The following is a 110,023-nucleotide window of genomic DNA, read 5'->3' as shown; positions in this document are numbered from 1 at the left end:
AAGGTCACTAGCGAGAATACAAGCTTTAAATACGCCTAAATAATGAAGTTGTCTATTATGTTCGTTTAAATAGTACTAAACCCTTTTAAACGAAAAAAAACAAATAAATTCGCGCTCTTTAGGTATACATGATGCAACATTATTCATTTTACTAAGGCCGTCGTATATCAGAGCCGAATTTTTTTACTATGAACTCTTTTTAACAAATTACACACTTTTCTCTGTAGCTTCCAAAATGTTATGTATTTATGTTCCTATTCAATTCTATTTTCTTTCTTTCACAGGAAAAGGTGGGCCGTAACGTCAGGGACGGACTCATCAAAGCCGGCCCAGCAATACAAGTTTTAGGAGAAGCGAAAGCTCTCGGCAAATAATTAATAAATAGTAATAAGATAAGGAATTATTATTGAAATAGTAAATTATGACTGATTTAAATATATATATAACCAAAACAAATAAGTATTTTTTGGGGTTTCTTTTTACACAACACTTGATCTTTTTAACACCCGATACAATATGAAGGGGTTAGTTAGACCGCTGCCGCGCTGTGGGTATGTTACTGAATGTAAACAAAACATTACATAAATAAAATGTACAAATATCTCTCGAAATTTTTAATTATCTCCCTTTTCCTATAAAACAATTTTACTTTAAAATACTTCACAGAAATTATTAAATATATTTTTATTCCTTTGTTTTTAAGAGCCAATTTACGTCGAAACTTAAAAATGAACACAAAAATTCTTGTAAATTGTATTTCGAATAATTGGAAAATATAATCAGTTAGATATAGTTTTGTGTCATGTTTTGAATATCGGATTGTGGAAAGAAATAAGTTAGAATATAAAAAAGTACTTTTGAAAATCAAGTTGTGGGTATATATATATTTTTTTCAGCGCGTGTCATTTTTTGCCCCATAGCGCGTTTACGCAAATTGTTGTAAAGGGCGCTAACAAATTGCCATAACTAGAAAAAGAAAGCATTCGACGTCGAACGTACTACAGGGCCAATATCAAATTGAGATTTTGAACCAGACTGATGTACTACTTGATGTACGATTTTTTTCCTATGAAATAATTTAAAGAATTGTCCTACTCTTGCCTTAAGGCCTTTTACAGAGTTCCAAAAAGAGAAGGATTCATTACAATTTTATTTAAATAGGCAATAAAGCCCGACACGATTTCGAAAAAATATTATGGCGTGTTTTTCAAGACTTTTTCAAGACAAGTGGATAAACTCACTTACTTTACTGATTTGTTTTAACGGTGAATTTATTTTGCTCGCTGTTCGTAACGAAATGTTTCCGTATTGCCGTGCGTGTTTCATGGTCAGTAAAGTCCCAAGCCTATGATATAATTGTTTCTCCTTACTCCTGCGATCGATTGAAAAATAATAATAAAGAATTACATTTATCGAAAAAATAATCCCTTAAAATTGTCATTTATTTTTACGAGTTCAAACCTTTAAGAAAATATACGAGTATATAATATTGATTTTCTTATTTTTAACGATTCCTTCTCATACCACCTACCGTCAAGACTTGGTTTGGGTTGTCTGTTGTTTTTTCCTAAGTATGCAGATGGCCCTGATCGCAGGCTTTGATTGCTTCGATGGGATTTCAGGAACACACTTTTATGCATTGTCATACATATGTATTTTTCTATTCATGTGGGGATCGAATCTGCCGTACGTCGTTCACATTCGTCATTGACATGATAACCTATACAACTCAAATAGTGTATGCTGTCTGCATGTTTTGTTTACACTCAAAAACAAATTATTTCTCGTTTTCTTAATTTATTAACCTGTAATAGGGATGATGACTGGGTATAAAAAGAAAAAAATCTCATTAGTCCCTCAGTTAGATAATTGAAAATATGAGACACGTATTTTTTCCTTTTTCAGAAAAACTAGAATTGACAAAGATTAACTGCTTTAAAGTTTAGGAGAGGGGCACGATAGGGGTAACGATAGAGTAAAATTTATACTCAATCGTGACGTCACGCGTAAGCTTCATTCACTGTAATTTGGTCAATTTATGTTTGGGGGAAAAAATAAAAAAATACGTATCCATTATTATACAAAAAACTACAAGACGGACACTGCAAAAAAAAATGTCATCATCCCTATTGATCTTGTACATCTATATTTTAGAAAGCTGATGACATATTTTTGAATAGAGAGAGTATGTATTTTTCAGAAGAACATTAAATATAAGAAATTTGTGTGTTAAATATAACTATTTTATGTACTAATAAGTATTAATACCTATGAATTCTTCAGTAAGTTTAATGCATTTACATGCAGTCTGAACTTTCTTATAAAAAACCAAGCTTATCTAGTTAAACTCGCCTCACCATGTACTACGTTGGTGTAATTAAATAGTATTAGAAATTTTCAAATAATGAGTTTTACTCAACTTTACTTAGGCCCGATTTTTCAATCGTCAGATAACTTTTATCTGAGAAATAAATATGGCCGTTTGACATATTTTCTATACAAAATCTGTCAAAATGTCAAACATATTCGTCGAATAAAAGTTATCTGGCGATTGAAAAATCGGCCCTTCTTGGTATAACTCTTTGCAAACAGTACAAAGCAATTCAATAACACCAAACGACTTTACAATAAGCTTATACTTTCGACACATCATAATTACGAGTCACATAATATCACCATTAAGTAGTATCTTTTAACACCAGTCATTAAAACTCACATAAATAATATGACATAATATGACTGTGTTGATAATACCCGGGACTTAATTAACTATATAGGCCCGAGAGTTCCCTGGAGACGACGTTATGGAGAAGTGTTTACAAAGCTATAAATGTTTTTCGAAAACATATCTACAGAGTAATTGTGGCTTTATTTGTACAGCATGAAAGATGGAATTCGAGTGGCATAAAATTTTTGACTATAAAAATAAATTGGTCATTTTAATAGTATATAATGTACGATTTCTGTTAGTAGAGCATCATTCTAACCGTACTCAAAGTAGTTTTTAGTTGTGATAATACATATATTTTTTATGTTTTTTATACAAAAAAAAGTTGGTCGCAACGTACGCGATGGAGCTATCAAAGCTGCACCAGCCATCGCAGTTCTGAGGCAAGCTAAAGCTTTAGGGAAATAAACAAGAAAAACAATAAATAAAAATGTAAATTATTATCAACTAAATTATTAGTTTTGTAACATATTAAATTTATCTCAAAATATAATATGTTAAAACAAAACAAAAGACTATTTTATATCTCTTGAAACCATACCACTCCTCTTCAATTATTTTTGGAGGGAAAAAAATTTTTACTTACTTTCATCTAATTTTTTTATAAATTCAGAGTTCTGCACCATTCGATTAACCGAACTAATACAAGCCTTTTCAATTTACCCATATAAAGTATGCAATGGTTCTTAGGTTCAATGTTTCCAAGCTATGTAACTTTGATTGGGCTTTGTTTTTTCCTCAGAGCACTAGAACGCATTGTAATTTGCTCGAAAAATTTATCGAGAAAAAATATCTCCTCTAGACTCCTATCTAAACGAGTTCGACTCGCGATCCCGCCGCGTCTGCTCATGATTAAGGACTCCGGTTGGGTCTGAAACTAGTCGGGCTACCCCGATAAATACGCGTGAGTAAACCGTTACTTCATTTAATAATAAACGAGTCACTGCAAATAAGCACCAGATTTGGAAATACTAACAAGCTACTGAGTCACTTTAAGTATCTCTTGTGATAATGAGTAACAATTTATTATTTTTAACACACTGATCCCTTTTTTTTAGGTAAGTCGGGGGAATCCTCTTGGACACCCACTCCCTCGGGGGAGGAAATGGGTAGTGTCAGACTTTTACCGACTAAACCTGAACCGCCGTGCTACGTCATCCGCGTTTTTATGTCGGTGTATGGCAATGCGTTGTAACACACTGATACTGAAACTGTGCCCCTTTTACAAGTCTTACACTTGTATCTACCTAACTTGTAACTACTTTTAATTTTAACTATGGTACTTAAATAATCAAAAGACTCCTTTCTCATTTTGATTAATTAAAATACAGATTATTTAAAACTGCTAGCTGAGTAGGTGGAGAGATAAGTAAACGTGGGATCAAAATTACTTAATTAAAAGAAACTTCAGGGTAAGTCACGTTATACGTGCCTATATTTAGTAGAAGACAGTATACTGTGTAAAAATAGATTAATAAATAGATATTGAAATATTAACTTTGCCTAACTATACATTTTTAATCATTTTCAGATCATATTTTTTTATTTAAAATTAAAAACTCCTTTAATCTTGAGAATAATGGATATTTAGAGCAAAGATTTTCTTCTGAATTTTGATTCTAGTAAACTGAGCGTGTAATATTCCTATCACAGCTAACATACGACCTGATGACTTGAAGACCTGAACCTATTTCCGACAAACATAGCCAAGAACACTCTCGATTGATATACGTTTTATACCAAAAAAACCGCATTAAAACGGATCACCCGTTTGGCGGCTACGATGCCACAGACATACACATACACACCTCTTGATATCTCCGCATCACCCTATGGTTCACTGGTAGAGAATGCCTCAGGCATTAAGCCCGCCATTGTACACATATTGTATAAAAAGTGTTAAAAAATAAATAAATATAAAAAAACACAAATGTAACTTAAAAAATACTTTATTACGACACAATGAGTATTGTCGGAGCTTAACATAAACTTATTTCAATTAATACTATTGCAGTTTATTTGCCGAGCGCCTTAGCCTCGCCAAGAACGGCTATCGCTGGACCCGCCTTGATGATACCGTCTCTGACGTTACGACCCATCTTCTCCTGAAAATTAAGAAAAATATGTTAATAATTGTTATACATATCAAATTTTCAAAACGACACCCAGTATAAGAAAAATGTGTTTTTTGGGGGAGTTGGCGGGATTAGTTTTTTTTTTTTCATTGTAAGGCTATTGCACAATATCTGACGATATAAAACATTGTCTTCTACAACTGCTTTAAAACGCGCTAAACTCACTGTGTCCTTGTTATGCCGATGTTGCTGACATTTTTTTTGTATGATGCTCAACAAATACCTAACATGTAGCTTTATTTGTTGACTATAAAAACCTTTTTTAACATTTACCAAACAGCCAAGCCAAATAAAACTAAAGAGGCTTTCTCTCACTTTAAAATATGAACATTTACGAAAGCTTTTTCGGCAAATATTGGTTGCCAACAAAGTTTACGGACAGTTAAACGCTTGACCAATACGGCAATCAAACAGACAAATATCGTAGGTCTATGTATAGCGTCCATCTTGTCACAGACCACTGAATGTGCCCCAAACCGCTGATCTATTGGCTCCGGCTCTCGCAGTATATTCAAGACCGCGAGCCGCGTCTAAATTTGTGGAGGTCTGGAATTTCCTTTGTTACGTTTTGGAGGTGGATTGAGGTCGGATGATTTATATGAAACGTATAGTATTATTCAATACGCAGAAAATGGTTTAAGGATGAAAATATTTGAAGATAAAGATATATAGCATAGTGAAAAATTTTGCTTTTGGCAGGCCATTGGTTGGTAAAGCAATTTGTGCGTATAGCCCTTATAAAATTATTCAAAAAACTGTTTCATTTAAAACCTACTTAACTTAATCAATAGTGATAAAATATTGACAATGTTTGTTTTTACTAAGGACCTGAAACCTCTTAACTTTTATGCTCTCCTTTTACTTTGTGTGTTTATTTTACTAAATATATTTGATACAATGGATTGGCTCATAGTAGTAAATATATTGTGATTTGTTGCACGTTTAACTTACAATTTTCTTGAAGACCTTCCACCGTGGCTCGGGCGCGGCCCCCACAGAGCACAGCGCGACCAAACACGCGAACACAAACAACAACACGCGGGAGAAATTCATATTTACTATTATTATTATTAATTAAAATGATTGAAGTTCAATATTACACAAGTAGTGCGAACGCTACGAATGATGCTCTACTAAGCAAATGATATATTTATACCAAGTTTATAAACCACATGCAAATTTATTTCATCAATTGTAAACTTTGTATCGTTTGATTTTAGACTCTATGCTTTGTGTTATACGAGCAAAAATGTTTGTTGTTGATGTTTTGTGACCGCAAAACGGGAGTGATAAGAGGTCGCAATTAATTAGTTGGGCCTGAACTCTGGGATGCAAGATGTGATTCCCCTTATCCGCTATAGTGTTATAGATCCCTTGCACTGACGTATTAGTTTAGTCATAGTATTTATTTTTCAAAGATATTGTGTCTATTCATTTCACATTTATAATTTTTTAAAGGTAAAAATTATGCTTAACGAAAAAAACTAGTGAAATGAAATGAAATGAAATCATTTATTCCGTAAGTAGGATATATCATCACTTTTACATGTCTTCTTATTTTTTTGAGAACGCTGGAGTCGACATTTCCTATCTGACTACCCTGAGAAAAAATGTCAAAACAAACTCAGGGGTCACTGTCTCTTTTGAGTTGTTAAGTTAGTTAAGTGTTTATGTCTGAATTCATGGTTGTAATAGTTTTAAGCAAATATTTGTATGCCAAGTGAGGCGAAACATAGTGAGACTTTTTTTATTTAGTAAGAGCTTTTATATGTATTACCTATGTTGAAACAAATAAATTTATTCTATTCATTTCTAAGACAATTTCAATGCGAATAGATATGCATAAACAAATGCACGGTATTTCTTTGGACTGGCCTTTTGAAGAAAGTACCATATCGATCTGAGCAAGGAAAAAAAAAACTCACTCAAAATGCCAGTTTGAGAAACTACAAATGGCATAATATACCTGCATAAAGTTTATACTTACAATAAAATAAAATAAAAGCAAAAAAGATTGAAAATTAAAAAAAATATATTCAACGGTAAACATTATAATGCAAAAGCACAAAACATGTCATCAATTAATTAAAACGTATCATATGCAAAATGCAAAACACACGTCAGCATGCAGAAGATAACTGTCCATTTGGGTTGCTACACTCAGGATTCTATACTATAAATTTTTATATCTAAAACCTACTCAGGTTTAAAAAAAATGATCATGAACATACTAAAAACGTGGAAAACCCCCGATTTTGATTGTTTGTTGTTAAAATGGTAATAGAAAAAATCATCTGTGAAAATATAAATGCTATTGGTGGAAACTTTTAATTAGCTTTAGTTCCGCTATAAACTTTTTCATTTTGTTATTAGCTGTAATTTTTCTTAATATTCATCGGCCTAGCCTTTTCCCAACTATGTTGGGGTCGGCTATCAGTCCAACCGGTTTCAGCTAAGTACCAGTGCTTTACAAGGAGCGACTGCCTATCTGACCACCTGGACCCAGTTACCTGGGCAACACGATACCACTTGGTTAGACTGGCTGTCAGACGTTTTCAGCTTCTGACTACCTGTAACGACTGTCAAAGATGTAGGAATAACAGCCGGGACCCATAATTTAACGTGCCTTCCGAAACACGGAGGAACTCGTTATGACAAAGATGGTCACCCATCCACGGACCAACCGCGTCAAGCATAGCTTAACCTGTGATCGAATCACTTATGCGGTTATAGCTTAGCCACGAGTAAGTTTTCCTTATATTATAAAATAAAATAAAAATATCAACTGTCTACCCATTTCATGAGATACAGCCTGCATCGAAAGGGAGAGATGAAGTGGAGAGTTATTAATTGGGTTCCGTTTTACCCTGACCAAAAAACTACTGCTTTTGATTTTTAACTCTCTTCCAACATTATTTGTTGATAAAGAATACCTTTGACATTAAGCCTGGCTATGTTGCCAACTTGTGCATATAGCTTAAATAAATAAAATCTCGAATTAAAATACTTTTTTGCACAAATTCGTTTAAAACGTACAATGAAATTTAAATAAAACTAGATCACTTTATTGACTCTAATAGAATTGTTTGCCTTTGATGCACGTGAAACACTTTCAATATAAAATGATCATAAATGCAAATATTGACTGTCAGGTACTTTTTAGGGATCTCTAATCAAAAATGAAACCCTACTATTGAGGCATCGTTGTCTGTCTGTATATTATGTACGTCGCCAGGCTGTATCTCATGAACGATCATAGCTTTTCGTAGACATTTAAAATTTTCACTGATCGTGTATTTCTGATGCCGCTATAATTATAAATACTAAAACTATTATCATGAATAGCATGCACAAGACGAAAAGGGCGTTGAAGATCAAAAAGAAATAACAGTTTTGATCATGCATGCTTAGATCGTTTTTATATTACTCTATATCTTATCTTGATTATTCTTGATGATAAAAATATTGTTTTAAGCACTTGAAAATTAATGTCAAGTTTATTTATTATTTTATAGAGCAATCTGCTTCGATTCTGGGTTGAGTGCAATATTACTACAATATAATTACATTGCATATTTATTTGTATTGATAACTATCGAAGGCGAATATTTGTCTTCTATAGTCTTTTTATAGACTCTAGCTTTTTATTTTTTAGATTCTTAATTTAATGAATAACTTTCGGAAGGCAAATTCATAATGCTTTACTTAATATTGTTTTACCTTCGCGTATTTATCGTTTGGCTATTTTTATTACACATTTTAATGTATTTTTTCTTCTTGTATTGAAAGAAACATCGCCACAAAAATATGTATGTGTAGGTATATAAGATTCACAAAAAAAAAATTAACATTAGCATTTATTCACCATTATCATATTTCCTTTATTACCATCATAGCTTTATTAGGTAGTTAATACGGTAAAGAAAACAAGAAGAACCAGAAAATCGATTTCAAGACCACAATCCCAAAAAAAAAACTTACCAGTCGATTAAACCGGGACCGAGGGAGTCCCCAGCAACTGTTAGAACCGATTACCAAGCAAAAACCACTTTTATTAACAAAGCGTATAGAGTTGAAAATACCTTGGGTAATGTTAGGAGATAGTAAAATGCACTTAGAAAAAGAGAGGTATATAAAACGCACCTGTTCCCAGGTAGAGCATCATTCGAGTCGTATCACAGCGTTCGAATTTAGCAATTTTATTTACTTTTTTTTTACTTCGAATTAATAATTTTATTTATTAAAATGAATTTCGCGAAGATTTTGTTTTTTGTGTTCGCTTGTCTGGTATTCACTGTGACGGCGGTCCCCGAACCGAGGTGGAAGTTTTTCAAGAAAATTGTAAGTATCGAAAGTTAATTAAAATATTTCAAAATATATTTTCTTTTAGAGTTTTTCCAGCTTGTCTATTGCATATTCCAAAGATTGCACAACAATTTCAACAAAATATTTTTTATCTAATCACAAATCTAGCTTCTTTTTACAAATTTCAATTATTTTTAGCGATGGATAATCACTAACGATTCCTTCTAACTTTCTTACTTCAAGCAATTTTAATACTTTTAAATTACGTCCTTTTGATCCCAATGTAAGCGACATAGTACCTTCAGGTTGCACTAATATCTGTTACATCTCAAGAACAGTTACAATGTAGATACTCTCAATAGGCATAGGGTAAAGTCCCCCGTTATCGACTATGTAAGACTTTTAATATTTACTGGCTGTTCATATGCCGCAAACATATACCATCTAGTTTTTTTATTAAACATTATGTGTGTATTCGTTACTAGTTATCGCTCGTAGCTTCACTTATTTATTATAGTTGCAAAAACATTACCCTTTTGAAACAACTTGAATAAAAGTTGCGCCTATGTGGGTTGCCTAAGTTACCTCTACTAAAAAAATCATCTAAATGGGTTCGACCGTTTAGACGTAATTAACATACACACACATACATTCGTATTAATAATATAAGGGTGATAAAATTTCATGGTTTTCGTCAAAATTATTTTAATCATGATGTCACTTTTTTTTCTAAATTTGTCTTTTTATCTTTCACAGGAAAAGGTTGGACAGAACATTCGTGATGGAATCATCAAAGCTGGGCCAGCAGTAGCCGTTGTTGGACAAGCCGCCTCTATCACTGGAAAATAGACTTTACTATAACTGTGTAAGGATTACTTTAGAATACATTGAATGTGAAATTTGGTTTGAACACTCGAAGACTGAATAAATTGTTAGGTATTTTAAATTATTGAGTTATAAGCCATAACAGGCTTATGGCTTATAACTCAATAATTTAAAATACCTAAATTTGTAAATTATTGAAATAAAAATCTTGTCAACCACGTTTATGCTTTCATTTTTAAATTAAGACCTTTTCATTAGTAGATATTTGTTCAAATACAAATCATTCTGAAATAAATATGTACACTTATTACCATTTGCTCTTCAAAGGGTATTATGTCAAAAGGAAGTTCAAAAAAAAATCCAAAAATACGTAAAAAAAAGTTTACCAAGAATCGACTTTTACGATGAGATATGTTATAATTGACTGCACAGATAGCTGAGTGGTTGAGGTCATCATGAAGACCCTAATGTGCGAGATGTGTCGCAGGTTCGAACCCCGCGAAGAACAAGCAAGACTGTAGTCCACGAATGCTTGTTCTGAATCTGGGTGACTGTGTATGTGACTTGAATGTTTGTAAAATCCATGGCAACAAAAGGATGAAATACCTCAACAGAGCCGTGCACAAAAGTTCATATACCCATCATGTTTATAAACTTTTAAATGAACAAAAATATTCTGTTACTGTCTAAAAATAAAATATCTTCCAAAAATATCCACATCATAATTACATAATTACTTAATTAATAATATAAACAGCGTAATTAAGAGGTCAGAGTTTATATGTTCATTCCCTTATCATTGAAACTGGGAAAGTACCTTTATCTTAAAGCATGGCCAATTAATTAATACTATGTAGCATGTATGACTGATAGCAAATTAAGAGTTGAATCATCCCTGTTTATTCAGATGGAACGAGAAATATCGCGATTTGTTATACATTGCGGAGTGGCGTAGAACTGGTATGAATATTTCTGTAGCATCGCCAGCAATGTATTAGAACTAATTTATTTCAACGGTATACAGATTGAGTGGTCAGTTTGCTTAGTAGTATGTCGTCTTAGTACGATTCCCGATCAGTTTAAACTTTAAATATCTTTTATGATGTTTCTTCTCCAATTATCATTTTAGGTATTATCTATTACAAGTATGTTTATCAGTTTTCTTGATACTTGTACATAAATCTACAACTTCGAATCGCAACGGGACGGTGCCAACCTCATGATTAAGGAGTCCAGTTGGGTTCGAAACCAATCGGGCTATCTCGATACATACGTGTGAGTATACCCTTGCATCGTTTAAATCATCAATCCTCACGAGAATGATTACAAATCATTATTTTAATGGTAATCATTTACAAGCTGAACCTACATCAGCGTACTTTATACGTAGCACGTTTTATACAAGCACTTTTCTTGTTTGTTTGTCCTTCGGGTTCGACTTTTACAATTGAATTTTCAGACAATTTTCAAACCCGATGACAATGCAACTATAAAAAGGGCTGGGACGACATTTAAAAACGCGGGTTTTTTTTCAAATCTATTCATTTAATTAAATTACCAGGTAAAGTCTATTTTCTAAAGATAACGCCTTAAAGATAGGTAATCACTGTTATACTCAATAAGTCATTTTAAATACTTCACTTTTAATAGCGAAATCCATACCAAGTCTTAGACACTGTGTATGTATGATAAGTAACATAATGAAGGGAACGGATTCAGTATTGTAGCGAACACAAAGTTTTAAACAAAAGCCTGTGTTACCATCAAACTTAGTATCGGGGTAACACAGTGTTAGCCTTGGAAGTTTGACGTTTGTATTGTTGGAAATCGTACAACGGGCATTGAAAAACCACGGTCATATTTTACGGGTACCTAATACAAAAAAATGCCTCTGTTGAAGCCATAAAGACTGTTGTTCCACTACTGAGTACAGGCCTCATCTCATCATTATCATCAACTCAGAATATAGCTGTCGACTGCTGGACATAGGCCTTTCCATACGTTCTCCAGCTTCTCCAGTTCATTGCCACCTACATCCAACGAGATTCAGCTGCTTTCACCAGGTCGTCAGTCCATCTGGCAGGTGGCCGTCCCACGCTGCGTTTGGTGGTACTTGGTATTCACTCCAGAACTTTTCTGCCCCATGGGCCGTCCGTACTTCGCGCTATGTGGCCCGCCTATTGCCACTTCAGCTTGCTAATAGTACGGGCTATTTTACCGGCGACTTTCGTTTTTATAATTAAGCTAAACTTTAATAACACCAGCTGATAGATGCACTACTTCTGGGTGCATGCCTCTTTCCATTAAGTATCTTGCATGTCAAAGCTACTTGGTATGACTGCCCGTTCCAAAAACATTGGATAAGGGTAGTAAATGGAATTTTATAGGCGTGCAAATTATAATTATAAATTATTAGAAACTAATCCTACTAACATACCTAAATTGTAAGTTAATATTGTTACTAACTCACTAACCAAATATGGACATCTGTCTGGAATAAAGGTATTCTACTCTATTCTATTAAGCAATATAGCTAGTCCATCCCAAAAATAAACTTAACCAAGTCTTTTACCAAATTATTTACTCGACTTATCTTAAAAAAACTGAGTTCGTTTTATTTTTTCATGTTGTCGTTTGTTTCGTTAGATATAGGTCCAAAAGTGGTAAAAGCTCGAAATAGAAAATTAAAGTACTCTACAAATCTGGATGCAGTTAGGTCTGAGACTCAACTCGTTAAAATACCTACCGTAATAAACAAACAACAATGTAAGTGTAAACACAGTACCTTATTGATAAGGAAAATATGTGAATACCCTGCCCACCGTATAAATAGAGACAGTTGAACTGAAACGAGGCATTCCAAAGAAGGACCTTCATTTGAATCCTACATTATTAATTAATTTTAAAAGAAAATAATCTTTAATAAATATGAATTTCACTAAGATTTTGTTCTTTGTCTTTGCTTGCTTTATGGTGTTTTTTACTGTGAGCGCTGCGCCGGGGAACTTCTTTAAGGATTTGGTGAGATGACTATTAATGTTGTTTTTATAATTAATGTGATATTGTTAATGTTGATGTGGATAATTGGGAACTTAAAAATTTTCGCACTACGGAATTCTTGAATTGCCGCGGTGGTGTCACTTATATTCAAGACATTTGCAAGACACCCAGACTTAAAATAAGCTTTCATGAATAATACATTTAAAAGTCGGGATTAGTGTTTTTTATTCTATAACTAACTATACTAGATATAAAGACTCTTTCAGAAGACAGCAACACATTTTATTGGCTGCAGTTATTTAAAAATCGCGATTATTTTAGTCATGAATAAAACCCAGTCAGTCTATTAATGTCCTTCTTCTTGGTCATGTGAGGCCAAAAATTATAAAAAAAGAGGTTTAAAATAAATAAAATAAATAAAATAACTCTTTCTATTTATTTACAGGAAGGAATTGGTCAGCGTGTCCGCGATGCTATCGAAAGCGCAGGCCCAGCTGTGGACGTGTTGGGACGAGCGGCAGCTTTATCCAGAGGGGAGCAGCAGCAAAGGGAATAAGAAAAGACTTATGTTATATGTATTCTTATGTCTATATCGTGTGTGTTTTACTAAAATATAAAAAGAAAACTTTTGTAATATAAATATTTATTTATTTCCATCCTCGTAGATTTTTGAGAATCAATAGGGTATTTGACATAGAAAAACTGTTTAGTCAGATAGATTTCCAAAAAATACTGAATGAGATTAAGCCAAGTACCCCATTGTTACTATTTACTTAACATTGCTATATTAACTGGCAATACTAATGAAATTAAAAATTAAATATGGACCCATAATTATAATTAAATGAGCTGCAAGGGAATTTCTTTAGTTAAAATCTGTTTTTTTTTTAATTGTGGTTTATTTGTCTTTATTAGGATTCATTTTTTAATATTTTTTAGGCAAATATTATAAATAGTAATCTAGAAATGAATTTCTCATCAGAAACTGACTTTTTGCCAGAGGAAAATGAACTCTATGACCGTTTACAGTTTTGAGTGCAATTTCCTTATTTACGAGGTGACTCCCCTTAACCACGATTGCAGCACACAAGTGAGGTTATTCCCTATAAACCGTTACAGTTGACTTGTCAAGTTCATCCTTACTGCTCAATTTAGAATAAACCTTAAGTAATCGGCTTAAAAGTCATTTTTGCTTGCATCGATTTTATAAAAAAAGTCCCGAGCAGCGTTCCTCTATCTAACAACATTACATCTAAGTATGACTAAATGAGCTGCACTTTATAGCTTTGCATAATAATCATCTGTAGAATTAAATCTTAAAATTAACAGTTTAAGGTATATTATTGTATGACAATACACATTTTCCTTTGGTTTGTAATTATTCTTCGGAGAATAAAATTATGAAGAAAGGGTAAGCATTCAATATCATTTACTTGGTGCTTTAGCCAAGGCTTTTGACAAAATCATGAAAAAAAAAATGAATTCTAAAATCTGAATTTTTATTTTAGGATGCCAGATTCCTAAAAAAATGATGAAGGAGAGGTAGTCAGTTGCTAAATTTAACAAAAGCTTCACCTAAACCCCGTAAGATTAAAACCCTACCCATACAAAACTTCAAGCAGGATACACACCAAACACTCCAAATTGAGACGTATAAAGGAGTATTTTTTATACGTAGAGTTTTTATGGTCTGTTTTCCTTGAAGGATAACGCAGCCTTTTACTGTAATTATATATCAATCAGCAAGTCAGACAAGCGTGGCGACAGCTCTTTACCGGAATCCATTTTGTCTATAAGGAATACATCGATACGGATAAATAAAAGTGTGTCTGTTTGTTATTACATTACTTTTTATTAGATTGAAATTAGCATGACTTGCTCTATTCTTTGGATTTAGATTTAAAAAAAACTGGCTACACTGATTCTAATGGGCCATCATCTTTTCTATCTGTGTTATTCAAGCTGAATAATATAGAAAAAAAAGACAGTGGCTTCTATTACTGAGACAACTTTTCGTCATTCATCTCGTCTCATTCCGTCTCGGAGCCACGATGCCAGAGACAGACAAAATGACAGACAGATGTATGTATGAATAACAGCTACGACTCACAATTTAACGTGCCTTCTGAAACACGGAGGGATACGTTATGCTCAAAAGGTGAAGAGATTTAAATTATAAGACGGTTAGAACGATAAAATCATCGGCCTAGCCTTTTCCCAACTATGTTGGGGTCGGCTACCAGTCCAACCGGTTTCAGCTGAGTACCAGTGCTTTACAAGGAGCGACTGCCTATCTGACCTCCTCAACCCAGTTACCTGGGCAACACGATACCCCTTGGTTAGACTGGCTGTCAGACTTTTCAAGCTTCTGACTACCTGTAACGACTGTCAAAGATGTAGGAATAACAGCCGGGACCCACAATTTAACGTGCCTTCCGAAACATGGAGGAACTCGTTATGACAAAGATAATCACCCATCTACGGACCAACCGCGTCAAGCATAGCTTAACCTGTGATCGTTTCACTTATGCGGTTATAGCTTAGCCACGGTTAGTTTCTTATTACCTTTCACAAAACTGGTCTTGAAAGAATGACCAGAATCTTTTAGGGAACGTTATGTAAAATTATGCATATCTAGAAATATCGACGGCTAAAGTTGCCCTTGAACACAATCAAAACAGATTTAATCATTTCGAAAAATAATTGACAAAACCAACTAACAAGATAAAAAAGTTGTAAAATTATTGTAAAACTTATGTAATTCTAAGTGAAATGCAATTCATTTCAGTTAGTCATAAGTTTAAGAACAGACGCACAAGTAATGCGAGAATACAACTTAATAATACTTGTTTTATGTGAGTATATTTTATTGTTAATTCTAATTCTATATGTAGTCCTGGCATTTTAATATTAAAAGAGATAGGTAAGAGGAGCAGTAACCAATAATAAATAACCCAGTGTTGCTGGGTTACAATAGTTTAAATTCCTATTTAAAATTCGTCAATTTATAATAAGCCTTAAGGTGTGAGGCAATTTTTGAAAAGGCAGTCGCCTATCAAATTTCAGACTGTAATTCCAACTGTTTAGATATATTATATTAGTTCAAGAAATACATCATAGTAATAGCTATTTCCCATTCGATAACCTTAAAAATACTAATGGATTTCCAAATTTCTTCTCATATCCACTTCTGCTACCTTCCAGTGTCCTTGGCGTTGTCAACCAGCGCCCACTACGTGAACAGCAGTCTTCCCAAACCATGGCGGTATCTCTATTATCCAAAGAAGACAGTCTTCAGAAAAGCTGACCTCATTGACTTTGGATGTGTTACTTTTGTCCACAAATGTCCGTCAGTGTACAAGTGAGTGATTCTTATTTTGTTAAGCAATATCTAATTCCTAGGATGCGGTGGCAAGATGCTCCAAACAGGTTGCAAGTGGGAGATCTTCTTCAATCGGGAATGTCTTTGGGAGGATCAGCAGTACGGTATTAGGGCAAAAATTACACTAGACAATAAAAAGTAATTCTACTTCTTTTTAAAAAAGGCTTTTTTAATTCTGTTCGTGCTTAGGGATGAAACTGCTTGTTAAAACAAACAAGTGACAAAGGACCGCAAAGTTCAGTGCAAAGTGATCAACACTATTTTGAATTAAGATTACATGTTTCTGAATTTGGGATATGAAGTATCAATGTACATGAACCTTACGCAAAATAATATCTTAGATACAACTAAACAACCAACAAACAAACAAAATTTGTTTCACAAGTTTCGCATAAAATTTTCATATTTCATCCAAATTTTTGCTTTAAGTTTTCTTATAAAGATTTCTCGCACCAAAAGTTTTGCGAGAAGTTATTTTCGACTAGTTTAAATTCAGTTCAAAAAGACGCTTTGAAATTCAAAGCAAAAGACCCTTGATTTGGAAGTGATTGGTTTAGTATTTTTGGTGTGAAGATGAATAAAACCTTGTAGTTATAATATCTACCGCTATTTTAAAAACTTATAAGTCTTCAATTTATATGATTTATGAGCAACCTGGTAACAGAGTTAAAAACTCTGACGTGGCTTAAGGCACGCATGAAAACTCTCAGTTGCGCTGGTCTCCTCACGATGTCCTCCTTCACCGTTTCTAGAAAGCGATGATTTCTTTGCAGTACGTCTATGAATTAAAGAAGTCATTGTTGCGTGCCGAGATTAAGATCTGAGTCCTGGACGGTTATATCACTTTACTATTAGTCAGAACATTGAAAATCTAACTGGAATTCGAAAGACATGTTTCTCAGTGACCATTTTAAAGACCAGCGTTACATTTGATCAGATCTTAAATGCGCAAAATTCTAGTGAAAAACAATCAGCGAACCTAAGTGATTTATGAAACAGCACCTTTTCTCTATAACTCTTCGCTCATTATCATTATCTTTTTCCTTTTTATTTTCCAAGTCATCTCACAAAATAACCAAAAAGTTGATTTTTTCCAGACGTTTTGTAATTTGCGCTCGGCATTACGATGGTCATTATCGAACATTTAACAACTATTGTGAAATGGAATATGAGAACTGCAACAGTTGGAGACGTGAGTTAATTTCTGTTTGATTCTAAGATTTTTTATTATACAACATTATATTATATCTAAAATAACGCCTTACATTTATTTTTCAGAATGGGCCATGATCAAGCAAGTCAGATGTTGACGGCGTTAAACATATTGCTATTCTTTTTATAAAGGCGTTTATTATAAATTTTATAATCAATTTGTGTTTTTTTTTAATCAGCCCTTTTGCATTGCAGCTGTATTCACTATCATTACAATGACCTAATTTAAAATCTCATTTTTATTGCAGGCTTCAGTTTTTTCCGACCCTTCACGATTAATTGGATTAATCAATGTGTTCTTTCCTAGCTTTTCCTATTTCTGGTGCTTGTTGACATTCGCCATCGTAAAAATAAACCCAGTTATCTGAAACATAAAATTTACATATCGTTACAAGAATGCTTTTCCTGATATAAGCCCTCATTCATATCGCCTTTTCTAGTCAAGAGAGGACATATAAGTTATCTCAATAATATAATATTTTATGGGTAGTTGTAGAAGCGGGGCGAGCTCTACATTCGTTCGAGCGGCGTCTTTTTTCCACAAGTATTGCTTTAATAGTTTGTTAACCCTGGATATATTAAACGTCAATTAGGAAAGGTTTTTGAAAAGTTTTACTTTTTGTAGACAAATGTATTTGTAGTCGATGCTTATTCTTAAACTAGCTGTTGCCCGCGACTTCGTCCGCGTGGTTACCTAGAGATATAAGTTATGATTTATACCCGCCCTGTTTTTTTCCACATTTTCCATTGTATCTTCGCTCCCATTAGTCGCAGCGTGATGGTATATAGCCTAAAACCTTCCTCAATGATTGGTCTATTCAACACAAATAATTTTTCAATTCGAACCAGTAGTTCCTGGGATTAGCGCGTTCAAACAAACAAACAAACTCTTCAGCTTTGTACATAAGTTTAGATTATTTATAATTCCAGGAAATAGATATAGATGAGAGAATTACATTAACCAGCTAGCTTGAGGTATCGCTGTTTCACTTAACATTAATGGGACCCATCTTTACCGCTAAAATATATTATATGCATAATAAATACTCCTACAAAGTCAAAGGTGGAAATCTAACCGGACAATTAAAAACCTCAAACGTTAGGAACACAATGCACCTTCATGCCTTATGTTAATGAATTTTGTTCAAACCTCCTTTTATATTATAATTTGAATGCTTTTTGTAGCCACGTTGAAAAATGTGTTGCTACTGTGATAAAAATGTACTTAGAATTGAAACATCTTTTATTTAAAGGCGGTTACTAGAGTCAACTTCAAGAAAAACACATGTTTTCTTTTATGTTACATTTTAGAAAAACTTTAGAGAATCTTCAGAAAGATTTCAGCCAATTAGTTGTACTAAGAGTAGAGACTAGACTGTAACCGTCTTCCTTTCATAACTGTAATAATATTACTTAAAGATTAATCGTATAGTTGGCTGTTGAAAGCTAATAAACCGATTTTGATAAAACCACTACTTTTAAAGAGAATGATAGTGAAAATTACTTATGCCAAAAACCAAATATGTTTAGGAGGATTAATATGTTATGTTTTTCAAAAAATAGTTCAATGGTTGTATATTCAATGTAAAAAAGATGTACAAAATGAAAAAATATTTACATGTATTAACTTTGCAGTTTTCATATGTCATTTCGCATATATCCCTGAATGTATTTTTTACGAGGGTTGTAGCATGCTGCGCACATATTTGTTCAGTTCTGTAATACAAATAACGTTACCAAAGTTTGTTGCGAAAAAGCATTTTCCGTTTTCAAAACCTTAAAAATTCACAATTTTCTTCTAAAAGCCTTGAAAAAAAAACCATATTTATACTTGCTAATATCATTTTTGTTGAATCAATGACAGTCATGTGGTAAGACCGCAAAATATGACAATGTTCTTTCGTGGTTTGGAAGGCACACAAAACGAGGGTCTTGTGGATCTCTGGATCTCTCTCCGGTCGTGTCAGATTGAAGTCACCACGCTAGCTCACTACGGGATAGCGATTTCAGTTTCCAATATTTGGGACACAGTCCTTACGAAGTTTTCTTTTACCGTGAGCCAGTTGTGACTTAAACGAATAAGTACAGATAACTTTGAAAAGTCAAACTCTTACTTGCCTGGGTAGGGATCGATCCTACACCTTACGCATAAAAAGCAACACATATACTGAAGTTTTAACTGATTTTTTTAACCAACCCACTCTGTCCCACATTTAGGTAAAGGCCTCACCCAAGTCCTATCACGATTCTCTGCTCAGGGCCACATGGAACCAGCCCACGCGGTAAGCTTTTAGATTGTCTGCTGGCTCCCATAATGTGGTGACTGTGGCCCAGCATTCACTGTACATGCGACTGACGTGACCATATTCAGACTACTTTGTGAAATATTTTTGTTTGTATTATGAATACTTATGCTATACCACCTCCATACTTACTTTGAATGACTAATACACAGTACATATTCGCTCATGCACTCTTCGTACTCCAGTTCCGTTCGAGTTTTATTCGTGAACATATCCTTGAGGTCTGGTGGTAGCGGTCTGTCTTCCACTTTGAGATCATAGTCGATGTATTCAATTTCACCGTGAACGATATGAACTGAAAGCTTTGGAAATTTCATTCAACTATTCTAGTTATAGCTATTTAGAAACTTCCTACCGTTGAATATTTTTTCTTTCTTTAGAATTACTTTACGGTAAGAGTTCTTTTTTATATTTTGACATCTGAATCCCACTGCAGAGCAAAAGTTCCCTCCTTGAATTTATATCACTCTGCGACTAGCATAGACCAGTTAATTAAAATTAAAATACTTGGTGGTTACGAGTAAGACTTTTTTTTTAGTTATTGTTATGATTAACGCTCCTGATACCAAATATGAAATGCCTATTAATGTCATAGAAGCTAGTATTCTTCAAATATCAAACTTATTTATCAGCCAGGTTTCTCAATCATGAGCTGGAAAGAGAGCTGAATTTCGAGCTCATTGCCTATGTTAGAGGCCTATGACCAGCAGGACACTAATACGGGTAAGTGATTATTATGATGAGCTGGCAAGGCTACTAGTTGGTCAATCCTGATAAACGTAAGAATAATTAAATACTTACTCATCATAACCAGAAGTTGTACCACGGTGAACATTATTCTCGTTACAAGATTTAAAAATTACAAATACATCGTGGCTTAATTCAATCTTGTTCGCTACTGTTTCACTAATCAAGTTAGACCTAATTATAAGGAAAGTTAATGAGGAATGGATGAACGAATTTAATTAAGGTAAATCGTTTTGGAATTACAGTTTTATCGTGTGAAGAGGAAGAAAGCAAATTCTTAACAAAAATATTAATCACCTAAAGATCATTCAAAAGCATTGAATGCTCAATTAATATTTTTGTTTCAAAAAGAATATATTATAGCTAGCTATAAGCTTTTTCGTCTAACTAGAAATACTCAAGGTACGTTAATTATTACGTATGAATTTTGGGATTCGAATTGTTAAAGAAATAACGATTTTGAGACCATTTTTCAAAAATACTTTTACAGCGTAGGTTTTTTTTAATGTTTCATTAAAATATTTCAGAGATTAAAAAAAAACAAACAAATATCTGCATGAGTTTATTTAATTAAAAAACATTCTTAAAACTAAATCGAAATAAGGCTTCGTATTAAATATTAGTGCTGTACGTTTTGGGCTCATAAAAACGTATAGCACAATATTATTACATTAAATACATAATACATTACCTACAGTATTTACAAGGGAAATTATTGACTATGAATCCGAAAAGTAAAGGAACTTTTTACACCGTTACACTAAACAAATTGACGTAAGAGTTCAAATGCTTTCCATTTCAACACTTAATGATTCATGCTATTTGCAACAGGCCTTTAGTCAGAAAATTTGCGAGCACTGTGACGTCTTCGTGTTGGCTGTGACTGTGTGCTCCAGCTGGGCCAGTGCTGTCAACTCTGTATCCATCTTCCTGCTTTTTATCCTAGTATTCTTATTATTCTGTCTCTTTTTACAGCAGCAGAGAATCTCCTCGAATTCCTTTCGGAAATTGTCGTTCAACCAGCCGTAGAGTAGAGGGTTAGACACAGCGCTGGACATCCCAAACATGTGACAGACCGCGTACGTTATTGTCATTGTCTTTTCCTCCATGAATGGTTCAGCGCTGAAGTCAGCCACCAAATTGAAGACGTTCAATGGTAACCAGCTTATAACGTAGGTAACAGCTATAGCTATAAGGATAGCTGGAGTCTTCCTCGTCGTCCTTCGCCTTCCTCTTAACCTCCTATGGATTTGAACGTGGGCTAGTACTACAACTAAAACGGGCAGTAAGTATTGGAAGATTAAACTAAATACGGAGTAGATCGCTCGCCCATTTTTGATGGGCCAGTCTTCTATGCAGAAACTTAAAGAGTCCATGCCGATGAGGCCGAGGTAGTGGGTCTTCAGACTCCTGAAGATGTAGAGCGGGGAGGCGAGGGTGAAGGCGGTTACCCAGATGAAGAACATGGTGACGATGGCGCCCATCGTCTGGAGACCAGGTCTTGTTGGGTACACGATCAACTGAAGGCAAAAAAAAGTATTACAACCCATGTCAATACTTGCTTAACGCTTATGCTCTTTTTCGTCCTAAAGATCGGTAAAAAAATATCTAAATTTGTCTTGATTAAGATTTATGTTGACATCTGAACCTATTTCTAACGCCTAACATATAGCATTTTAAAGAAGAGACTTGCAAGTCATCAATAGAAGAACAATGAAAATGCAAAAAATTTAAATAAGTGTCCTTGAAAAAAATTGAATACAGACATATCTTAATTCCATCGATCTACATCACTGTTTAGACGTTTAGTTATCAATATAAGTTATCTATAGAGTGCATACTGAGTTCATTACTACTGCTGATAATGTTATTGATAATGCCAGTTTGCGAGAAATCAATATAATGTATGAGATGTTACAAGTCCTGTAATGTATCCAAAAGTGTTCTTTTTAGGAGTAAATAATTTTCGCTGGGAAGTATTTCTGTTGCCACCCTTACAAAAATTGCTAAAACGAAAAAGAGAGAATAAGCAACGGTTATTACGGTCATAAGTCTGTTATACCTACTTGACTATTTGTATCTATTGGAGGTAGAAAAATGCACGCTAAAAAATACAGTATAAGACATAACAAAACATAATATTCAGACGTCCCGTCGTCATCGCCCACAATACAAAGACCACCTGCTGTTATATTCGAGGAAAGCTTAATGATTGCATTTTCCACAGAAAACGCACCAACTATGAATTTAATAAATAAATATACTAACGACAGAGATATAGAGAAAATAAGGTAAATAGTCATAATCAAAATCAAAATCAAAGGTTTTTATTTCAAGTAGGCCGTTTTCCAGGCACTCATCAGTCACATCTAGCGGTTACATGATAAAAAATACTATAGTCTTATTTTTTGGTTTGTCGAATGTGTGAAAAGAAAGCTATTAAAGATGAAGACAAACAATAATTTCGGAATTGAGGATTAAACGTCAGGAACCCATAATTTTGTAGCGGTCAGTAACATCATGACTTTTCAAATCAATATAGTACCAAAATAAAATTAAATCAATAAGAAGAATAGTATAAGAATGAGATTAAAAAAGAAGACATTCATTCCACATTATCTTAAATCAATAAAACAACGAATGAAAAAAGACACACACATACCTACAGCAAAAATAAATGATTTGAAAGAATGCTTACTAATGAATGAGCAATGAATAATAAGTGAAGGGAATATTGGCAGGCAGCCAAAGTAAGATTAAATACACATCTAGACAGAACACTGACACGTGATTCACAGGCTATTAGACTGAAACCAGATCAATTGATACAAACAACATTTAATGGGAAGAATATGTGTTTGTTGGACCAGGTTATTTGATTGAATATGTTGGTGCCATTGGTTTTCGTGTCCCTCGACTCCTCTGCTAGACTGCATAGATAGCCGAGTGGTATAGGTCATCACGCCAGTCCAGGTGCGCAACGTGTTACGAGTTCGATCCACAAATGCTTGTTCTGAGTTTGGGTGACTGTCTAGTAACATATGCCTTGAATATTTGTGAAACTGCCCGACGAGAAACAAGGACGAGAAATAAGGACGAAATTCCTTATTGCGGCAATCGTAAAATAATAAATTGCTGAAGGAATTTAGCTGTTGTTTCAATAAGACTCCGTGAAGCCACCGTCTTGCTGCTACAAAAACAACTATCCTCTATTACGAGCTTCGTTCAAGAACTGAAAATTTAGTATCCATTCTTAGCTTCAAACATTCTATTTTCGCTATAATCAATTGCCCATCAGCACCCGGATTTCAAATTGGCTTAAATAATGATATAAACGGTTTACGCGAGACCGTTTCGTTAGAAATAGTTCCACACATTATGACGTCATCAAGTAACACCAAATTTCCCAGTTGTACACAACGTACGGTGGGTATAAAAAGTCGGTTATCGTATTCGATTTTCAAAACTATTGCACTCATGTGTTTTGTATTTCTATCAGGTCATGGTGGCTTTTCGGTTCTATGCTTGGATAGGTATGCACGGAGTGCAGGTTCGGTCCCAATGCAGGCAAAGTGTCAGTGTCATTCTAGGACACTACGGAAAAACAAGGAAGGAAAATATCGTAAGCAAACCTAGGTTCCAAATATTGGAATCTGAAACTTTCACTTTACGGGAAGAAGCCTGTGCCCAGCAGAGGGACGTAAATAACCTAGTACTAACATCAGGTAACACAATAGGTCTGAAAATTGGTGTAGTCGAAGCAGACTAAACACTAATTCTTATGAAAAAGACTGGCACTCAGTAAATAGTACTGTGATAGGAAACTTCTGTAGCCGACTGTATCTACGATCAAAGAGGTATAAATATTAAATGTTTGGTTCACCTCAACAAGTGTGGAAGGACTTTGATGTAGTGAATATATGGATTACGAATGAAGGAGGTTCGATTTCTCGGAAGTAAACTTGTTTGTAAATAGAGATTGTTATGAGGAATTCATCCATATCTAAGAGTTTCTAAGAAATGATAAGAAGCAGTTTTCCTTTAGTACCAGAATGATGAATAAAGCCAAAATAAGGATAAAAATACATGAGAACATTTACTAAAGAAATAGGAGGGTAAAGAAAAGCTCGATGCAAACGAAAAGTATCATGGATATGACAGAGAATAATGAAATCTGGTCCAGTGATCATGGGTTCACGAAGAGTTTGAGGGAAAAATAGTTATAAATCAAATTTTCAGGAACGAACGTTCGCTTAACTTTGGTTTTTAATTTTTATCCGTTCTTTTAGTGGCAAATCTACCCGTGTAAATGTCGACCTGTCTGTAATGTGAATATCATGGTTCAAAGCATACGGGCTATCGGACGGACAAAATCCTTGAAAACATGTTAAGAAGAATTCAACTCTTACAATTCTTACAGCTCTAAAAGGTTTCGAGTATTCATCCAAATCGAAAACTACATTTCACATTCAACCAAGCATTTTCATTTAAGGTTTGAATAAACTAAGATAGGAAAAATACAATTGCAATAGTGTACATTTAAACAAAACTCTATCACAATGAGAACAATCTAGTGTAACGATCGCTAAACCCGTTAAGCGGAGCTCTCTAAAATACTAGTCAAGATGGAGCTAGAGTTCAAATTATATTGGACATAGCAACGAAGAGGGTGATGTTGAATTTGACGCTGAACCTTTACACAGAGTAGAATGGTATTATATATTCTTAAAACACTAATGTTCTGCATCGGTAACAAAGAGAAAATAAACGATTTGTTGTTAGGTTGTGTATGGTGGTTATCTCTTCAAAAGCTAGACCGTTTAAATGAAATTTGGTAAAGAGCTGACACCTTGGACTAATGTCACAACACAACATATAGCCACACATATCTCACTTTTATCCGACTTTCGATATCCAGGCAAGCGAAGCTCCAAAAAATATTGCCAGTTAAAGAAGAAAACTATTGACTTCCAAAATATCAGTGGCATAGGTCCGACGCCAACGTATTCCAGGTATCATGACCCTGAGTAGGGGTCCCGGGAGACAGGTACTGTGGTTCATCTGTTTATAGGTGAGACATGCAGTCAGATTTCTTGCAGTGGACGTAGTTCCCAGTACGGAGACTGCGACGTATCTTGACACGTTGGCTTCTAAAACGCGAAAGGAAGCCATCGTCTACCAATTGCCGAAGACTGCCATGCGGCCGGTGCATGGTGAATTGCCATGCATTGCCACATGCCGACCAAATGTAAGAAACGTTGCTTGGCGCTTCCTCCCCCGAGGAGGTAAGCGTACATGAGGATTTCCCAGCCTTAAAATTAATTAATGATGTGTATCAAGCTTAATCCGGGGTATTTTATGTGAGGATTACGTACTTAGAAATCTCTCACGATGCGATAACGTCTCATTTTTATTGCTGCGAGTCGGACTCACCACTCTGAGGGAGCCGTACAATTAGGATAAAGAAAAACAATTGTAAATAAAATCTGTCACCCATGAGACTGCTTGCTTAGCCTTGGTTTTTAATTTTAAGTATGTTCTTTTAGCGAAAGCAGGAATATATCAATTGTATAGTCTATGACGGTGCTTAAGTGTGACTTGATTCTAGTGACTGAGGGACTTGAATGAACGGTTCCGGATGACCGGTCACTTTGAGCAAGGAAACTTAAAATGTCACAATAATTAGTATTGCTAATTCTAACTAATCATACAAAATATTCATTGTTTCTAATTTCGGTCAAATCTGCCAAAGCTTTTGAATCTAAATCTGTTATTGTCAACAATATTACTAGCTGGTATTGTGACAGTTGCAATTAGCGAATTCCAATTATGTTTACATTTTCATAGAATTGAACAATTTGTGCATATTATTGGATCTTCAAATTGCTATTTTGTTTGTTTGCGTCCTTGCCATAAACAATAACATATGACAGTTTCATTTGTCACAAGGATTATATAATTTGAATTGGAATTATCGAATTTGCCGTATAAGTTGATTACCTGTCAAACATCACGCCAAGTTATGTGATTATTTTGTTAGTCATTTTGTTAATTAACAACAACTATACGGAAACTGCGAGCTAACTGAATAGTTTAACGCTATTAGCCTACAAATACCTAAGTGAGTTGATGTTGAAGATGAATTTTCGGAGTTTGTTTTTTGGAAATGAATAGTATTCTGTTAAATATACAGTGTTAAAACTTAAACTGTAAATAAATTTAAATATTTATTAGAAGCTTCATTAATAAAAAAAGAAATGTTTCTGAAATTGCAATTTCTTATTTTTTTAAGAGTCGACGCTACTCTCCACCATTAAATGAAGAAAATCAAAAGGATTAAGTAGAAAATGGACTTGTTTTTCTGCAAAGGTAGTTTCAGCATTCGCTAAAAATACAGAAATTTTCTCGAACAATTTTCAAACGATGAAAAGGAGCTAACTATGGTTCATTCCAGTGAATGGAATGAGAAAAACAAATATCTTAAGAACCTGAATGGTTTTAATGAACTGAGTGGAAAATTCATAGCAAGAATTTTATTTAACTTTACTTTTGCTGAAAATGATTAATATTCCTGGTGAACCTTCATTAAAGTCAGTGAGATTTTCTTCATAAATACTTATACATTTTCGCTTTCCTTCTGCTCAAAGAAAATTACATTTTAAATTAGCTGTGTTTTATCATACAAACCAAGACGTATGTTCTCAAAAGAAAGAACATCTATCAATCAACCCAGCACAAGAAATGATCTTCTTACAGGCACGAAATTAATAAAAGAAAAATATTATTACAAAAAAGAAGGCTACCTAGAGATCTAAACCTGTCAATAACATCAAACCTGTCACTTACACAGCAAACATACCGAACACATCCAATTACGATACGAGACGTCTGACCTTAAATATATGCAGAACCTATAAAACGAATAACAAGCAACCGAATATAATACAGAATAAGCAAAACGAGCAAACACAGACGATATTCTATCAGTAGTCACCTGATATCTGTCCAACGCAATCGCTGTTATGGATATAGTTGACACAAATATTGATATAGCCTGGATCGCGCCACATGCTTTGCAAAGGCTGGGCCAATCGGGCAATGGCCAATGTTTGGTCAAAAGTTCCATTAATGTGAGCGGGGTGCCAACACAGCAGACCAACGCGTCCGATACTGCCAAGTTGACTATGAACATGTTTCTGGCTGTCCTCATGACGGGTTTTCTAACTACCTGAAAAATTATAAAAAATTACATTAACATTTTGTATTTTTCGTTTTTTCTTTGCAAAGATTCTGTTTTAATATTGTACATACTTTAATCCACTATCATAAGATAAATATTTTCTAGAGTTATTTTATCAGCTTCATAAAGAGTCAAAATTAAGTTCAGTCTGAGATTTATGCATAAAAAATATCACGTAAATATTCTAGATACTTAAATAAATAAATTTGTTAATAATCATGGATACAATATCATACTAGTTTTTATAAGAATTTTGATAGAATACAGTTAGATATAAAATTCTAAAGAAAAATCTCTGAAAATCTAATCAAATCAACATTGGAAATATGGATTTTTATAAATGCAGAGCTAGACTCAAATCGTAATTAAGTGACGTGGTTTCCCCATATTTTTATAAGGAGCTAGCCCAAAGCAAATGCCCGTCATTGCAACTCCTGAATACCAGGATCACCGAAAGGGTTGAGCTTGGTGTGCCCCACGGGAAACGACTAACTTTAATCAGTATTTAATCAGAAATAGTAAATAGGAAAAAAAAACTTTGCATTGTCAGTAACGCAAAATTTTTGAATTGGTCTATTCTATTAGCTTTATTGCTTTTAGTATGTAACTTCTCTATAAGACCCGACACTCCACTACTGCCTCTAAAAACTGCAATAATATTACTTTGAGCCTAAATATCCCCAAAATTAACACTACCAATACAAAATCAATACATGCAGATATCATAAAACATTTCATCGTTATCAGCGTTTTATTTCGGTTTTAGTAATAGAATTCCGTTGATAAAAGTAACATATGTAACAGGGTATTTATCTGGGCATGTGTCATTTTTATCAAGCACTCCATAATACCAATTGTTAAGAATCTCTTTTTGTCAATCATAACTTGCTAGATCATTTATCTTGCCTACAACTGTTAAATTTCCATTACAAATACGTTTATGATATTGTATGTCTGTGTACACATCTGTTTTTTTATCTGTTCTTTCAAAAGAAGAAGTCATCTTCTTTTCATGGTTGATGTACAACCTGGATTCAGGGTTTAGGAAACACTATGTAAAAAACATAGTATGTAGTGGTTTTCAGATCAGTGTCTTTTTTATTTGAACCTATGAACTCTCACTTGGCAGCTCAAAGATCACACTATTAAGCTATTAAATAAAATATTTGATGTCCAAAATGCTATAAATCTTTTTAAGGTTTTGTACACAAATAGGAAAAAAAAGAACACTATCACTAAGAGTAAGCTGTCTGTACGTCTGTCCGTCAACAGGTTGTACCTCGTTAACCGTTTATTTCGTTGTTTTTCTTCAGCCTAGTCGTATGGAACCTTCAGTCTTTCGTCCGACTACCACATCGGATTTTTATTTATTGCCCACTAAACTAATCCGAAGTTAGCAGGTCACCTAAATACGTAGGAATTTAGAATTAATGGGGTCGTGAAACCAAGCCTCCAAATAATTTCCCCTCATTACGATTTTAATCGCCATCATTAGAGCCTCCTTGGGAATTTCAAATTTAAATAATTATACGTACGTATAATTTATTTTCACCATAAATTTTAGTTAATAAATTTCCAGATTTGGAAATTAATCTTTTGAATCGTTTGTTATAAGGTTGGTGTATTTTTAGAGGTGTTGACTGAATTAGAAAATACTTAGAAATTAAAATTTCCTTTTCGAATTTTTTATCAGTTGTTACTGATATTCCAGTTAAAGGTTAAATCCCAGTTAGCATCGATGTCTTTTCAAATTCATTTGCATATCACTAAGTGCCTAAATAAGGCGCATGTACCTAGACATCGCAAAGGAAGGAACTGACCCGTTATTGTTTTAAAGGTGTGTTTAAAACTCTGTCAGCAGGTTGTAAATTATCAACCTTAGTAGAAATAAAAGACTGATCAAAATAATTCTAAGAATCAAATTAAACAAAGCCTATGGATACATAAAACAAACTGAAAATATTGTACGTATTATTCATTCATACAAAATTTGATAGATAATGTATCCATGATAAACGCAGATTTACCTATTTCCAATTTAAAAATCTATGCTATTTACGCAAAGATTGTGTGTATGTTATCTCATGAATCAATCAAAATAAAAAAGACTTTTGACTACAACGGCAATATTTTTGCCTAAAGAGTCAATTAACATTGAAATTCTTTCTCTACGAGAATATATGAACCACATTATATTATTACTTACAGGAAAACATGAAAAACTCACAGATATAACAACGAGAGCATTGCCAACAGCGCCGATGACCACCAGGATGCCATAAAAAGTGAGGAGTAAAGCTCTTGTAGGATCATCGACCTTCTTGTTTTGAGAGAACTTTTCTAGAAGAATGTTAGGGTCCTGGATACCTCTGGAAGCTTCGATCAGCCATCTTGCTGATGCATTCAGGGTTAGGTTTAGGTTGGGCTCCAGCCCCTGAAACAAACAGAGAAATATGTTAAAGTAAAGTTGCTCTTTGGTATTTGGAAGGGTGTTGTGAAAAGACATAGGTAAGATTCTATTAGATACAATAAAATTCTGGATTATAACATTGTCAATCAACTTTAAGAACACGTTTTACACAATTGCATGAGTCAGAAAAAATCACAAACGTTACTTTAATCGTAAGTTGTATTTATGTAACATTTTACTAAAATGTAATTTAATTTGGACCTGTCTTGGTTATTTTCGAAATTAAATACCTTAAAGCCACAAAAACGGTATTATCTACCGGGTAGTAAGTTTCGTTGTAATTAAAACAATAACATTATTCTCACGGATTTTATCTCATTTCATGACTTACAAACTTCAAAACGAAGAATCAACTTAAAACTCGAAGCGCCATACTTATCATCAGCTAAAATCACAAACTAAATAATATTTAATGAATTTAAAGAGGAACATCGACCGCCTCCTGAGACATCGGCGTTAATAAGGAAAAGCGATAACGTAGCATTTACACCATTATTGTGTATTTTCGTGTTTTTAGCTGTATTTATTAGTTTTTTTTTGTGATCCTTTAGACCTGATAATATTCAAGCTGGAGAATTGTGAATGGAAATATGTGTGTGACCTGTATCCAGCACCGCGATAGGAGATACAATAAGATTTCAGTAATTGGTAATTGCTGTTGTTGAGTCATACTATCATAATGTTGTTTTTTTTCATTCTAGCTGTCCAGCTGGCATGAAAACGAAAAAGTCGTTGTTTTGCTATACACATGAATTCCAGGGATTCAAAAAGTTACATAATACATAATGTTGCCCAATGCTTGGGTTTAACCAATATTTCAACGAAAATTTCATTACTTTCGGTTGAACCGTTTCGGAAGATCTCAATTACGTATACAGCGACACAAAAGTTTTATATAATAGGAGATTTACGATATTTTTCGGCTCTTAAAGGTCTTTTTCTTTGTAAGTCTTTGATATCGTAGGGAATAGAAGTAGGAGGAACTGAAAACTCAAGTAGTTTTAAGACTTCTTTTAGATTGATATTGCATCTATCCCTTTGAGATGCAAAATAGCGTCAAAATACGTTTCAGAGCGACCTAACGTTAAGATTCATTTTAGTTTCCACTCACGAACAAAAGCGTCTTTTTCCTATTCCCCGAAAAATAGGCCACCAATTCCCAACCGTATTCAACTCGTCTAAAAATCGGTCACATCGCATCACCCTGTATAATACTCACGTAAATATTCAAAACACTTCCGCATACTCCCTTTATAGACGATAATCGTCCCCCATAAACCAGTTACATACAAAATTATAACAAATGAGAAAACTCCCCTTTGTAACGAGGGAAAATACTTTTTTTTCAAATTTCACACCTAACCTGAAAAATTATACCCTCGAAAACAAAATCATATCGAATTTTTTGAATTATACTTTGAGGAAAACTTTAACTCGCGCTACGGGTTCTGTATAACCAGTTCTATTTTGCCCTTAAAAGAAAACCTTTCTCGTTCTCAGAAATGGATCCCTGTATGTAAGAGTTCTTTAAACTTTAAATTCACTTATACGAAGAAGCCCTGAGTCTGAGTCCTGGAACTAGAACTTGTAAAAAGAAATAAGAAGCAGAAAACAGTTGGGATCTCACAAACAGAACTTCAACCATAGTGGTAATTGGAGTAGTGGCAATAGTGACATATACGGTCAGGAGGTGCACTCGGCTATCGGTACTATATGAGGTTATAGGCTTCATATGATCTTATTTATCTATATTTCCATGTATTTACATGTAAAACAAACTCATAAAGTTATTTAGTATTTCAAAAAAATTTAAGGATCCTAAAGCATTTTTTTTATCGGTTACGGAGGGAGTTGTAATCTTGTTTATACACAGCCTCAGCAACACTGCATTAATAGTAAGACGTACAGTCAAATGAATACCATTCTGAAATTAGCTTTCATATCCTTTATTGCTTATTCTTTAAAGAATGGATACAATCACAATGATACTACAGCAAGTCTACGTATATCAAGAATAGGTATATGGTCGGTAGGTGCTGTCCATTAGAAGCCTACGAAAAACTCCTGACTGATAGAAAGACTTGAAAAATAGAATACCGTTTGTCTCTTTTTTCTCTGAACCCAAAAAATTAGGGAAGGTAATACGTCCCCAGACGGCAAAAGTTACAATGAGTAAGGGATAACAGTGAAACGATTTGGATAAAATATGGTTGAGGGAACCCTGTAATTAGGATGTCAGGAAAGATGTGATAATGAGGATTTATTAAACTCTATTATAAAGAAGATTAGGGTGTTTTGAATATCATGTAAGTTGATGAAGGTATAGGATGTTTTGATGTTAAGTAATTAATCGTTTTATATTTTGTGTACCATTGCTGTTGTATTTTACAGTTCTAATAAAAAAAAAATACTATTTTTAACTAAACCGGGTTCGATCTGATAAAGTGTGAATATCATAGAAACGTAAAACGTCAATTTTCACAAAGGAATTTTGATTTACCATTCAAAATTTTCATCAGGTAGGTAGTCTAAATTTAGTTAAATGCGGCAAAATTATCCTGAATTGACTATGAAAATTCATAGGAAAACCTTGTTCATAATAGGCTTGGAAATATTACATATTTTGAACACCATGGTAACAGGTTCTATTTAACCACGCCGCGCTGTGTGCACGATGCAGTATTCTACCTAAAGCGGTAAGACTAGCAAACAACTATAAAAAAGAAGAATTGGAAAGGCGAGCCGGAAGAAAAAAATCCACAAAAATAAGTAGTATTGTAGAATCCACTTGCAAAGCTTGCTCAACCACGTTCGAAAGCCTTAATAACGTTGATCTTAAATCATGCACAAGTCAACAACTTACAAAAAGCAATTTGCTCTTATTTATTGCTATCTAAATGTCGTGACGGAATTATGATATTAATACTCCCTTAGAATCTTAAACACCGAAGTAATTAAGGGTGGTTGTCATAAACTGTTGTGACATCACTATTATATCTTGTATGTCGTTAATTATGCTTTCAAGGTCAGAAGGATGCTTTGAAGGGGAAAGAAAGTGGGAATATAGGCCAATATTGCTGGATGAACTATATGTTTTGGAAGTTAACGAAATTTGGAGGACAGGTTTAGCTCAAAACAATAATATAGAACGTTATTGTCGCAAACTTGTCACACAATTTTTTGTTTAATTTTCTCTCTCACACAATCAACTAAAAAACCGACTTACATAGCGTACATAAAGGTCTCAGGTCAGTCTAATTTAATATTATTATGGATGCGGTGTATATTTGTCTTTTGACACATTTCAGTTTACAATTCAATTGTTTACTGCAGTGACAGAATAAAATGTGAACAAGTTTAAAAACGAAGTAAAGGAAAAGGCGCTTTTGCATTTTTGATATTAGAAAAAGTATATATTACTAAATAATTATAATACTTTCAATAAATAATAATTGAAAAAAATAATTATAATGATACTAAATATAACACAATACTGAACATCTCTTGACTCTATTCAATGTTAAGAAAACTAAATTTGTAATTAAACAATACAAAGTTTCGTATAAAAAGCGAAATAAATAACTAATAAATTATAAAACAGAGCTCTTCCTCTCTCCTACCATAACGCTGTGCCCTACGGGGTCCATGACTGATCATTGTACTTAAAATTACCACCTGTAACTACATTATGGAAGCAAGTATTGAGTATTGAGTAAAAGAAACCAAAATGTGATTTAACATTTGACTGTGCTGGTTTCAATGTCATGACTATCATCGGAAAAAATCACTAAAATGATGGCAAGATACGTATTTTGACTTCTACGCAAACAATTTGAAGTATTGGGTATTATAGTCCATATTATACCAAAATACCAGCGGTTTTCTAACCACACGGATGACACGTAATGTACGTAACAATGTGTGCCCCTGACACCTGAATGTATCGCTGAAGCAGGAATGTGGCGAATGTAGTGGCGATATACCTTGTTATGTGAAGAAAATCTTTAATACAGGTATTTAACTTATAGATTCTGAGGGTTAGAACCTTTGAATATCTAGACAAATTGCATGGTTGCGACTACCATGCAATGCCGTGTCAGCAATTGCTCATTGTAGAATTAAAGCCACATTTTTAGGTATAGATGACTTATACTTAAAATAAGCAACGGTTTACTCGCGAATCAAACTTGCTCCTTTCAGCTCATGATTGAAGATCGGTTTGCTCAGAAACTGTGGTAGTCGTTATAAATAGTTGCATCCTTTAAGTAAATTCAATCCCGCTGGGCTGGCAGCGGACCTTAAGAACCTTACAATGGATCGTTAAAGCAGCATGTCCTGAGAAACTATCCTAGTTTGGAACCTGAACCTAGGTTCTCATTACGAGAATGTCGTGTGACGCCATCACATCACGACCTGATTATAAAGACACCGTCAAAGATACGCATGCCGCCGTTACCTCGTCATATTGCCATTATAAAATACACTATACGCCACACGATTTAAAATACTAATTTGAATAACAAGTTAATTTTGTTGTATGTCGGGACTGGAACAATATTTTTCACTTTGTACCTTAGCATTGAAAACTAAATAAAGAAAGCGTAACGGAAATATGGAAAAGCCTAAAAGAAATATCTTCCAAATCTTTGAGTGAACTCAAAAATCAATTTTGAATTATATTCAAGAAGTCACTCAAAATGTATAACCGCTCTTCGTTTGCTCTAGAAACTACTAGAAAGTTATTCTCAATAGAAAGTTTTTAGAAGTTTTCTATACCTTTGAAAATACAGAAGGACGTTTTTCGTTTGCAATTTTTAAATCCTTGTCGTCTTGTCGTCGAAATATCTAGGAACTAACTCCGTTTCCGTAAAATAAATGTTGAAATTTAAAAAAAAATGGATCATGGATATTTAAATCTCGGAGTATTTTTCTTACTTCAAAACATTTTTAATTACTGCTTACTTTTTAATCTGGCTAAAAAATTATGACAAAATCTTATGCAACATTTTTTGGGCACAGAATAAATTAGCTACATTACTGCCCAAACTAAAAGGCTGTTTTTTTTTCAGGCATATTTTGCGAACAGTTTTCTTTACTCCACTTTACAGTAGTGACAGTGACAGTAGATAAGTCAATACGACTAACCCACTGTGCGCACCGTGTCATGGGTACGATCCTTGTGTGACACAATATGTGAATAAGTGTTTGTCTTTGAACATGTGATTAAAAATTCCTTACTTCGGGAGTCGTTTTAAAAAACAGCTATAATTTAGTTTCTTTCAAAGAGAAGATCGAAGTTAATCATCTGACGTTACATCACTAATTCGATGTGTGACATACAATTCCGTCCATAGAACTTCCATCGCAAAACGAGAATACAAATACTAACTTCTAAAAGAAACACCTGGTAATACTAAGACCTAAAATACCGTATCAATAAATTCTCTTTACCTTCTTCAATTGAGTTATGTCTACTACTGACTCAATTTGAAAGAAATTGACAAATCGAGTCACAAGTAAAGGCTGAGCAAACATAACGTCACGCCGTAGATTTAGAAATAAAGAAAAATGTCTTCGAATAAATATTTCTTGCTTATCACCTTTTTACATCTTTATAAAATGTTCCTTTATCTGTTAATGTTAAGGTTTCAATTTGCTTGGAGATGGGTCTTGTAGTAGCCATGTTGTCAATGGTTGGTAAAGTCATTTTGAATAAGATAATATTATACAATTTTTTATTAAATTCCTCATTACGGTTGCACTATTGGCCTAAGCCTGTACCTAAAATATTTAATCGAAATTAAATAATGAATATATTATACAAAATAATGAATGAACATAACATTATCAATAATTAGGTAAAGGTTATTGAATTTTACATGCATTATTTAAGTTATATTTTTGTGTCAGAATCATGTCATTACTGAATTCAGATAAATTTACAGCGGTGATTTGTTTGGTTTAAATTTAATTACACCAGCCTAAAATAAACGTCCCACTGCTGGACATAAGGTACTTCCTGGTATAAGGTAATGTTTGCTGACGCTAGTTCTGGGAGGTTGACAAATTCCGAGTCCAAAATTTTTATCCAGGTTGCTTCACAATGTTTTCATGCCTCGTTTGTCATTCTTGTCTACTTTTGCGCGTACATCATTATTTTAACAATATAACTCGCATTCTAAACAAAATTTTGTGTTAATAGTTATTTTCTCCCGTTTTTAGCTTATTCCTCTTATTCCCGTCTATTTTCATACGTTCCTCGAAATATGTAAAAAATTCAGAACCGATCAACAATAAATTCGGTATAGTAAAACCCATACAATACACCTTTTAAAGGTTGTTTAAGACTACAATATATGTCAATTGGATACAAAATATTCGACCGTAAATCGTGACACGATTCCCTTGGGCTCTTTATTTATTGGGCCCGGTAAGCCTTGGGGTTCAAGATTTTATCAATTTCATATTTTCGGGAAAAATTACTTGAAATATTATGAGAATTTGACACCAGATGAAGCTGAGCTTTCCACATGGCTAGGAAACAAATGAATATTTATTTTATACGGTTTGAATAGATGACCTACATAATAAATATTTTTTGGTAATTATTGGCAATCGAGATACGAAAATTTAATGAACACAAAAAATGAACAATATTTTTATGTAAAATAATGGAGCGTGGTTATTTTTAGCAAACGAATAATAAATTGAGATATCTGAATATTTTTTACTAATAATGCGGCGATACAAAAAGTGGAACAACACGGGTCATGTTCGTCGAAAAAAATAATTATAATTGTTTCACCAATTTTACTATAGCGTCAATAGCAATATTCCAATCTTGGAAAAAATAGGGGAACCATAGAAATAGGATCCGTTTTACCCTTTGGATACGAAACCCTAAAAAGTGGCCTCTTTTCTTCAGCCTCTGTGATTATGCAGTAACTTGGCACTGCAACAATCTCCTAACATTAGCATGCAAACTGTGTTTCCCAATGTGGATTTATCTAAAGATTTATTCAAGTAAGTTGCAGTGAATGGGACAATGGCACCAAGCTGAGCGATGGTATTAAGAGTAATAACGAAGTTTCTTGTGTAACCACGGTGGGTGTATCTTGAAGTAATCTTGTCCCAAGTTTGTGTATGCATTTTGTTATAAGTGACATGAGATGAATGCTGATGATGAAGATACTAAGTTAGATGGTCTGGTGCTAACGCTCTGTTCACTAATGATAAGTTTATGATAGCCAAAGGAATAATTAAGATGGAAATTTGAATATTTTTTGTTATAGTCGATAGATTATGGATCCCGATCAAATATAAACACTACAAAGTATTTTATTTTAAATCGTCCCTGAATTTCATATAAAAAAAATGAAAAGATCGACGCGTGACAAAATGGAAAGTTAGTTAAGAATGTCCAAATATTCTTAAATATTCCATACAGTCGAAGAAATCTAAATCCTTTGACTTTGTCGAATGAAAAAGGAAACAGGAAGAGAACCATTCACCATCAGTTTTCCCTCAGTTGGTGCTCTTGCCATTCAAGCTACAAACCTATCTAATCTACACCTCAGACATTAATTAAATAAAATAGCATACGCATAAACTTTATGGCATAATATTTGACGGGATCGATGTCCATAACTTGTACGATATCACCCCACTTTACACCATATATGAGCAGTGACCTAACAACGTCGTTTTATATCACCACAATTTATAATGTGATAGGATCGCTATGTAAAAGTTTGTCTGGCAGGGATCCAAGGTACATCATTTATTTATTTATTAGGTACGATTTGTGCACCCATGATGTGGAATTACCTTCGTGATGTCAGTTTTGAAAACTATGTTGTCTAGATGTTTGAGCAATAGAGGCAAGCTAAGGTTTTGTTCGTAATTTCTGAATGCTCTTTTTTTTAACTATGTTGGATGGATTTCAAGTGTTGTGAATTGCGATGTTTCGTTGAAAAGGTGATTTGTGACTATACGTTTACGCCTTTAAAGTGCTTTCGTATAAGCAAAGGCATCTTTACCATCCTTTGCAATTTTGTCTTATTAGTCGATTCGATGATAATCAATTTCTATTAAAATTACCCTAGTAATGATAAGTTTTAAGTTACAGTTGCTCATTGTTTGGGATCTTATAAAATGGAAAGAAATCGTCGGCGTTGATCTGAATAACCAAAACAGAACTTTCAGTTATGCTGAAGGTTTTAATTAATTTACAATAAGCTAGTGATAAAACAGAATAGCATCAGATTAACCTCTTGTTACGTTTCGTTAAGTTTTCGACCTAGAATCGATGGTTTATATTTAACGAGCAAATAAGAGCACTATATAAATAATTCTGAGCTACTCTCGTTTTACGATCGGAAACTGGACCCAGACTAAGTATAAAATTGAGGTATTGTTTCCTACTACCTGACACATAAAATGTTTTATTTTTATCGCTTCGATGCTATTTTATGACGTTTCCAATCGAAGAGAATAATGCTTTGGAATGGTACCTGTATTTGCCAAGATCATAAATCCCATGCGACGCAAGTCAGAAGTTTCATTGAAGGCAAAGTTACCTACCTACCTAAGCGATATTTGGACAATCATTTATACATTGATAAGTATAGTTCTCAAATATTTGTTTGTCTGGCTCAGTCCTTACTGATTCGGAAGACAGCTTGCTGCTATGAAGTTTGAGACAATTCATCCCGCAGTAAAATCACTAACTAGACAGTGATGGAGTGGCGAATCTGGGTACCGAGATTCGTTTTTATTTTTAATGTTCATAAAGTGTAGCACTTTACTGTAACACGAAAGATAATTTGGAAAAAATATTAGAGTCTGATTTTAAATCTTATGCTGTCTTGAAACCTTAATTAAAAGAATGTAACATTGAATTACTCTTGTCTTGTTCACGATAACTCCTATTTCTCCCCTTTTTTTCATAAAATTGCAAGTCCATACAGCAAAAAATATCGATGTAACCTCTGACTTATGTCACACTGTAACATTGTGTTCTTTCAGTAGTATTGTTACATACCTCGTATTACTCTGCGCTATTTTATTCGTTTCATTTGTTTTTATACTTGTAATACGAAACAAGGGATGTCAATGCAGTAAATATTCTAACTATCATGCATATATAAGCAGATGTGAGATGGTGTCTTTGTTTCATAATATTATGTTTGTTTTCGTTATAGTTCTCTCAACATTTGGAAAGACAAAGGTAAGTTACGTTAAGATAACCTTTGTCTTTGAGTTGAATTTGAGTTTTTTAGGCTTGAAGAGGAAGGCCTGGACCTCTATCCTCATGCCTTAAGGGATTTTCACAAACATTCAAGTGACATGCACAAAGACTCAGATTCAGGTAGGCAGTAGGCACCCATCAATAATACGAGCAGTCGGATTTTGTTTTACATTTCTAATTATTCACGTTGAAAAGACAAGACCTGATTAGAATTTTTGACTTTGACTGTCGTCATTTAAAAACAACTCATCGTTATTAATATTTGATATTTTTATGTCCATTACCGTGTAACACAGGAGACCATTAAAGCCTTAAAAGCGTCCATTACATAGAATATTCTAGAGGTAAAACGTGGGGATCGTCTCTAGAGCATCTTTATTCCTTACGATTTCATCTCGAACATACTTTTCCTCATATTTGTTGACCAACCATTATCAACTCAAAGCTCTTTGGTTTGGGGTTTTAGGAATTCCCTAAGTAGTCTTATACAAACTTGCTTTGACTGAATTTAATTATAACATAACAGAAGAAATGTGCACTATCAAAATGTATGTAAAAAAAAACTTGACAGACCTTTTTGTATCTTTCAATAAGAAAATCGTACGGAGAGAGTAATGGTATCAGAGATTTAAAAACCGAGACCTTGTACTCAATAACAGCCCTCTCGACCCTTAACAACGTAAAATGTATGATATATGTATGTATGATATATGTATGTATGATATATGTATGTATGATATATGTATGTATGATAAATGTATGTAAAATGGGTGTTAAATGTTTTTTTCATTTTCCATTAGCTTCCAGTATATAAGCGTGGTGATCAATGCTCAAATATTCCATATAAGCAAAGTGGCTTGTACTCAGCAGTGGGGTATATACCTACTCTGGTGATATTATACAGACATATGTATATGTCTGTATATACCACAGAGAGTCCCTGTCTATAAATTACCATGTCAGCGTTTTCGCGACATCGGTTTCTGATCAATCTCGTCGTATCTGGGTCAAACGTCTCTCGAGCCGATCACTTAACGCCTGCTTTTGCCCTGTAAATACCAATTAATAACTGAGGCCTGATTATTATAAAAGTGAATTTTAAAATACAGTTCTTTTTATGTTGAAAATTGTGTGAATATTTTTTGGTATTTGAGTTGTTCTGGAAAATATATTATTATTATCGCATTCAAAAATCTTTATCGATAAAAATACATAGGGTCTGGAACCTAGAAATCATCGAAACGACTTTATCGAGTTAAATATTGTAATGAGTAATGTAGATAATGATAGTTTCTACAAAATATTTGGATTATCAAGCAAAATAGAAACTAGATTTTGATATCGAAATAGCATCTAGAGAAAAATAAAAATGAAGCGAGCTAAACACATTACTTAGCTAGTTTTCCATAAATTCCTATAATGCACATTTTAAAAACTAATACGGATTGTGGTTTTAATATTAAATTTCATATCCTTCTCTGAGCTCGCGTCTTAATAAAATGAGATTATCTTCTACGGCAAGCTATTGTTTGCATAATGCAAAAATATTCTAGACTATACACCCACGCATCAATTAGGTCTTTGTACACGAGGCATCGCTCTATTACACGACAATTTCTTAAGGTTTTGGTTTCTTAGGTTTACGCGAATGTTAGACATTGAAATGAAACGACTTTTACGGATTTTATCGCGGTTTAATTTTTGGTTTTAGTTCCCGACGTTTCGACACCTTTGCAGGTATCATGGTCACGGGCAGACTGAGATGGTGTTCGTCTTGACAGAAGATGTTGCTCGTTCTACCTTCATATTTTTAATTAATTATTTATGGTCCGACCTACGCAGTATGAGCTCACTGTGTCGTGATGTCTTGCAGCGCTGCTCTTGGGTTTAGCCTTGAGTTTTTGTATTATTGGGTCCCAAGTAGGTGATATCTTCCAGCCATCTTCTCTATTGAAATTAGGGTGTTTTTTAATCTCAATAGCCTCGCGAAACATCCTTGGTAGGAATTTGGATTCTTTAGCGAGGATCTGTGGTTGATCAAATCTAATATAATGGCTGGAGCCTTCAGCATGTTCGGCGACTGCAGACTTCGTTGAGCGGCGGTGTTTGACGTCAGCTATGTGTTCTTTTACGCGGGTCCCTATGCTTCGTTTAGTTTGACCGATATAAGAGAGGCCGCAGTCACAATCTAGTTTGTATACTCCTGCATCTTGTAGAGGTATGTGACACTTGACAGATGGTAAGGACTGGCTAATCTTCTTGGGCGGCTTGAAGTATGTTTTAATTGAAGCTCGCTTCAGGATGTAACCAATCTTGTCAGTGACTCCTCGGACGTACGGTAGTACAGCAGGCAAACGATCAACTGTGGCTGGCTTCACTCGGTTTCTGTGACGGGGCCGTGGAACTTGGAGCTTGTTGTCTCGCAGTACTTGCTTGACGTGTTGAAGCTCAGCGGCAAGGTGTCTGTCATCACAGAGTCCGTGTGCTCTCTGAAACAAAGATTTTCCCACGGTAGCTAACTGTTTAGGGTGGTGGTGAGATTCACCGTTTAAGTACCTATCTGTATGGGTCTTTTTGCGATACACGGTGTGACTTATGGTCTGATCAGGATTCCGTTTAACTAATATGTCTAGGAAGGCAAGAGATTTGTTATCCTCCAACTCCATAGTGAATTGAATTTTGTTATTTATGGAGTTGAGATGTTTTAAAAATGCATTTACTTGGTTAGATGGTAAAATTGTGAAAGTATCATCTACGTACCGTTTATAAAACCTGGGAGTGAAAGGAGCTGTTTTTAAGGCTGTCTCCTCGAAGTCTTCCATGAATATATCGGCGACTACAGGGGATACAGGCGAGCCCATCGCTACACCATCTACTTGTACATAGAAATGATTGTTCCACAGCAGGTAGCCAGATGTGAGGCAGTGTTCTAGGAGTTCTGCATATGCTAGAGGTAAGTTGTTCTCTGCTAGCTTCTTGGAGACAATTTCAATGCAATCCTTAACCGGTAGGCATGTAAACAAGGACTGTACATCGAAACTAACCATTACTTCATTGTCATGAAGATGTAGATAGGTAGATAGGTAGATGTAGGTACGTAGATGATACTTTCACAATTTTACCATCTAACCAAGTAAATGCATTTTTAAAACATCTCAACTCCATAAATAACAAAATTCAATTCACTATGGAGTTGGAGGATAACAAATCTCTTGCCTTCCTAGACATATTAGTTAAACGGAATCCTGATCAGACCATAAGTCACACCGTGTATCGCAAAAAGACCCATACAGATAGGTACTTAAACGGTGAATCTCACCACCACCCTAAACAGTTAGCTACCGTGGGAAAATCTTTGTTTCAGAGAGCACACGGACTCTGTGATGACAGACACCTTGCCGCTGAGCTTCAACACGTCAAGCAAGTACTGCGAGACAACAAGCTCCAAGTTCCACGGCCCCGTCACAGAAACCGAGTGAAGCCAGCCACAGTTGATCGTTTGCCTGCTGTACTACCATACGTCCGAGGAGTCACTGACAAGATTGGTTACATCCTGAAGCGAGCTTCAATTAAAACATACTTCAAGCCGCCCAAGAAGATTAGCCAGTCCTTACCATCTGTCAAGTGTCACATACCTCTACAAGATGCAGGAGTATACAAACTAGATTGTGACTGCGGCCTCTCTTATATCGGTCAAACTAAACGAAGCATAGGGACCCGCGTAAAAGAACACATAGCTGACGTCAAACACCGCCGCTCAACGAAGTCTGCAGTCGCCGAACATGCTGAAGGCTCCAGCCATTATATTAGATTTGATCAACCACAGATCCTCGCTAAAGAATCCAAATTCCTACCAAGGATGTTTCGCGAGGCTATTGAGATTAAAAAACACCCTAATTTCAATAGAGAAGATGGCTGGAAGATATCACCTACTTGGGACCCAATAATACAAAAACTCAAGGCTAAACCCAAGAGCAGCGCTGCAAGACATCACGACACAGTGAGCTCATACTGCGTAGGTCGGACCATAAATAATTAATTAAAAATATGAAGGTAGAACGAGCAACATCTTCTGTCAAGACGAACACCATCTCAGTCTGCCCGTGACCATGATACCTGCAAAGGTGTCGAAACGTCGGGAACTAAAACCAAAAATTAAACCGCGATAAAATCCGTAAAAGTCGTTTCATTTCAATTCTTAAGGTTTTAATACCTGTTACTATGCTATAGGTAATAAAATAATACGTCACCCACTCTAAAGAATTTAATCCTTATGTCGCGAGGAATTTCATAAAATTCAAGTGATATGCACAATAACACCCAGACTTTTAGCAAGTGTTTGTGGATCACACAAATGCTTGTCCTACGCGACACGTCGCATACAGCGGGCTAAGCGTGGTAACCTAAACCAGTCGGCTATCTAACAATCAAATTAATAAAAACATACTTGGAATGTAATATTTGTGTAAATTATAGACAGTTTGTCGTAAATGCTCATAGCGAATAGGCATTTACGTGTAACATTTTAATATTTTTGTTAAAATACAAAACTTCCGCGTCCCACAGCATATAGTCCGCGCACGTGCATAACATTACCTTTATAAAATTCAGGAAGAATTATATATAGGCAAGCATAGTTTGAAACTATAGTCATCGGGTGTCTTCCGTTGTCTCATGTATTAACGGTCCTAGTCTCCCACGTTCACCCTACTTCATTAAGTTCTTAAAAGCCTTCCTAGGAAGTCTTGGAATAAGTGATAAGGGTGCTACATTGATAAATACGAACATTATTCTGTATTACCACAGAATTTCAAGACATTTTTCAAAGTGCCAAGTGGCAAGTGACTGAATTAAATAAGCTTGGAGTTCTACTAAAAGAAGATATTCTGTGAAACTTTTTGAGTTTTAACTGTGATGCTTTTATAAATACGCGGAATATTATGAGTATCAATCAAGTCGCAATACAATAAAAAATTACACGAACAAGATTTTTTCAAGCAAAGACGCATTGGATTCTTTTTGAAAATAACAAAACAATACTGTATTTTTTCTTCATACTCGTACATACCTACCATATCACCTCAAAAAGGCAAACTCTACAACTATTTGAACCCCTCACAACTCTTCACTTCCGCAAAACCGATTAAAAATCCAGTTTCCATTACTTAAGACACAACAAAACAACCCCATGATTACAGACCGTTTAAAACCCGACTTCGAAAGAAATTCAATAAATAAATTGCTGCAAACGTCCATAATCCCTCTACCCGCACCATGTACTGTTAAAGCAGAGGTAATGCTGTTGTGAGAGAGCGACAACGCTCTACATTGTGTATAACGCCATCTTGCTCCCACTCAGACAACAGACCTTTTTAATAGCTCATAGTATGTGCGTTTGATGAATATGCAGGCATTATAACCGGGCGATATTGGCAAAGTTTTATATCAACTTGCTGAAAGTATTGATTCGCGGTGAGCATTTTATTAATCGCTACGCTTGAGAAATACCTGAGCTGTATTGGAATTTCTGGTTTTAAGTGTTTGGAAGCTAGCTCTATAGTTCCTTCTTTTGTAAACTATTCTCTCTCAGCTCGCTCATTCACTATTGGGATAAAATATCTCCGAAACCTTTTATGAAATGCTCTTGCAGTCTAATCTTAATTTTTTGCAAAAAAATTACTTTTAAAATAGAATGACCATAGACTCAAAGAAAAAAAAACCGGAGCATGTAATAGAAGTTCTAGCTTGTGTTTGGAATGCTAAACTCCCTTATAAAAATCCGCTACGACTCACATTTCTACCTTTACACATCACATAATATTCGAACAACAAAAACGGCCATATCTGCAAATCACACTCAAATTTGTCCCACGCGGGCCATTAACAGAAAACCGAACATGAATTACCGAAGCAGTAAAAAGCCAAGTGATTTAAATATTTACATTTTACCAAAAGCCTACTACCCTTTGAAGTAGGACGCTTGCATCTGCGAAAATGAGATGGCACTTAGAACGCCATCTCTCTCCCACAAACAGAAGCTGGTGATAGACCTTTTGACATTCAAATCCTACTTGACGACAAAAAAATAAAGCAGCATTCGTGAGTATCGTGAGTAAAGCCCAGGTAACTGGGTTGAGGAGGTCAGATAGGCAGTCGCTCCTTATAAAACACCGGCACTAAGCTGCACCTGGTTAGACTGGAAGCATACCCCAACATAGTTGGGAAAAGGCTCGGATGATGATTAGATGATTTAACGCGTATAACCGGATTACTCGGCTAGTTTCGGTCCCCAAACAGAGACCTTAATCATGAGCTGAGGCGTTGGCGTGGCGCCGCACTGCTGTATTATTTCATCATTTAATTCATCGATTAAAATTATCACACAATCGATAATTATGTAAAGCTTTTAAATTTCCATAACAGCCCTGCATAATTCATCAAAGTGTCTTTTGATTGACGGCATACACTAATGATGATTGATTAATGAATCATTTGTTTCAGTTTTCATGTAATCAGTAAAAACATCAATTTATACAATTACTATTATTACATTAGTTTTTCGCGTTGGTTCGTATATGGGTTACATAAGCATGCTGAGGCACCGCTGTACCATTGAGTGTTAATGGGTTTTGGTTGTTATTTTTGTAATCGTTTTTGGAAAAACTTTTTGAGATTGAAGTATTTCAAAACATTTTAAAAGATAGACAAAGAATAGAAAATAAATGCTTGTAAAAACTCGCAAGTGTACCAAAAACATTCCTTAGGCAGACAGGCCATTATATAGTGTGAAAAACCAATATAATCATTGGTATCACAGTCAAAATCCATTTTTCTTCTTCGCACCTAATATTATTTATTTTTTCGTGTCAAATCTGCCGTGTTTAAAAGGTAGTGCAAAAAAATCTAAGGTCCATAGAAATAAATTTATTATGGCATGTGTTTAGAGGAATGAACCTTAAGATAACTAAGTCAGCTTAAAGTTTAAATCAACCTCGAAACACGTTAACTGTCAGAGTTTTGTAAGTCAGTGAGTAATTCCAGTTAGTTGTTAACTGTTTACTGCCGTAACTTTAATGTGGGTAATGTCTTAGTTTCAAACAGATCTCAGTAACAGTTAACTCAATGCGTTAAAGTTTCTGGTTAAGTTTATTAGTAGTTGTATTAAGCCTATGACGCGGAAATTGTTCTGTTTTCGTACCTAAAAGGTTAAAATGGGACTCTATCAATAACGCTTCGTTGCCTGTCTGTCTGCCCGTCTGTCACATGGTAGATTCTCATAAATCGTTATAGATATAAGGTTAAAGGTTTCTATTGCACCTTAATAAAATATAATTAAGATCAGGGTTAAGCAAGTTAACAGTTTTTTTGGTATATTTGTTATTCTTTAACCTATATACTAGAGCCTTCAGTGTCACGAATCCAACTCACACTTGACCGGTTTTACCATGTTTCTTTATTGATGCAAAATATTTTACCTTGCTTTTCAAATATTTATTCAATTTTGTGACAACATTTTTATGCGTACCTACCTGCTTTCAAAACCAATATAAAATCCTGTACAGGTACTCTACCTTTACGAATTTTATATTTTTTTTTTATAGAATATGGAATGTTAATAAAACTTTCATTGCTTCGATCCTACAAGAAAAATAAATGTGACAATATATATAGGTATTTTCGTTGTTTTTTGAGGTCAAACCGGAAGGATATATTTTTCTTATTCATCATCATCATCATCATCATCAGACCACAATCGTCCACTGCTGGACATAGGCCTCCCCAATAGTACATATTTAAGGTTATTTAATTCATAGATTAAAGTCATTAAATCTAACACAGGGATGTACAATAACCATTTAACAAGCTAAAGCTAAAGTTAGACATACATTTTTGATTCCTTCAAAATCAGTCCTTTTTCCGTACGAGTTAAAGCACCTTATATTCACAAGAAAATCATTTCAATTTGCAAGCTTTTTGACTGTCTTAGCTATCTTATTCAATACAACCTTTTATTGAGTAAGAAAATGCAACTGAACAAGATTTTTCACGTACATTAGAAATTTTTCTTACAAGAATATTGTTTTTCTTTAAAAGGTAAAACGTGGTGCAATAATGTTTAAAATGAGGTTCTATATTACCACTTAAACGGGCGCGTGTTGTGCTTGTCTTTTTAGTTTATTTTTATTTAGTATTTGGTTTACCTCGTGGGCAGACCACGTGGGTGATTATTATTGCCATAAGAGGTTGTTGGTTCTAAGAGTTTGAAATACTTTCATATTACAATTTTATAGAAATTCGTTTTGTGGTTTGTCGGGGATTAGAAAATAGACAAAAACTTCAACAGACACAAGGAAATAAAACAGGATAGACTGGGGAGGTTTGTAATCTTGCCAATAAGTCCGGTGAAGCAGACAATTCCGCGCTAAGGCTAACTACAAAGAGCACATCAAAAAATACCATACAGACTGTATCTGTGTTTCAGATACAGTCTGTATGGCACTTTTAATGTGATTTTAAATCTGTGTATTAGAACAGAGTATAAGCAGAGTAGTAATAAAAAAATGGACGTGCTCTAGTATCGGTAACTTACCTTCTACGTATATCGGTAAAAAAAATACAATGACAACACTTCAATATTTTTTAACATAAAAGAAAATACGTTATAATCCTACACTTTTAATAAAGTGTTTTTATACAGTCAATTTCCTCAAATCACTATAGAATATTAGACTCCGTAAGCTTCATGAAGTCTTGAGAAAAACAAGCGCATAGCGAAGCAAGTTTATGTAAACACATTAGGTTCAAGGTTTAATGCAATATTGGCAATGAACCAGCCACCCCCTCATTCTGCGACCGACTTACCCAGTACATTTTAACATCGACTAAATTTTGTCAGAATGCTGGAATTTAAACCGGTCAAGTGCAAGTTAACTTACGGCTATATGGGATCCGTCTGAATAATGGTAATGACAATAAATTGAGATTAATCTCGATCTTACTTTCTTGCTGACTCCAAAAAGGAGTAGGCTCCTAATTCGTCCGTATTATTTTTCTTACTTCTGAAACTTGGAGTACATAAAGAAATTTAGTTGATTTTTTTTTTCATTTAGGAAGTTTCGATCAGTAGTTTTTAATTGACGCAACGATGTTTATGGACGTTCTCTTAAAAAAATATTGATTGCTGCCATTATAGAAGAATACTTTATACGTTTTTGTTTGGCTAAAAATAAACTAATACTGTTATGTTTTTTCATTTACGCCACTAAAGTTAGTCACTCTATTTTATATTCCTGATTGCTTTCGAAATAATGACAAAACTTGGCTTTTATCCACTAACAGCCACTTAGGATTAAAAACTTTAAGGACTAAAATAACAAACTAAAAACAAAACACAACCGTAGTTTAGCCAATAAGCTATTAGTTTGTAGACAAAAAATAACAATCAACGGAGTGTCGAGGAAAACATTATTTTCAACAAATATTGGCAAATTATGTCTTTACCCACCGATAATTACCTAATGCTTTGTTTCATTTCTTGCTGTTACTGCGTTAACAAAAGTATACAGTCCATTTAAATTTTTATTGACTAATATTTTATATTTTTTCTAGTTAATCTTTTATGTCTAAAGAAAGTCACTTTACTGACTTTGGCTCTGTGCGTCTGTAATAGGATTTAATTTTTACCGTTGGGTCAGAAACTGTAAAATGTGAAAGACCCTCGTCAAAGGCACTTAGTAGCCTAACTCAAATTATTCATTCACTATTTGTATTGTAAAAATAATGCTTTGTGCGCTGTTACATCAATACAGCTAGAGCACTTAGAAAGCGTTGAAGGGCGGAAAATGTGGACTAATCCCTAGTGTCTAAACGTGTGTCCATTTATTTGACGTTGAAAAAGCGCTTTTATCATTTCAACTAGCCTATCTAAGAAAAAAAAATCGTGATTTTGATTTTGAACCCGCAACTCTTGCACCTATACCTACAATCTCAAGGCCATGACCGTGTTTGGCCCCCACACACGTTTTATCGGAACATTTACAAAGTACCAAAGTATCTATAGCATACCCTGAAGCCGTTCTCGTTACTTCAGGTAATAACCGATCGCTTTCCCGTAATAACGTTAACACGAGTATTTCAGGTGCGGGAAAACGTTTTGAATATCCTGAAGTTGTATTACGTATTGAACATAAGTTTAGCAATAGCAATATTAGGAAATATTATAACAGTCATATAAAATATCGTATCTGGTCGCAAAAATTCACAACACACAGATTCACGACACCAGTCAACCACGGACAGCAAAAGTTATTCGTTTATTTTGAAACTAGAACATACCAAAACCTTTTTTTTTTGAGCTCGCTGGGATCGACATTCCTCAATATTTTATTAATTCGAAAAAAAAAACGAAACAGCTCCAACATTCACGCCATTGAAACAGTCGCGTTTTTATTTGAAGACCAGAGAATTATTCAGACATTTTCTATGGCTACATACATAGTTGTAGTTTACCATTACATTATTTAAGTTCTCTGCCAATTGCAATCTCCATGCTTTTGCGAGATACGCAATAACGCCACAGTATTCCCAGTCTAAAGTGGTATCAGCATTAAGTACACTGGCGTCACTTTAAGTCACGTTTCTCGAAGCTTCTCACATTTGAGTGACGATCGCGGTGCATTCTCGATTTCAAACATTTACTTTGAACTAATTGGAAACTTCAATTTCCCATTTAGTTTAGAATCTCTTTGTTTTTCAGTTGTTTTTGCACGAGTTTGTTGGACATTGCATTTTACAATATTATATTATATTATAATATGTAATTATTCGTCATAAACTTTTGTTTAGGGATTGAACGAAAAAAAATTTGCAACTAAACTATAATTATTTTTTAAACATTATAGTGAAAAGCGGCACTTAATAGAGAAATTAATATTAAGACACACTTTTCTCATTTTAGAAAATGTTCTTAAACGAAGACGGGTTCAAAGCACTAAAAAAGTGAATCTACAATTACTAAAACGAAATTTATTATTTATTTTCAAGAGGCTGTTAAGAGCTAGTAGCAATAAAATGCTCAAAATTAATTAATATGTTTTTACCTAGACTACTTTGCTAGCTAAACTATATTCTCCCAAATTCCATAAAACAAACTATAAAGATTCTGTAATAAAAATTACTAAAACGGTACAAGAGTCCATTCCAACAAAATATACAAAATTTCAAATGCAGACAAAAATACAAGCCACCCTCTACACGTGCTCAAATAAACGCTAAGCTTTTAAAACACATTGAGTGTGTAACGGCGCAGTAATCCTGACAAAAGCGATCCTTGTGTCTACTTGTAAAAACGATCAGAGAAACAACCAAACTGGTTTTGTTTTTTTTATCCGATTTCAAAAAGTTGAAGGTTGTCGATTTTGTAGTTTTTTTTCATTTCAAACATTATGGAAGACTTCAATTTAAACTTAATTAGAATAGACAGAGTAAAGTTAACAAAAAGCCAATTACAGGTCTGCATTTTTAGAAATGTTGTAGCTGATCAATTTTCATTTTTACCGTAATATCAAAATATGGATGGGCTGATTTTGTTAATTATTCATTTAACGCGAAAAAGCTGTCATTTGGTCCCATAAAAATTCCGTCAAGTTTGTCTCAGAAGTTATTATTTAAAGTCGTTTGTACGTACTTTTTTTTGTTTCATCTCTATTCGGTCCTCTAACAGTAATATCTAACAACAGAAGGTCAAGTAGCGATCACGCGTATCAGCGTCGTTAGCTGTGGTCGAGTGTTTCAACTGCATGCATTGGTGCTGGTGGCTGAAGAGTACCATCTCGATCTTAGCTCAATTGTAATAGAACTCCTTTTTGTCTGGACTATACAGGCTATTGATATTTTTCTAAAGCAAATAGATCATTATAATATGAAGGACGATGTGAGAGAAAGATTAGTTATATTATCTTTGAACTGTAAAGCCAAAGGCAAAGGTTCAAATTAAATATCGTGGTGGAAAAGAAGAAAGAAGGACAAAGAAGAACCTGAAAATTGGTAAAGTTTTGTTTTTTTTTTGGATAATTAAACTGAAAAATAGCTACCTGAAAGAACCACTTGTCTTAAGAAGAAGTAACCTCATCAGAATCACCTTCTTCGACTCATAATTCCCAATGCTCGATATTGAACTTTTCCTTTCATGTTTTTAGGGTTCCGTACCTCAAAAGGAAAAAACGGAACCCTTATAGGATCACTTTGTTGTCCGTCTGTCCTTCCGTCCGTCCGTCTGTCAAGACCCTTTTTCTCGGGAACGCGTGGAGGTATGAAGCTGAAATTTATATCAATTACTCAGGTCCACTGCCCCTTGAAGCTGTGAAAAAAAACTTCTAAGCCAACGCAATCAAAAGATACAGCCGTTTATGCCGCAAATTTTCGACACTTGCAAGGGAATCAAAACCTACAGGGTGCTTCCCGTGAACTCAGAATCTTGAAATTTGGTACGAAGCAACGTCTTATAGCATAGATAAAGGAAAAATTACGAAAACCATAAATTTTTAGTTACATCACATAATATATATTTTGTTAATAATTTTAAACTCACTACCTATTTCCTCATAAACGCGTAGAGGTATACCTTTAAGCTGTAACAAAATCAAACTTCTATGTCAACGTAATCAAAAGAAACAGCAATTTAAGCTGCATATTTTGAAACTCGCAAGTACTCGCAAGGGAATCAAAACCTAAAGGGTACTTCCAGTCGAATTAGAATCTTGAAATTTGGCATGAAGCAACGTTTTATAGCACACATAAATGAAAAATTCCGAAAACCTTAAATTTTTAGTTACATTACAAAATATATATTTATATGACTCGATTGTCGTAATGAACGAACTTTGTAAACCTTGCAGGTTTGTACGGAACCCTCGGTGCGCGAGCCCGACTCGCACTTGGCCGGTTTTTTTTTGTTCTAAAGCATTATGCACATGCCTGTATGTCAATAATTTAAAATATCTTCTCAACTGTCTCTTATACTTTGTTTTCAAATAGAGCAACAAAAAGTTTATTTTGTTCATACAAGTTCACTTATTTTTGGATACCTATTCAGATTTTTGATGCTAGTACACCAATTGTCCAGCCCACACCCACTTAAGCTCTGCTTCATGAACGTGCGTGGGCGAACAAACGAAGTCAACTCAGCACATTTCGAGAATAGTTATCCGCATGTTCCTTCTACAGGCATGCTTTACATAATTTGGTTCCGCATACCGTTTTAGGGTCTAAAATGGGACCAAGGTCGGAGTACAAAGAAAGGGACGGAATATTTCCACATCACTTCATAATGTTGTAGTTTGTGATGTTTAGGAATTTGAGAACTGCGTAAAACAAAGGGTTTTTGATTATGATAGAGATATTATCCTAAATAGGTCGACAATAGAGCATTTTCCTTAAATAACTTATTAATTATTATTTGTACTTTTATAAAGAACGTTGTAGTGTACGTTACACCACATCCACGCTACAAGTAGTTTATTAAAGACTAGCTGTTGCCCGCGGACCCACTGACTACGAATCGAAAAAAAAATCACGGGAATATTAAATCGGGATTCGAACTATCCTATGAGCTAATCCTATTTTTTTGTCAGAAAATTTAGCAGTGAATCTTCCAAGATGCATAAAAAAAACGCAGAACAAGTTTCGACAGTTATGGAATAAACAGCTATTTTGAAGTACGCATTTAAAACTTTCGCACTAAAATATGTATCAAAGTAAGTTTGAATTTACCCTCTTGTGCAACACCTTGAAACTTTGAGGAGTTCCCAAAACGTTTGGAGTTTATTAAATCTTGGCCGAAGTTTGAATTTTTTAGCTTTGGAATTTTAGTGCCCCTTGTCCAGCCTTGCCCAAAAGTTTCAAAATTTTGAGTCAAAAAGCGATTTAGTTGAGAACTTAAAAGTATTTTATAGTAGCTAACCCAAGAATTTTCAGCGAGGATGATCTCTAATTATAAAAATAAAAATATTTAATGAAGACAACGGAATGTTAAATGTATGAGAACATTTAACAAGTAATGATGTTTTTAAAATTAGTTCAATTAACACGTATCATTACTTATCACATGTTACAACTCATCTTACATCGCCTTCAAAACAATGTTTTGACAAAATCCAGACCAACGATTTTTTAACATTTTTGGACGTCTTCAACGTCCAAAAATGTTTACAAAAAAATACCGTCTTAAAGCTCGACGCTAAAACAAAACTAATTCGACATGTCTGTCTTCGTTCCTGTCAGCTGCTCTTCAATTTAACCTCATAAGTACTCATCTGGCCGCCATCAGACCTAAGTCCCTCTCACAAAGTGGGTCAATCGATCTGAAAAACTGACGGCCAAAGCATCTGCTTCCATATTTATTAGATCTTTGAGGTTTTCATTGACGATCAGTACTTGTTTCTTTTTTAATTTTTCATGTACATAATTGCGTTATTCAGAACGTACCAAAAATTTTATATATGATCCCACTGGAACATAGAATAGGAATAAAAACTATCCTAGGTGTTAATCCTGGTTATTTAATATATACTAATAATCCGGAGGATCAAACACCCATGCACAGAAACTTGTGCTTTTTAAATATTAGTAGGAAAGAGCAAAAGGATTGAGATGTAGATTTTTCTTCTATTCTATCTATCTTCGCCAAATGAGGACCAAAATAATGTTTTGTTTTGCACAAGGTGTTTTTGAATTATACAATTTATAGTTACGACTGTTAGTGAGAACTATGCATGTATTTAGTTATTAAAAAATAGAATAGGTTGATTTCGACATTTTTACTCTCAGTTTCAAATAAACAAAAAACTTATCGATCCAAAATAATTGGGGTTTAGCTCTTAGCCGCGATTTCAGTCCCTAAAATAGGCATATACTTCACAAATATTTGTATCAATCGTTCGGCATCGCTGACCTTTCGCTTTTAAGTATGCTTCTCCGTACCCTGAGGATATCAGGCGTGAATATTATGCTATACAACTTATAAAATCGTCAGGCACAGGCGCTACTTACGAACTGGGTCAGTGGACCCTCAAAATGGAGAGGCAACCGTTACCAAGCTACTCAAAATATTTCAGTCAAAAATTGGTGTATGAAATATTTTTGGTGTGACTAAAATTTTTGCTTTTAACTAACCAGCTGAGAATCCGCATATTTAAGAAGACAGATTTTGGGAATTTTTGATGGAAAAAAATACATGTCATTTACCTTAAGACAACGTGTTGATGAAATAAAGTAGTCTGTTTGAATATTTTCGTCGTCTCAAAGCAGTACAACTTGAGACGTCGGTAGCGTTTGTCAAACACAAATCCAGTTGTCCTCTGAGAGTCCTTCTCAAGTGTTTACTCAGGATCAAGTGCTGGAGTCAGTCACATTTGAACTTCACAAGGTTTTGTAAAATTTGGTCTACGACAGGTAAATGACTTGTCAAGTTGTTTTAGATCAGTCACATTTTTCTTAAGGTCCTTTTGGTCTAGTGGTTAGTGGCCCTGACATCTATACAACTATACAGGGGGTTTGATTCCTACCCAGAATAAATTATTGTGTGATTTAGAATATAATATCAATGGATTTGATAGCGGTACGCGGGGAAGTAAGTAAACACAAGGTGGTTATAAGGCGAACTTTATTTTTTTAAATGGACCCCTTTTATAATAATGAGGGTTTACAGTAATGATGTCATAGTACTGGTACATAGATGAGGTCATAGGTTGTCGCCCCCTAAGGTAGGTAGGTTAGGCTTCAGGTTCCAGATGTTCATACTTAGGTAATATTACAACCTCAATTACCATTTATATAGAATTATATCGTATTAGGGTCATGTTACAATATTATTCTTAGAACTATTTTATTTTATACCTATTACAAGCTTAGATTATTGATTTATTTGAGAGAATATTGTAAAAAAATTTTAGCTTTGAACTGTGTCTGGGTGTAATTTATCCAAAACATGTATGTATTTATAAGTATACATTAAAGTATGTCATTCGGTTCTCAGTGCTCAATTGCAAGCTTTTCTTAGTTTGAGCACTGGGTACTAGATGGCGTTGTTTAAAAGTCATATTATTTCAAAAGACGTTAAATCGTTTTTGAAAATGGTACAGAATGACACCGTTTCAAAGGGCACTTTCTAAAGGACGTTTTTAAAAATAAAATGTCTTCGTTCCACTTCACGGACCATGACACTTTTGACTGCCTTGTTTGTGAATACTTAAATTATTTTTCTTATGGACGAAACGACACTACGAACTTGTCCATAGTAAATATGTTCGTTTTGAAACGTTACAAAAACTTCTATACATTTTCGATCTAGATTAGCAAGCTACACACGCGCTTATCAATGAAACACTTAAGTTCAATGTGTCACAGGAGAAAAAAATGATTGTCTTGGAACCCGCAACGAAATCATTCAGAAACAGCAAATACTTGACATTTCAGATTGACAGCTGAGTTGTGCGTGGGTTTGGAATAGAGATTTCACTCAACGCCGTGATTTTTTTTAAACCACTCCCGCATTCAGATATTTAATCCTTGGGTCGCCGAGGGTTTCACAAAGAATTCGTGGATCTCACAGAAGCTTGTCCTATGTGGGAATTGAACCCGCGACACGTCGCGCCCAGTGGGTTTGCGGTGATGACCTCGAGCAGTCGCACGCTTCGACAAACATAATAAAATGACTTCAAGACGTTGTAGGTCCAATTTACTATGCTGTTCTCATAACAAAACACCCAATCAGTACCTAAATCATATCTATCAAGATTTAATATGAGGATAACCAAGATATTTTCTGACATATCATTTATTAAGACTCTTAATCACTACACTTTATGAATAATAAATTGCTTCGTTGTTACAACATGAGGCGTCTGTTGAACATCACAACATAGTCTTAAAATTATATGTTGATAATGCTTAACACATAATAGAGATAATATATTAAGCTTCGAGGTATTTTTATATTGAGGATGTAAAAATAGTTGTTTTTCTGTCAGTGTCAACATTAGTGTGCATAATACCTATAGCAATTTATAGCGATTTTAATAATAATTGTTAAAAGTTTGATTTTAAATTACATTATTACACACACTTACACAACTGGATTCAGCTAGGTAGAAACAATTTACTGGATTCAACAATTTGCCGTGCCTTCCGAAACACGGAGGTTCTCGTTACGTCAAAGATCACCGGTCCATGGACCAAGCGCGTCAAGCGTAGCTTAACCTGTGGTCGATTCACTTATGCAGTTATACTTTAGCCACAAGCTTTTAACTATCAACGTAACATATTATTAAGTCTACTATATATAACAGTCGTGAATTTAAAAAAAATGTTACTTGTCTCGGGTTGTGTTTTGTACGCTAAAAATATTTTATAAGATCACTTTGCAGAACAAAAAAATACAGAGTATAGTTAAAAGAAAGTTCTACAAAGGACGCAATATCACTAGACGTTCTTCTTCTTAAGTTTCAACAAAATCTAACCATAAGCTTAGAAACGCATGAAACACAAACATTGCATACAAATAGAATTCACATACAAATCGTGATCTGTAAATCTTTTCCGTTCACTGTTCTTTTAAATTTAAAATGCACCACTAACAAACTAAACCACGGTAGACCTGAATAGAATTCAGAACTCTGTCGAAAAGGTACAAAAACGTAGCATATTTTTGGTGTGAAAAACATCAAATAACAGCTATAAATATTCGGAGAGAATAAAGTGTAAAAACGGTGTTCGAATGTTAGAGAAAACAAATCCGTGTATCACACCGAAGTGTAATTGTTGTGAATATTTTTTATTATTTGTTCGTCAGTTACTTTTTGTTGTTCTTAAGATTTAAGAACAACAAAAATGACAAATATACTGTTTTGTTCGTGAAAAAATGTGATCGGTGTGAATAATGATAAAGACATTTTATAAAATGACGTTAGTTTCCTAATGTGGCTACAAATAGTAATATTGCGTGACAAAATTTAATGATCCCACAGTAATAAACATTTTGATTTAAAAATTTGTAACCATTTCCAATATTCAGTATATACCTGGAACTACAAAAATGACATTCATATGGAACTGTGACGATTGAAATATGAGCAGATATTAGTAAAAAATAATGTTGAGAAAAATATTTTTTGTTGAAAACTTTTATTCTTTTTCGGTGTAATTGAGGACGCAACAACGTCCGTATTTTTAGGCAATAACATCTTGATTGAGTGGCCATTTTGATAAAAATATACCTATACAAGACTTAAATGTGGTGTAAAAATGTATTTTATATTGGAATCTTGGCTACATAGACATCATTTACTTTGAATATGAACGTTTGTGGGTTATCAACTAAATGGAGTGTGTACCATGTTTTTTAAACGACTCACCCAGTAATTTATTTTTTCGTTGTGTCGCGGGAGGTTTCAAGAATATTTAAGTCATATGATTAAACACCCAAACTCAAGGGGATCTAACATGAGACACGTCGCGCACAGTGAATTTGGAGTGGTGACCTCAACCATTCGGCTATCCGTGCTGTGGAATCTTCTGTTCTATAGCCGGCTTCTTGTAGAGGGCTTAAAGTATCTTAAAGTAAGACTAGTCATTGTTTGAGCGAGACATGTACTCTAGAGCGAGTAATATCTAATTCCACCATTGAAAAAGAACTATAAGGGGTCTTCCGAAATTGATAGAAGCCACTAATCTGGCTTTTAATGTCTTTGTGGGTGTAGAGAGTTTATAGATCATTTTAATGAGAAGAAGAAACAGTTCGTGGATGGCAAAACTGCTATAGACACAAGTTTATCAGAGAATAGTTTGTCGTTAGCTTTATTTGTAGACCTTTAAATTATTATGATCTGATCGGACGAACAAACGGTCGTAGTAATAGTATTTTTTTGTAAAAATCTTTAACTGAACTTGTAACTGAAACATTGACTTGTCAAACACCCACGTTATAATGACGCTTTTATAACTAAAAATAACTTGTTATTCTATTTAATAAATGCAATTTAGTATATAAATAAACTTTGTTTTTTCCTTCAAAGTCATAAAGTTCATAATTTATTTGATAATATTTTTTTAGAAAATGTAATGTTATGTCGCTCAAATTTTCTCATTCAGTTTTAGTTTTAGAGAATCTCTTGGAAAAATGGGAAATTTTCTTGGAGAAAATAGTATTAATTTTTATTAATTAGTTTTGCTCATTTACGTTTGTTTATAAATGAGCAAAATTAAAATCACGTCAATGAAGTTATTTTTTTAAATAGTCTGTGTATCATTTTTTAGAGGTTTCATCGTTATTTTAATACTTCCTACAGAGTTCTTACAACAATACAAATTAGTGAAACAGTAACGATAACCGGTCAAGAGCGAGTCGTGACAAAAAGGCTAGAGACAAACCTTTGTTTGTCACCCAACTAATTATTGTCCAATAGGCCTATTATTATTATAAATTACACCCAGACATAGAACAAAATGACCGTACCCATCACAAACATCAGTCCTTAATGAGAATCGAACCCACGACCTCCGGTATAGCAGTCAGGGTCACTAACCGCTAGATCAAGAAGCAAGTTAAAAGAATCCATCTCATCTCACCATTTTGAATTGATTAAACAAAATAGAATCGACCTCACCTCACTATCCCTAAGAAACTATTAATACTTCACCGAACCGACCCAATTCGTAGTCATTACACAGGTGTTGATACACGAACGCAAAACTTTGTTTTCCTACTAATAAACTTACTAATTTATTATTTCTTGTAGTTATTTTGATCGTTTTCTTTCCGTAGCTAAGATTAGAACTTCACACATAAAACTGTCTGAGATCCTCGCGAGGTGTCATCAAAATACTATTGAAGTCGTATCCGTGGTCGAGTGGCGTACGCACCGGTTTCAAGGTGTCGCTAGCTCTGAGGTCCCGGGTTCGATCTCCGGTCGGGTCAATGTAAAAATTAACATTTCTACATTGTCTCGGGTCTGGGTGTTTGTGGTACTTTCGTTGTATCTGAATTCCATAACACAAGTGCTTCAACGACTTACTTTGGGTTCAGAACAATGTATGTGATGTTGTCCGCATTTATTTATTTATTTATATTTATTGAGTTCTTTTCTTACGACTTTTAAAATATGTGAATTTTATTGGTTTTTAGTCTAGGCCTATTTTTTTTATAGTATTAGCGTTATTTCTAACAGTTAAAGTGCATACTTATGTATTGAGAAAATTAAAAACTTGAGATAATAAAAATCAAACGATTTGACGACATGCATTGTTTACAATAAAATGTACTAAAAGTAAACAGCTTTAAAGGTCAAGATTTATTAAATCTTCATCATTGGCCTAGCCTTTTCCCAACTATGTTGGGGTCGGCTACCAGTCCAACCGGTTTCAGCTAAGTACCAGTGTTTTACAAGAAGCGACTGCCTATCTGACCTCCTCAACCCAGCTACCTGGGCAACACGATACCCCTTGGTTAGACTGGTTGTCAGACTTTTTCAAGCTTCTGACTACCTGTAACGACTGTCAAAGATGTAGGAATAACAGCCGGGACCCACAATTTTACGTGCCTTCCGAAACACGGAGGAACTCGTTATGACAAAGATGGTCACCCATCTACGGACCAACCGCGTCAAGCATAGCTTAACCTGTGATCGAATCACTTATGCGGTTATAGCTTAGCCACGAGCTCCTCAAGATTCATCAAGATTCATTCAGTCAAGATTTATTAAATGTAACAAATAATCAAAAATTGTACTGAAGAAAGACGTCACCAGAAAGTCCTGTTTTATCATAAAACATGCACTTAACATTTCTCATTATCAAATATACCACCCTTTTAAATTATACCCTTACTAAAATGAATGAGCAATATAAACCAAAACTATGTAAAACAAGTTCAAAATACTTTAATAACGCAAGCCTTTTCAGACAACACCATTATGTTAGCAATAACGTTGCCAAAGGAATGAACGACAAAATTGTATCCCTTAGCTAAAACAAACTACAAAGTAAACAAATTCACCAAGCCTTTTAAATTCACTTTGTTTTAAACGTGTTTAAAACACTCATCCACGAAAATATGCAAAATGGAAAATTTAATTTACGGGATCTTCTCTTTTGCATACAGAATGTGTATGTTAATCTTTATAACTATAGTACGTAGCTTCGTACGAAATTAAACAAACCGTCCTAAGGGTCATTATGCATTGGATGTAACAGAAACGGGAAAATATGCGAAATCGTAATCTCTTTTTGGGATTCGCAAAGGGTAACAAGAGATTGAGAGAACCATGTTCATAAGGTTCCGCTGTCTATCCGTCTGTCACTAGAAAGTTAAAAGATAAATCGAATTCGATCAATTAATTAATGTTTTTTTTTTTATAATAACTATCGTGAGACTGATTCATTATTAAATGATGTAACGGTTCACTCACGCGTGTCTATCAGGGGTGCTCGACTAGTTTCGGACCCAACCGGAGTCCTTAATCAAGAGGCGGGATCGCGAGTCTAACTCGCCGGGTAAATACGCGTGAGTAAACCGTTACATCATTTAATAATAATTGATGGTTGTTTTTTTGAAGTAAAATTTCTTTAGGCGCGACTATGAGGTAACTACGGCAATATAGAAACAAACCACGCTAAACATTCAGTTTTAAAATATTTTTGGTTGTCAATAGATAGTTTATAAACAAATCAATCAAAAATTCTCAGTGTCGCGAGTCTGACTCGCACTTGATCGGCTTGCCATCGTTGTAGTAATTTGAGCAAAAAATTGTTCAGTTGACTAAATTATGCTGGCATTTGATTAAATTCGTACACAGCCACTCTGCTAGGAGTTTCACGATAGAAAATAAATTAAAATATCATCGGATCAAAGCGTTGTTATCAAACTGCACTGTCCAGTAGAAGGTAGTTTAAATTGTAACATTGTTCCAACCAAACGTATTTTATTACTGTGCGATTAAAATTAACAACTCTATCCGTTGTAATTGTTGTTTGTGTGGCTATCAAATAAATGGATGTTTATTTCATTCAAATGTCAAAGTTGTGAATCGCGGTTTGGATCCAATATTGGCTAGAGCTTTTGTTGTTGTTGGGCCAATGTTGACTGTTAGTATCAGTAGTTATAATTAATGTTGCATGTTGGTGATTTATGTTGGTATTGCATCTTTTTTGTCGTATTATTTTCGTAAAGCTGCATCACGTAAACTTAGATTCGAAGTAAAAGAAAAACAGTTTATGGTTTTTTTTTCAAACTAAGCAGAGCTTGTATTATGAGTGCTAGACAACTGATAAACATACATATATATTTTTAAATACATACATAATATAGATAAATTACACCCATACGCAGAACAAATGATCATGCTTATCACATAAACATGTGTTCTGGGTGGGAATTGAACCGACGACCTCCGGTATAGCAGTCAGGGTCACTAACTACTAGACCAACAGGCCCTAAATAGATTAAAGTCTTTCTAGTTGAACAATTTTTTCCGGATCTATTTTCTTAAGTTATTTATATAATCAGGAACGTTATTTGAAATAAGTCATGTAATAAAAAATATATAGTTTTTGTGCAATGTTGCAGTAAATTTCTAGCAAGCGATAAACATGTTTGGGTAATACTCAATCGAACAAAGGTATCATAGCTTTTGCGTTTAGACCAGCCGTCGAGATAAACTTTTCTGTAATCCCCTTTGTAGCCTAAAGATCTAAGTGATTGGATACCGACTGGTTGAGACTATTGTTTCACCTTTGGAGATATACGGGCAGTCATCAATTTTGGGTTTCAATGTAAATAGGAAAAAATGTAAAGTCGAATTGCTGATAAAGGCTGTTTTGTGGCTAACTTTGTTTATGAAAATATTTGTATTTGAATAATTCAGTATCAGAGTTAATTTAACTTTTCGAATACACAAGGATCTCAAAAAATATCGTTTAAATATGTCAATCTATGCTTTTGTGATCTCTTTGACAATTTGCAGAAAAGTTCCAATTAAAATTTATCTAAAGTTGCGACTCTTTTTAATGTGTTATTCAGTAAATACGCTTTCGCTCAAAGTGATTTATCTTTAAAAGGCGATCAAGCGTGATCCTCACGACACACGGTTTCGGTGGAAGTAATGTTTCACCGAACCAACTATTGCTTAACTTGATGTTAAATTATTCGTAGTTGTTGTTATAGCTGCAACAAATACTAATAAAAGACGGACAGCCTTAGTATTAAGGTTCAGTTTTTAACCTTTGGGGACATTAGACATAGAGTCTCGCTCTATGTCTGCTGGGCCAAGACTGTCCGAAAGGGTAACTGCAGCATTCTGGTGACGCGGTAACATAGAGTTAAAAAAACATGCCATTGGATAACTTCCCATCCGGAAGAAAAAAGAATGACTTCAATAAATAAATAAATGCGGGTTGGGTAAGCGAGACATCGGGACGCGGAATGTAGAGCACCGCCTCTTTCCTACAAAACAAAAGGTCTGATTAAAGATCTCTATGGCTTATGCTCGTCATCCCATTCTATGAATCCATCAGTTAGTTAGCCACAACAAGAAGTAAATAATCTTCGTAGAAAAACAGTTTTCCATTTACATTTTCCTCATCTCGAATGTACTCTAAATGTTTGAGATGCAGTCAAGATAAATAGACTGAGTCATAAAATTTACTTCATATTTTTTCAAGGAACAGCTACTTACTCCATATTTTTCTGTTTGTCTATATTTTCTGTTTCTTCATGTAGCAAGATTGAAAATTTATGAATGAAAAAATTATGAAGCAAAATGAATTCAGTTGATCTTGCGAACTTAGCCCTATATAATTAGTATTAGCAAAAGGAAGTTCTATGTAAAACTAATTATAATTATCATACCCTAAAAACTATGACTCAATATGGTAAGTAGCTGAATCTGTTAACAGTAGTCGCTGATCTAATGTAGCTTGAAAAAAAAGCTAAAAATGTCAACTCACGTTCTATAAAATTCTTGAAAACTATTACGAAACAAAAACGTTAACGGAAAAGAATTTTTCACTTCATTCCAGACCTAATCTTTAGTACATACGAAAAGTTTTATTTTACCTAATTTAAATAAATATTTAGGTCACATTTTGTTAAAAATCCAGGCTGGCTATCATTGTTAATCTCGGTATGCTAATGAAAATGAGACACGCGAGCTAATCAAATAACATAAATTTTCTAGGAATAAATTTACATTTAGGTCAAAAGTTACAACAAAATTTAATCAGAAACCCCGAGGCATTTTTACTGTCTGGGAAGAGATTATTTACAATCTTATGTGAAGTGGTCAAGAGTGAGATTTCTGTGACAAATTGTTAGTTCCATCAGGATCCATGATAATAATTACATTTTCTGTCAAAGATGTCTTCAATAGCTTAATTTTCCCGATAGGACATCATTTCCTCGAAACTTTGCGATTTGTAGTAACTGTGTGGTAATTCTTATAGATCCTTTTGTTTTTGGTTAGGTTTTGGAATCCTCTTGGACAAATTGGAAACCCACCTCCTCGAGGGAGGAAGTAGGTAATGATTGTAGATCATGGCAAAAAGGACATGCAGAGTAAATGAGGTAGGATTTTTCCATTTAAAATAAAAACCAGGAGTTTTGTTCTCTGCTTTTCAATGTCAATGTTAGGCAGTTCTTTTGGTTCTTAATGATTATTTTATGGTTTCAACATTATTCAAATATTTGCTCTAAAGTTCCACAAAGAGTTTGCATTTCAAATAAACCTAACCACACACATGATGCGATAAAATTTGAGTCAAACAATACAATTTTCGTATTATTCTGGTCAAGCAAGGTTCACGTTATATGCCTTTATTACCAGTTTCTGTTATTATATTATTTCATTTTGAACTTTGGACACAGTAGGGGGTAAACCTATATCATATTTAGTACATTCGGTCCTTTAATACGCCTTGGGGCTTTAGGTATTGTCAGGTTAATTATAAGCTTTGTCGTTAACATGTGTTACTGGCTTTAGTGATTCTATTTTACAAAATTCGTGTTTTCAGAACACGTTTGTGTAAACGATTTGTCTTTTTGGATTGTCATACTCAAAGTGAACAAATCGATCTCTATTACTAAGGGTCCGCTGTCTGTCGTTCTGTCCCCACGGTGGTCTTCCACGAACCGAAATAGTTTTTTCACCACTAAGAATAAATAATAAAAATAAACCAGGGCTAAACAAGGATTGAATGAATAAATGTCATGAAATACAAAATATATGAATTTTTGAGCATGAAACCCGTAGTTTCGTTAAATTCGTAAACTTATTAAAGGGTGAATCTCAAAAACTGTCAAAGGTTACCCAATTTGGGCGATGTCTATTTATACTTAACCTTTAAGAAAATTACCAAAAATAACTACTTATTTTGGAGAGTACTCATCTACTTTAATAATTTATTGAACAACGGTATGCACTCGCATATTTATCGGGATTTCTCGATAGCTCGGTCCCGACTGAAGTCCTTAATCATGAGTTGCCGCGGCGGCGGCGGCGAGCGAGTGAGTTTAATTGATTTCGTTCCATAATCCGTTGTTTATTAAATGATTCTGCATGCGCCTCACTAAAGTTATTAAACTTTACGTACTATTTATATTAGGCTAAATCACAGATGGTTTGCATCACGATGGAGTCTAACGCTACATCAAAACCAAAAGAAATCGCTAGTTTCTAAAAAGCCAAAATATCACCTGTCGAAATATAAAACTTTACCATTTTTATCACATTTTCTTTTGGAAATTGAATCGAAATTGTCACTAGCTGCAACACATTAAATTGACCAGACTTTCAGAAATTCATACAAAAAGTATAACATTACTTTGAAATTCATCCTTACTACGTGCCTAAAGTTAGAGCCTGTATTCTTGAAACTTTAGCTGAAAAGGCCAACATGAGGCGACTGCGTACATTTTATAAGTACAGTTTCTCAATTATTATTCTGTGAACGTCTTAAGGGTCCATTATTGAATTACTGCCGGTTTTATGTGCAATAAAAACATATCTTTGTTGTATCTTAGTGATGTTTCCTTAAGAGTTAATGGTCTTGCCCCTAAGAAGATAAAATATAGGGGAAAATATATCGTTGCGTATAGATTCTTGTGATAGGGGGGATTTTTTACCGTGAAAAACTCCATTACTTTTTATTCTGGTAGTGTATTAAATAATGTATTAATGGCGATAACTTTTGCGAGAAAGATTCGCATAGAATAAGTTATCATTACGTAATTGGTTGGCAAATATTGGTTAAGAACACGTTTGCTAGCAGGGTCTAAGCACTTAGGAAGCGGTGATGGGTGGGCGAAACTGGGTGCTGTCCAATGTAACCTGACCTTCAAAAAGTGCTACTTAGTACCCTAATTTGAATAAATGAATTTTGATTTTGATTTTTGATTTTGGTCTAAAGCAATATATATTCCGTTGTGTAAAAAAGACGCTGCTATAAGCACTGTCGTACGCTATCTCGTCTTAACAATACTAGCGTTTCATTTCTATATACTAGGTCTTACATAATAAGTATCTTAATATGAGAGATTGATACCTGATGCAGGTTACTAGAAACGGTAAAAATCACCAGGGTCGCACCCTAAGGTACAATTGAGTGTAGTAATTTCACAACCAAAAGATTTAAAAAGGCGGGAAAAGTGAATCGAAATCGAATACAAACAAATCGAAAGATAAAAAAAAACGTGAATAGTACATGCTCACTAGAACTCATAGTAAATCTAATTTCAATGCGACATCGACGGCGAAATCAGCCGAATCAATGAAGCCTTAAAACACTCCTGTTTTTATAAACGTTTTATCCGAACAATGTCTAGACGAATCAGTTTTCAAAGCGAGCGTGAAACACACACCCCTTACGTCCATGCTAACCCTACCCATTGCGTAACCAACTTGTGTATACTTGTTTACCGACCGTATATAAAAATACCATCCTATTTGGCAAATGGGATTATTTTCCGATATTCACGAGCTGGTAGCACTGCGTTAACCTTCGAGGGACCAATGTTTGTGTGTGAAGAAATTTGTTTGTGTTTTCAGGTGTTCTTTGTATACCAGGTTTAGAAAATTACCAGTACATTAGGATACTATACTAATTATCAATTATGAAGAAATCAATGTTATTATGTCTTTAACAGTCGTTACGGGTAGTTAGAAGCTGGATTATGTTGCAATCAGTCGAGGAGTATCGTGTTGCCCAAGTTACAGGGTTGAGGAGGTGAGATAGAAAGCAATTTTTGTAAAACATTGGAACTGATCTACATCCAGTCAGACTCGAAGCTGACTTCAATATCTCTACATTCTACTTGGGAGAGATAAATTCTCGTGTCACGGTATTTGCAGATAAAGTCTTCCGAAATGGCTTGACCAAATCTCATGAAATTTTGTGTGCACATTGGTTAGGTCTGAGAATGGGACAATTCTTTTTTTCATACTCTTTTTTATTCTTTAAAAAATATAGAGTCAAAGAACATTCGGGGACAACAAGTTTTTACATACAGTAAACAATCGTTATACCTAATCTAACTGTTTATCCTAAAAAGCATTTCCAAACTACCAACAACCGTCTCTATTTACCCCTCCAAATCCATTCACCCCGTTTCACGGTAGCAGTCAGTGTGTAATACAACCAGCTCATAGCAACAGCGAATTCGCGGCTATCACAACATGCCAGTGAGGTTACTCCTATCGCTTTATGTAACATGCACTACAGATAAATGTATTGACAGCTAACAAGATATTATATGTAAGTATTTTAAGTGGCGCTACTTGTTTTCATGAGTGTTTGTTTAAATGTTATGATTTTAAACTAAATAAAATGTTTGTGGCACTAGCCAAGTGATATTTTTATAATCGTTGCCGATATTAGGAAAACTCAGAAATAAGACTTTCAGCGCTTTTGATCAAGGCTATAATAGATAAAATCCTTATAACACGTACCAAATATCCAAACTCGAAACCTATACTTAACCTAAACTGCTTTGCAACGTCTCCCGCATTTATTTAGTGCGCAGCAATGCACAGCAATCGCAATTGCAATGCAAACCAATAAAATCGGCACATTTCACTCCCTTCGCGACAAGAGGCTTCCTCATAACTGAAGTGTTAAATTGTCTGTTTGTCTTTTTGCACATCGTATACAGTCGTTCGATAATACTCGTATAAGCAAAAATAATTATTAAAGTTCATAATTTTATGCTAAAACATACCTCAAATGAATTATTATCCATCCTGTTCTGGGGCTGAAACAAAAAACAAAATATTATTTAATGCTCATCAACAATAATTAAACTAAAATTTTATTTAATATTTTTTCTTGCTAACGCAAACTATAATTTACGGACCAACCCCATCAGGCGTAGCTAAACCTGTGATTGATCAACCTACAATTGTAGCTTAGCCACAAGCTCCACAAAATATTGTAATTTAATTTCAGAAATACCCTAGAATCATTATTACCTTAAAACTAATATTGACCTGACAAACAGAATTAAAATACCTGAATTTCAATAATACTGAAGGTAATTTATTCTTTTGAAGTTCAAATTCGAAAGCCATGAGTCCAGTCTAAATTAGTTCTGAAGCTTTCGAAATACTTTTATCCTGTATAATCAACGAACGAAACGCATTGTAATTCTTTAAAAATGTTGAAACAATAGGAACAAAAGGTTTGCGTGTCGTGACTGAAATTAAAATTCCCTTTTGGTTTTCAATGTTTGGTTTTGTAATTATCTTTATAATTATCAATTTAATCTGTACATCTACTGGCCTGGTAGTCATCGGGTAAGTGTAAGTCGGATTCGCAACACATAGGCTTAAGGAAACATAAAAGGTACAAAACGATTTTCTGACAAATAAATTTTAGGGTCTACTTAGTCAGAGTCTACCAACAAATTTATGAAGGTATCAATAGTTACTTAACCTAATTTCTTCAATTTTTTTAGGGGCAACATAAAAACCGCTTTAAAAAAAATGCTGTATAGCTATCACGATTCATGAGATAAAGAGTGATGACAGCCAGACAAACAGACAGCGGAGCTTCAGAAACATGGTTCTGTTTTTAATCTTTGAGTAAATCCAAAACAAAACAATCAATTACAGCTTACTCCATTTAATAACTGTTTCAGATTTCATTTTGAACTTTCCAATTTAACCTTTAAAAGGTCGTAAGGGCTCAGCTATTTTAATCCTTCATATTGCCAGCTTTGCGGTACCGGTACACAGGTAAACTCCACCTGCATTATGAAAGCTCAATGTAGGTCCGTGGTCGTACGGAAAGCGAGACGCATCAATGTGCAGGGTATAGCGCTATCCTGCTTTCACAATGACAATAATACAAGTTTTAGTTCACGTAGTAGAGGTATGGTCGTAAATAAGTTTGCCACGTGCCATCTTACTATTTATAAGATAAAGGGAGAGTTGTTATTAATCGATCATAATGGCGTGAGCTAAACAATATCATAGTAGCTTAGTAGGTAGTTCTTGTCATAGTAAGCTTTTATATTTATATCGGTTTTATGAAGTATCTTGCAATGCACTAGCAGTCGATTACAAAATTCTGGCTTTGAGTAACGTGTTTATTACATGCACGATACAATTTTTCGGTCATTTTTGTGCGTGTATAATATTATTATTAACGATTACTTAGTGTTCCCCTGCAAGGAATTAAATAGACCTCTGCCTTTAATTTTATTAATGAGTGATGTAATTTTTGACTGATTTATGTAGTTTTGTGAAACGAAATATTCGAGATTTATTCGGGAATTACTATTTTCGGTGACTAAGGTTGCATACTATAATAGTGTTTTTTTAATAAAAAAATACGTGTGGCACTCGGGGACTGCCGCGGTAAAGCTATTGCATAAATACTTATACACCTATATACTTTCTCACAAACAGCTGATTATTCTATTCGTCCGATTTCGGAGCAGCTCGTCTCGATTTGGGCGAGTTCCGTAAAGTCGTACAATACGTCTAATCGCATGACACACAGCGCTGTGTCGAAGACTGCCGAACTGACACGACGTTAGACGATGCACGGCCTTCAAGCCACACCTCCGTGCCCGTCGGAGTGGGGAGCGTGAGGTTTTTTCGTTACGGAATTTCTGGGTTTAGTCCCCGCGCTCAAGGCCTGCGATAGAAGCTATGCAATAGCTTAAAAAACATAATGTAGATTGCTGCTTACAGGTTCTTTCTATTCATCCTTTCAATGATATTCTAGAACCATCATCATTCTAGAACCACGCTCCCAGAGTAAGTAATGTTATTTTTTATAAGTCCTACTTAAAACATAACTTTCATAAACAGTAAACAGCTTTGTGGTACAACTTGCACAAGCTCTGCCAGAAGAAAAGTAAGTTTGACGTGGTCCAGCATAAAAATAGGAATCAAAAATATAGAGAAGCCTCAATTAGGGCATTTTTCTGAAAAAGAACAGGATAGTAAGGAAATCGGACTCCAAATAATGACAAACGGTTAAAATAAAAAGATAGATACAAAATGAAAGGGATAATTATGTCCCCTGCAAAGGTCAATAACTCGTGACCGCTAAACCAAATACGATGATAAAAATATCACAGCTTTATCTAACGTCAGCCACCAGATACGAGTGTTTGCGATTGTCAGCCTCACACTCTGACATTATCTCATCATGAATTAATTGCAATTTTTGTGAATGATAATTTTAAGTTAATTTTTGTAACAATGATTAAGCAGAAACATTTGGGTGTAAATCAGTACCTACTGATCTATACCCGAATGGTTTGGTGCTGTTTTTGAATTTGATTAGAATTTTATTTTTTTCTCGATTTGGTATCGAGGTGATCCTAGTGTATCAAAGAAAATCTAGCAGTAGTTAGTTTTTCCAGCGTCTTTGGCTGCCGGTCAATCAGCGCTAATGTAAGGTTTGGCAAAGATAGCTTCATGACTTGATATGTTAATATCATTAAATGTTATTTCATTAAGCTAAGACTTTTTCAAATGGTTCTGTTAATGCCAATGTATAAGTAAGACCACTCCACCAAGCCTTTACAAGCAGTACTGCGCTGCCTGGTATCAATCCTATTAAAAGGTTTGGCGGTCATTCTCTTTTCAAAGTTCTTTTTTAGATTAAGATTTCGAAATTAAACTTATTATGTTTTTATCCATAGTATGCCTAAAAGAGACACCTAGAAAACGTTAGATTACATAACCTAGTTTTTAAACTAGTTCTTAAATTAAGGGACTTTATCAGCGCATATTTAAGCGAAATTTTGCCTCACTCGACTACAATAGTTAGGTCAGAAGTGGAACTAAATGTTGAAGCAAATTAAAAACTGAGTAATATTTTCTCTCCACAAAACCCAAATACATTTTCTCCAATAAAATTTACTACACAAAATAATAATAATAATAAATGCGGACAACATCACATACATTGTTCTGAACCCAAAGTAAGTTGCTGAAGCACTTGTGTTATGGAATTCAGATACAACGAAGGTACCACAAACACCCAGACCCGAGACAATGTAGAAATGTGAATTTTTACATTGACCCGACCGGGGATCGAACCCGGGACCTCAGAGCTAGCGACACCTTGAAACCAGTGCGTACGCCACTCGACCACGGAGGTCGTCAAAAGCAACCGTTTGTCAATATTTAGACATTTCAGACATTGTTTTTGAATCGAATTGCTTGGCAGATTAATATCTCCGGTCCATCAATATTGTAAGACCAATAAACCGACAGCTGACGAATGCGCAAATAAACTCAGAAAATGAATAAAGTAAAGCAGACCTCTTCAGACAAACACATTATAAAAGGAGAGCTATTTAAAAGCTTTTAATGTTCTTACAAACATGAAATAAAAATGTTTGCCAGACGGCTATTTTCACAAAAGATATGCCTTAAAATATCTTAATTTTTAGGGATCCCCCCTCAGAATGGTAAAAACTGAACATTGCAAAACCCTAAATTGTTAAGATAAGTCCGTCTGTCACCAGCTTGTCTTTATTTTGTTGCCGATGAGGCAAAAAAGTTATACATAGCTGTCGAGTTTGAATACACGCATAGCCGAACAGTATAAGGCAACATGTACCGACGATCGATCCCTGCGTAGGAGTATTTTGAGTGTGCTTCATTGTGAATGTTCGAATATTAGTGAAACCATGCAATATAAGGTTTAAATCTCTCAGTAAAAGAGTCTTAAGGAAAGTTTGCCTATACAGAACAGGGAAAACTGTACCACATGTATATACTTTAACTAACAATGGTCGCAGTTTCACTCTGTCTTAGGTCTTACATTTTCTGTCCAACCGAATCCCATTCCTTTCGCCCCTTATCATTATAAATCCCATGTGATGAAGGTCGTTTCTTTGTTATTCTTTTAAGCTTCGCTGAACGTTTAGTTGTTGAAAACATTGTCTTGTGTTTGATAATAGCTTTTCGTTTTTTCTCAACCGACTTCAAAATGGAATATGTTATCAATTCGTTCGTATTTTTTAAGTTTGTTACATTCATAACCTCGGACATTATGAACCGATTTTGTTCGAAGTTTTTATTTGAACAACGTTATGAATTTCATTTTTACTCGAACTCAAGTAAGCTTTCGGGTTTTTGTCAGTAGGTGGGTATTTAGCTGAGTACGTAAGTATCTATAAAAATAATCGTCTGCATGTCCTATGCTATTCGTTCAGAATTATATATGCAATGACCTTTGACACTGACAGTCTCTATTAAATCAGCCTCGCATTTTATTGCTCAATTATCGATGAAGTTCAAAAACATTTAGTTTCTATTTGAAATTAAGCAAAGCCAGTAAAACGGCTCTTAGGTGTTTAATATTGTAGTATTTGAATGCACGTCTATTTAGTAAACAATGTACATAATAGCTTGTCAGGATCTGACTTCTATTATAATACGTTGAACGTCCAATGCGGATGTGGTCCATACTTCCGATTCCTTGATCCTATTTGAAATTCATTTTGACACTGATACCTACCAAAGGGCAGTATTAAGCCTCCTCGGAAGTAAAACCTGACAGTTACTGCAGGCTTGATTATTACCAGACCATGGATTATTTGATTTATGTCAGTCAAATAGGCTTACTTGTAACTACAAAGGATAGCTGTAATTTTTGGGGCGTAAGCCGAAACACCATACTATAATAAATGTCGCTGGAGTCACCTCAGTTGTAAATTATTTTAATTATCTTTATTCAGGGCGGAAATATATTATTATGTAAAACGATACTTATATTTTCATCGTATTTGAAGTCTGCAGCAGCAATAATTAGGGTTCCGGGTCCAAAGGGTAAAAACAGATCCTTATTTCTGCTGTAGGTCTGTCCGACCGTCTGTGTTTCCTGAATGTTATAGCTTCATAGTTGTATTTTTTACAGATAATGTATCAACGGTGCCACTAGAAGAGTTGAAGTTTAAGCAACTGGTTGGTACGTTCAAAAACAAGGAAACAATTTTTTTTTTCCTTTTAGTGTAGTTGTAGGGAATTCTTGAGTGACGCTAGACTAATTAACATTCGATCAATTTTATCCTAAAGTTTTACGACCAGTTTTAAACAAAGGCTTGTTTCATAAAGTGAACAAATACCGCTTTATTTTATACTTTGGGGAATCTGTTTTCGTTATAGCATTTATACGGAGAATCTCGAGGCTAAAATAGTTGTTTCACGGAATCATATTTTAAACTTTCCCTGGATTTGATTAAGGGTCTTAATATAATATATTATGATTATTGAGTAGTTCGATGACATAACACCTACATTTTTGTTAAGGGTGGTGGAAGGGGTAGCAATTAAAAAACTGTAAAAAGGAGAATTAATTAAATACATGAGACTTTTTTTCAACTACTAACGGGATGCGAATACTATTACTATTATACACCTCATAGTAAAATCTATTTTTTATTCTTGAAATTATACAGCAGCGAATTTCAAGTTCCTATCACCACCGGTTTCAAGGTGTCGCTAGCTCTGAGGTCAGGGATTCGATCCCCGGTCGGATCAATGTAAAAATTCATATTCCTACATTGTCTCGGGTCTGGGTGTTTGTGGTACCTTCGTTGTATCTGAATTCGATAACACAAGTGCTTTTGCAACTTACTTTGGGTTCAGAACAATGTATGTATGTGATCTTATCCAAAAACAAAAAGGCTATGAGACTTAAATTATCTCCTCAAAACTATAAAACTCTTTCTTTATATCCGTATTAATTCCAATTATGTATCCATTGCAATTTTATTGTGCATTTTCCCTTTACTAGTAACAACAAAATTCATAACAGGATTCTGTGAAAGGCCAATTTAGTTCAGGATTTTGTCTTTTGTCAGCTGATATACGATTTCAGTTCAATTTTTAGATTGTTTTGTTGCATGTCACAGTTTTGCAGTCTCTCACTAATGGCCATAAGCTTGCAGATATTGCTAGGAATTCAGACATTTTGTGAAATGCAATGCAGAATATTAAGATAAGATTTTTCTTGACATCTCAGTTAATAAAATTATTTTTCCTTTGTTGTTAGTTATGGTATTTTCCAATTTGCTTTTGCAATTGTTGTGCATAAAAGAGTGTGTTCTCAAATTCTCACGTTTGGATTCTATATTATATTCATTTCTCCAACGGTTCATTTTTATCCGTTTTGAGTTTTTTTTATTCTGATTTTCAATTTTCGAAGGGTTAATTCAACGACGTATCTCGGGTAAAACGGGTTGGTGATGATAATGTCTATATTTAATAGTCATGAGTTTACTTGAAAATCTTCAGAACAGAGCAGCTGGTTAGACGAGTCGACTTTTCCCAGATACATTAAATATGAACTGACTTTCTTGTTTAAAGTTGAAAGAACGTTTATATTTTACCCTTTGTAGGGTCTCTGCAACCTATCAAATCAAATCATCTAATCTTCTAATACGGAAAGTATTACACAATTTTAATAAATACAGAATTCTTGTTAATGCATTTAATTCTCCAATTTAACCAACTATTTAATTTTAATACTTATTCACTATTTCAATTTCAAAGAGAAAACTGCATAATCTTCAAACAAGATTACTTACCAGCCTGTTAATGAAGAAAATAACAAAGAACAAACGAATAAAATAAACAATTGAACAATAAATTTCCAATCCAAGGTGAAGATAAATTGTTAGTTTAGCTTATGAAAGAGACTGATGGTGTGTGAAAGAGTATTACCAGTGGATAGTAAGGTTGATAATTATCAACATCCAAACGGATTTGAATTATGAAGTGTTGTGAAAGATAATAAACTGCTTGAGTTTAGAAAACATGATGAGGTAAATCTCACGTGGTCCGAAATTGCACTGACAGGGGTCGCAAACTATCGGGCGAAGATCTACGGTACATCAAGCTCCGTCACAGAGACTTGGAGAGTTGGAAAGGCTAGACTGGTAGCAGCCTAAAGAGGCCCTACACACAATGGGCGAATTTGGAGCCTACTTGCGGAATTGGGAGCCCTGGGGAATCAGTGAGGTAAGATTCCGATACCTGATGAATAGGTCTTCAATGAACCGTGACTGAATCTCTATGAGATATAATGGTAGCAATTGTCTTGAGACTAAATTCTACGGGTAAAGTCACTTTGATACGAATATTTTTGTCTCCGGGGCTTGTAAAGAGGTTTCACTACTCTCCCAAAGGGCGCTCCTGGAATGATCAAAGTATCCAACCCAATCTTGCACAATTTAAGTCAAAATACACCACTCGAAAAAACAAGAACGCGTATTTGTTTCATTTGAACTAGCTACATGTGTGAATCTCTTTAACTATAAAAAAGCTTGTTTAAGTAAATCTGTTTGATCGCATCAAGGGCGCTTCAGCTATGTTATCATAACGTGGTCATCGACTCAGCTACAGACTGTACAATTTGTTTACGCGATCTTTGAAGACTCAATGTAAACATTTTGACATAATTGCTTAAAGAAAAAAATGGAGCTTACTGAATATATTTTTGGTCTTCTGTTCTTGAATTGTTTACTTCACTTGAGGAAGATATCGAAGGATTTGTTTATTATTGATTCGGGTGTGTTTTTTGACCTTTGATATCGTAGATGTTTTGATGTACTTGCTACAGAACGGATACCAGTTCTTATACGAAATTTGAAAATTGGCTGGATGGTTTGCATCGTCATGGAATTATAGGCCATCACGACACGGCTTCCAGTCAAACCGCTTTCAGCTAAGTACCAGTGTTTTACAATGAGCGACTGCCTATCTAACCTCCTCAACTTAGACTGATGTCAGACTTTCTAGATTCTGACTGCTCATAACGACTGTCAAAGATGTATGAATAACAGCTGGGACCCACAATTTGATATCCCTGCCGAAACACGGAGGAACTCGTTAAGACAAAGATGGTCACCCATTTAGATACCAACCGCGTCAAGCATAGCTTAACCTGCGATCGATCCACTTATACAATATTAGCTAAGCCACGAATGATTTCCATAGATGGTGGACATGAGGAAGGCCACCATCTATGGTAATAAAATCATAATAATATTCAAACCAGAACAATGACAATAAACTTACAATTGATTCACCTCAGCTAATCCATTTGCCGGTGAAGCTATCTAACCTTAATAGATACTAAGTACATCCTTAGAGAATCACAGAGGTGTCGTAATCTATAACGAACATCAGTGTCCACGTAAGCCTGTTATAGTAGAACCTCTGAATGCAGGACCAATTAATACAATATGGATTACGTGAGGGTAATGTAGACGTCGATTTAATCTCTGTAGTAGTGATGAGATGTAGTAATTACATGGATAAGCGACTGATAGTTAAAGAGGTATTTCTAATTAATGCAGGCGGAACTGATGAATGACAAATGGGAAGGGGAATGTTCTTGGCGTACCGTGTTATGGTCAAAGTACAATCACTAATTTAATTAACAATTGCCTAAATTTTATACCATCAAAGCAAATTCGAAGTAAGCGCTAAGTTCACTATTATGACGTTTATCTTGATGGTTGACTTCAACGATAAAAGCAAGATTGATAGAAAGATCTTGATCTTGAAGATCTAAATGGGTGCCACGTTCTATCTAAATTGAGCTCTTTTCCTGAAACTTTGGTTGACATGCTACAGCGCGTCGGAAGGAAGAATTCCAATTGGTTGTTCTGCGTTAAAATTGGACAAGGCATGCAGAAGTTATGGCGAAAAAAAACTGTAATAAATTAAACTTTATAGTTTCCTTTGTGAAGACGATTCAAAGTTAAATGACACTATTATTTACGCATATTATCAGGATAGCCGAACTAGTTTTGGACCCAAACAGAAACCTTAATCATGAGCTTACGCGACCGCAGGCTAACGATTCGAGATTTTTTTCATCTGATACCTTTGTTTTGCTTCATGTATGTATAATATGTAGGTATACTACTAGCCTCGTTATTATTAACAACTTAACACAATATCCAAGGCACTCCAGTCTACGTTAAATGAAACATACACGTTTCTCCTTAACTACTTAATTATCTGCCTTTTCATTTTGTATGAGACATAGTTATATTATTAGGTTAGCACTTATCCTTGTCTACAAAATACTTGGTCATGAAAATATTTCTAGTATTTTATTCTACCTAATTATGATGGGCAAAATAAATGTTGCTGGAAGATAATACAAAAATATAAATTATTATTTTTTTGAAAGCAATTTTGATCAGCTAATCAATATCCGTATCTTTATATTAAGTAATATTATGGATGTTGAAAAGTGTAATATTTTTATTTTTTATTTAAAGAAAAGTGTTCTTACTAAAAATACATATATTTTACTAAGAACATAATTTTCCATTACTATTGGAATTTAATTAAATGGCACCTTTATTCTGGCCACTTTTTGGGCTAACACATAAGCTACTATCTATTCAGCCTACTTGTGTAGAATCTTCGCGAGAGTAAGACCCGCTCTTGACCGGTTTTAACATCGACTTAGTTGCAGTTCATATATCATAACACTCCCAGTTCTTAGCTTTTAATGCTGGCCTTGCATGTCAATTTGTCAAGCAACTAATGTTGGCTTAACGCGAAAGGTTATCCAGCCCTGTAATTTCATAATTCAGGTTTAGTTAGTACTAGAATAAATTTATTAGCTTTCCACCTACTAATTGTAGAGGTTTTTATGATTGATAACCTGTATGTTGTAGTTGGATTAGTAAGTTACGCTAGAGTGTTTGTTTTTAATTCTTAAGTACCTAAACCTAAGTAATTTTGTTGTAAACTTTTGATTTCAGTTCAAAATGATAACAAATAAGGTTCAGTGTGTTCAGTGTTAATCAAATTACAGTCTTAACTTTTCATATCTATACTAATATATAAAGCTGAAAAGTTTGTTTGTTTGAACGCGCTAATCTCAGGAACTACGGGTCCAAATTGAAAAATTATTTTTGTGTTGAATAGAACATTCATTGAGGAAGGCTTTAGGCTATACACCATCACGCTGCGACTAATAGGAGCGAAGATAGAAAGGAAAATGTGAAAAATGAGGGCAGGTATAAATCATAACTTATATCTTCTACCCACGGGGACGAAGTCGCGGGCAACAGCTAGTTTCATATAAAAATTCTATTTGAATATAATAATACAGTAAAAATCTCAAAAAGTTAGTTCAAGGAATAAACATCCATGTACTGACAGTTAAATCAATAAAGATTAAAATATCAAAACGGTTACTCCAAAGCTTCTTAACTGACTTAACTTACTCAAAGGCTTTACTAAAGTTTGGCCCAAAATAATGCCTTGCAAACCCTTCAAACAAATTCCCTGTAATTTTCCCCACTATCTTAAAGTTGAAGCCTTGTTTAATAATAGAGGGAACAATTAATCTTCGTTCAGTTAACTCAAGCGCGATTGAGTCAGTATGTTAGTTCGAGACCCAACACCCCTTACAGTTTTAATTAATCAACTTTTACTTGAGCGCTTGGCAATCCGCCATTGGCAATTGTGACGAATTTTAATTAATCGTCCAACAGTGTGTTGTTTTATGGCAGGTTGGCAGTCATTTATTTATTTCATGTCATGTTAAAAGTGTAATAAGGTGCTATATCAATTGTTTAGACGGAAGTCCATTTGTAACTTCTGCTTGGTGGACCAAATGACATTTAACTCGACAGCTGTTTGGCTTGTTAAATAACTTAAAAAAAATACAAGATCGAAATTCTCGAAATCAATCGAAATCGAAATGTTTCCACTATTAATTTTACCATCATACTTTATGAATTCAGAAATACCCATGGGGAAGAAGACCATCCATCAAACCGACATTTTCATTGCATTTTTTTATCAAGATTTTTATCGCATACTTTTTCCTGCGCACATTCTCGACGACTAATGCTGACTTCCGAAAAATTTCTTTAATCAAATATTTGACAGTGACAAATGATTTCCACTCTAAAATATTAGCTATTTTAATATACAGTGAAATGAGATCTGGAAATGAAGTACAAATCTTACCCTTATCAAACCTCCTTCCTAATCCTGCATAATAATACGGTTTGCTGATGGACGTCGGAAATCCTTGAACAAGATGAGCTATGAGAAGAAATTACGAGGAACTTATGAGAAGGGATGCAATCTAGAAGGTAAACAGAAATGGATGGTTGGTGCTAAAATTTAAACGGGTGATGATGTAATATGAAAAGCTTTGAATTTAATTAAAGTTTCTTCTATACCATATACCCAATATGTTCTATGCGAAGCACCAAATGGAGTGCTTGTAAAACATAATATTAAGGACTTATATTTGAGATTTGTTATTTTTACTGTCACAAACTTTTGTAGACAGAATCTGCAGTATTATGAGACTACAAATACAACAGCACAAGTAGGTTAAATCAAAAAAATCTTGATGAGAAGACTAGCCCACTTCTTTCAGTAGATAACCTGAAAATATCCTAAGATACTGACTCTATAGTATCAACTAACAATGAATAACATGATACCCACAGAGAGAGTAACAAAAGACACCACATTTTTTCCCGAAGCAACCTTCAAATAAGGGCAAATTAGTGTAATAGAAAACGATGTAATACTAGGCTATAAATTATAGTTAGCCATAAATCTGTCATCGCAGCCTTAGTTATTATGGATGCAACGCTATTTATTTCTATTAAAATATTGAATGAACTCAACACAATCTTTAAGCTATTCTAGATTGCCTTCTACTATCATATCTCCATCGTATCGTTGACTCAATGAAGTGCTAAACGCTGACTGGAATATCCAAGATAGCTGGATAAGTATACAGAGGCCGATAAAGTAGATACTGATTAGACGAGAATAAAACAACCAGATTACGACCTTAAAGACATCAGTGAAGGTTCAAATTCCAAAGACGTTACCACCAAAATTTGTAACCGATTGTTATGGCTTGATAAATATACGTACGTATTTGTTGAACAATAAAGATTATCCGAACATATGTTTTTGGATTATCAATATTAGAAACGGTTTCCTCATACTGAGAATTGTATACTCGTTTCAAATTCCCAAGAAGTGGTCAAAGAAAAATTGTTTTGCCATATGTATACAAATTTAATACAGCAGATGGTCTGAAGGATTTGGTTTCTGTCCGATGTTGAAACATTGGGATGACGTCAAAATATACTCTGCTCTAAGTGAAGCAAATATTATTATTATCGATGCAAACATAACAGAGTTCAAAGGATTTTTCTTGTTTGTGATTTAGAACAAGGTAAGTTTTTGCGGGTACTAAAACAGGTTCTTTGTTAATCCGACGAAATTGATTTACCAGTTTAAGTTCGCATTTAGTCAACGATACAGAAAAAACACATGTTTCGTTATACAAAAAAAATATGTGATTATTTATTGAAAAACTGTTTGTTCACGCGTATTCATCGGGATAACCCAACTAGTCTCGGACCCAAACGGGAATAAAATAAATTACTCTAGATGTTTTAATAAAAACAAAATATGATAACCGATACAAAAAAGGACTTAGCTTTATATTGAAAATAATATGTAAAGAAAAAAAACAATTTAAATATCGTTTTTCCATAAACCGTTTTAATATTGGAAATTAAATTGAACACATGATGGCATGTGTTCAATACGGGACCAGTAGAAAGCTTAAAACGATATTAGAATTACTTTGAAGCCCAAATCTCTCCAACATATAGAGATAAATTAAATTCTTTGTAGGCCAAATACTTTGGAAAAAAAGCTTAAAAGTCCGCTGTCAGATTAATTAACCACGTTTCAATAATTAGTCGAAAGTAACGGCTGGTTTAAAGTCCTTTGACGGAAAGCCATTTGGGGTACCGAAAGCAATAAGGAACATTTGAAATTATAATAAATCTGGTCCGCATTTTTGTTTAAATTTCTTTAACGCAATATGTTGCCACACCAAATCGGATTGTACTTTTGATCGCAATTTGAACTAACACAATTTATGAATTATTAATCTGCATAAATAATTCATAAAAACCTGTATTAATAATTCATAAATTGTGTAAGTATCTTAAAGAAAAATAACTGGTCAAGTGTGAGTTGGACTTGTAACACTTAAGGTTCCGTAGACATAGACCTTAGGTGGTTGATAACCCTCTCATCAAAATGTATGGCTGCTTGGCATCGATTTAGACATTTATTTTGTAAATTGTTAAAACAGCAACAGAAATACATTATGATCAGACAAGCCACGGCCTTAAAGACGGCCAGATAGTCAGACAAAGCAGTTTCAATATCGAAACCCTTTCAAAATTTTAGATATTACGTTTCCAAGTGTATAAGATACATCATGGTCACTAGAACTGTTTAATTTATTTCCTACTTTTGATTACGTAATTGCTATTACATTAAGACGAGGTCGCAATCAATTGCATTACTATAAAAACACAGTCAAGATCGAGTTGCACTCGCGACACATAGGGTTCCGTACAAATAGGATACGGATAAAATTAGTTGGGTTACAACATTTACTGGAAACTCATCGTCAAAACTGCTTTTCGTCTACCAACAAATTTATGACCGTAATTACCGTTGCTTAACACGGTTGCTTTGTTTTTAGTATTTTGTGTATTATAGCAGCAGAAGAAATTACTTGTGAAAATTTCAACTGCCTAGCTATAAATTAAAACTGTTTGGTGGCAGAAGGACGGTTGGACAGATGGACGAGCAGACGGACCTTCGGTAATAGAGTCCCGTTTTTAACCTTCGTCTACGGAATCCTAAACACAACTACAAAAACGATGTACGTATATCAACATCCTATTTCGTAAAAAAATCTAACAAAAACATGACCATGTAAAAACAACAACCAGCCGGTCTCGAACCTTTATTCCAATGTGTAACTACAAAGGTACAACATAACATATATTCCAATTTCCCCTAAAACACAAAAATAATACATATTTGCCCCAGTTTCCATACTTTATGGGATAAGAAGGCAAATATTATGCTTCGTTCCCAAATCTTGATACAATTTATTGGATGAAATGTTTTTAGTCATTATCTAAATGTTTTTCTTTGTAAAAACGGAGTTTGGATGATCATATTATTATTTATTAATGTTAGACGTTTTACATACGTTAAGGGTCTATTTTTTGAGCAATATATATATAGGTTATTACTACGAGTATTATTTAATTACCTTCAAAAATTAAAATCCGAAAAATAAAATTACGTTATAATACGTTCAGTCGAATTATTCGTGATGGCAATTTATATTAAGTTTAATTAAAATACAAAATAGTTTACATAATTGTTATGTCACATTATTAAATCGTTCACTGGGAGGTCTTGAAAAAAATAGGTTAGAACTCATTTCGACCGTGTATACGTTTTTTTATAACCTCAGATTAACAAGACACGTCACCCTAGTCTTATAGACACCATGAAGTTTGTTTTGTTGGCTGGGATAAGATTTATTTTCATATAAAGCCCAAGGCAATTGCTCTCTCCAAATACCTCCACGATTATCTAGCCCCATTTTATATAAGGTCTTATCAAAATAATTTTACTCATTGAACAATAAAATTTAGACAAAATTTTCTTTATTAGTTAAGACTTTCCGATATTCTTAAATTATGTCACTACATTAGGATTTTCGTTATCTTTGGTTTACTTGCGAGGAAAAGCAAGGTTTGTATGTATCATCGCAAGCATAAATCTTGTGTTTACACATGGGGTATCTCTTTCGGACGACATTATTATTATGAAACAATGTTTGCAGATATGTACAAAATGTTATGTACGTTTAGAGTTTTTTTTCTTTTAGTATGTAAACGATATTTTTTACTCTTTTTTTCTATTTTGTTCCGTAATAACTTTGTTCGGTCTTACGATGTTGGCAACATTGTCTGATTATTGCTGATATTAAATAGACAAATAATTATGTTGCATAGTTAAGTCTCAATGAATGTTGTATAAACTATCAAACCAGTAGCGGAATCGATCAAACAAGTATGAGTCAAACATATTTAATTTTCTCTGGGGAGAGCCCCAGGTAGGTAAACGATTTGGAACGTCTAGAATATATATGTATTTTACAAAGCTGGACTTGAACTGGCATGGAACATTGTTTTTAAACATGGTTTTATTCATTCATTTAGGTTTAAAACATTTTGCAATCGCTTTCAACCAAGTACATTTTCTGCTATCAAATCACCAATAAACATGAAATAATAACCAAATAATTTACAACAACTGTCCCTTGACGTACAACTTCAAATTTATAGAGAGCTGAGATAAGGGGCACTTGTGACGTAGCACAAGTGGTAACACACAAACACACATAGATTGTATATCGAGTGTTCGAGACAAGTGTTTACCTTTCATATTATATCCAAAACAAATAAATTGTAATTCTCTGAATAAAAAGAAATAATAGGCATCGTTATACAAAATTGCATTTTTTTTTCTTTTGATAATTCTGTTTTTGGAATAAGACTAATCGACTTCAAGTAGGTAAGTATAAACAACTAAGCCAAATATATAAAAAAATTATGGGACCAAATGAAAGCTTTTTTTTTTTTTTTTTTTTTTTTTTCTCTAGCCCACTGTGTCCCACTGCTGGGCAAAGGCCTCCCCCAAATCCTTCCACGACTCTCTATTCTGGGCCGCATGGAACCAGCCTGCGCGGTAAGCGTTAAGGTCGTCTCGCCACCGCTTCCTAGGTCGCCCACGACGACGCCGTCCATCCGTTGGCTCCCATAGTGTGGTGACTTTGGCCCAACGATTGCTTTCCATACGGCTAACATGACCCGCCCAATCCCATTTTAGCCTGGCAGCCTTTTTGCCGACGTCTATAATCCCAGTTTTGGAACGCAGCGTGGTGTTCGGAATTCGGTCTTGTAACCTAACACCAAGAATGCTGCGTTCCATAGCTCTTTGGCAAACTCCAAGGCGGAATTTCTGCGAGTCGGTCAGCGACCAGGTCTGAGCACCGTAAGTTAAGATGGGCAGGATACACATGTCAATGAGCTTCCGCTTCAGGGAAATCGGCAGATCACCCTTCATGAGCGTCTTCATAGACCAGTAGCTTTTCCAGGCATTTTCGATTCTTCGATCGATTTCTTTCTCTTGCCTGTTTTCGAAAGAGACTAACTGGCCTAGGTAGATATACTCATCGACATAATGCATCTCCTGCCCATCTACCTCTACCCTACGTTTAAATGTGTTGGTCATTAATTTAGTCTTAGACCGACTCATTGAAAGGCCTACCCCAGAGCTTGCCGTGCTCAGTTCTTGGAGCATTGTTTGTAGATCAAGAACTGTGGGGGCAAAGAGTATTATGTCGTCGGCAAATCGAAGGTTTGTTAACCTTTTATTGCCGACTTCTATACCTTTGGTGTTCCATAAGGCTGCCAGTGACTTGAATACTTCCTCTATTGTGCTAATAAATAATTTGGGGGAAAGAGGGTCACCCTGTTTGACACCATTTTGAATTTTAAAAGAAGGTCCAAGAGTATTAATTTTTAAACTAGCAGAACTATTAGCATAAATATTTTTCAAAATGTCTATATATGATTTATCTAAATTTTGATTGGTTAGTGCAGTAAAAATTTTGGAATGAGTTAGACTATCGAAAGCCTTTGTATAATCTACAAAGGCTAAATATAAAGGTTTATTAAATTCTGAAAATTTTTCGATAATTTGGTTTAGGGTTTGAAGGTGGTCTGTAGTTGAAAAATGAGGGCGAAATCCGGCTTGTTCTGGTGGCTGGTGCTGATCTAATAAGTTTTCTATTCGGTTATATATTACTTTAGTAAAAGCTTTATAAATGTGTGATGTCAGACTTATTGGACGATAGTTGCCAATTTCGCTTTTATCTCCTTTTTTATGGAGAAGAATTATATTTGAATGACACATTTTAGTAGGTACTTTTCCAGTTTTTAAAATGGTGTTAAACAGGTTTGTAAGATGGGGTAACAGTGTTTTCGAACCAAGTTTTAATGCTTCAGTCGTAATTCCATCTTCTCCAGGACTTCTGTTGTAGCGCATCGTGGTGAGTGCTCTGTTTACTTCGTAACCGCTAATCAAAGGAATGGAATCTGGTAGGTTGTACTCTGTGTTGGAATGAGGCGGGTCGTGGTTGGAATATAAAGATTGATAGAATGAAAGCTATTTCACATTAAATAAAAAAAATCGGTTTATGCAGTCCGAAGTTCTTAGGTAAGAAGCAAAAAAAAAGTGACACCTGACATTTTTTTACCCATCGCCTATTTAGAAGTTTCAGTTCAAAAACGTAGTCGAATTGAGAACCTCCTTCTGTGTGAAGACACTTGGAAAGTTGACTCTGGCTACCAGTTGTTTAATCCATGTATCGCGGATTATTTTATATAAAACCAAGCAACAATAGTAGTCAAAGACATAAAATAAAATAGTAATTAAGCAGAAAATTACCATAAATATATTTGCAACAGCTGGTGACCTGCGTCTAGGTGTAGGCGGACGATTATGCACTGAAATCATCACCTTTCAGTCAAATACACTTTTAACCATTTTGTCCTTGTGGTACAATGACCACATTGCTATCCAAAAATAGACAGGATACATTATTATAATAAGGATGTTACTTTGAATTGTTAATTATTCATTTAAATTCAGAGCGCATAAAAATTAGTGAAATTAGTAGCTGTAACTGTTTCATATGCAATTAATTTAGAAGGACAGGAAGTGGTATGACAGTTCGTGAGATATTGCCTGGTGAAAAACGAACGGACTGACAACCAAGTCTTACATACTGTGGTAATATGGTTCAGTTATTACGCTGTGGAAAGAAATACTAAAAATTACTCTTAAAGGTTACTTTTTTTATATAACAATAAAAAATAGGCCGGTTAATGTCATACAATTTGAATGACAGTTACATTTTCAATGACAAATATGGTTTAATTGATCTACATGTGTGGCCTATTGTCAAAATAAATTATTATCACCAATCGGTTATAGAATGTATGGCATAGTAATGTGTTGACACAATAAATTAATTATCGTGACACTTCAATAGTTTAATGTTTGATGTTAATTTACAAATTAATTTTGATATTTGTGTTCTATGTTTCAAAGGGGAAGTAGGGATTGTTATCGGGTTTTCAGATAATAATGCGGATATGATGACGTTGATATATTGATACCGATTTCTGAAATAGAATTATTTTTTGTATACTTTCAGATACCGCAAACATAAATCATTTCCATAGTTATGGGATCAGCGCGAGTAGGGCTATTGACTCTGAGGGTTCCGTATTATGCTAAAGAAAACAACTTGGTTCGATAAAAAATAAATTTGATGGAGTAGAAAGCAGGTGTATAAAAGAAATACATCACCAGCAATCACGGTTTCTGAGATACAGCCTGGAGACAGACGTACAGACAGCAGTTTCTTAATGACAGTTTAACTTCGGGTACGAACCCCTAAGAATCAACTTCAAGCATTTAATTGACTAGTAAAAGATGAACTATTTTTCTACTTGTACACAAAATATTAACCCATAACCCTCTTGTCACAGTCGGGTAAATAATGACGCATAATGTTTCCATAAACTAAAAATAGTAACAATAATAGACTTTTAACACATACCGTAATGGCTGTCACATATAACATATCTGATAAAACACTAACAATAAAAAGATAAGAAAAGACAGTTATTTCAAGAGAGTTCTTGCTTTTACCATTTTTAACTTCATTTTTGAAGTTTATGTAACACTTCGCCCTTTTCTGTCGGGAAATCATCAAAATAATGACTCCTCCCACTTTGGGTTGAACGAAAGGGAGTAGAATTTCACTCTTAAACCAACCCATGTTCTTGTATCCTTTCGTGTATTGGGGCCACAGTTACCCTTACGGACAATTCCTGTGCTCTGGCCAACATCAGTTATAATGGCTCCACAGAGCTTGCTGACATCTCCTTGAGGCAAGCGTGGAATATGAACACTTCGTCCAGCACGAGCCTAGTCTTGATCAGGGTTGAGTATCACTCATCATATTCAGGTGATTCAACATTAGATCTATTTTGAAAAGGATTCAAGTAAAATAGCATTGGTGTCTGAAATGGCTGTCTTTGTGCATGTGAATTGTATGTTTGTGAAACACCCCGCGACACAGGGAATAAATTCCTAGGTGCGGGAGAAAAAAAAAAGATTCTTAATTACTCACTAGCCTTATTACCTCCAAATTACAATTCTTAGTCAAAAATAACGATCTGTTTACTCAACTGGTCAAACAGACATCTGGCTTCTATTTTGAATATCGCATATATGCAATAAAATCACCAAGAAACTGAAAAACTGTTCTAAAGGAAGAAATTACACTTCGTTTGCGAATTATGGTGTGCAGAAATACATTTTATACTTATAGTAGGCCTAGCCTAGGTTTAAAAATCTTTTTATGACGGACGATCGATTACAAAATAAATATCTGTTTAATTCTAACTTGGTAATTTTTAGTGATAAAAAAAGTTGTAATATCTGACTAGTAATTTAAAAATCAAATCACCCTTTCTTTTATAGCACTAATGACGAGGAAACAAAATTTATATCTACTGTTTTTTTAATTTAATGAAGGATCCTTCAATTCTTTAGACTTTTCTTCCAAAACAACCCCTATTAAATCAAAATTAATTATTACGTTTACCAAGACAGCCTTAGAACGAATACTGAGGTTACCCCACTTATTTTTAATTTGCCCTCAAACCTTTTACTTATTTTCAATTTGATCAGATCTTTTATAAATAGGAGCAAGAAAGGGATCTTCACTTAATTAAATTTGGTTCAAGATTAAAATGTTATTTATAATAGAATTAAATTAAAGTTAAACAAGCCGATTTGTTAAAAGGTATTTCAACTAATAAGGTTAAATAAAGATTTATATGAAATCGGAGGCTAAACTAAAACTGTACAAGTTGATCGGTTACATGTTAAGCTTCACTTGTTAGCAACTATGTCATCACAAGTTCCAATAATTTTAGAAGGCACGCTAAATTATGGGCCCCCGATGATATTTAAAAATAATGTATGTCTATGGTAGTTGATACACGTATTTAGAAGCTAGAAAGTCTGACAAGAAGTCTTACTAATGGGCGGGGGTCAGATAGGCATCCGCTCTTTGTAAAACACTGTTACTTATCTTATCTGCATCAAATTAGACTAGAATTCGAATCTAATAAAGTTGGGAAAAGGCTTGGCTGATAGTTATTGATGGGCAATTGCAGCCAGGTAAAGAAACTCCGAAAACATGGTGATATTCAAACGCCAGCTAACACTTCCCTAGTTAGAATAGAATAGAATATTTATTTAATGTTGTTACAGGTATAACAAAAAAATAACAGGTGGTAGTGTACATAAAAAGGGATCTCCGTAACATACCCAAAGGGTGTACATTATTGGTATAGGTGCAATCACAATGACTTAACAAATTAAATAAAAGTACTTAACTAAAATAAAAATCACTAATAAACACAATAAAGGAACAAATTTTTTTAGAAACAATAGTAAAATTATCTCCTTAATAACATTTCTCTGTTAAAAAATCGTTAATGCTATAATAACATTTACTAACTAGGTATATTTTGAGCCTTTTTTTGAATAAGTGAGCCTAGCTTGATGGGCTGTGTTTCCCGGATTTAAAAAAATAGTTCAGTAGCTTTAGAAACACCCTCTACAACCTCACAAGGTTTGCCCCTGACTTTGGTAACGATAAGCATCGCGATAAAATACAAAAAGTTTGTATTTAGACTAGAAAACAAAAGAACTTGAACGGCGAAAATCTCCGAAAAACTTGTAAAACACCAATGTAGTGGAACTCGCTGAACATTTATGGTTGTTCGTAAATCTGAATTTGTTCATCGATGTTTGTTACTGGCCATCACGTTAGAAATTGGCGTAACATTTAGGTCCTTTTTGAGAAAATTACTTTTTGGTCGACTAAACTACTAACTACTACAGCATATAAAACAATCAAGTAAAGGAATAGAAACCGACATCTTAAGCAATTATGGAAGCATTAAATTGAATAGATTAAATGGCGTTATTTGTATAAAATAATAGTAAGTTAAAGTTACTTTTTGTGTTTTTTGGTGGCAGGAGACCTTGAAAAGAAAATTTGAAAAAACATGTTAAAAAATTGGAAAACTGGTAGCAGTTAATTATTGGTACTGGAAGCAAGAAATCATTTAATTTTCTCTTATTTCTGTCAATTCATAATTTTTGTCCGAAATTTTTGAACCCTATATTAGGTTTCCAAATAAATTGAAGATAGCTACAGCATAAATAATAAAGTCACAAAGTATTTTAAATTAATGCAAAAAATTATGAATGTCCTACCACAATTTAATAATATGTGTCCCATCAAAATTAAATAACAACAATAACTATTAAAACTTACCATATCATCATAAAAAGGCATTAAGATCGTTAGTATCTTCTTGATATGATAATAGCATAGTGTCCAGTTCACCTCTACCCCACCACAAAGAGGCTGTCCCGGCAATTCACCATCACCACCTATCTTGACGAATTACCATTACACTTCAACAAAATACCACCACCACTCAACTTCCACAAACTTTAAACGAAAAAAAAACGAACTAAAAACCCAAATTATAACAAAATTTAAATTCCGAAAATTAAAATATTTATTGCTGTTTTTGAAATAAATCACTTGTAAAATTATATCACTTTAAATTAATATTATGTTTTATATTATCTGAGGAAAAGTTTCGTAATATCGGAGCACTGAAAAGGCGTGCTGTCGCTTCGGCGGCTAAACGTGAACTGAAACGGGCGCGCGATCCTGAAAATCATCTGTGGCAGTATCATTTATTCCGTTGCCTGAATACTGTTTGGATTTTTTGTATATTTTTTTTTATATTCTGCGTCATGTAGTCTTTTACGAATGATAAATTTCAAATGAAACGCTGCAGTTATTATTTTTGACAGTAGATTTTGTTTTGAAATATTAGAGTTATAAATTTTATTTGCATTGTTGATTTATGAACGCAGTTCTGTTAAGTGTTTTTTTATTTAGTATTTGTTTGTTTTCTGAATTGTATTTTTGGAATGGCATTTATATTTGCAGGTTTAGTGAAAGTATTATTATTATCTTTTACCTTTTAATAGCTGTTCTTTGAAGTGGTTATTCTTGGTATATTTAGATACCTTTTCGTTCTTTATGCGTGATTTAAAAGCGGTATAATAGATTCATTTTAGAAGGTGTTTCATTGAAGTTTGAGCGATGCTATCTTTTGGAAAATGGATTCCGTCTATATTTAAATAGATTGAATTTTTAAAAGAAATCAATATAATATAATTGTTCTTATCAGAGTGGAATATCCCCCAGCTGGGTAAACCTTACTAAACTCTTTCCATTTGTTACTCTCTTGAACTGGGAGTGACGAAAAAAAGCATTATAAAAAAGAAATGTTGAAACTCCCATACTATAATGGATAAGATGATAAGATAATGAAAGATATCACTCTTTATTTGTCAGATTATATCTGTAGTAAGTAAAAAGATTAGGAGGAAAGATGTTACGCCGTTACGGGTTAGTAATGTTTTAGTGTTTTTTTTATGGTAGGGAAAGTTGAGAGAAAGTTCAGTAAAAACATATATATTTTTTTAGCTTGAGACATAGAATATTGTTCTTTTATACAACTACCTGACTTAGCGCCGATTTTTCAATCGCCGGATAACTTTTATTCGACGAATATGTTTGAAGTTTTGACAGCTTTTGTATAGAAAATATGTCAAACGGCCATTATTTATTCCTTAGATAAAACTTAGATAAAGACAAATCGGGCCTAAGACATGTAATCCATGTGTCGCTGGCGGTTATATGTGTAACACCTAATAAGTAGTTATAATCACTTTTAAAAATACTGTAATTCGGGTTGTATTGCAACTGATAATATAATTTTATTCTTATGTGCATGTTTTTAATTTGATGCTAAGTGAAAAGGTTTTTTTGATCCTGCTTTTAGTGTTTGTCACACTATTGTTCATATAGTTGCCAGCTTTTCTTTACATTAATTCCAAAACGTGTGCTATCCACCACATTAGTAGCAATACACCCTAAATAACGGTGCCTAGTATCTGATCCTGTTTAACTTTATAAAATATTACAGCCTAGAAATCGATATTAGATATTTTGTTATTTGATCCTATCTTTACGGCCATCATATATCCAGATAAAGTCTAGGCCATCAGTCTAGATATTGGCTGCTACATTCCGAAATAGTACTAAAGTAATGAAAAAATGGTAAAAATATTCAGCGGATAAGATCTTATTTTGAGAAGAGCTTATTTTAAGAGGTCTATGTATAACTGAATAATATTTTCTGTATAAAGAAATAGATTATTAAGTTTGCGAGTGTTAGTTTATTATTTTGTTGCTTAACGCCTAGGCCAATTATAGATATATATATTTTCGATGATTAAAAGACGAAAATCGCCGTATGAAATTGAATCTTCATGATGGCTTCATAAACATGAAAAAATGCATCTAGACTCAGAACAAGCATTTGTGGATCACACAAAAGCTTGTCCTTCGCGGGGATCGAACCCGCGACACGTTAGCGTGGTGACCTCAATCACTCGGCTGTGCGTTAAGTCTATTTTTAGTTAGTTATGGAGGTAAAAGAAACCTTATAAAACTAAAAAAAAATAGAACAAAAAAATCTCAGTAGCTTTATGAAAAATGAAAAAAATATTGCAGCATCTGGTTTTTTAATTGAGGAAAAATTAAAATGTTTATGTTAAGTCAGTATCCGTCATGACCGAAGGGGACGGTGCGGTGTAGCGTTCGATGCTCGCTTTATGAAATAAATTAAACAAATGAGGGTGAACCTTTTTGGAACACCCTGTGTCGCTAAATAGGTGTGCCCATAATTTTCTGGTCTATCACAAATACGAGTACATTCGTTTTTGGTTTTGGTATGCGGCGTGGCGAATAAGGTGCGACATTCATAGAACAATGATGTAAAGTGGTCTTCAGCCGGATACTAATAAAAAATTTAAAAAATATTGTAAAAAATTAAAATTACCATGTACTTGTCTTTACCTCTTTTGTGGTGAGAAATAAACGATTTATTTAATTATTGCTTCGATTGCTGAAAGTAAATCATCATTTATAATCTTTTTATAATATTGTTACGGACAGTTTGTCACTGATCGTGCTATTCATTTAAACTTTCTTGTACATACGGCGGACTTAATGCCACAAGGTATTATCTACCAGTCAAATTTTGGGTCAAATGGAAGGAGCTAGCATAAAATAAAATTCATTTATTTGTGGAATGACCAAATTATTCTAATTTTGAAGCGTTAACTGAATTGCAACAACAGTAATTAGTCATCACACGTGACGAGAATGCAATTAAAACAAAAAAAAAATGTAAATTTCTTTGTCGTTTTGCTCTGTTTTCTTAACGAATTGGCTGACATAAATAGAAATTAATATAGTCTGCGTGTACTTTACTTTTAGTCCATAAAACATTTTTTCCAACAAAAACTAAGGTTTTACATTAAGCTGTAGGAGAACCTCTTGCAGTTTTATCCAAAACTCGAAACTCACAAAACCACACAAAGACCAATTAAACCTGACAAAGGTCGGTGCCTGTACCAAAGACACTTAACACACGACTGTCGCAACTGTTAAAGCGAGACAGCAATACCGCTTGAATATCGGCATCTTACTCCCACACTAAGAACAGTCTTGTTTCAAAAGTTCATATTGTAGATGGGGGAGGTTTTTGTCCAAATGTTTTATTTTGAAACCCAAAGTAGCAGCCATGATTGCTACTGAGCTCTCGTATTACAGTTTCATTCAAAGAATTTCATATTCTGTGAGCCTAAATTCATACTGGGGCTTACGGCTGTACCTTTTGAATTAAATTGGAATTTTCAAGGTTTTTAGTAAGAATTAGACATTACGTTTAGACTAAGTTTTATTTCCAGAATTAAACGATATTTGTAATGTTGTGGGGATAACTGCTTAATGTTTTTTTTTAGCGTTTAGTAACATTCCCAAAATATATTTAAAAGATTATTTCTGCGGCTCTGTTGTCTGTCCATGTGTCTGTTTTGTTCCAACAGTCGTTTACCAGGCTGTACAATAGGAACCATGCTTGCCACCTATAAAGCGAAATCGAGGGTAATTAACGGATGGTATGGTTATGAATTTATAGGTGCTCTTTTTTGCAGATTCATGTTTTTTTCGCCTATTCGTCCACAGACCTCAGTATTTGGAATTGGACTAGCACTTGACCAGTTTCTAAAATAATAAAATTACATGCAAAATCACATTCAGTCTTAAAATATATTTTAAATTCTGTCATTATAATTACTAAACTTTAAATGGCCCACTGTTGGGCACAGGCTCTTTTCTAGCCTATATACTTGTATCAAAACTGAAGTAACTTTTGATGTCCTCATACCAAACCTGTTAGAAAACTTTTCTGTTCAACTCTGTTTTTTGGCACTTGAATATTGCCAAAAATAAAACAAAAGTTTCTGAACTTATTGAAAAACATCTTGGTCACACTTAACTTTTCTTTTAATACGTTTAATTTTTCGCGTTACTTATATATCAAGCTGCCTACAGATATTTTATTTTTGTTTCTTTTAAGATTGTTTTACATTTTAGATTTCCGAGACTGAAGGTTGACATCGTGGAAGCGAGATACCGCTACGTTCAGTAGAGTGCTGTCTCGTTTCCTTAAAGCCAACATTAAATCTAAAAAACCTCATAGTAAATGCAATGTAAAAATAGTATTTTGTTTCACAATTTGAACTAAAATCTTTTACAAACTATATCGATATCGAATATTTTTTTAAATTGCATTTTAAATTTATTCAAATCTCACAAATACCTATTTTTTTTATCATGAACGTGTTCTAGTCATTGGATACATGAACTGGACTACTTTTGTAAGACGACTAAAAAATCATCTTGTATTAAGGCCCTTATAATTATATAAAAAGTCAATAATCAAATACCGTAATAGCTAGACCGTTATTTTTTGTTTTTAATATTTTGATAGTTGACCAGTTTTTTTTGAAATTTTTATTTTAGCATATTTTTACGGAACCTTCAGTTTTGCCAGTACATTCTCACTGTTTTTTCGTTACTTGTATTCTTGTGATATATGAAGAGATGTGTGTAGGATGACCAGTGACGATGGCTCTTTCTATTTGATGTCTTCCAACTATCTTTTTTTCCTCCTACGCACAGTTTTCCCTCATTACAGAACAATGTTTGTCATACGGCGTACAGAATTCTTGACAAATACCAAACGAACTTAGTCTTTGTATTGTACAGTTGGTAAATTCTTCATATATTGGAATTGGAATTTGAGGAAATATCATTGAATCGTGCATACGGTATATTTGACGGCTTTGTAAAGTATAGAAAGGGTCCACTTCTAAAGTTCTAGATTGCTAAAAAATATACGCTAGCCAGATTAATAAATAGTTACAACAAAAATATCGACCAAATTTGTGTCGCTTATCCCAAAAATAAATCAAATTCAAAAGCTTCGAATTGTACGAAGTACTTATGATAAAATACTAAAAAAGATCCAAAAGGTCTTTCAAAAGGTGTTGGATGATCTAATTTCCTTTTTCCGAATCTGCTCCGAACAACATTACAACTTTAACAAACAATCTTAGGAACCAAAGCTAAAACTAATTCTAAACTGAAAGCTACCAACTTCTGATTACATTTTCAATGCAAAACTGAGGAACAATATGTGTGAACTCAGATTTGTCCTTTTGAACTGAAAACTAAAACTGTTATGTCTATACAGTAATTTAATCTGGTTCGAATTGTTAAAATATTGTTATGTGTCAAGATATAATACAACCACATTCAGGGAAGACAGTGGTTATCAGCCGCATGGATCGACCATTCGCAGGTTAAGCAATCTTGACGTGGTCGTTTCATGGATGGTGAGCATCAGCGATATAACGAGTTCCTCCGTGATTCCCGGTGTAATTGTTGGTCCCGGCTGTTATTTATACATTTTTGTCAATTGTCACGGGTAATCAGGAGCGAGAATTTTTGCCATTTCGTCAAAAAAACAATACCCATATTCGGTGGTACTGAATTCTGAACCCAAACCAATTAGGAACTAAGCGGTACGTTATCTTAAGCTTATAATTGCTTAGGATAACGTACCGCTTGTTAAAATCTCGCTTATCTTCAAAGACTCAGTGAGGGCCTGGACAGTGAATACAAAACTTTAAATATATACATAATTCTGAAACGACATTCCTTTTCGACAAATGTCGTCTGACTTGTCAGTTCAGTACCGCTTGGCTTAATCTGTCTACCCTGATGTATCAAATATATTATTATCTATTTACCCGCTTGAACCTACTAGTTTTTGGGTTCAGAAACAAAAGGATAATAACGGGATTCTATTGTAAATACTCTTTGGTCTCTCCGTAAACCTATCAATAGAGCCTCATGAATTGTGATAGCAATTCACGTGAAACAATCAGTTTCAAATTCAAAATCAAAAGTTTTTATTTCAAAAAGCGTAAACGTTAAAATGATGACTTTATTTGCTCGGATACAAAGTGGTACTGGCATACAAAGTCTTATGGAGAAGAAGAGGCACGAACCGGCTCTTTTTAAAAATAGATATACATAAGTATTATTAACATAATGTTAATATAATAATTAAAATTAAGAGTTCTCGATTTCAATCACTCAATCAATATATTTGGATCACTCAAATGCGTGTCCTCTACGTAACGAAAATATTCTATCAAAATGTAATCCCATTGTTCGTTGCCACTTCATCCAAGAAGTTCTTATCAGGGAATCTGTTAAGTCCAAAACTCCGTTAGTTACTTGTTCCTAAAGTTGACTCGAAGATAACAGAGACTTATCTCTTAAGCCTTTCGCTTGTCTGGATAACTTTAACATAATACGGACAAACTTTTGTACTGAAATCAATTTTTAATTATAAATTAAAAAGCCTTAGTTTCGCTATTCTTGAGTTTTTGGAAGTTTTGATATATATTAGCTGATGCCCGCGGGCTCGCTTCATCCCACAAAACATAAAATCAGGATTAAAATCCTATGTGTTAATCCTGGTTATAAACTATTTATGTACAAAGTTTCGTCTAAAACCGTTCCGTGGTTTTTGCGTGAAAAAGTAACAAACATCCATACATCCATTCGCTTATCTTATATTTGAAGGTTTGTAGGATTGAGATTAAAACGGTATAAACAATTAACAGTTTGAAGTGGGAATATGATAGGTAGGTACTGAAAACCCTGTCTTATTTTCTTTAACCGTAGAGTTGTTTTTCTCCTTTCACAAATATTGTGGCTTATATCTCTGTATACTTATTCTTCTGCCGTCACAAAAACTAGTTCATTTCTTCCACCTATTCTTTCATCCATACTTTTATCACTTCCCCTATAAATAGATGTGAGTAATACTGTAATATCTTACCCTCTGCCGACCCTAGGAAGTGGGGCGTTAAGATAAGTATGTTCACACAATGCTGAATGGGGACCAATTAATGTGCCCATTAGGTGACAATGGGGACATTCACACAGTGAAAAGACACCTTACACCCTAAATGTCATATCGGTTCGTGAGTAGGTGTCATATTGACTATCGTTACACGAAGTATCGAGGGTTTGTGACGTAGATATATGGACTTAATGAACTGTTGTTCTGTTCTGACATTTTAGGGCAATCATGGACTTTTATGAGGTTTAATGGGTACATGGTTTTCTGCAGTACATCGTCAGGTAAGCCTTTTTCCAACTATATTCGGGTCGGCTTCCAGTTTATCTGGATGCAGCTTACCACCAATCTATACTAATATTATAAAGCTGAAGAGTTTGTTTGTTTGAACGTGCTAATCTCAGGAACTACTGGTTCGAATTGAAAAAATCTTTTTGTGTTGAATAGACCATTTATCAAGGAAGGCTACAGGCTATATAACATAATAATAACACGCTGCGACTAATAGGAGCGAAGATACAATGGAAAATGTGGAAAAAACGGGGAAAATTAAGAGGACTTCCGTTTTTCCAAAGGGCTTCCGTTGCGTGCTCTGCAAAAACGGTTCAAAATCTTCTAACCACGTGGACGAAGTCGCGCGCAACAGCTAGTGTTTTATAAGGAGCGGCTGTCTATCTGACCTCCTCAACCCAGTTACTTGTGAAACACAATACGTCTTAGTTATACTGGTGGTCGGTGTTTCTACTTCTAACTACCCATAGCCTCCTGCCAATTATAAAAGCACGGAGGAACTCGTTACGACATAGAACCCATCGACGGACCGACCTTACCAAGCTAAGCTTAAACTGTGATCGATCAAGTTCTTATGGAATACATAAATTAACTTCACAACTTGAAAAGTGAAATTGAAAAACAATAATTTAAATTCTCACAAATCTAGTGAAACCAACTTGCTTGGCGACAGTAATTAAATATTTCCAACTTACCGTTTCATAAAGTGGCTTGTAATGCAATTAAAAATTTTCGCTTGTTACCTACGCGTTTAAAATTAATTTTGGCTACAATATTTAAACGATTTCATTCTTAATAATGTTCAAACGTATTATAAGGTAAAATTGTGTTTTAATTGATTTTAAATTTTAATTAAGTCTTAAATTACTTTTTGGGTCCTCTCTTGGGTATCTACTAAAACTTCTAAAAAATAAAGTCATTTTTTTTGTAGGAGCTTGACTTCAAACTAGATTGCCAAGGGTTGCAACCATGAGCAGTCAAGGTGGTACGCGCTAAGTATTGGTCTGCAAACATAGCCTGTGAGATATCCCACTTCTGGGCAAAGGCCCCCCATTTTTTCTCCCAAACCTCGTTTTTCTTTTACTAGCTGTTGCCCGCGACTTCGTCCACGTGGTTAGGAAATATAAGTTATGATTTATACCTACCCTGTTTTTTCCACATTTTCCATTTTATCTTCGCTCCTATTAGTCGCAGCGTGATGGTATATATTCCGGTATGGTTCCGGTATTCTGGTATGGTTCCTGAGATTAACGCGTTCAAAAAAACAAACAAACTTTATATGTTAGTATAGAAGTATAGATAACTTTAAACACGTGTTACTGTTTTAATGGACGAGCTTACATTTATTTATATTACGACATTTACAAGTGATACCATGAATACTATTCGGAAGAAAAAACTATAAGATTTCAATACTATAGTAATTAAAATCTACTCACCTTCTCAACTCATGATTACTTCAAGAAACGTGTATCTTTACCTCCACGAAATACTTCATCGTGGGCCGTTATGGTCTTAACACAAACAAAAATCATGCTCTGGTACAAAAATAGGCGCAACATTTTAGTTCACAGTAATTTGTGCACAAAAATAGTATCACTTCGATTTTATTGAACTCATGATGTTGATCTAAACATTGGCTTCAACTAATAAATCCTAGAAAAATAAAATTGAGTAATGATGGTCTTTATAGATTATTTAAGAAATATCTGTCGTATGAAAAAGGCATTGGCGAGTCACCAAATGAAATTCCTTATTGTTTATACTAGATTGCAATTAAATTTGGCGTGACGTCATCCCTTGCTATAATTCCTGCCACGCAGTTAAGTCACCAATCCCTACCATGTAAAGCACTTAAACCTTTTTGTTTACATTTTGTATAATATGTAACAGATGGACAATTTTTATACCCGGTCCACACACCTATGAACGGCCAATGTTGGAGCCAACTTTGTGATTGCGATATGTTAATTTATACCCAAAACAAATAAATATAAATTACACCAAAATCACCGGCCTGTCGACGCATTCTAAACGGAAGCGTGTGTTTGCTGTTTTTGTATTCTCAAGGAAAAACGTGGGGAAAAATCCCACGTTTGTTGATGTTAAACCAATGAAACTTGAACTCCGGAGTGGAATATAAACTTTGGTATGAAGGTTATTTCTGTGTAGTTATTAACATGTTTGAGAGTATTTTGTATTTACAACCAACGTTTTTAGGGATATTGTTAGGTGGTTTGATTAAAAACACATGACCTAGAAAACTTAAAGTTGTTCAGTCTTCTTTTCTTAAGATTTTTGACATCTCATAACAAAAAGGTGCTCAACTACGGGATAATACTTTGGGGAAATTCCACTGACGTGAACAAAGCATTCGTAGCGCAAAAAAAGTGCATCAGAGCCATATGTGGTGAACCACCCTGGATATCTTGCAAACCCATATTTAAAAAGTTAAAATTGCTTACACTACCTTGTATGTACATATTTGAAATTGCAAAGTTTGTCAAGTTAAATCGCCATATCTTTAAAACGGCGAGTGATATATTTCCAAGAAACACCAGAAATCCAGACAGAATTGTACTGCCGAGAATCCCTAAAACTCAACTGTATAAAAATAATTGTTTGGCTATTAGTGGCTTTATATATAATAAGATACCTAGAGAAATAAAAGAACTTCCATATAAATTATTCATAAAAAATCTAAAAGGATGGTTGATAGAAAAATCTTTTTATTCTGTATCCGAATTCTTGGAAAGGCCATTATAGTACTTTAATTATGAATGTTGTGTAGTAGTATTATCATCAATTCTGTGTAAATAAATTTGACATAATAATGTAATAATATTTAAGTTGAAAGTAATATCTATAATTTTAATGTAAAACTTAGAAAAAATGGATGGCAACAATGATGGCAATATTTTAACACTTTTCTTGTAAAGTCAATAATTTATAATGTTTGCATGCCCTATAAAGGCAGAATATTATGTACTGTTCAACCTAAAAATTTAACATCTTATGTATGCACTATATTCTTGCAAATAAAATGAATTTGAATTTGAATTTGAAAAAGTAAACTATCCCACATAAATGTGTCAAATTGACAGAACTAGAATATGAGAAGAAGCCTAGTCAGACCAAGGGCTACAATATAGTATTATGATTTGTCAATGTGATAAACACATTACAGACGACCGTTGAACTCGGCAGCAGCGGCACACATTTAGATCTCACTTCTCTTGTCGTTGAAGTTAACAATCAAGGCGTATAATCGTCGTCATATTGAACTTGGCTCTTATTTTACAATTATTTTTTATTAGATATTGAAGTTAACTATGAGGTACCTTTACCCAGCTAAGAAATTTAATTCCTGTATTGCAGGAGCTCGACAAATATACAGAACGTTCAGACATGAAACAAGCACATGTTGATCATGCAAATTTATGTACGCAGCATGGAGGGACCCCGGAACACGTCGTGCACAGCAGTAATTGGCGTAGTGACATCAACTACTCACCTATCTGTGTAATAAATTCAGCTAATTACCATACGTTCGCACGAGCGACGTACATCTATATTTTGTTTTGTGTAAAAATGTGCCGACCATTTTCGGAGACGATGGATAGAGGCACTAAGTTCCCTCACTTTCATAGACCAATGGCATGTGTAATCTTACACGATCATATCCCGACCTAAATTTTGGGCATGCTTCCCGAAAGAAGGAATTTGAGATATTTGCATCTAAAACTCGTACCGATAGCCAAGTGATACGTCACTACCCCAAACCCACTATGAGCGAAGTGTGGCGGGTTCAATCTCAGCGTAGGTCAAACATTTTGTAATCTACGTAATTTTTGCATGTGAGTTGAATGCTTGTGAAACCCTACGCGCTACAAAAATTAAATTCGTTAGACCCACATCTTCGAATTAACGGTTTTTCGAGGTACTCTATCGATAAAGTAAAATCAAACATTAAAACAAATCCTTTTTTTTCGTATATTTTATCCGAATACATTATTTTAACGCAGCTACTTAAATTAAAATTCAACTTTACTTAGACTCAGCCAACTTTGAAATAATGCACGCATTAGGGTTCAAAGGTCATTGAATCGGAGTTTTTTTATCAATTTCTGTGTACCACTTACAAAATTAAACGTTTTCTGGGAAACTGGATGACTTTAAAAGAAGCTTTTAAGCCTGTTTAGAATTTGAAGTATGAACTAATCAAATAATTTTACAACAAGAATTAAGATTTTAATTTTTTTTTCAAGATTTTTTTTTGAAAAACTTTGAATTTGTTATTTGATTTCAAATGAATAAAAGTAAAATAATCATGAAAACAAAATAAATAATTGTTATTCGATTAAAGAGACATCCAGATGTGAACTAAAATTAGAGACCAAACTGAAATGAAAATAGAAGCCGTTATAGTTCACCAGTCGCACTCGCGAAGCTTAGAGCTCAAAACAGAATCATGTGTATGACAAATGAATGTGTACAGTACGTGGCACTGTCAAATTTATTTGTCACTTACGAAACCTCAATCTTTATTTTTAGTATTGGAAATACATCATCTGTGAAAATTCCAACGTCCTAACAATTATTGTTTAAGAGAAATCCTTTTGACGGACGGATAGTGGAGTCTCAGTACTAGGGTTCTATTTACCCCTTTGAGTACAGAACCTCAGAGATCCGGACGGTTCAATAAAATTTACTTTTTTTTCCATTGCTGGATTTATTATCATTTTACTATTTGACGCTGTTTTTGCATAAACATAATATTTGTAAAAATTATACTGTATACATTTATTTTTAAAAAGAGTAACTTATGGAGTTTCTTGCGTATTCTTAACGTTTTGAAAGTGCCTATAAAACGGCCTACTTGAAATAAAAACTTTTGATTTTGATTTTGATTTTAATTTTAATTTTATCTAAATCAAAACATAACACTGGTAAAATAAAGGCACAGAAAAAACAAATAGAGTAAACCAGATACAAAACACTAGTATAGACATAAAACACTATGTTAAGTCCAGAAATACTCATTAAACAGACATTTTTTTGTATGTTATTATCGCGAAGAAATTAAACAGATGCGAGCCTGTCTGACAAATAGTATAATGTATGAACCGTTGTTAGCAATTATGGATGATTTAAAGTGTAATTATTATTGTGACTCGTTCTTGGTAAGCTAAATTATATAGGGATACCTTAGAAGCATATTTTAATAAAGATTATTTTGATATTGATTCTCAATGATAAGCCTTCAGAAAGCTATTTGAGTTAGGCATTGGAATATAAATAATAATAAAAAACGTAAGTTAAAATATATCTATACTAGCTGTTGCCCGCGACTTCGTCCGCGTGGTTAGAAGAAATTGCGACTATAACTTGAGATTTAAACTATCCTATCTCTCAAATTGGATCGAACTGCATATGCAAATATTGTTAAAGTAACTATTTCGGAATATACTCGTAACGAAACAAATATAAAGAATGAACATAGTGATACAGTCCAACCAAAACCCCACTAGTCTGCCAGTTGCTTAAAAATAGTTACAAAGACATATTGCTAGCTTCTAACGCCTACATAACTGACAATTTTACAAACATCTGTAAAAACAAAATTTCGTTACAAACCAGTTTATTACCAAGTCAGACTCCATGAGACGTCCAACCGGGACTGAAAACCACTGTACAAGCGAGACACCGCTACGCGGAAATGTAGAGCACTATCTCTCTTTTACATTAGTAGCAGTTTTCCTTTATGAGTACAGGGTCAATGCGTTAATTCATTATTTATCAGTGTTTGTACGAGGAAGAATTGATACAAAAACATATATAACAAACGTTAACCTCTTTTAGAAATGACGGGATAGGGGAAATACGTATGTGGTCAAGAGTGAGTGCAGATAAAACTAAATTAAGACATAATGTCGGACCAAAACAACTGCCACAATAAATCTGTAACCAAACCAAACTAAGAATATTCTGTCCTAAACTTGACAAATGCACAAGCCCCAATAAAACACACTAAGCTGGTAAAATTAGTTATTAAATTATTCTGTAAATACACAAAATAGGGTAATCATTCTCGTTTCTTCATGCTCTCAAGGTTTTTTTAATGAACTTTTATGGTTCACAATGGTTTCACAAAAATTCAAACCAGGACACCAAGATTCAACAAACATTCGTTAATCACACAAATACTTATCCTAGACAAGGATCGAACCTGCAACACACCTATATCGTAGTCGAAATAATTCTAATATTTCCGTATAATTCTAGGTAATTAAAAACAAATCCAAACCTCAGCTAACAACGTCTACTGCAGAAACATTCATAATAATTACACTTGTTTATAAAGCTCGTAATTGCGTGGATTCATTTGCATACGTATTCCTATGATACACCTATTTTAGTTTTGTATGTTCACAGCAAAGTTTACCTTATGCACACAATAGTGTGTGTTTCTCGTTACGATTGTTGTCTTGGAAAGGTTTGTGTTGCTATAGAGCTGCATAATGCCAAATGTTGGGCTTTGTTGAATCAGATTGTTCTGAAAACTCATCTGAAATTTTATAAAACTTTTTGGAATTCGTTTCAAGCCTTAAAAGATTTTCTGAATGTTGTACTTTACGTGAGGTTGACTGCCTATGTGACCTCTAGTCGCCTACCCCATAGAAAGATTAGTAGTCAAATTAAATGAATGAATTTTCGTTAGGCAGTTGGAACCAACAGCTTTAGTGAGGCATGGGGGTGAAAATACAGGACAACTATCTTCACTGAAAACCAATAAATAGATAAATTAAAAAAAATACAGATCTTGTAGACACAGGGTTAAAAAAATTGAAAAATGGATTAAAAATGGAGTATAAGTAAATTGAAGTTTTCTTTTAGGCACCATCAGAAGATTGTCAACGTAACTTTTTTAAAGCAATATTCAACCAACACACCCAAGACAGTAAAGCAAAAGAAAGAGAAAATTTTACAGCAAGAACCTTCATTTCTCAGACCATTCAATGTATAAAACATTTGAAATACTCCTTCTATCCTCTCACTTTATATTCAAAAAAATCAGTTTTAATATCACCCAATAAGATGTTCGCACCAATATCTTGAGTCTAGCAAGTCTTAAGCGCACACCGCTGAATTCGCAGCTTATTCCCTTGAACTGCGCATTTATTTTTATATTGACCGTATGTCAAGGTCGTTAAGGTTTAAATTCATTTGTTGTCTTTAATTCCGCTCCGCCGCGAATCCAGCAGTGTGCGCTGGGCCTTATATACTCTTGACCTTTCAGATCAGTCGTTTGCATAAGTTCTATTAAGTGAAGAATAGAGCTACTTTAAAAAGCAATTTGTTTTTGGGAAAGTGAAATTTTATTGACCTCAGATTTTGATGGTCTTTTTTCTACTGCTTGCTCATTTTGATGCCAGTTACTTAATATACTAAGTTTTATAGTCAACTAGTACCGTTTTATTTCTCAAATAGTGACTTACAACATAACGGTAAATCACGCGTATTTATCGAATAGTTCTACTAGTTTCGAACCCAACTGGATTCCTTAAACTTGAAAAAATCTTGAAGAATAAAAATGTTCAATAATTCTTGCAGGGACTCTACGAACTATTGGATGTGATAAAACCAAACTTCAGCTTTAATGATAACAGCGACGTATTTACACAGAAATGTTTACAATCCTGTAAAATATTTTGAAATGAGATACAATATTTTTGATTACCCAAAAATGTTAAAAGTTTGCCCACGAGCCCATAGGCCTTCACCTATTATTCACCCGACCAACATTAAATCTTACTTCTCACTAAAATTAACTTTAAATTCGAATAGAGCAGCCATAACGAAAAGAGAACAGAACAATTTCATACCTCCTTTGAGACAATTTTCTATTTGAATGAACTTTACGGACGTCTGAAGACGATTTCCTGAGATCTGAATAAAAGATAGATCGTTAAAATCAGTCGGAAGGCAGTGCATCTTTGGTGCACTCTATTCCCTAGATTGAATGAATGGTAGGACTGTGAATGCTTCAATGGAAACAAGAGAAAATGACTTCCAAGAATTTTGTAGGTGTGCAAGCAAGATAGCGCTTTACATGGAGTAGAGCGATCTCTTTTCGACAACTGAGATACTATTTATCAAAGTAAAGTTATATTGATGCCGCAAATGGACTTGTCAAAAAGACATATAGTGACCATGAGGTACAGTTCGCTCAAAAATTTGAAGCTGAAATTCATACCTAAATGCCTTTAAAATCGGATATATGTACTTATTATTATGCATGTCATATTCTATTCCATTTAAACTCCATTAATTCCAATTGATACTTTTTACTGGAGGGCATGGGCCGCCATCAGTTAAGGTTTTAACTAACAATTCAATGATGTAAAAAAAAACTAACAGAATTAAATTATCAAATAGAGGTCATAGTATTAAAGTCTGGAGAATTTAATCACTTTTGTAAATTAAAAGTATCTACTGCAAGTTAAAAAGATTTTTCTGGAATCTAGACTATACTTGATGAGATCTTGAGACTTTTGAAAGCTAATCGTGTGATTTCTATTAAAATATAATTTTAGGTTTTATTTGATAGATTTTATTTTAAAAATTTAATTTGTTTTAATACTAAAATGTGTACTAAGGTGTAAAACTGTGTTTGAGAAAAAGATATGTCGCTAGTAGTAGTATAGGTCGCCATCTTGCTTCTACTATACATCAGTTCTGGTTGAAGAGCTTATATTTAAACATGCATAATCTCTGACATGATACAACTGACAGCGAATTGCATATGGATCTCTCAGAACCCCTCGATAAAATTACAATAATAATTATAAACTTATATTTTGTACAAATATAATTTACATTGTCTACTTGGCCTTCTTAAATATCAAACAAAAGCGCTCTCCATCAAATGTTCTCGAAAACATCTCCAATTTCTTCGAATTTTCAAAGGTAAATGTTTTCAAACAAATCCGAGATAAAACAAATGTAATTAGATTCTGTTAATTACCCCCATGTTAAGACAAAGATATGAGTTTGTGAATACATCCCTGTGTCTTGTACAGAAAATTAAATGAACGCATGAAATTATAATTTACGGGGTATAATTTGGTATTCACATGGAAAACAAGGAGTTAAAAGTTGTATCTTCATTTAAATGTATGTGTGTGAAATTATTTTGAACTCTTCTTTTAAAATTTGTTTGAATTTTGAGGTCTTCTACTAGCAGTTTAGTAATTCAAGAATACCTGTTAAGAACCATTTTAGGCGTAGACTATTATTTTTATCACGATTAAATTGGTTGATTATTGGTTTATAAAATTATAGGTATGTCGCTTATTAATAATAATTATACTCTATTTTCCTTACCTAGGTACATTGAAGAACTTCGTGTCATAGTAACGTTTACTAACTCCTATTAGACACTCCTGAGTTATCAGACTTGGAACTCAAAGACTCATTTTGGAACTGTCATCGGCAGAAAGTTAATGAAACCCGGCTAAAATTTGGTATTTTTTCAAAAAGATTAAATACAAAATAATGTTAAAAACTTCCGGAACTCAATTTTTCTCTCAAAGGGAAGGCCTGGGACAATGGGACAACTTGAAGTAGGTATAATAAATTTTTAATACATTTAACATAAGGTAAATTCATTGTCTCATTTTATATTCCACAATGCGCAAAATTGTTGAGGAAATAACACAAAATTGTATTCAGGTTTGAGAAATGTGCTGTGAGCTGTTTGATGTCCTGAAATTAAACAGTTCAGTGTTTAGTCTATAAAGCCAAGCGAGTTCTAAATATAGAGAGTTTGCTGTTATTATTGTTTCACAAGTTTTTGTTTCACAGACTCAATCTGTCAAAACAATAACTTGGATTGTTATTTATGAAAATACTTAAGTTATTCTGAAAATAGTTTCCTATTTTGGTAGAATTATTTATGTGTATCTTTAAATAGGACTTGACTAAAAGGCCTAGAATACTCGCTTAAGAAACGTCAGATCAAAGAACTAGTGACTCTGTGAACGCTGTACAGTCTGTGTACATCAAAATGATTAAACTAAATCTCCGCCGTATCACGACACTCACATTTTGGTATCGGTGCATGCGATGCTAGCAGCCTACCGGCTTCACATTAATTACCAGACCCCTTTTCTTTGAGGTAAATCTAAACCAATTCTTTATAGAATCACTACGGTTAACATCTCGAATATCCACTAGGTACTAACATTTCATATTCCATGGTTTTGTGGAATCTATTTGGGTGACCCTTCGGTTCTACGATCGGTCAATATTTATCACATACATATGTCTTGCTTTATCCCACTGCAGAATTGTGGCTTTGCTCCGAGCGTCTCTTATTTGCATGTTTGACCGACATATACATGGTATACGTGTGTTTTCAACCAACTTCAAAAGGGGAGGTTTTCAATTCGGATATATTTGTTTTTTTTTTTATGTTTGTTACCCGAGAACTTTAGAGTGATCGATATTGTAATTATTATTTTTCATGTTTGCTGTCATTTGGTTGTAGTAAGAACTGTAGAGTCATTGCATAGTGTTTATTTTTCTAAGATTTGACAAGTTGAACGTCCTAAAAGTAAATGGTCCGAATCTAGTTAGCCGTCGCCATTATTTTTTACACGGTCATTCAAAACTACCAGTTAGGGTTCGATAGAGATTATTTATCATCAATTTATTTCTATGGCCAATGCAGGGTAAACGTTGCCCGGCCATTGTTCAGTACCTCTACCATGAGTACTCATCGTGAGACTTTTGAGACGGCGAAAAAGAGATGGAGCTATCTTATACGTAGCTTTCTCTCGCTTCTACAATGGCAACAGTCTTGCTTTATGATCTCTTAGTATGAGTGCAGTTTAGGGTTTCACCCCATCATTTTTAATAATAGAGTTTCCAATTTAAGACCGTGATATGATCAGCGGATATATAGAGGAGTATTTTGCATAGTATTGATACAGAAATTTCATCCTTAGAGTGTGGTGATACAGTACAATTTTGAAGAAAAATTGTAGTATAAGTAGTTTAGTTCAGTTCTGTCTATAAATAGTAGAATATCACTAAAATGCAGACGTTAATTAAAAAAGCTTTACTTATGACTTGAGAATATTCGTAAATTCTTCACACTCAATCGCCTGTGGAAACTCTGACAGTAAAGTATACAAAAGTTCTTGTAGCAGATTAACCTCAAGCGAAGCCTTGGACAAAAGCTAGTATTAAAAATTGTTGTAGAAAATTACTTTGTTTATAGTTACTCACCCAATTGGCACATGATACAATATTCTGTGATTTCATCAGCGATAATAGGCGTTGAGATAAAAATGTTTTACGAGCCAAAGGAAGTTGCCCTTTCATTGAATTGATAAGAAAACACAGAAGGTCCATCTGCACCAATATTGGAAATTTAAATGTCTGTTTGGTACGCTGCTAAACTGATAATCATGAAATTTCCTATTGGTATACACAGAACTCTAAAATAGGACTCATTTTTACCAAGATTATTGTTGTGGGTGAAACCAAAGGTAAAAGCGAGCTATTTATGAAATGAAAGTGAAATTTTACGTGAAGGCCAGGATTTAAATTTGAAAATAAATGTTACCTCTTTAATAAAACATAGTGTGTGTAGTGACTTAAAGGATAATCTTTTAAGTACGGTCAACTACAAAATTTCTATTACGTTCTCCAATAATAAACTTTATTTCTGAGTTCAAAAGGTTAGTTTTCATTAACCAATATAAATGGGACCGAGTCTTTTGTTATTCTTACTTGATGACGTAAGGGAGTTTAATTAAAAATATTTTTTATAGCTCCCAGACCAGCCACGAACCGGCGTTAAAGAAAAAAATAGATTTATTTTATATTTACTTCAACCAGATTTAGCTACAAACATTTTAATCATTTATTTTTAGAAAAAGTTTGTTCTAAAAAAACAACTTTTGATTGTGAGTCATGATAATTTACTTATATCATAATCTGAGAATTGAAAGCGCCAGTTCATGTATTTCAATCTGTATGAACCTAGAATTAGTAACTGATTGCTTAGTTCATTGTTTTTGATTCCATAAAAAATATAATATCAATTAATCAGAACTTAATTTTCGAAAGAACATAAATTGTGTTTTTTCTTTCGCGTAGGTGGTATCGTATGAAAAATTGGCATAATTTATTTGTCTCTACCCCCGTTCCAAATGTTAGGTTAACGTGTATGAATTATTAGAAAAATATATAAGATGGACAAATTGATCGAAAGTGAAATTAACTGAAATAACTGCTGGTTCATCCGAGTGGTATAGTTCATACCCACAGCACATGTCGTGTCACGAGTTCATGGTCTGCGTAGGACAGGCATTTGTGTGATATACGAACGTGTTTTGTGCAATGAATTTTCAAAATAGAATAAAATCATTAAATTACTTACAGAGTGACTCGTTTACAGAAATGTAGAATAGGCTGATCAGTCTCTTAGGGTAACTATTGTGAGACTGTTTCATTATTAAATGATGCAACGGTTTACTCACGCACATTTTTTGGAGTGTAAGACTAGTTTCGGACCCAACCGGAGTCCTTAATCATGAGCTGACGTGGCTCAGTCGCGAGAAGACAAACACGCTTAAGTAAATTGTTGCATCATTTAATAAAGTCTCTTAGGGATTTATATTTTTCATTCATGTCATTTATTGCTGAGCAAAACCAAACTGCATGGCTTACGTCACAACTTCCCTTCGCATGATATGGACACATTTTTCCACCATTTTTGTCCAATAGTAAAATCTTTATGGCTTTGGCTTCTGTTCACGCCTCTTAATAAACCAGGGTTGGCAGTAAAACATAGCGGCCAGTACATCTGTGCCTTGTAATTGACTCATATATCAGTATAATGTTCTTTAAGAATTACGCCTTTGAGAAAGGGTTGGTTTTAAAATATGGATCGACGAAATTGAATCACTCTTCTCTTTTAGCTTAGCTCTTACAGCTTTTAGCTTTAGTTTTTCAGTTGTGATATTTTTTTTATATAATGACAACAACTTAATTTAATACATAATGGTAACGCTTTACTTATTCGCTAAGCCCTCGACCGCACTG

At 34.1% G+C, this 110,023-nt stretch overlaps 3 protein-coding genes across 5 annotated transcripts; 2 read left to right on the top strand and 1 right to left on the bottom strand.

Annotated features, from left to right (window-relative positions):
• The first annotated feature begins 12,830 nt into the window (after window positions 1-12,830).
• On the top strand, window positions 12,831-13,627 carry LOC113498784 (cecropin-D-like). Its single transcript, XM_026878930.1, has 2 exons — window positions 12,831-13,014; window positions 13,439-13,627. Exons 1-2 carry the CDS (start codon window positions 12,922-12,924, stop codon window positions 13,547-13,549), a joined length of 204 nt encoding a protein of 67 aa, XP_026734731.1. The 5' UTR covers window positions 12,831-12,921; the 3' UTR covers window positions 13,550-13,627.
• Window positions 13,628-15,475: 1,848 nt separating this feature from the next.
• Window positions 15,476-17,741, top strand: LOC113497251. 2 transcript variants are annotated; one of them, XM_026876842.1, is made up of 4 exons: window positions 15,476-15,848; window positions 16,198-16,354; window positions 17,473-17,567; window positions 17,654-17,741. In XM_026876842.1, exons 1-4 carry the CDS (start codon window positions 15,815-15,817, stop codon window positions 17,683-17,685), a joined length of 318 nt encoding a protein of 105 aa, XP_026732643.1. In that variant the 5' UTR covers window positions 15,476-15,814; the 3' UTR covers window positions 17,686-17,741. The 2 variants fall into 2 exon arrangements, with proteins under 2 accessions (XP_026732643.1, XP_026732562.1); XM_026876761.1 differs by having other exon boundaries at window positions 15,476-16,354.
• Window positions 17,742-21,186: 3,445 nt separating this feature from the next.
• On the bottom strand, window positions 21,187-89,743 carry LOC113498768 (neuropeptide F receptor). 2 transcript variants are annotated; one of them, XM_026878914.1, is made up of 5 exons: window positions 89,512-89,743; window positions 67,859-67,891; window positions 30,105-30,311; window positions 27,632-27,865; window positions 21,187-22,157 (listed from the first exon to the last, which is right to left on the bottom strand). In XM_026878914.1, the coding sequence occupies exons 1-5, from the start codon at window positions 89,530-89,532 to the stop codon at window positions 21,477-21,479; spliced, it is 1,176 nt and encodes a 391-aa protein (XP_026734715.1). In that variant the 5' UTR covers window positions 89,533-89,743; the 3' UTR covers window positions 21,187-21,476. The 2 variants fall into 2 exon arrangements, with proteins under 2 accessions (XP_026734715.1, XP_026734722.1); XM_026878921.1 differs by lacking the exon at window positions 67,859-67,891.
• Between the last annotated feature and the right edge of the window lie 20,280 nt (window positions 89,744-110,023).

This window comes from Trichoplusia ni, chromosome 1 (genome assembly GCF_003590095.1).
Source record: "Trichoplusia ni isolate ovarian cell line Hi5 chromosome 1, tn1, whole genome shotgun sequence".
Taxonomy (NCBI): Eukaryota; Metazoa; Arthropoda; class Insecta; order Lepidoptera; family Noctuidae; genus Trichoplusia; species Trichoplusia ni.
This window is presented reverse-complemented; position numbering and strand designations above follow the sequence as displayed.

Coding starts and splice junctions, on each gene's coding strand:
- LOC113498784 (XM_026878930.1), top strand. CDS start 12,922: ATGAATTTCACTAAGATTTTGTTCTTTGTCTTTGCTTGCTTTATGGTG. Junction 13,015..13,438: donor GGAACTTCTTTAAGGATTTG/GTGAGATGACTA, acceptor ATTTATTTACAG/GAAGGAATTGGTCAGCGTGT.
- LOC113497251 (XM_026876761.1), top strand. CDS start 16,152: ATGGATTTCCAAATTTCTTCTCATATCCACTTCTGCTACCTTCCAGTG. Junction 16,355..17,472: donor AAATGTCCGTCAGTGTACAA/GTGAGTGATTCT, acceptor GATTTTTTCCAG/ACGTTTTGTAATTTGCGCTC. Junction 17,568..17,653: donor GAACTGCAACAGTTGGAGAC/GTGAGTTAATTT, acceptor TTTATTTTTCAG/AATGGGCCATGATCAAGCAA.
- LOC113498768 (XM_026878914.1), bottom strand. CDS start 89,532: ATGCCTTTTTATGATGATATG. Junction 67,892..89,511: donor TGCCTTTTTATGATGATATG/GTAAGTTTTAAT, acceptor TTTTTGTTTCAG/CCCCAGAACAGGATGGATAA. Junction 30,312..67,858: donor TGGATAATAATTCATTTGAG/GTATGTTTTAGC, acceptor TGTTTGTTTCAG/GGGCTGGAGCCCAACCTAAA.